Genomic DNA, 126,100 nt, shown 5'->3' on the forward strand with positions numbered 1-126,100 from the left:
TGATAGGAGAAGGAATAATGGTTTTAAACTAAAAAAGAATAGACTTAAATTAGATATTCAGAAGAAATTTTTCACTCAGAGGGTGGTGAGGCCCTGGCACAGGCTGCCCAGAGAAGCTGTGGATGCCCCCTCCCTGGAGGTGCTCAAGGCCAGGTTGGATGGTGCTTTGGGCAACCTGGGCTGGTGGGAGCTGTCCCTGCCCATGGCAGGGAGGTGGAACTGGGTGATCTTTAAGGTCCCTTACAGCCCAAAGCATTCTGTGTTTATGTAATTCTGTTCTACAGAAATAAAAGAACAAAGTTTAAAATGAAAGAGAGTTACACAGCATTAGTTACATATCTGTAGTTCTGGAGTGAAACAGTCCTAGTGGAGTCAGAGAGACGATTCTCCATGGAAGACTTCTTGTACCTCAGTATGTTCCTACCTTATTGAGAAGCAAGAGAGGTAATTTAGACTGTAAGCAACTACAACTCACCAGCCATAGCTAAAGCAATCTACAATCTTTAATAAATGCAGCTTATGCAGCGTATATATCAGACATCCCAGTTTAGAAAAATTTGTGTGAGCAAAATGGTTCTTTTACTACTTTTATATTGGAGTGAGGAAGAAATAAAAGGAAGCAAGGGAAGCAAGAGCTGCTCAGCCGGTGAAGTACGTTCATATTTCCCTAGAAGCAAAACACTTTCAGTTCAGACGCAATCACCATGTTACTCACATCTTTGGACTCTCTGTGAACACCACAAATAGAAGTGTGAACTGTGGCGGTGACTGGCATTCTGCGTAATGCCAGGATTAATGTTTGTCTTCCCAGAGGCCAACCAGGCTGAAATCCTGGAACTAAGGTTAATGCATGCATATGTGGAGACACCACCTATGCACAGGAGAATCTTTCTTACAGCACTGACATGAATATTTACATTTGTTTTTATGTTCTCTCTGATCTTAACCCTTACTTTTGAACTCTTGTATTTTAATTCTACTGTCTGCAGTATTAAATGTAGGTTGTTGTCAAAAGGCTGCATTTTGACACAGGATTGCAAATGTTGACATTCTCAGCAACCACAAAATAGTCTCCATCAGGAGGTGGAAATACAAATATCTCTGAGGCTTTTTGGTATTGTGAGAAAAGTCTCAGATAATTTTCTTCAGACAGGATCTTCTGTGAAGCAATGTTATTTGCAATTGCAAGGGTGAGCGTCTTGCCAATCAGGAGTGTATTATAGTAAACAAGTCATAACCTCTTATTCCCTATTACCCGATGCCTGATCACCTCCCGTTTCCTCATTGCCTGAGTACTACAGGTTCACAAGCTACTCGATGCTCCTCTATACCATATATGTACATATTTTTTTTTTTTATTAACCCTTTAATTTCTCCTTTTTCCTTTTTTTCTCCTTTCTTACGTTTTGAGAATCCGTGATCTTTGTTTTACTGTTCTCACACTGCTCATCCTGTTTTTCTCAAGCCTCTATCTTATTCTGGAAGAGTGAGCCCTTCTACTGTTCACTTATGTACTTAGCATTTCTCCTTGTTATGACTACACAACTACCTTTGAATACAGAAAATTAGTTCTCTACTGAAAAAACACAACTCAGTTTCTCACAGAATTTACTGTAGTTTTGGCCTGGTAAGATTGAAAGCTTTCAAGTTATGACTGGCTTTATCTTTGCAGTAGTGTCTATGTTACCGTATATCAGAATCAGTAACTTTTTAAAATGCTCTACTGGCTTATGAAATTTTATAAAATATTTAATTTAATACTCAAGATAGTCATTCAACCCATTTTATTTTACGGAAGTCAGCATGGTTTTATTGCCCTATACAGGACTTCAAGAGTTTAAGGGCTGTTACGTACTTTTCAGCAATACTGTCTAACTGCAATGGCTTTAAGAACTGGTTATTCTCCATTTTCAATAAATGCATGAACGAATACCAATGACAGCAGAGGAAATGAAGTAAGTAGAAATTTATGACTAGCCAGTCTTATTCTGCTTGGTCATAGTGATGATTCAATCTTTTTCTCTTTGTCCCCTTTTCTGTTTAATGCTTGACACGGAGGCAGAGCACCTTTTCTTAGGGAAATTGTTAATGAAAACATTTTATCTTGCACAGGAATTTCAAGGTCAAATGGAAACAATAGTTCCAGGAAAAGTTATAAGCCTGAGGACTTGCACTGCAGTTATTTTTCTACACAGCATTGTCTTTCTGTGTTCCTACATAATAGCAAACGCCAGCACCAACTTCTTTGTTTTTATCAGTCAAAGCAGAGGGCAAAGAGGCCTTAGGACATCATTCTCACCCCTGTGCTTGTTTGGTGGACCTAATATGGGCCAAGTCTTTGTTCCCTAATCCTACAGCAAATGGCAGGGAGGGAGGAAGTGGAACCCAGTGAGAAGTGTGCATTAGTTCAGAGGTTCCCTTCACCCCCAGAAGAAGGTGGCAGTGAGCATAAGCAAAGAAAATCACCTACTGTCAGACACTGAAGTTTACTTTCTCCTGAGCCACCTCCTTCTCTGCTCTCTGCTCTGAGTACATCATGACCTGATGAACACAGAGAGGAAGGTCAGCCACACTGTAACATTAATCTGTGTAGGCAAAGTAACTCCTGAAGTTCCTTTTTTTTTTTTTTTTTTTTTTTTTAAGAAGAACATATTTAGGAAGGATTTCAAGTGATATTTCCTTATTTTCTGTGCTATTGTGATACAAAGCTTTTTCATTATTAAAAATGAGTAACTGTCAGCAACCCAGTGGGTGCTAATCCCTGTACAGGCATCTAGCACAAAACAGTTCCTGCTACAAAAGGAGCTGATTCTTCCACTGTGATTCACACTGAAGCTGGTGGGACCACTCCTGCAGTCCTTCTGTTCACTTCTGTGAAGAGTGTAAGGCCAGGCTCCAAGCTAGCTGTGTTTTTTATATAAACAAGTCACAAAGAAACAAAGATAGTGATTCATGGAGGTTGCTATGATACCTGAATCACGTTGACTCGGTGTCATTCACAGGAGTGCAATCCCTGAATGTACAATAGGATTTCCTTCTGCAGCCCTCAGGCAGGAGCAATTCCAGCTTTTATACTACAGTATGTATAAAATTCCACCAATATAATACATTCATTTGCTCACCCCTAAATTGTAGCCAGCACTGCCATAGTGTAGCTATGCCATATAGTGTGGATTATATTGCTACATACCCTGATTTGGAGGAAAAGGAAAGAACGAGGATCCCATTTTGCTTCTTTCTACCAGGGAAAAACTGCAGTGAGTGCCCCACATTACAATGGCTATGCCAGGTAACTGCACCACCATAATGACAGTCAGGTTTTGGATTACGCTGTGGTCCCAGAAGAATGACGGAAGGAAGAATAAATGATAACTTCTAGTAGTCCAACAAATAGATTGTGTGTCCTAACCCTTATGGTCTACATCTTCCATTTCTGATATAAAAAGCAGCATTTATGGGAAATTCCTACGGATATTAATTGGGAATGACCAGCTTTCTGTAGAATGCTGAGAACAACACAGAGAGCAATATTGCAGGGATATAATTCTCCATGCAAACTTAGTACCTGCTAAATTTCTATAGAATCTTAATGATTTCTTCCCTATTCAATTCAATAAGGCTTTTCCATAGAAAAAATGCACCTTTATTGCAGCCTACACAGACACAAGACAAAGTAAATCTGTATTGTTTAACAAGAGGTAAAATGTAAAATTGCTACTCTTCTGTTCTGTTACATACAGGTGGGAAGTCACTGCTTCATAACTTCCAAGCTTGTGATATGCAACAAAAATCAATTCATAATAAACACAGCTTTTTCCAAAAAGTACTATAAGTTAGACTGAACTAACAGTGAAATAAAAGTAGTCCACAGTATTCACAGAGGACTCTCCAATAAATATCAGTGTTAGAACAAAAGGGTAAATTTATGCCTGCCATAAGATTATTGCTTACAGTAGGGTAACAGCACGGATAAGTTTAGCTCCTAGCGATTAGTACTAAAAAATTAGAATCATAGAATATCCTGAGCTGGAAGGGACCCACAAGGATCACTGAGTCCAAATCCTTGTTCTGCACAGGACCACCCACAAATCAGAACTGAGATGTCTGTCTAAAAGTGTGGTGGCTAAATGCTTCGTGAACTCTGGCAGGCTTGGTGCAGTGACCACTGCCCTGGGCAGCCTGTCCCAGTGCCCGACCCCCCTCTGGGTGCAGACCCTTTCCCTAACCCCCAGCCTGACCCTCCCCTGTCCCAGCTCCATGCCGTCCCCTCAGGTCCTGTCGCTGTCCCCAGAGAGCAGAGCTCAGCGCCTGCCCCTCCGCTCCCCTCGTGAGGGAGCTGCAGGCCGCCATGAGGCCTCCCCTCAGCCTGCTCTGCTCGGGGCTGGACAAACCAAGGGACCTCAGCCACTCAAATGTTACATACCTCCCCACTGGGGAATCAAAACCCAGACTCCTGTGTGACAGGCCTGGACACATACAACCATACACTATACTGTACACTATAGTTCGTGCAACAGAAAGTATAGAAGAATCTAGTACCCTGCCAAGGCTCCATCTCACTTCAGAGGGGCCAGGGCTCCTGCCAGAAGGCCTGTTGTCAGGAAAACCGGGTATGTTGTCATGAAACAAGAAGAGTTAGTAAATATTGAAAGCACATGCCAGACTGAAATGACACAGGCAAATGAGATTGACCCTGTTCTTTATGAGACCAATTTACTCTTCTCCAGCGTCATGAAAATATAATTCAGGCACTCACCATCCAAGTGTAGCAGTTTATGTGAGCAGTAATTATATGGCAGATCTTTCCTCTGCTGGACAGTCTTTTGGCTGAAAATCTGTAATCTATAGGCAAGATGTTTGAGGAGAAAAGCAAAAACTGGTCTCGGAAGGTTTCTCAGCACCACAGCTACTCACAGACCATTCTGCCAGTCAGACTGCTGTTGTTGTAAGGTCAGTGCCAACCACAGATTTCCATATGGAACAGAGGTCACCAGACAGCTGCACAAAATGATCCATAGGTGAATCAGAACCTGGCTATATTATTTTCTATACATGTATGCTAAATACAGTGAAAGTGTGGGAGATCAGCATTTAAACAACCAACAGCTAAACTTACCTGGCTTCTAAACTGAGTTTTAAACAGAACAGCATCCTTGTCTGAGCCTGTCTGCATGTTGGAGAGAAGAGCCCTTCACGTCCTACCTCTGTTTACTCTTGAATTCTGTCAAAATGAGTCCGTCGTTCTTTTCAGTTTCTTCTCTGCTTCTTATTTTAGTTTTGAGTTTGGCTTGTTTATGTTTTTGTAGTGCAAAATGGTCATACAGAGAGGAAGTGTTTTGTTTAATTTGATGCCTCTTGCTGAGGGCATGCTGCCTTTCTTTGCTAAAATTCTAAATTTGACTGTCAATGTTATTGACATTCCCAGAGGTTTTTGTGCAGAGAGCTCAGGGTATTTCATAGCAGCAGAATTCTTTTTGGCAAGTTCTATTTCAGAAACAAGGTGTGAAAAAAATGTATTAAAAATCATAGGAATAGTCTGAAAATATTGTAAACTACATGAACAATATAAAGAAAAAAATGTTGTTATGCCTGTTGTAGCACTAAGTGTAAACATGAGTGTGTAATTCAAATGAACATCATGTTTGAGCAATGAAACAGCAAATAGCGAACAGCAAATAGTGAAAGCTTCAGGAAAATGGTGGGGGACAAAGCCTGAAAGAATGAGATGAAGATGTCTCAAAAGGAATCAGAGTAGCAGAGCTAGGGTTGGGGCTGATCCTTGGCTCATCGAGCAAGCAACTTGTAATTCTCACTGGAACCCTGAAGAGGGAAAGAAACTGCACTGGTCACCGTTCCTCTTGTCAACAGCTTGCCTCCAGCAGGCTCAAAGTTGTGATCCCAGGGGCCTGGCAGGCTATGCTGGCACAGAGCCACACGGTACTCATCTGGCTCCCGGATTTCTTTTTTGGCCCTCTGACAAAAGGACCTGCTGCCTCTTGTAGAGGGGTGATTAGCACTGCTCCCACATTTCATGTTGCTGTGGAGCTTGCTCCCTTCTCACACAGACAAGGTGGAAGATCAAACCCCTTGGCCATCTCTCCCTGGGCCCACACCCCTACAGTCCCTGATGGGAAGGAAACGCTGCCGGCTGCATGCTTGCTGTGGCCGCCAACACCTGCTGATCTGGCTGTAAGGAAAAGTAATTGTTTCCATGAATTCTTTATATATATATATGAAATAGAAAATGGTGCAGGCTGAATCCTGACCTCAGCCACGTCTCCTTAGACCTGGAGGAGTGGTTTAAATGCTGGAAGTGTACATTCCAACTGTAAAAGGTCTGTAGGCTGAAAATCAAGCACACCTCAAAGATTTCTACTGTGGCTGCACATCAAGCAGATAAAACTGAAATAACAATACTTCATTTCATTTAGGGGAAATGTTCATGGGTCACAAACATTTTTTACACTTGCAACTACCTCAGCAATAATACAAGCTAATAAAATACAAGCAAAGAGGAGAGAAGGTTTGTTAAAAATCATCTCTCTGGCTTTGTGATACTTTGTATTGAACCCTATTTTTCAAAAAAAAAAAAAAATCTGTTCTTTGTTGCCATAGCAATAGATTCCCAGGGTGAAATTATATCATACTGCCTTTCTTCTAGGTTTCTGCAATGTGCAATCACCACCCACTCTCCTTCATTACCATCAATAATCAGCAAATCCTCCCCACCCCCAGCCTCTGTGCATCCGCATGTTTTGGGGTGGAGGACATAGCAGTTATTGTTTTGACAGGTGTAGAGAAGCCAAGCAAATTCTCGGCATACTGAGGAAGCTCACCACACGCTGTCTGCAGTGTCCCCAGCCGGTCCCTCAAACGGCGCCTGAGGATGCTCCTCCAGCCGTAGCCCCAAACCTCGCCTGCACCTGTGCTCCCTGCCAGCAAACCCACACTGCAAGCTGCTGGGAGGGGTGGCAGCAAGCTCCAACACTGGACTGGCACTGCCAGAGGATTTTCAGATTTGAAGCAGAAGCTTGATTTGCCAAAGTAAAGCATTTCTGCATTAACTCAGCGCACCACCTCACCCTCACACCACAGCAGCTTCAAATTAACACCTCTACAGCTGACCAACAGGCCAAGCAGAGTTTGCAGAGCATTTACCTCAGCCTGAAGATTAGGGCAGAATGTTGTATAATTTAAGAGACTTGAACCAGCAGGGAAAAAATGAAATCCTGGCCCCCATGCAATTATTTTGAAACAATGTAGTCACCACTGAGCATCCAGTTCTGCACTTAGCTGTATGGGTATTTTTCCAAGGTTGAATTCCTGCATGCTTTTCTAACATTAAATCCCACAAATCAAAGCAAGTGGCTAAATTATACAGTTAATTCATGTTGAACACTGACTTGTTTAAATGATCCAGGTCCCATTACTTCAGGGGAGCATGCCAATTTTTTGTATTGATTTACACTAGCTCAAGAGCTAGCCCAATTTTATGATGTTCAACATTAGGAAACATCTTCCGCCTTATCTGAAACAGAAGGTGGTATTCTAGTGCGTCTTCACATTCTCACTACTTAGGGAAAAAAAAAAAAAAACAACTACAGATTTACCAAGAGGGTGGAAAGAGCTGTCTGCATCTTCAGCCCCAGTCCTCCTCTATTACCACTGCTTTCACTCCAGAGTCAGAGGTCCCAGTCATAGGGATAAGCCTAAGTCCAGCCACCTCCCTGGCTCAGACTCAAGGCCTCCTTTCCCTGTGAGCAACATTCACCAGGCTTTCCATGGTCATTTCTAGTTTTAATCTGAATTTCTTGGCATGTCTGTGTTGTTCCTTCAAACAGCCTGACTGGATTTTTCTCTGATTGGCCTGCTTGCCAAATATTTCTGTTTCCATATATTGGCATTTTTTTGCAGAATATTTTTTTTCTAATAAAAAACAAAAGTTTCTATTTGGTTAAACAGAATATGCTGTAAAAATGTGCTGTGCACAGTACTATGAGTTGTGTCTTTGCAAGAGCATGAGAGCTGAAAGTCAAAAGGGAAAAAGAGCTGTCTGGCAGAACTTTTTCTCTTTGCCTGTCAGTTAAAGGAGCTACCAAATATAGTTGCAGGTACAAGACACATCATTGTTAATGTATGCCTTTGTTAATTCAGGAAGAAGGTATTTTACAAGCTCACTGCCCATTTAGTAATTTTTATGGATACTATAGGATCTATTTAAGCAATGTGCTTGTAAATAATGTATCATTGTTGTAATTATAAATGAACCATGATGCTACTTTCATGCTGAGAATATTTAAATAACATTCTGCATTTTAATGGTGGACAGAGTCATGCTCCTCCTTATGTGTCAAAGTAAGGAGATGACTCTGGATTTGAAAAGCAATTCCTTTATTTAAGCACACAAATAAGAACTCAAGGGCTTTATTCTCCAAGGTACCGCATGCTCCATTGCTCAGCCAGCAAAGTGGTTACAAACTCTGTGGCCAGTGCCCGTGTGAGCTGTGGGTTACTCCACCACGGTTGGTGCTCACATTGCTCTGCCTCGCATCCAGACCCCCTGATCTGCTCTGTAGAATCTAGTCTACAGATTCCTGTAAGAACTTTCAATCTCAGGGGCTACTGCGACGATCACAGAGGAAAAAAAGAAAAAGAACAACAACAAAAAAAAAGCATTGTTTTTGGCAGTGACAGCAGGAATACCACTTGTCACACCTGTTCTATTCATGGCCTACAAGCCTCCAGGGTATCTGGAGAGGGAAGGTCCTTGAAAGACTCAGGATGTAAAATCCTACTGGGCCAGCTGAGCATGTAGGTGTACTGCAGCTGCCTTTCCTTTGAAAACTGCATGGAGAGAAAATAATCACCAAAACATTGGAACAAGTATTTGATCCATCCTAGAAGCTGAACTCATGAAGTTGTTCACCTTTTCCGTGATACAATAATAGATCAGTTAAAGGGATACGATAATAAATCGATTAAAGGTATGTTGGGAGGGATTAGTTCAGCTGGGAGGAAGAGGTTCTAGCCCCCTTTTAACACATCCAGCAATCCTGTACAGCAAGGGAGGTGCTTGCTACTAGCACTCCGCACCACAACTGCATCCTACCATGCTTTGGAAATTATTATTTTGGCCCAGAGCCCTTCCTCCACTGTTTGCTCCCAGCAGAGAGGTGCTATCAGGGAAATTGTCATGACTGCCTGGTCGAAGGCAGAGTATCTTCGCCATCCACAGGAAGGTGGAACATAGGTTGTGTTTCCTTGAGCTAACAATGCAATGAGGGAAAATAAGTTTTTCGGAAGGGCTGGGGAACCAAGCTGAGCAGGCAGAAGCCAGGCATCACCATTTTCCATTGCTCATGCCCCCAGGTGTGCTTAGAGATCAACCTCAGAAACTGGCACCAGATTTTTTTCTATACCCGAGGGAACTTCAGCTGACCTGATTAGAGCACTTGAACAATATACATTATCTCTTAATCGGCCAGCCAAGATTAAGTGTCACTTACACAACAGAAGCCTCTTGTGCTTTTTTTCCAGTCCCCTTTGTTTGGTGAATCCAGCAGTTCACAAATGCTTAGTTATGCTCCGACCTAGCTATCCTCGCGGCATGCACACAAAACATGCTGCAGGATACAAGTGCGTCATGGGCAGCATTTGAGAGAAGGAATTAGACACAAAGAAAACTGAGCACAAACTTCAAGCTTCCCTCTGCAGAAATTGCAGTACAAATGGTTCATTCCCTGCTGTACATGTAGGCAAGATAGGCAGATGGAATGCATGGGCATGAAACATGACAAACACAATTACTTTACCTCCCAAACATCTAGATGACAACTCCATGCAGACATATTTGTTTCAGATTCATGTTTAGGGATGTTTTGCTTTAGGAAATCCCTAAATACACTGAGCAAATGCTACAAAACAGCCAAACAAGCATTTATTTATATGCTAATGATTTCACCAACAGCTGGGGAGTGCTCCTCTCTTAACACCCCCCATTGCCAGTCAGTGTGCCAGGCAGCTAGCTGGTAAATTCATCTCAACCCATGAGCTTCAGACAGCTGCCCTTGGTTCCTCAGCATCTTGAAAAAGACATGGTTTTCTGTGCACCCCTGTGTCGTGCCCTGATACAGCAACAGAAGTCTCTTTACTGTTAAATACCTGCTGCACCCATCTGCAGCAGGTGTTTTTGTGGTTTAGCACTGGTCAAGTCTTGCTTTGTGAGTTACTCCACTACAAAAATTGTGGTAGGCATATACAAGCACCAGTGTGAAGACACTGCTCCTGATCAAGACAGTGTATAGATTTTGAAACTCCCTTGGTACATGTTCTTTCACAAGAGAAGACAACAATGCTGCAGTAGCTGAGTATTTAATGTGGACACCCCAGCAGTATAGCTAGCTGTCATATCAGACCTACAGAGGCATGAGAAATCTGGAGCAGCAGTTAGAAGCATTAATGACTTCGCAGCCAGCTTTTCACAGTGCATCCTCAAAGGGAGCACCACCACGTAAGTGTCAGCTCACGGGAGCTGGCGGAGGCAGCCTCAATGACTAACTGTAATAAGGAGTTAAGCATTAGGGTAGTATCTTTATACAGCGATCATCACTCACTTATATTGCACAAGTCAGACTGCTGTTACAGACATTCTGCATGTACAGTTTAATTGCATTTGGCTCAAACAAACAAACAAGAACCCAGCAATTAAATACACGTGCATGCGTTTGAGGTTAAGCCCCACATCCAGCCTGCGCTTCCAATGCCTCATCTGCAAAAAGATTACATTAGATGCTACTCAGCATTTATTTCTAAGTATAAAGCAACGACCGCCGTATTATCACACTATGCCAAAGGAATTTGGACTCACAAGTGGCTTTGCTAGGCAGCGAGCCAAGTGTCAGCAAGCACATTTCCCTGCTAAAGGCTGATGTCGGCAGGAAAGCAGTTTGCTGGAGTTTGCTGGAGTACAGCACCGAGAGGCACCACCAGAGGCTGTCCCACTGACTCCCTCTGACCTCTGCGTGGCTTGCTTTAAAACCAGTTCCAATCCCTGGCAAGTGCATGCTAGTGTCATGCAGCACCTACGAGCATAATTACTTAATAGCTATCACTACCACAGAGGTGCAGCAAAGGATAATTAAAGCAAGTGATGGATGCAAAGCATTAGGGTACCACCGACTGAAAGCCGTTACATAAATTTACGTAAATGTATAATGTGTTAATTCTATTATTTTAAATTTTAATTAGAAATTGCTATTACTTTATTTTATGTTTTATTTAAATTCTTGTAAATTTATTATTTATCCTTATCCTTATTAACTTTTTTTTCTTTTATGTATAAGTGCTATGAGCTTGTTTGTTTATTTATTTATTTATTTTTGGCTTGTGACTGAGATGGTAGAGCCTTCCTTAGAAAAGGAAAAGAAACAGGCATAAAGGCAGGAGAGCACATGCTACATCATGCATATTGTGCAAGAAGCTAATGTAAAGCCCATCACTTTATGATAGTGTTATCAAATATTTCTAATTTTAAATGTGTATCACAACACCAAGATGTCAGCCAAGTCCTAGGTTTTCTGCACAATGTACTGTACAAATTGGACCTTTGGTTTCCCTGTAGAATTCGCGAAGTAGTTTGAGGATTGCCAGGGACTTGCAGAAAAGGCTTTCTTGGTTTCTTCTTTCAAATGTAGGTTTTGAATATTTTTTACTGACCGAGTAAAATTTACCAACTGTTACTACTTATTTGATTGGTTTTGTTTTCATAGGGAATCAATACCTTTGAGCCCCAAATTAGAAAGCCAAAAGTCCAAAGGACATTCTCATGCTACTTGAGAACAAATATTTAGTCTGATGGAATATGTAATCTTACACACAATATGAAGCTATATTATACTATTAAACGTAATATTTTAATGAAATGCAACCACAAATTATACATTTTACCTTGCTGAAATTGCACGTTAAGAAATCTTTGTCAAAATGTTTTGATTTGGAGTAAACCTTCTTTTCAGAAAGATACAGTTCTGGCAATAAATAAATAAATAAATAAATTTAATCATTTGCAGATTGTTTTCTATTAAATAAACACACAATAACACAAAGACCAAATCTACATGGAAGGATAATTGTAGAAAAGCTAAATCAAAGAGGTGCAATTTCTAGTTAGTTCTGATTGCAGTTAGTAGTTTTTCTTTTGTCATTTGTCAGAGGCTTTCATAATCTTAATTCAGCTCTGTGGAAAGACCTATATACCATAGATGCGAGTCCCTGGTTTTTTCATCAACAGCCTGATTTTTCCAGTGGAGAAGAGCTGTTGATGAGAGCATCATCACAGCAGGATCGGCACACAGCTTTTGGACAAAATGAACTCCAGCCCAGGACTTCATGTTCAGGCTTCAACTCAGGGAGATGCTGAAACACATGCATTTAAACCCTCGTCAGCTAATCTGCTACTCACTGCTCCAAGTCAGGTATTCAATTAATTGCCTTGCCAAGTAGCAGCTTCGTTGGGGGATGTACGTGATATGGGCCCCTTATGAATAAACATATGAATTAGCAGATCCTAGATTAGCTGCGACTCTCCTGGGAAATGGAACAAATTTCTTTGTATGAGGAACTGACAAACACCTAGAAAATATAGGAGGCACTTACCTTTCTGCAGTGCTTTTAGAGGAGTGATGCTGGTCATTTTCTATCATCTCATCTTCTTTGTGGCTTTCAAAACACAGCAATTAAATGGATGTTAACAGTTTTTAACAAAATTGTATTTTATTGACTGAAACATTAAGGAATTATTATTCCAGCCTGCCAAATTTATACTGTACCACTTATATGAGTTTGGTTACAGTGCTAAAGGTATTGCCTCGTGAAACTACAGATCTTGCCTTTGATGTCAGCAGCCTGGTTTGTTTATTTATTTATTATTATTTTTAATAGAATCATAGAATCATTAATGTTGGAAAAGACCTCCAAAATCATCTGGTCCAACCATTCCCCTACCATCAATGTCACCCACTAAACCATGTCACTAACTACCACATTCAACCTTTCCTTGAACACCCCCAGGGAAGGTGACTCCACCACCTCCCTGGGCAACCTGTTCCAATGCCTAACTTTCTGAGGAAAAAAAAAATTCTTCTAATTTACAACCTGAGAAATTTTCCTTTATGCTGTGACATAAAAATGAATTGATGGACTCAGTCTACTTTCTGAGGGAGACGAAGCCCAATTACAGAAGTCACTGGCATAGCTGGAAATCCTTTTGTGGCAGAAATGTTTCAGGTTTACCAGAGCTGAGAGGCTCTTTAATGCTAATGTTCAACCTTCCATTCCCGTGTCATCCCTGGTGTTACAGATGGATGCAGAATAGCAGCTTGCAGGGGCTGTAGGTAGTGTGCTTTGTGAAAAATGAAATTAGCCTCGGAAAACCTATGAATCCGCAGAGAACATCACTTACCACCCAGGAAATTGCTTTTATAGTTATGTCAGAAATAAATGATGATCTCTTAGAAAGAAAACAATATGCAAAAGAAACAATAGCCCACCTAAGTAATTTGTATTTTTTTACTGTAATTAGTGTCTTACATTATTAAGAAAGACATCTTACCTGGATGACAGAAACAGACCAGGCTCTAATCTTGAAAACATTTATCATACAGCAATACACTTAATATGCTCCCTGATCTGTAGAAATGTTGAAATGGGTGCATAGATTCAGTTCAAAAGTGGCTGAAAGGTGCTATAAATCACTTGACCTGCAGAAATATTACAGCTTTCACTTCACCAAACACTGCTTGGAGATAGGGATGCTTTCTACAAGTTTGAATTCTTTGTAATATTTATTGAGAGAAAGAACACTTGTTCTTCTACACCACAAAATATATGTGAACCATTGACATATTAAGCTGGCAGACACAATCGAGTCCTTCGAAAACACAGTTATGGTTATTAGTCTTGCACCTGATCCTCATTCACACTGAAGTAACCATACTGAAATCAGTATTACTCCTGATTTACAGCACAGTATGCAAGGAGTTACTTTGTTACTTCTGTTATGTTACAATAAACAAAAAATATACATTAACTTGAAATCACAGAACCATGAAATCAAGGAGGTTTTGTTATTAAGTTTATTGGGGTTGGATTTCATCCAGCGTGCTATTTAACCTGAAAGCATAAACTGCTTTCACAATCGCTTAATTACTTTTGTCAGCAATTTAAAATTATTTTTTTCCCATTTAGTACATATGCAGTCCAATACCTGCCTCAAGGAAGTTCATCAGCATTTTGAAAGTACAGCAATTGGGCTGGCTTTCCACCTGGATGAAGGGTTCCAAGACTGCAAGACGAGTCCCACCAGGAGCACACATGCTCTTTCAAAGTGGTCTGCACCAAGCACAACCTGTTGAGTATTTCTCTAAAGAAACAGGAATGTGGTGTATTGCATTACATGAAAACATACCCTTTTGTGCCTATGCCTACCACAGCACAAGCCTGCTGCCCTGGCTGTCCTTACTTGTGTGGAGCATGCCTCCTCCTGACACACATGGTGACTTGTGCTGTTCCTGCCACAGCTGGACTCAAACTCAACTCTCTTTCCATAGCTGAGAGACCTGAACAGAGAAACAAAATTCAGGGATCACAGACCTAGAAGGGCAGGCAACAGGAGTAAGATATAGTTGTTAAACGAAAGGAAGAAGATAAACATTGCAAGTAATTCATATTTTTTTTCTGTTCATTATGTGCATCTTGGTAGTTATCTCAGGAAGAGTGTATTGATCCCAATGCATGCTTGCTTGAATCAATACTGAAATTTCAATTGCTTCAACTGAAGCAATTGAACTGTGTATTTGAGTAGTGCTTGTACTGAAGAATACATACAAGCTACCACGGATGTTACTCTTGTATTACTCTTGTACGAACCCACAACCATCACAAAAAACTCCCAGAAGGGAAACACATGAAGGTCAATTGCCAAAAAATTCAGGGGCTGGCTCCAGTGATTCTCCTCATTTTGATCAGGGGAAGAATCTCTGAAGCCAAAGTGAACTCCTGAACCATCACCAATTACTTGTTAAAAACCTTGAGCTGTGTTAAAAACGCAGCAGCCTCAAGTGTGTGAGTCATGACTTTGAAAACCTATTAGAGATAAATACATGGAAGATGGGTTGAAGGCGAGGCAGAGCATCCTACTCCTGCACGTCTGGCAGTAAGTGAAGTAGCGGGGGCACACGGTTCTGGCTGTTCCTCCGCTGGAGAAGTCACCACGCTGCTGATTCTGAGGACAGCTTTATGTAACTTTGCACCCAGCGATGTGCTGAACCGCGCTCCCTTCATTTTACAGCTGGCATCGGTGGAGTCACAGGAAGTTTTAACACTCAGCCAAGGTCAGGCTGTGATTCACTCTGAAAATTTCAGAACTCCTGGACCTCTTGTCCTGTACTTGGAGAAGGCCGGGCTCTCTCAAGTGCTAAATCGAGAAAGCGTAAAAAAAAAAAAAAAAAAAAAAAAAAAAAAGTATGAACTTTTCTTCACCTTCGATGAGCAATGCTCTGCAGGAGTGAGCTCGGAGTTCAGATGGGAGTTAAAAGCCGCTCAGCAGCCCGGCATCACACGCTGAGTGTGAACTGAGGGGAAAAATGAGCAAGTGTATATATTATTATGTATGTGTGTGTGTGTGTACATGCGAGTGTGTATATTATATATACGAGTGCGTGTGTACATGCAAGTGTGTATATTATATGTACATTTACGTGTGTACATGTGTGTATATTATATATACGTGTGTGTGTGTACATGCAAGTGTGTATATTATATATATGTGTGTGTACATGCGAGTGTGTATATTATATATACGTGTACGTGTGTACATGCGAGTGTATATTGTGTATATTATATATAGTGTGCATGTACATGCGAGTGTGTATTATATATATGTGTGTGTACATGCGTGTATATTATATATACGTGTGTGTACATGCAAGTGTATATGATATATACGTGTGTGTGTACATACGAGTGTGTATATTATATATATGTGTGCATGTGTACATGCAAGTGTGTATATTACATATACGTGTACGTGTGCACATGCAAGTGTGTATATTACATGTGTGTGTGTACATGTGAGTGTGTATATTATGTATATGTGTACATGTGTGTACATGGAAGTGTGTATATGTGTGTGTACGTGTGCATATTATATATACGTGTACATGTGTGTACATGCAAGGGTATATTACATATACGTGTGTGCGTGTACATGTGAGTGTGTATACTATATGTACATGTGCGTGTGTACATGCGAGCGTGTATATTACATATACGTGTGTGTGTGTGTGTGTGTGTACACGAAGGAGCACACGCAGGCTCCCGCTCGGCCCAGGACCGAGGCAGCCCCACCGCCCAGCCGCACACCCGAGGGGCTGCGGCCTCGTAAAATGGCGGCGCCCCCTCGGGTCGGCTCCGCCGCGCTGCGCTCCGCGCCGGGCCGGGCCGGGCCGCGCGGGGGAGCGGCGTGGGGCGGGGCGGCGGCGCCTCGCCATTGGCCGGGCGGCGGCGCCCTTGTGCGGTGCCTGCGCCGGGCGGCACCGGGACCGGCACCGGCAGCGGCAGCGGCAGCGGCAGCGGGGCCGGGGGAGCGAGGTGAGGGGACGCTGCCGCCGGGGAGGGGTGGGGAGTGGAGGAGAGGGGGGGGTCCCGCGGCTGCGTGCGGGGGAAGGGGCGGGGGCGGCGCGGCCGGGGGCGGGCGGGCGTTCAGCCGTTCACCTCCGCGGTCGTCCGCAGGGCGCTCCGGGGCTCCGGGGATGAGGACGCGGAGCAGAGGCTGAGGCTGGCGGCGTGCGGGCGGGCGGCTGCGTGGCCGTGTGGCCGGACACCATGACGGTGTTCAGGCAGGAGAACCTGGAGGAGCACTACGAGACCGGCGAGGACCTGGGCAGGTGGGTGCGGGCCGGGGGCAAGTTCGCCGGGGGCTCGCGGCGGGGCCACCCCCCAAAATAATAATAATAATAATAATAATAATAATAATAATAATAATAATAATAATGGGTAAATTGTGCGGTGCTGCTTTCTGCTGTGTGCGCATCCGGAGCGAGAGGCTGTGCTGGGCACCTTGCGTTCATTCAGCGGGTATGGACCTTCCCGTGCCGAACCCCAAATTGCAGGTGTGTGGGCTGAATGTGCTATTTAGGCTCTCAAAATTCATCGTTCCCCACCCTTTTTTTTTTTTTTTTTTTTTTTTGGCAATATCGTGTTAAGTGTTCCAGAATCTGGTTTGAGCTTTCTGTAGTAATACAGCTGCCACTATGTGGTTACAGGCACTGATACGTGATTTACCATAAAATAAAGGCAGAATTGCAAATTGCCATTTATTTCCTTAAGGCTCCTCACAGGGAAGACAATGTCAGCCTGCTAGTCAGGAAAGTGCCAAGGTTTATGTAACCTCTCCTCTATTTATTTTAAAGAGCAAGTGCCAGCACCGTGCTGGGTCCCCTGGACCCGTGTGTGAAGCCGAACCATTTCCCTAAGGACAATCGCACAGGCAGCGTTTAAAGGTCCTTCCACACAGCCACGCCGGGGAAATAGCACGCTGGCTCCAGAACATAGCTCTGAAGATGAGGAATTTCATTTCTGACACACAGGGAAGCGCAAGCACAGAATGATGGTACATGGTTCAAAAAAACAAACAAACAAAAAAAAAAAAAACCACTGAGGTTGTTTGCCTTATTCATTTTAACTATATAACCTTGGCATGCAGTCTAAACCTATATATACATTTAAAGAACTTAATTAGTTACATGCTAGTCTTGTGTTGTTTTTTTTCCTTGAAAAATGTAAGCATAACTAAGAACTTGATCCATTTCTGTTGGCTGCTGTGAGAAAATACCTATGGACAATAAAAACACAACAAGGTGGCGGGGTTTTGCTTTAAAATAAAAGGGCCAAAGAATACACTTCAGCATCATTTTGAGAAGGACAGATTATTTCACTGCAAGTTGTTGCCATGAAATCAAAAGTGTAAGCAAATCTCAGTGTAGTCGTTGAGTGGCTTAGTTCAGTGGTGCTTTTAACTTATTTTTGAACTTAGGTTTCTCTGGCTGCTTGAAATACCCTTGTAAATCCCATTGCTTTCCATTCCTCCTTTCCCCCTTAGGTTTCTCACCTTTACATTTGCATATAAATGTACTTGCAAATGTCGAGCCTGAGGCTTAGAACTCAGGAAGCAAGTGAATATTAAAAACACCTTTGACTTTAAAATTTCTTGGGTTTATTTGGGAACCTGAATCTTGATTTAAGGCTTCAGATAAGCTGTGATGAAAGGTTCCATTTTGCTAAATCAACCTATTTTCTACCCTTATAGTGGATGAATTCCTTTGTTTCCTTGTACTTAGCATCAGTCATGGAACAAACAAGGTGAATAAATGAACAGATAAGAGTTTTTTTTTTCACCAAAGTGTATTTGCATGAATGGATCCTGAAGTTCCTAGGACAACCTGCCTTTTGAGAAAGCTCAGGGAAGATGCAATTACTTTGAAATTTTAATCTTCACTGTTTTCCTTTGTAAAATATTTATATATCTGTATTACCTTATGATACCTCTGGCAGTAATTAGAATAAAAAGTAGCTTTCCTATTCTTGCAACAGTCACTTGAAGAAAATAAATGGATTGTGTAAATTAAATTTCTCAGTGAAACTAGTAAAGGAGGTTTAAAAATTGCTTACACAAAACCTGGAGATGTTTGAAACCAGGAGAATGGACAATGAGCTGAAAAAAAGTGCACTTTCTGGTTTTATGATATTTCACAGCACTGTTGCAGAAGAAGTAACAAACTGTAAAAATCTTTTGCCAAAGTGTTTTGAGATTTTTTCCATTCTTTGGTTTGTTTTGATGTATTCCTGTGGAAGATAAGAAAAAAGGTATTACGAATGCTTGTAGGATCACTCTTTTTGGTCTTACCTGTACGTGATTTGTTCCAACACATTTCTGCTGTTGGGGTAGGTTTACCTCTTGTGTCATCTTAAGCTTTTTGTACCAAAAGTCTCATCACTTAGGGATCAAATGTCATCTTTAGGATGAAACATATATGGAGACTGTGCTCTTAATTGTTGTGCATGTTGCATTATGTACTTTTTGTTTTGCGTCTGACAAATTTAGTGAAACGTATCACTGCATTGTTCAGGTGTGCACTTTAATTACAGATGTGTTAACTAACCATCTAACTATGGCATTTCAAAGGGCGATGGAGATTCTGTTCCTGCTGGGGTAGAGATTATCACGAAACAGCAACAAATTTACAAAAGCTGTTTCATTCATTTTAATTCTTTCTGCAGTTGCGAGCTGTGTGACTGTGCATTTTAAATACCCTGCTGCAGTGCCTTTACTTCAGTTTGCCCAAAAGACAGGAATTAAAGTTCATCAGCATTTAAAAACCTCACCATGGTGAGCACAAAAAACCTTGAAACCAGATCAAACTAATGAAAATGATTTTTTTTAACCCTTCTGTGATTGGCCTTACCTGGGAGTTGTTACAGTACCATGAGAAAAGATGTATTGCTAAATTATAGGAAGAGGTACCCAGATGAGTGATTTAGTTCATGGTCTTAAACACCACCACCAGTCCCCCCCCCCCTTTTTTTTTCCTTTAAACTTTCAAGTATTTTCTAAAAGAGCTGCAGATAGCTGAAGTAATATTTTGCAATTGAAGAATGGTATTTGCATTGGACTGTGGCTTGCTGTTTATTAATAGGAGATCCCTCCTATTAAATAATGCAAAAAACAGGAAGAGCTATCTAGCAGTTTTGAACTCTTGAGTTTGTTTGGACCTGTTGTACTCACTAGGGATACACTTTCCACTGTTGTTGAATTAAAAACTATGATGGGTGTTAGCAGTTCTGGAAGTCAATCTGTTTCTGTTTGGTAGCTCACTGAGCTGAAAAGTTACCAGGGTTAGCTTATGGCTTTTTACTCTTATCTAAGGTGTCTGTCTAATCTCTTTATCAGTTGCAACAGAAAATGCACAGGGTAAGATGCTGAAGGTGCTGACGAGAAAACAGGCAGTTGTGCAAATGCATACTTACAGTCTGAAAAATGTTCCTTTACCTTTGAATCTCTGGTTAGGAGAGAAATCTTTTTTTCTGGGTTGTGTGAGATCTGATTTCTGTAGTAAGCAGTGAATACGTAGGCTGAATATATATATATATATGTATGTATGTATTTTTGGTTATTCATCCATCAGTTTTCAGAAATGCTGCTCCTTAGAACTGCAAAGGCAGTCCCTCATCTATCATACACCATAAGTGTAACTGCGTCGCACTGTGTTGGGAGGAAAGGAAAAACATGGGACAAAGAAATGCTTGGATGACAGCTAGAATTTGACCTTCGTGGTGCTTTTCAGGCTTGAGAGCCCAAAGTAGTCGTACTAAGAAGCTGATGTGCAAAAATGGTGTGCGTATTGTCAAGTTCCATTACAAGATGTACAGCATGTGCAGTTCCTTTGAGGTGATATTTCCCTTCAGAATGTCTAAGTTAAAAACCCTTGGCAATTGTCTTTTCAATAATGTTGTGGTGTAACATTTTTTCCATTTATTTATCAGATTACAAAGTCCTACAAAGGGCTGGGGGGGAAGGGGGAAGCAGCAATGGAGAGGATGGCCTGGTGTGGCTGAAAGTGCTATACCTTGGGTCAAAAATTTAACTGTGCCACATGGAAATTCCCAATTTCTCTTTTGTTGCATAGTCTTACTGTAACCACAACTCAGCGTGCTCATTAAAAAGGCATTTATTAACCTTCATTTTTGTACAGAGGCAAAATGGCCAAATGCTGAAGATGTGTATGGTGAAAACCACAGTAACGCTGTTTCCTGAGTCCCTCACATAGGCTCTGCAATAAATAATGCAAGCGTGGAATTCACAGCTTCTGTAACTACACGCATGCAATTTGCAGCAGTACGTGGTGGCTAATTGCTGTGAACCGAGTGGGTGGTAGGAGGCTTTCAGGGGCAAGGACCTGGGCAGGAACCCTGAGCGCGTTGGCCACAGAGCCACTGCTCGAGTGTGGGAAACTTGGGGTGGTTGGCTGGCTGAGCTGCTCCTCTGGAGACCCAAAGGTGGTGGTTGGGTTACAGCAAAGAGCCCTTTTCAGCGCTGTCTGTGAATCACAGCAATGCTATGCCAGCCTGGTCAGCTCTCAGAGGAGCACCTGATAATTCTGTGCTTGCCTTGAAGACACCAAGCAAAGCCAGTCCCAACCCTGCTACTTGTTTGGGTTCTGGGGGGAATCTTTTTTCTTTTTTTATTTTTATTTTTGGAATGTATAATAAACTGAAAGCTGCTGGCATAGCCTGCATTAGACTGCCACCACACAGTACCACCGGTGACAGCTATTGTCTTTTAACATGTGCAGAAGTGTCTCTGCGTGAAAAGCACAAGGTGCAGTTACTTTTTTGGTATAACTGCTTGGTTCTTCTTAGTTTATTTCTCTGTGTGGAGGAGAAAAATGTCTGGTTTGTAGGCCTTTTAAAACTGTGTGTAGTAAGAAGATGGCTTGCTGATTATTATGCCTTCATTTTAAATGCATAAACCCTTGTAAATTTAAACCCATCAGGAAGTAGGTGAAGAACCTTGGTCTTTGATTTCTCCTCTAGCTAGGCTTGGTGAGGTACAGTTGGCCCCAGCACTGCTGTGCTAGGCGTGTGCTTAAACTTTCATCACTTCTTTCAGGGCTTTGCTGGTTTGTCCCTTTTGATGGATTTTTTTCTTCCTTCCCTATTATCTGCCTTTACAGATGTTCAGGCGTGTCGCTTCCTCCGCTAGAACTGTGTGTGCTGTGCAGAGCTGGGCGCGTTTGGCTGAGGAAGAGAGGCTGAGGCTGCGTTTTCACCAGAGCAGTGCGCCAGGCTCGGGCTGTGCTGGCGGTGGCTGAAAGGAGCAGTATCACTTTCTCTGTCGCGTGTTTCTGCATGTGTCTTTGATGCGGTGATGCTGTAAAAGATGGGGAAAAAAACACCTTATCTAATTTATGGCAGCAGTTCATGCTCAGATCAGGTGAAAGCCCTGTGAAATCTCAGCCCACAAGGCCATGCGATTGCCTCTATAAATCCTTCCTCGAGTTAAATACATAGGAAGGACAGAGATAAAGAGCTGTGGTGCAAAGGCAGAAGAACATAAGCTGGTGACCAGGAAGCAGAGCTGTAAATAAGGAGAGCGATGGGGACTACTGGAGTCGTGGAGTAACCGTGCCAAACAGTTGTTAAAATGGGTAACACATTCAAAGGCATATCATTTCTAAGAGGAAATTACATATTTCCTGTTAGAACCACAGCTGGTCCTAATGACCAGGTGTCCTTCTGTTTTTGACTGGCTTCATTAGTTCTGCAGTGAACCCACGCGACTTGTTGGCACAGCTTTATATTAAGGAGGAAGAAATGTCAGTTAAAGTCAGTGGTTTACTAGTTTCTATTTCCTGGGTGAGAGTGGCTTGCACAGGAGTCCTTTCTCAACTGAGACTGCTGTCTCGAGCTGCGTTTTGACCCTGCTGCAGGAAAATAGGTGTCCAAAAAACCTGAAAAGCGTTCATAGCAGCGTAGTAGATTTTACTTAACCACCACTGGCTTATGGCAGAGCTAGGTGGAAGCTGAAAGAAGGGTGGACAAAGAAAGCACAGGTCTAAAGATCCTGAAGCCCCGAATATTTCATTGTGTATCTTCATAATAAAATACATATTGGAGTAACATAAATAGCGTGAAACTTGGTGGAACAGGGCACAAAAGCCTGTGCCAAGGAGTCTAATAATAAGTTTTGCTCTGCAATTGCAGCACATGGGGCTGCTACAGCAAGAGTGGAGCCGGAATGTGTCAATCAGCTGCTGGGTGACATTCCTGTCATTTTTAGCGCAGTTAGGAAAAAAATCTCCTATCAGATGGATTGTCAGAGCCCGTATCGATCCATTTAATTGTGCAGTATGTGGCTGCGTCCTCCTTCACACGGTGCTCTGCTGTTCTGATCACTGTGCTTCAAAGAGATTGTTCTATTTTAAAGTGAAGAAGAAATGCTAGGATGCTGAAGCTGTGGGAAGAAGACTTTTTTGAGAGCAGACTGAAGACTTTGGTATGTTTAGCCTTGCACCACAAGGCTTGGAAGGGTGTGATTTTTATTTATTCTTTCAGTATGCTGGAAGAATGAGAAGTGACGAAACTTCTGAAAGTTTTCAGTTATATTTACATTTAAAATATTCACAGGTAAATGAAGCAGGCTGGAAATTCAAGGGCTGCTGGCCCCCAGGAGAGTGATCTTCGTGTTTTTTCTTTGAAACAAAGCTAAAAGAAGAGGGAACCTGAATTGTTTGAAGATTGAACTTTGTTAAATTAATGGAAGGTGTAGCATGGCACTGTGCTGGGGAAGGAGGTGGCTGATAAAAATTTGGTCATTGTGCGTATCTTAAGTGGGTTTTAAATCTCTGTTTCAAAGTTTATAGGCATATTATAGTTGACACTGAGGATGTTGACCTACTGTATTTAAAGTGTGTTGGCATTTTGCTTGCTTTTGTCGTAGCACACATTGATGTCAGGGAGAATGACTTGTCACAGGCGCTTTTCACCCAGAACGGTTCACACACTTTAGGATTGCTGTAAAGTGCCACGCTGCTTTATGGTGTGTTTTGCAATCCACGCAATGGTCTGCAGCATTATGCTGTTTTTTGATGTTTTCATCCCTTTTTCCTTATTCCTTCCTGATTACATAACCAGATGTGACAGATAACTGCTGCTTGAGGATGCACGACTGCTGAGGAGGAAGCATTGCTGCGCAGTTGCCCAGACCACGTGCACACAATTTCTACCACGAGCACGGGCCTTACAGGGCAGTGGTATGCTGCTTTCGAGGAGAGCAATTCTCTGCCAGAATCGTCTGCCCGCAGATGCGAGGCTGTTTGTTTGGTGGGATGCTTGGAGCACGTTGCCTGTACTTAAGTGAAAGAAAACTAGCTCTTACTGGGTGATCGCAGACGTGGGCGGGTATATCCACAGCTTGGAAGAGTTTGCAGTCAGTGTAAATTATAACTGTGCTTACAACCTGATTGACAGGTATAGTTTTACTGAATTCATTGCTGAACTATTTGAGGGATTGAGCTATTGGAAAGGGGGAAAAAAACTCTGCTGTGGGTAGAGTCGTGAAGTCTGCACATTTCTTGCTTCAACCGAATGCTCGGTCTGCCTTTAACTGGAGTGGTGTAGTATAAATACTTGACTTCCACAGTATCTTTATTAGAGAGCAGTTAATGTTGTTAATAAGTCTTTGCCAGTTACCCGAGGAAGCCCTTCGTTCTGTCTGGTGCGTGAATTGTCCCTTTCCTCAGTTTTATCTTAAATATAAGTAGCCCCTTGCTAAGGTTTGGGATGCGGGGTAGTGTGCATCCCTGGAGGTGCTCAGTGAGGGTGCTTTGCTCATGAACATGCTTATGGGGCTGGGGGTCAGGAGAGCTTTTTTACTGCAGGTCACAGTCTGATGAAACTGTGGTATTTTGAAGGTGCTGCTTTTAGAGGGGAGAGAATAAAGGGTGTTCATTTTCTGGAGTCCGTGGTGACATTAACAGACCTGTGATTACAGGGAAGTGTGATAGTGCCTTTCTTCTATTCTTTGCTGAAATTTGTAGCCTCGCTGACTTTTGCAGGGCTGTCTGCAGCTTAAGAGGATTGGACTTGATTGCTGAGGTGGTCCCTTGCAGTCCGGTGTTTCTAAATGAGAAGAAGAAAGCCAGCACTTAAAACTTGAGATTGTGAGATGCTGCGCTCGGTGGGGCACGCGCCCTCACACAGCACTTGCTTTGCTTGGCTATGTAGGTGTCACTCGGTGCAGCTAACGCGTACGTTACTTGATCACATTGTATTTTGTTCTGGCACGGTTTACAGCTTAATTATTTTGCCGAGTTTAATGGAGACTTGGAGGTGTGGAGTTTTTTCCCTTTATCCACAGAGGGGAGTAGCGTGGTGGGTATTTCATTTGGGCCTAGCAAGTTCTTGGCCAAGAAGCCAGCACTTCCAGTAGGGCCATCAACAAAGCTGGCAGCTTATTACTCCCTAACAAAACCAAGTGCGTGGGAGTCGTGGTTGGAAGTAAATTTTACCTTTCTTTTGACACCTTTCTTTCACCGTGCTGACTGATTCCTTTATCGGGACATTCGGCTCCTATTTCATGTAACAAAGACAATAAATGGGCATTTCTCAGATCACATCTGCACCTTGTCTCCCACCTTGGTTGTTCTCTATTCTGCAGGCATAGGCTTTAAGCACTTTGGTATGGGAGCTAGGATGTTTTTGGTATATTATCTTCCTGGCAGTATTTCCCTAACTGCGTGAGCTGGGCCATCTGCGCAGAATTGCTGTTGATTCCCTGGGAAAGGAAGGCACGTCAGGGAACAGCTTAGTCCCTTATGTCTCCGTTTTTCTCATCGCTTTCTGTTTGAAAGGGCCTTCTGATGCTATTTACTAAGCACTCCTGCCTGGAAGAAGGATCGCTTTTCCCGCTTTTGTTGCTGGTTACAACGCGAACTGGGGAACAAACCCTTCCAGACCGCATCTTACAGAGCCGGTCCATTTCTGGCCCCTTTTGTCCCCGCAGAAAGAAGCCTTTATGTTACAGGTGGCTCGTGGTCAGTCAGTGCTGGCGGCAGGCCACGGAGGATGAGCATCCCTGTCCCCATCCTGGTGCATCGGGCAGCCCTGTGGAAGCGCTGTGCAAGGCCTGGCTGCTGATTAGCCCTGCTAACGAGGGCCCCGGCTGCACACCCGAGCGTGGTTTCCCCTTGTGGCAGCTGTAGGGCTGCCAGACAAGCCTGCCTTAGCGCCGGGGTCAGAGGGGGCAATTTGCAGTATATATTTTTTTCCGAATGCTCTAAATTCCTAAGTGCTGCAGCTCGTCTGTGAGAGTGAGCAGATGTAAATAAAGACTAAAGAGCTGGGGAAGCAGACAATTACTGGGCTGTAAATAGCAGCTCGTAAAACTGTAATGTATACGGACAGTTACTAAGGCACTTGGTATGAGGCTTGGGTATGCGGCACAGACCATGCTTTGTTTGCAGTTTCAGCAGTGCCAGGGTTTGGTGTCTTCCTAAAAGCTCGCTTCAGTCAAGGATAAGCAATATGTTCACCACTGTGGATCCTCTTGAAACACATCAATGAACGATGTGTTCATCGATTGTGCTGCTTGGTGAGTTTCTTGTATATCTAGCGAACATAAAATTAATAACTGCAGTGGGAGGACATGTGGGAAAGGAATTCGCAGGTGGCTTTGTGCTGTTTCAAACATCCCTGAATTACAGATAATGAAGAAATAAGCGTTAGAAACAAAAACTTGAGAAAGGTCAAGTTAAATTAACTTGGCTGCAGTGTTAAAGATGAGCTTTGGGCAGTGGCCAATTGCTGGCTGGCTCGAGGTGAGTGTCTGAGGGTCTCTAACAAGTTGTATGACCAATTCGAGCAAGTGGACAGCGCATGGGGTTACAGGGAAAGTATATGTAGTAGAGAAAAAAGGGCAATAAAGGCCTTCTGTTCAACAGCCATCAGGAGTCTGTGTTTTGCATCCCTTCAAGGACAGTTTGTTTTTGTTTTTTGGTCTTTTTTTTTTCAAGCAAAAGCAGTTGTGACATCTTCTGTGGGGTATATAAGCTTGTGGTTCTGTGCTTTTTGTTGTTCTCTGGTAATGAAAGGTAAGTAAAATGTTGGGTCTTAAAGCAATTCTTCATGTTCAATAGTAAGTATTAAAATGTGAAATCCATACCATATCTGTAAACTGTGTCACTTTGGGGGAAAATAGATTGGTATGCAGTTTGGAGCTTTGCAGTCCATCTTCACTTTTACTTGCAGTGGTTACTTTACTTCTAGCCAGTGTTCGTTGAGTGATCAACAACACCATGTCATTGTAGTAAATCTTTTTTACAAAGATAATGAAAAAACGTTTTCTTAAGTTAAGACCATTACCTAACAGGTGCTGCTATGCTGCAGGTGTCGCCTTGTGTTTGTGCTTTTGTGTTTGTGGCCATTCAGTGTAGATACCCTCCGGAGTCAAAATCTGCATAGATACGCTTTCTAGGGACACCGTATTACTGTTCATTAAGGTCATAAGTAATATGCCATAAAACAGGGAGGTTCAGAAATGGTGAAATAAAGGGAGGCTGCTCGTTGCCATGAAGGAGTGGGTGGTATAACTGAGGTCTGATAGGCATTATTGTTACACCTTTCTTACCTGAGCGGCCGGACAAGCCCACACTTCAGACAAGCCTCAGAAGCCTTTGCTATAGAAGAAGCAAACCAGAAAACATAAACTTTTCTGTTTAAAAAATTGCATCAACAATATTCTTTGCTTAGCATCACCAAAATCGTGCTTCTGCTTGTACGCTTTAATGTGCACCACAGGACCCTGATTTAAGAATTCTTGAGCAACTTATGACTGAGCTCCTGTGTTTAATTCGTAGGCAGGTGTATTTCAGATGCATCCTTTCGCATTTAGCAAGGCTAATGGGACTTAATGTTAATTTCTGAGCTGGTTTAAAATTTCATGAAAAGACCAGTCCTAAAGAACTGTAGAAGCATTAAACTCTGGCATTAAGTACTGGCACATCATATTGTGTTCTTTATTTATATGGCTGTGTACTTAGGCATTGATCCTGTAAGCACTCGTACTTGCAAGCTCCTTTTTATTACTGTAAATGACAGTAAGCATAGCATTTTTATTATTATTATTTTTAAATCTCTGCATTTCTTTGCTTCTTCCCACCTTTTTTCTGGCTTTTTCATTTCCATCAGAGATGTAGCTATTACTTGAACTGTTTACAAGTGTGAGTACTCTGTTTTTTCATATGATAAGATCGTTTCTGAAAAGGCTTTAGCAGATGTACATATATTCAGACCAAATGGATTCCAGCTAGCTCCAGCACAAGCATCATTATTATGAAATGGCTGGCATCCAGCTGGCTTGGAAGTTGTGCAGCCATACATATTCCCCCAGCTTATACAGTAGATAGTGGTGCATCTAGGCATGGACTTAGTGCTTTAAACCACGGTATCTATGAGTAGACTTATAGCTGAAGCATTTTCTCGAGTCCTTGCTTGAGCATCTAAGCTATAAGTCTACTCAAAAACAAAACCAAGAGGTGCCATACCTAGCTCTTCCCATTCTGGAGTGTGATACTCACTAAGTGAAGTGCTTAAGTTAAGGGACTTCACAGATGGCACCTCTTGGTTTTGTTTTTACCACCTTCAAGCTTTAAAAGAATGATAAAGACAGTGTGATAAATGTGCTTGTGCTTACAAAGGCATATCCATCAACTTGATTTTTTTTTTTTCCATGATAATGTTGCAACTGCTCTTCCTGCCTGTGCAACAATTGAATCAGAGAGCAGAAAAACTGCATCAGGGCATTTTCTCAGCCTCTTATATGAAGTTTCAGTAATATCAATAACTTGCATTACTTGTCTCGTCTGCAGGCACAGTGGCAAGCACGCATGTCTGGTGTAACCCAGATTGTATGAGTGAAGGCTGGATGGATAACATGAAAAAGACGACGTAGTTGAATTGTTTATGTGCACACAGGAAGTACAGAAGGTTTTGTCTGCGCCTGTGTGGTGTATGCCTCACACACACCTAACTGTAAAAAGCAGGAAAGAGTTCAGTCTTCAACTGGCTACTTTCAGATTTCAGTAGTTCAGTGAGCTTCTTAGCAATCAGTAACCTTTTCAGTACCCCTTTGTTCTGTATCTGCAGTAATTTATGAGTTTCCAACGGGACAGAAGCATCAGACCTTCAGTAATGCTTCTAGCTCTTTCAGTGCACCTTCCCTTCCAAACATCTGCTGCCAGCACAGACCCAGAGTACTTTATTCATTCACATTTGCATTCCAAAACCCAAATGTGAATAGAAAAAAAAATCTGACATCAGAATTTCTGCTCATGGAAGGGAATCTGTTTTAAATACCAACATCACAGAACTCCACAACACCATGCAATATCTCTTTGTTCTGTTGAATAACAACAACAAAAATGTACTTATTTACCTGCCTACTAAGCCACTTTAATCCATTGACAAAAGTATAATTTAGAATGATCAAGGCAGTCCTTGTGAACAGATTGATGTAAAGGAGTTTCTTTTTGTTTCTTTGTGTAGCTCGGACCTTGGAAAACACTTTCTCTATTTGTACACAGATGCCAGTTTTTCAGTGCCAAGAATGTTCCTTTTATGCACTAAAAAGTTCTAGCAACAGTGCAACTCCTCTTTCTGGCAAGGGCTTTGTGAGTGCTTGAGAGTTAAAATAAATCTTTCTGCTCCTTTTCTACCTAATTTCCTCCTTAACGCGCTTTCTTTCCTTGACTTTCAGCTGCATTAAACTAATTTTAAAGAGCATGGCTTGACCTAATTGCTTAGTAGAGTATGATCATGGAGAAATCCCATATATTGTCCACCAACCCCGTGGTCATAATTTCTTTAAAGTCATGTGCTCTTTTGAAAGAATAAGACCACATTGATGGGAGGGCTGTGTGCTGGAGCTGTCTGCGGAGGATTTAGCAGCTGCAAGATCTCGCTTTTCTTTTTCCCTCATTGTCTGAAACGCCATTGACAGTGCCACCTTTTCTGCTTGAAAACCCTTATCCTTCATGCTGCAAGGCACTTCAAAAAGAGACAGAAACCCTTGAATTGGCACCCAATTGTATCGTGAATCTCTGCTTTCCTTTCCCACCCAAATGAAAAATACCTGGGTGTGAGTTCCTGCGTGATCTTCCTTAGACTTAGGTGTGAGCGTTGTGTGAAATTGGAAACGGGTGTTTTTCTGATCTGGAGAGCAGCTGAGCGACGTTAAAATCCACGTTAATAAGCAACATTTTGTGTCAGGTGCGAAATTTTTGAGGACTGCTAGTGGCCTGAAAAGTACTGTACAAGGAATAATCATCTGTGTTTCCTAGCTGTGCTCAGATTCATTAGCTGAATTCATTGTGAGGTATTCATTTTTATCTTTTCCTGGAGGACCGGTTGTGCAGCTGCAGGAGACTTCTGTGTCTTTGTGCACCTTCTGCTGACATTTAGGCTCTTCTGTGGTAGCACTGGGTAGTATCTTGGTGCTGTCATCATGCCCCCATGTCTGAGGGGAGAAGGAAAGCTGTCACTTTCAGCTGAAAATAGGAACGCAAAATAAGTTGCTGTTACTTGGTATTTTTTGTGTTATTTCTAGCATTAGCTGTCCCTCTTTACATTCTTTTTTTTTTTTTTTTTTTTTGTAATTTAAATATATATATTAAGAAAATAATGTCCCTGCTTACCCTTTCATGCCACTTGCACTGCATGCTGTGTGATATAAAGGGCAACTCATGAAATAAACATAATTCCTTCTGTGCAGTTCAGTTGATCTGTTATTGATACAGGGCAGTTTTACGGCCCAAGGGCTTCCACCACACACCCATCAGTCCTCCTTTTCCCACCTTTGGGGGAAAGGTGGGAAAACTACACTTTCTCTACTACATAATGTCAGTGGAAGCTGTGGGGGCTCAACATCTTTGAGAGGCATGGCCAAAAACAAAGGGGCTGCTGCAGTATCACAGATCAGAGTTATTTGTAGCCAAGGCATTTGGCCATACAGTGCGTATCTTGCAGGAGCACTGGTGAGAGTGTGAAGCAACTACCTGAGAGGAGAAGTGTGACCAAAGGTGTTGCTCAGCTTTGTTACTGGAGTAATTGTTTCTTTTTTTGTTTGTTTGTTTGTTTGTTTGTTTGTTTTTGGCGTGGATGCTCTCCTGGTAGAATCCAAAATCTGTTCTTGAAACTTGTGTCTGCACCTTCCATTTGCTAGCTTAAGCCAACATTAATAAAGAACCAAAAATTTAAAGTATGTTGTTCATTTGAAATAAAATGTGCCTAAATACACTGAAGTCTTTATATTTCTATAAAGTCCTGTCTTATGTGATATCCCAAACGGGCTTACCCAGCCAATAACGCCAGGTGGAGGTAAATGAGGATTTATATGTGAGGGAACTTGGTTGCTTTTATCTTAAAAACAAGGGTGGAGTGGGAGAGGAATGAGACTTTGTGTGCCTGTTTGTGTGGATGTACAGGATGTACGGTATTTGGTTTTCTGTGCACGTGTTTTCTTCCATTTTTACACTTCACACAACTTCACACAGACTGTAATCGGCATGTTTTGAGAGGTCCTGTGTTTAGTCAGCTGCGTAAAAAGATCTAATAATGAAGTCCTTTTCCTTCACCCAATTCTTGTGTTCGTTTTCTGGAGTTAAGAAGTTTTAAAAGCGTTTTAAGCTGTCTCATTAAAACACGCCATTTTTAATCCCACCAAGCAATGTTGTTTTTAACAGTATTCTTTCGACAGTGTGTTTTAATACATTCTCAAGGATGACAAGCTGCACTGATCTAGAGAAGTGGCATCTCGTTGAAACAGTTCCCTGGCTACAGTCAGAGCTGAACCACTCTCTGGAAAAATGCAAGGTTTGCAACGTGATGCTTCTTGAGGTGAGAATGGAGCCCGTCCCTTGGGTGGGCGCCTGTCAGAAGCACCAGGCGGCCTTACGCTGGGGCGAGGGCAGGTCGGCGAAGTGCCCGTGGCCATGCCTTTGCCTCGTGGGGAGAACTGGCAGAGCAAAGCAGAGTTCCCATGTCCCTTGGTTGCACAGAGAGTTATCTGTAGCTTCATTCAGCTCACTTATCTACCCAGTCTTCTCCTGTCTCTTTCTTCTCCCTTGCATTGAGGCTCGGTTGTTTCTATATGCCTTCAAAAACAACACACCACTGCCATATGGCCTGGCTTTGGGTGTTTGTTGTGTCTGTTTACATCTGCTTTTTGTCCTTTCCACTTTACCAGCTCTTCAGCCTCAACAGGGTACTCGCTTCCTGCTGCCTGTTGTATTTCTTTTTTTCCTCGAATTTATCTCTGTGTCAAAATGCACCATGCTGTTCTTAATAACTGAAGAACTGGCCAGCAGCTGAAAATTTTCAGGATGTTCACAGTTAAGAAAGGCTGAAAATAGTGTAAGCCTTGGTCTAAAGGCATCTTCTTTCTTTATGTGATGTGCTCTTAGCCTTTGCCCAACACCCTGACTGTGCCATCTGCCTCAAAGATGCATTCTGTGATAACAAGCTCAGCTTGATACTTTGTGAATCGGCAGAAATTTTGTTTTTATTTGTGCAGTCAGACCTGCTTTCGCTGGAAGTTACAGGAACACTGTGACCGCTCTCTGAAGCGAGGTCACAGAACAACAGTGAAGGTGGGATCACTACTGTCAGAAGATGTCTTCCAGTCAGTTATTACATTGGTCTTAATTAACATCGCTAATCTTTAATATTTATATTGCTTATGCAAATTAACTGTGAAGGACAGTTTAATTTCTCTAACTTAAGTTAATGAAGCTTTATTAACTTCATATAGTTATTAACTAGACTTAATTTCTATTCTGAAGACGGTGTGACTGCTGTCTTTTTACATCTGGTTAGATAGGGTAGGAAGATGTTGAAAAAAGTATTGCTGCAAATCTTCTCACTTTCAAGTGCTTTTAAGATGCCTTACTGGGTGTTCGTTCCCATCTGCAGTAGCTATGTTGTTTTTAAGCTCTCTTTTAGGTGTTTATGATGTGCAGTTTTCTGCATTTTAGTTTCGAGGAGGTTATTCTAAACCTGCATGAAGAGCTCTTTTAGTGATAGGACTATGACATGACCTTTTGATCTGCTCGTAATGAAGAAACAGTTCAATTAATCTCTTCTTTTTTCTTTGGAGACACCAAAGTCAGTCCTGTGTACAACCTCAATGTCATCAATACAAACCTCCTAGTTCTCAAGCAACCGAACTGCACACCAGTACCTGTCCAGGGTGGAAAGACCAAGTGGTAAAGGAGCATATGGCAAATAGTTATGTTTTTCTACTGCATTTTAGATTACTAGGGCAGTTTTTTGGTTTTTGACCATTTTGCTCGCTTGACAGAGCCTCTGCTGCAATCGTAGTATAGACCTCCTGTTTGTTTTTAGTGGATTTTCACTGTAGATTGCCAGCAGTGAAACGTTTGGTCATAGCTTTGCACTTTTTAACAGGTGATTCGGTGCTACTGCTGGCAAGCTAGTATATTGAGGTGTTAATCTTTTCAACTCTGTCCTCTCTACTTCATAATTCAGGGTGGGAATAACCTACAGGGAAAAATTTCTGACCTTTTCTCCCTAACTGTCCTATTTAAAATCAAATCTGATGCTTTGAGAATAGTATCCCGAGTATAGTGAAGTAGCGAGAATTTTACTCAGTTTTGTTTCTTTACTTGATGGTAATTGGCTCTCTGTAGCTGGGAGAACGACACCATGGAAAAGACTGGGATTTTTGACTGAGCCCCACGTAAGTGGCACTAAATCTCTCCTTGGTTACACCACGTTGCATGACATCTTGGCTCTCAGTAGAGCAACTTACAGGAATTGAAACCTCAGAAAGTTGTGGTGAATAGCTACTTGTAGCTGAGAAGCCAAAAACGAGCAAGCAAACAACAACAAAAAAAACAGGTTCTCATGTGACATCCCCAAAAATGCATTTCCTCTGTGATTTCTTTGGCTAATGCTGAGGATGGGTACGTGGCTGGCCAAGAAGAAGACTTAAGACAGAGCTTAAGCTAACACAAATGAAATCTGAGGGAGCAGAAAACGAGAATGCCCTAAGTGTTTCCAAACAACCTGTTCTTGCTTAAAGGAAAGTAATATAAATTAAGCTTAAAACAATCTCACCTATTTGTGCTCCAGTCTGCCTAGTCTTCCAAGCCAGGGTGCAGGATACAGGGCACCATGGGCTTGAAAAATCTCACCCCATTGCCATTTGGTCCTGGGACATGCAGTAGCACTTTTCCTCCATGACTTGTGTGAACATTTTTTTGTTTGTTTGTTCTTAAACTGAGTCATTCAGCACTCACAGCTAGAAGTAAATTCTGACTGTGAGATCGGTTGGGGAAGAGGTGTGAGAACAGGAAAAGTGGCTGATAGTACAGGCGGGTAGGTGAGGGTGTGCACAGGCTTTGCCAACCCGGTTGCACTTTGAGACAGGAGGTGTTTCAGGGGAGGGCTGTCCTGCAGTGCCTTACGCTGCAGCTGTGCTGGCAATCCAGCTCAGCTCAGCAAGCCTCTGTGTAATCTGTGTGGTATTAATGTGAATCAGTTTAAATGAATTTCAGAAAAATACTATTTTGGGAAAACTGAGGAGAAAAATTACGTATGGATAGTAAATTGCATAGATGTCTCCTGTTTAATTCGTAGTGCAGAGTTTTAAAATATTTCTCCCAGTTTGCTTCAGATGCTTACAGCCTGCATAAGCCACATTAACTTTGGAGCAGGTCTTTCGGATCACAAAGCTGCTGTCTTCCCTGTTCTCACTTCTTGAGGTCCTGTTGACCTTTTTTGTGTTGTCCTGATGAAGTCTGTTGCATCTGCTAGTTGCGTGGCAGATGGGGAAAAGACTTTCAGCATTACAGCATGAAAAATCACGTGCGTTAAGGCCAAAAAAAAGCACAATTATTTCTAGATGTTGGGCACGGTAGTGGTTTGTTGTTTTTATTTTCTTTTTTACAGCATCTTTGGAGGAGGGCAGTGCCCTGTATGTTCAGTTGAACTCCAGTACCCCCTGCACTTGTGGTTGCAGGAAAAGCTGTGGTGAGGTGCTCAGGCTGTGTAAGTCACAGCCTGCTCAGCAGAGATCTCGTCATCTCTCATGCGGGTGCTATTTCACGCCGTTCTGTTATTTAGTTTCCTCTTATCATCACGTTCCCATCTCCGACAAACCGCCTTCTTTCAGCATCGCTGCGCCATGGTTGTGTGCAGGGCTGTTGGCAGCTGCAGAGTAACTTCATTCTTCCCTTTGCAACTTAAATATAAGCTGTTTTAATAGGATATTTGTTTCTGGGCCTGGTTCTGTGGTATCCCGGAGTTAGTCCTATAACGAGATAGTGGAAGTTTAGAAGTGACTTTTTTTGAGGGAAAATCACAGTGTATGACTTATGCTCACTTCTTTCTGCTGCTCCATACCTCTGTATGTCACACCTGTTACATCTGCCAACAGGACATGGATTTTGGAGGACCCCTCAATGGAAGGAGATTTTGCTCAGTGTGGAGATTGTTTCTGCATCCCTGGCAGAGCTGTGCCTGGCTGCTTACAGCAATGCCTGTACCTCTTCACCGTCTAGTGGAAGCCTAAACCCACACACCTATCAGGGTTTCAGCTTGTTTACTCAAAACATTCTGCAAGACAGAGCTTGTGGTAAACTTTGTCTGAAGGTATTTTTATTTCCATTTTTTTGAAAAAGCTTTTTCAAAAAAGAGAGATAAATATCTTAGGTCGTATCTGGTGAGTGTGTTGAGAATGACTGACAGTGAATGCAAGTCTAACAGATGCTCCAAAGCAGCTCGGGCTTGCTGGTGTGCGTATTTCGGTTACTGTAGTTGCCAAGATAATGAAAAGTAATCCAAAAGCTTTTTAACTTCTAAGGTGCATCTATATTATTTAAAACCAGAAGATATTTGGGGATTCCACATTCTCTTTCACAGGTTTCTGTGTCAAATTTTCAAGCCGATTTTTGGCTGCCAACCCTGCAGAAGCTGTTGTGCATTGTGGCAGCTGAGCTGTGGTCTTTTTGTCTGTCATCAGCAGCGAGCTATCACTTCAGCTGTGTTTCTGCCAGATAGGCTGTCTTCAGGTTACACTTGGAGTAACACCTGTGCAAACTCACTAATTGCGAGGGAAATTTCAGTGGTGTCACTCTGGGGAATATGAAGGGAGCTGTCTTTATTTGGTGAACTCACATTTTTTCCACTTCTGGCGATCCTTTTTTTAGCTGTTTAAAAACTCCCGTTACTTCTAGCAAGTACCCAGCATTCAGCCGCGATGAAAGTGTGAGGCCACAGCAGTCGTCATTGTGAGTATGAGAGAAATACAGAGCTTGGGAGGAAAGGGAAACTGACACAGGGCTGCTGCTCTGCAGATGCAAACTTGTGTGCCGCCACCTTTTCCGGACACGCTGCTGAGACCACAGGCAGCTTCAGCAGCAACAATGAAGCAACAGAGCTCTGTGCCGCCTATGGTCACACTGGATGCATGGTGCAGGTTTTTGTAAGAAAATTCACTTCCTGGAGTGAGAGGACGGCACATCCAAAATGTTGCTGGTGTGCGACCGCTGGCCTTTCCGCAGCTGTGTGAGGCACTTCTCCTCCAAGCCGCTTGCAGCCGAGTCCCCAGGCAGCTTGAGAGCAGAGGCTGGCGTGTGCTCGGCGGAGCAGCAGATATGGCCAAACACCTGTGCTGAGCTGCTGAGCACCAGCGGTACCCCTGTACCCTGAGCCTGAGGGGAAGGTGGCCGGTGGCTGTGCAGGCCATGGCGGAGGCTTACAGCCGGGCAGAGGAATGCTAGGAAATGAGGTGGGTTGGAAATGCAAGCTCGTTATCTCAGCACGCCGTCAGAATATGTAGCACTAGAGATCGTCCCCCTTTCCCCAAAATGTAAAAGGATGATTACGAGTTGTTCTTTATCCCACTCTTCTGTAAGGCCTGGTGTGGCAGTGTGCAGGCATACTGGGCTCTCGTGCCCTTGTGCTTCCCCTCTGTCTTCTTCTCTCCGTGCAAAGCAAGCTGTGAGGAGCCGCCAGTCAGCACGATTCTCCTTTATCTGACGCTTCAACGTGAAAAAGAACAAAATGAAGCATGACGCTGTGGGGAGAGCGCTTTGTGCTGGACGCCCTGAGACAATTTGTATTGAACTGAAAAGCCGGTGGCTGGTGGTTTAGGGGGAGAAAGAGGAGGAAAAAAAAAAAGCAGGCTAGCATTTTTACAGGAGCTACATGCAGAAAGCTGCTGAGAAGCATGTGGTAATTTCACATAACATTTTTTATTTGAGGTTCTTGCTTCTCTGAAAGAAACTGTGGCAGACCTGGGTAAGAGGAGCCTTGCTTCAGGTTACATGTCAAGTAGGTGCAACTCATACAGGTGAATGCTTCCTTATGACACAATAAAAAGGAAGGAAATGCATAAATGGGATTTATGTTCTTGAGGCTAAAGGAAACGCTTTGGGGAACCAGATTTGTAACAAAAATGCAGGGAAAATCAGTTTTAACTTTTGCTTGCGCTGCTAGAGCTTGAGTCATTTTTGTTTGTCTCCTCAGGGAGTATCACATCAGTTAAGAAGGCAATAAGCACAAGAACATTTCAGGAATTAGTGCTGTTTAATATTTCAGGTGTTTTCTTGAAAAGTCTGCATCTAGAAAATCAAAGATCAATGCCAGCTGTGGTTTGTGAAGTGAAATACTTCAGGGTTGCTTGTTATCTATTTCAGCATGCAAAAGTAAGTAGTAACCAGAACAAATACTTCTGATAAGGCAAATGAGCACTTGTAATCAGCCAATTTTATTTTATTTTTTTATTAGAGTACCATGTACACAAATGTCTGACTAAAACTTTCAAAGAGAGCTCTGACACATAGTTGAAAATGAAGTCCTTTGTTCCCTTCCAAAAATGTCAAGAGGAGTACTTCATTTTGGAGCTGTGTTGAGACAGCTAACAAAGTGTCCCCAGGTTATCCCACTTGTTTTTACCTCATGTCCATAATATATAAAGCTGGGGGAAGGAACAGGATAGGGTGGAACAAGGCCACCATTTCTGCAGTGGAAAAATCTACAAAAATGTCCTGCAATGAAGACCGTCATATCTAAAATAATTCCCGTTGTTTGTGCGCTACTTTGCTCAGCCTTTGTCATGGAGGAAGCCAAGGATTTCATCTGCAGCTTGGCGTGGTTATTATGCTGGTGTCCCTGTGCCTGCAATTCTGCTGACAGCTGGAGTCAATGCGTGCGAGTCTTTTGTAGACTGGCTGGATTACTGTAGGAAGCAAAACTTTTTCGGTGCAACGTTAGTGATTATAAATACACAACTGTTTTGAATGGCAAATCTCATGTCATACTGCTACTCAGAACCTAACTTAGAAAAAGGCTGTTCTGGCACAGAAGCTGAATTTTAGGAAACAACTCTTTTCAGTAACGCTGATGTGGATTTGAGACTGTGTTGGTTGTATTTGTTCTCACTGTTGATATGCATTGTGTAAAATGTGCTTTTCTTATGATGGTATGTATATATTGCTTACAGCAATCCCCAGTCTTTCCTTTAATGAAATAGTTTTTGAAAAAGTCATCAAAGTATTCATGTGGATTTCACATCGTTTCAAAACGCTGACTACTCAAGCCAAAAAACAAAGTGTTGTTGCGTCAAAGCTTGCAGAAGAGAGTTTCTGGGCACAGCATCCACTTGCAGAAATGCATCTGGAGAGGAGCTGAGATTCAGAGGATGCACTCAGCGCCCACAGACAATCACTGCCAGGCAGCTGCTGCTGCAGCCAGCCAGCTGCCCGCGCATAGGCTGCCTCGCCGCACAGCCCCCCTCCTGCCCTGCATAACCAAGTGACTGCCTCTGGCTCGCTCGGGCTTCATTAGGAGACACACAGTATATTCATCTTTCATCCCAATCACAGTTTACAGTACTTTTTTTTTTTTTTTTCTCTGAAAAATAAGCAACAACTTGCTGCTCGTGGAACTTAGCCTTTAAGTAGGTTGTATAAATATTGGAAGTCTGGATCCCAGTTCCAGATCTGGGATTCATGCAAGATCTGAGAGCTGTAGAGTGCTAGGATCTCTGGAGATCCTTTTCTTCACATGACCTCAAATCTGGACTACTCCATCATAGCTCATCTGTCTTGAGGCATGGAAATTTTTATATGTACTTTTAAGTAAAATATAGGTTTAGAGCCTTTTGAAATGTAGACCTTCTTAACAATAAGCTGGTTTATACGCAGTGTGAATTTAGAACATGATAACCTCTCTAGAAGTCACTTACGCTGTTTCTCTGCCTCAGAACAAGATCAACTTGAATGCCTAAGTACAGAAAAAATGTTTGTCGTTCTCTGGGTAGCAGCACTGACGCTGAGAATTAAAGCTTTTAACGTGCTTTTATTATCTAACTGGATATTGCTGGCTTTTTCATGATGGATCAAAGCAAGTGCTTATAGGCAAAAGGCATGTTAAAAACCATACAGGGAAAATCAGATGAGTGTTCAGAGGAAGTGGATACCATCAAGAGTCTGGAAGACAAATGGATTGAGCCCCAGAGGATGGTGGGAGGGTTATTATGTTACTTCAGACAATTAAAGAGAACCAATAGATGAACAAAACGATAATGCACCTATTTCTCTTTTTAATCAGTTACAAGCTCTTAAATTTTCAGTGATTTGCTGTTATTTATCACTTTTTTTGATTCTGAAACAGTTAGCCAGGCGGCCCTCCAGAGACTTGGCGTTCTCCCCTCTTCTCAAATTCCAGCTGGAGTTCTAACTGGAAGCCTCATTCTTGCTCAACAAGGAGCACTCATGCAAACAAAACGCATGCTTAACCTGAACCCCTGTAATTATTCAGCAGTCGTGCTCCAAATTTGCTGTCTCTGTAGCGCTGCACAACAGCACTTTCAAATCCTACCAAAGGAGGAGAACACTGTATTTTTAATGAAGAGGATGATTTTGGCACCAGTGTTTGTTGTTTTTTTTTTCTTTTTAAATCCATTACTTCGCAAGTACACTATGGTTGTTGTTGTTACAAAATCCTGAAATGACATCATCTGAATGCTAAACAGAACCAGTGCCTAAGTAACAAGGAGCAGCGATCTTTACTTCAGCATATGTCAAGGTTTTATGTTTGAACCTAAAAATATATAGACTGAATTATTAGGTTGCAGGTTCTGTTTTCATTGGAAAGAAGGAAGCTGGAGAGTAATGTGTTATGTTAGAGCGCTATGGGTATTTTGGTTTATAAAAAAAGTTTGTCACTTCTCCCATTGCCCCCCTCCCCAGGTACCCCAGCTATTGAATCTCTTCCATGTACTTAGGTTGGAGAGGATATGAACAATTGAGCCCTTTCTGTCTTTGGAGGAACTTCTACAGACTGATTTAGGTGCTGTAAGGTAGAGCTTATATGCAGTAAGCCCAAGACAAAATTCATTTGCTGAGTTTGGGAATATATTGTTCCTTTTAGCGCTGTTACGGGGAGACTGTTGATATCAATTCTTTTAACTGGGAATGGGAAAGAAAGGGAGGAGGTCTAAAAAAAGAGAAAGAAAGAAAGAAAGAAGATAAGCCAACAAAGAGGAATTATGTTTACATTCTTAGAAGAATAGTTGGTTGGAATTAGAAGCGATGTGAAACTTGATACATAACAGAATTCCTGGAAGTGAAATCATCTTGGCAAATGCAGGAGCTTCATACCATAAGGATGGCTGTACTTTAAATGAGGCTGCACTTAAAAATGGGCTGGCCTGGGCCCAAAAGCAGATGGATAGAGTAAATGTCCAAGAAATTCCTGCTGAAATACCATTGCCGAAAGAACAAAATTGTGTGGCTATGTGAGGTGGGGAGTGGAGGGGAAATGGGGGCTAGGGGGAGGGAACAGAAGCAGATAGTTTCTCTATTGATGGTGGTTATACAGCAGGATTTGTAGATTAATCCTTTTGCCAGTGTTGCAGAGTGATGGGTAACCACATGATGTGCCATCTGCCACCTAACTGCTAAGTTAAATTTAGACTTTGCGGATATACGTTTTTATTTTCTTGTTTATCCCTTATAGCAGTTGTTACAAGTGTTATTCAACTTTCTGAATGAAAGAGAGGTAATAACTTTTGAAAGGAGCGTTTGTATTTTTAATGAGGTGTGTAGAAACTTTTAAATGCTTTATTTTTAGTTCACTGTTTATTCCTTCTTTTAAATTACAGTCAATAATCTGTTTTAAACTCTCTGGTTTAATTTTACACTCTACAAATCCACCTGCTTCATTCGCCCATAGCTGAGAAAGTCCTGACTTATTGTTTCTCTCTGTGTAACGAGCATTGAGTGTTAGATATGCTGGGAAAGTGTGAATGCAGCATTTGGGATGCAGTACTGTATGTACACAGAGCGAGGGAAGCAGGAAGCACTAGGGACAAGCACTCTGTTTAATCCAGGAATGAAGCATTAGTTGTCAGGTTTTGTGTTTTTTATTATCTCAAGTACGCTTCTTTGATGATGTGATTTGCAGTTTTATAGAGAAGGCAAGTTAGCAATTTGGGAGGAAACCAAGTATTGGCAGTGAGGATGCAGCACATGCAGAAGGAGGATGATTTCAGGAAGGACATCTCTCCTACGAGAGACTTTGGAGGGAGTACGGATTCATGACTTTAACTGCTATGCAGGAAGAGATTTGAGCACCCCACTGGAGATGGATGTGTGTTTGTGTGATCACTAGAAGGGGAAACAGTGAGGAGAGCAGGATTGGAAGGCATGGGGAGGAACTTATAGCATCTCCACTCTTGGGACACCATGGCTTACTGCATCCCTACATCCAACGAAGGGCTAGAGGGGGCATTTTAAGGGCCCTGAGGCTGGACAGGTAGATGGAAATCATAAAAGTCTTGTATTAAGAGTGCTTAGCAAGGAAGACAGCCACAGTGAGCTGACAGTTGCTGAAAGTTGTGGAAAGAATGAGAAGGAGACCTTTCAATTTTATTTAGAAAAGCGCAGTGATGGGACGGAGCAGAAGCTGGAGGTGGTGAACCCTGGAGATGAACAGAAAACCTACGGAGCTGTGCAGCTTACTCAGAAAATTGTTGCTGCAATGAAGGTGAAGGGCAAGCAAGTAACATTTCATACACATTGCAAATCTTCAGCCAAGTCCACAGCAGCAATAAAGCACAGCGAGGGGTGCGTGTCACCCCGGGTCTCACCCGATGGCTGTGGTGGCAGCAAGCCTCACATGTGGGGTGTGCTGTGCCAGCCAGGCAGTTCATGCATGGCATGCAAGGTGGGGAATGAGGGCGAGCTGTAATGCTCCCGCCTCTCCTAAACGTTTTAGTTCCCAGCTGCATTGCCCCCACTGCTTCTTTTATTCCAGGGGTAGAGTGAAATCGTGAGACAATTGAAGCTTGATCTCTCAGCAGCAATGAAACATTTTCTTCAAAGGTCTGCTGTGCCCCCTTTCCACACAAATAGCAATATTACATTTGAGAGACAGGAGCTGTTTCCAGGAGTCTTCAAGTGTTTCCCCAAATGAATCTGTCGTGTTGGTGCTGAGAAAAAGAGAGATGCTGCCTAGAGGAATAGTTTGAAGATTTCTGTGCAAATACTTGAACCGTATAAAGTAATTCCGTCAATACTAAATCTTGCACAATTACATAATTACTTTGTGCGAGGTTATTTTGTGTCAGAGTAAAGTCTGTTTTCCACTAAATTTGCGTATTGTATATATATTATTATTTTTTAATTTACTTAAAATTTCATATGGCATTATAAGTCAGTCTGGGAAAACAAAATTTAATTTTTATGGTATCTATGCTGAAGGAAATCAGCTCATAGGGAAGTTGCATTTCCCATTTAAAAAAATAAATTAAAAGGATAAAGACAGTCAAAGTGTTAAGCTGAGTTTAAGAGTAAGTAGTGTAGTCAGTCGAAAGACAGGACCTAGGGTTAAACTTCGAGACTGGCTAAGGCTGTGCAGGGACTTCAAGATGTATCTTTCTTGCAAAACATTTTTCCCTGAGCAGGTGGTTTTGAAGGACTTACCGAAATATCTCTCACACTATTGAGTTGTCATCTGCCAATTAGAGTTTACAAATGCTAACTCTTACTTGAAGTCCTAGGTAAACTTCATTATTTAATGTTTTTAAACAATTATGAAATGCCTTGGTATGCTTGGCTGTGACTAACAATAATGTGCCTTGTGTGGCGGTTCAGTTTGGATAATAAAGTATTTGTTGAAGTATGAATCTTTTGTTTATGCAGTGTTTGGTTTCTCAGAGCTTTCTGTTCTGTACTATAACTCCTGTATTCTCCTTCTTCGTTATTTGACCTAAACCAATGATATCTTTCAGTAGTCAAGTATGTGTTCAATATGTTCAATACAAATCGTCTTCAGACATGATGTTCTTCGTGTGATTATTTATATTAAATTTGCCATATGTATTTCTGTTTCAAGGTGTGCTTATCCCTGCTTACATTTTGGATGATGTCCTTGAACACTATACATTTGCCTGTTCTGTAGTATATGACACATTATGGCAAGTTGCTCAAATATGCAAACATCCCTTTAAAGTAAAGAAGCAAATCACAGTCCAGTAACATCTAATTAAATGTCAGGGAGGTGGGCTACATAAAGAAAATACAAACAGCCCCTGTTTCAAGCAGAACCTGTGCTGCTGTTTTTTCAGGTGTTTTCGTAACTGTTTTCACATTGAATCACACAGTAAAGCATCTATAACTTCGTGTTTCATAATTTCCTCCACTCTTTTCCCCCCTACCAAGTGACATGTCAATGCTCAGGAATAGCTCAGAGCAAAAGTATTTCTGACTTCACAGGGAGACCTGCTGTTATCCCACTCAGAGCACGTTTTACACACTGCTGTCCTGTTCACTTCGGAGCTCTGACGGGAAACGAAGCCTTCCTTAAAGGCAAAAGTTGTGGAGACCTTATCTTCAGCTAAAAGAGAGGTCTGCACTCTCGTTTGGTTGCGCAGCAGCCATTCTTGGCAAGGGCTGTGCATCAGCCTTCAGGCAAAGAACATCAGCAGGATGCAAATCTTGCAAGTTTTTTGACTTTTTGATTTTTTTTCCCTAGATTTTGTGCTACTAATTAAAACCCCTTCGAAGGACAGTAACCCAGTTACTGCATACAAAGGTGGAGTATGCCAAATATCTTGCTTCTCCACATTGTGCTGTGTATGACATAAACCATAAACAAAACGTCGTGCAGTCATACTTTATTTTTTGTCCTGTTTCTACAGTGCTCTTCTAACACACAGAGATTTGGGCATATTTACAAGTACACAAAGAGTTGATGAAAGTGTTTACACAAACTGCATGTAAACAGGAGGGAATAAACTGGATTTTTTGTGTTTACCTCTTCCTTTGTTCCACTCCACAAAATTAGGCCCGGTCATCAGAAGACTACCTCTCTTTCTTAGACTTCATATCTTTAAGTGTGAACAAATCACTGTTCATCTGCAGTTGAAGTTTACTGTCACAGAGCTGATACTTAGAATCTGCTGCTTCATTGCTGCATGATGGGCTGTCCTAGTTAATAAGTGCTGTTGGGCTCAGTAAATGTATGCACAGGTGTGTGTGTGCATGCTTTGACAGGTTTAAGCTTGTTTTGCGTTAACTATGTTGGAAAAACTGTACCATTGTTCTGTGCATAGGATAAAATCTCCAGCCGATCAGCCTCTGCCTTGTAGGTGTGGCTGCTGGGCCAGGGGAAGGTGTGTTAGTGTGCTTGTTTTAAATGTCAGGATGTGGGTAAAAGATAGTGAAAATTTTCCACGTTTGGCATTTTCTTCACCTCCCTCACTGCTGAGCCAGCCAGTCCCATCTTCTTGTGCTTAATGATAGTTATTACTCTGAGGAGCTGTGTTCGGTGAGAAGTGCAATTGACTGGATTTGTGCATAGATTGCAGTGAGCCCTGGCAGCGCCAGTCACACCTCTAATCACTTGACTTTTTAAATTTGAGGCCCAGAAATTGCTATATTACCATGATAAACTGGCATCATGAAGGCACGCAGTAGTCTCTCGTTCAAGGCTGGATGCTCATGCATATATATACGCAGATCAAAAAGTCATCTTCTGCACTCCATTTCTTTCTCTCTCTATTTTAGCCCATCATCCCTTTTGGTTGTTCCTCTAAAATTTTCCATATACTAGTTGAGCAATATAAAGGGTGTAAGAAGTAATGTGGGAAACAGTGAAAATTTTGGTATACTTCTTGGGCTCCATTGTAGATACTGAAGTGCTTTATCATGCTGTTTTATGTGTTCCCTTGGGACTAGAGGCTCTTCTGGATTCCTCAGAAAACATGGTAAAGACTGAAGAATTGTTGTTTTTTTTTTAAGCATAGGAAACAGTCTGTTAGCAGCCTAGCAAAGCTGCAGAAAGCAGGAGAGCAACAGAGGCCCCCAGCTTCATCAGTGTGATGGGTTGAGGCTGACAAAGGTTTCTGCTGGAGGTAAATGTTGAAATAGATGAAAATTGCTTTTAAAATAACCAAGCCACCAAGAAAAAAAGCACATGCTTATAAAATGCTGTGGGAAGTGACAAATAGGCAAAATTTCGTATTTCTGTGATTCTTTACTTTCTGTTGTATCCTGCGACCTGTTTTCAGGGGAATTCTGTACATTTGTGGTAGGTAGTGTAGCTTCTGGATACACTTAAATAGGCTATGTTTTTGCTGTCTTTTATACTTTTTACAGTGTCTGAAGCATCAGGTTCTGGTTCCTTCATCTTAGCCATTCGTTATAGCTACTTTCAGGCTGTTTCTCTTTCCATTAATTTTGTTAATAGGCTTAAAGGTACGCTGTTCAGACTGTGAACAGGTAGTACAGGAGAGATTTCAGATGGTTTAGACAAAAAATGGTTTCAGCTGACTTCTATACACAAAGAAAATGATATATGGCTTTGCCAGATTTTCCCCAACAGGAATAATTTCATATAGTAATAATACGGATTAATTTTGTAGTGGGTTTCTTTTTTGTTTGGTTGGTTTTGCGTAAAGTATTACATAAAGGAAATGGGAGTCCTTCTTGTATTTTTAATGTTTTAGTATAATCGCATTAACTGAAGTATTTGTGTTCCTGCGGGAAGGTAATCAGACTTTCATTGTCACATACACTGGGCCACTATATTGTGATCAGGGCACTTCTGAAGCTCAATAATTTGACACCAAAAGACATTCCAACTCAGAAATTAGGAAAGGAGTTTCAAGAATTCTCTGAAGTTAATAAGTGCATAAATGCTTCTGTGTATAAAAAAGGAACTAGAAAGTTAAGAAATAGTTGCCAGTGTGTTTGTTTTGCTTTATAAATCTGATCTTGTCTTCCCCTTCCTTATTGTTCTTTCCATTTTCAGCTCTGCTGCTTTTCCAGCAGATTTCTAAGGAAAGCCTAGCAGCTTGTATTTTATTCATGAGTAAAAATTACAACTTGATTTAAACCCTGTGTGTGCTGGAAACGTTGCACAGCACAATCACATAATGTGTTTCTATTCTACCTTTGTTTGTATTTGCAGAACTCTTCTATTTTTAGTTTCATGGTCAAATTTAATTAGAGCCTTGTATTTGCTTCTCTATGTTAGTAGTAGCTGGAAAAGGCCAGCCCTAACAATGATCTGTGCAGGGCATCATTAGATTTCAGCAGCCTCATTCTCTTGCTTATTAACTCATAAAGCATTTGAGTATTATTTTCTCTTTAGTTTACAAGCTGCGTGATGTTTAACTCCTCTTTCAGCTCTTTTCTTTATTACTGCTTTTCTGTGCATCTCTTGAATTTACTTCTGTTTTCGTGCCGTGCCCAGTGTGCCCTTTTCCAGAACAAGAGCTTATGCATGGCTGAAACATGCTTATGGTGACTGACAGGCTTCAGCTGCCTGCATCTCGGTAAGTGGGTGTCATTCCCTCGTGTTACAGGGTAGTCAAGTACTTCAAGCACTGCCACTCTGGGCAGACTGAAAACATTTTGTCCAGCCATGGATGCAGAGCAGACAACTGCATCGTCAACCGAGAGATGTGAGTCTGCATAAGCACTTGAAGTGTAAATGTGTTACTTACACTGAAGACTGTTGAGCCAAAGCTGGTGGGTTTTTTTCATAAAAAATAATTTTAAAAAGGAAAATAGCCCCATCATCTGCCCAGCATCCTTCCGATACAGGCATGCTGCAGTGCTCTTCTCTTCATTTTGTTTGCCGTCTCTTTTTAGAGCTTGCTGGTACTCAGAGGGCCCTGGGCTGAGCATTGCTATTGACGTTCTCTGCGTCCTTGCCAGTGAATTAAACATTGCAGGGCAAGGGAGGGAGCACAGAAATTTTGAGCACTTTACAAGTGTTTCCGCCTTCCAGAGCCTGAATAAATAACAGTATGAGCACATCAGCCCATCCTGCTGTTGTTCCCAATCTGCCTGTACTTTTCAGTTGACTGCAAAATTAGAAATGCAATTTGGAGGAAGAGCAGGAGAATCGTGCCCTTCCCCACCCCCCCGTTGTGCCTCCTGGGTATGAAGTGGGGACAGGAACGTGCACATGTATCCCAGTTTCATTATCTGTCAAAATCAGTGAAGATTATTCCCTGCAGGCATAATGCTGGTGGCTAGCAGGGGTTGTCTTTTGAGCATGGTGCACATGGAACACCACTGCTGCCAGCCACCTCTGCCTGGAGTGCTCCATTAACCCCGGAGTGCTCCATTAACCCTGGCTTACCCCACCCTGTTAATGCTGATGATAGCTTATCTCCTCAATGGGGTAAGTGTAACACTTGGTACTAGTGACTCTCAACCCTTGGCACTGTAGTCCTATGCATCAGAGAGGCTCTCAAGTGCCTCGTTACATTTACCAGGTTGTGCAAGACCACGAAGAGGCGGTGGTAGGAGGGAGCAGTTTGCCTCCAATTTGGCCTTGTAGCTGGACAGACAACATGAAGGTTATCTTTAATTTATTTAGGAGATGGAGGGGGACTTAATGTATCTATAGCCCTTTACGGTTTCTGGAGAAATCCTCTTTTCCTTTGGAAAAGATGCAGGTGCTGACACTTTGCTTGAGAGTTTTGTGAGAATTAGCCTTCCGAGCAGAAGCTCAGATGTTTTCTGCCGTGACAGGGAGCTGTGTGTGGGTGGCAGCGGTGACTGATGGAGACAGCTAACAATGGGACACTGGAGGTGGCTGTTCTTGTAAGACGATTAAAAAAAATAAAACTTGGAAGAAGTAACTGCATGAGAATATGAGTTGCTGTACCTCTAGAAATAAATCCAGTAGAAGTGATTCCGTACATTTTAAATGCTACAGCAGTTTCCCTTAAGTGGCTGCCAAAAGGAGAAAGCAGTTTCTTCTACAAGGTATGTATTACCGAGACACTGGGCTTTATGCTGAGGTGCCTGTTCAGTGCTACTTTGGCATCCTGTCAGTGAAGTGATACGAGCAAATCCACTGATCCCAGCAAAAGGAGATTTCTCATCTTTTCACAAAATGCCCTGCTCTTTGCTGTGGATGCTGGGGGAGGACAGGGAGGGAATAATCATCTGCTCCGTTGGCCTTCCCTGCTGCAGTTTCCTGCGAGAAAACTGCTACCTGCATTTTGAATTTGCAGACTCATATATCAGCACAAATAGTATGTATGAGCAGGGCGTGGAGTGTTGGGAGAGGATGTTTGCTTTGCCACTTGTAAAGTGAGAAGATCCTGAGGTGCCAGAAAAGAGAAGAGGAGGTCTGAGGAAAGGCAGAAATATCCCTAGTCTGCTAGCAGCTGTTTTGTTGGGGAAACAGTCCTATGATTAATTTGTGGTTTCTTTTGCATGCTTATCTAGTAGTGTAATTTAAGTGTCTCCCCACTGGATTAATAAGGTTTTAAAAAGGAGAGCAGTCACATAGTGAAAGGCGTAATATCTGAATATTAATACATCAGATTTCTAGAGCTGCATAGTGAATATCAATTTTTTTTAAACATTATTTAAAACATTAAAACATTATTAAAACATACAATGCTTTTTTTAAAACATTAAAAAAAAGACACCATGATGTCAGAAACATCCTGAGACACCTTGTTACTCTGGTATCAGTGTAATTTCCTTCATTTGTATTCCCTGCTTCCAATAATAGAGTCCTTTGTGGAGAGTTGCATAATTCCCCCATACCTGCACATCTGTGGCAATAAACATTAGAAACCAGCGCCTGGGGGGTTACTTCAGCACCTCTGTGCCCAACTTGCAGCTCTGTTGGAAGGCTCTTGCAGCAAAAGCTTCTCTCATCACTGACAGAGCTCATCTGGAAAAGCTGGTGGTGCTGCAGGCTGGGGGTGGGAAGCAGCACAGAACGTGGAGTAGGTGATGGGCCTGCCACCCCTAATCACTATGATCAGCCCTCTGAAAGGGAAACCATTCACAAGACAGAACCTTCTCACAAGGAAAATGGATTCTAAAATGTCTGTGCCTGTAGTTAAAACTCTCCATCATTCATGCTAATTATTAGTTGTTTTGAGATCCCACTAAGCCAGGACCAATAAAGACTGGAGTGTTTGTTCTTTACTGGGAATTTTGTCACATCTTTGCATAACTTTTGCACATATATATATATATATATGTTTTATAAAGGGCAGCAGATCATCTTCATGTTATTTAAAAAAAGACAGAAATTTAATGGTTAGCTAATAGGATAAGTACTTGTTCAGAAGCAAGTCTGAAAAATCACTGGATGTGGAGACATCGTGCCAAGTGTCCTGAAAAGAGTGGATTCAGGATAGTAATTAGCTGCTGGTTGAGTAAGAATTGCAAGATCACAAAACAAATTACTGTTATTAGCAGAAGTATTTGTTCTCCCATCGAGCTGTCATCCTGCATCACTGTTGAACCTGATCGTGCCATGAGCAGAAAAAAAAAAATGTCAGAGGCTTTATTTATGTGGGCCTATGTGATTTACTTTTATATTTCTTTAAGGTAAGTGTCTCCTAAAATGACACTGTTTTTTGTGACCTAGGCACAGTAAATCAAACCTACAAAAGCGTGAGAAACTATAAAACTAAAGTGCTTTGAAGAAGCCGAATGAATGAGTGCTGGACCTGGAACTAAAGGATCAGTAGGAGGATGTATGGTCTAACGCATTTGTATCCAGTAACAGAGCTGACATACACGAGCTCGTTGCTGCAGTTCTACTGGTTAAAGTTCAGTAAATACCCTTTGATTTACACCTCTCCTGTGCTTTTAAAACCGGAGTTTAGAGAGTTGTAAATCATCATGGCTTAGAGATCTCTGGCATGAAATACTTCCTTTGATTGCAGCTCAGAAATGATCTGCATATACAGTGTTCAATAACAAACAGCTAATTCTGGTGTTACATGCTGAATACCACAACAGGAACAAGAAGGTTATTTGGTGCATAATTGGCACTTACTCTAGATACCTGTTAGTTGATAACTTTCTTGCACTCTTGAGCAATGTCAAAGGTATGTGGAACCTCACATCCTTTAAAAAAAAAAAATAAGCATAGATGGCAGCAATCTATAAAGTCGTTTGGTATATTGGTCTTCTGATAACACTTTTATATTGAGTTGTGGTAAATCAGGTTATCCTTGAAACAGATGGTTGTAGTTGGAGGAAAGAACGACTGCAGAAGGGAGATAGCTTGGAAGAGGAGGAGGAGGAGAGAGGAGATCTACTTGTTTTAACTCTTCTACTCCTTTGTTTCAGTAGGTCAGCCTCATGCTGTAATACGATAGTTGACCCGTTGCCAACATGAGATGAAAGAGCTCTTAGCCTTAAAGGCATCAGAAACATGAAGTCATTTTGGCGAGTGTTGTAATTCAAGTACCACTAACACCATGGAGAAGCTGTCTTTCTTTAGCTTAAAGGTCCACAAACAGTGCGTGTTTAAAAGCACTTGCAGAATGCTTTTTATTTAGAGAGGAGCTCAAAATGCATTACTCTTTGTTGAAGAAATACTAAAGGAAGAATTCTGTCATGGGCTAAATATCTGATATTTTAAGTGTAAGAATTCTTCAAAGTCAATGATGTATGCATTTTCAGTGAAACGTAGATAATTCTTAATCCCAGTCAATTTTTCATAATAAAGAAAAAGATTTTTTCATAATAAAGAAAAAGATTTGGTATCCAAGATACCAAAATGGATACCAAAATGTATTGTATATACATTTTATATACAAAAGTGACTCCAGAGTCACTTTTCAGTTTTAGCCTCTCCCGAGTCTTATATTATCAGTGATTCTGTTTCTTGCTTTTTCTTGGTGGTTTTTGTTTTTGTTTTGTTTTTGTTCTTGTTTTAATCTGTATCTGTTCTAGAATGTCTGAGGTAAGCATTGACAAGAAAGTGGTTAAACTTAATAGTTTTATCACTGAAAAGGCCTAATATATTTCCTTTCTCTGGCTAATGACTATTCAATTGTTCTGAGGTGAATGTGTTTTTTTTTCCTTTTGCAATGGATGCATGCTGTTGGAAGAGAATAGCTGTTACACGTGCACACACAGAGTAAATCGTAAGCTTCTTGGAGCTGTGAATCACTTAGCTGTAAAGTCATTATTAATGTGCTGTTTGAGTGCATATACAACTGCAAATCTGTGCAAAAAATAGATGGTAATAGCTTAAAATCATGATGTGGGCTGTCTCACTTATGCAAAGATTGCCCCTCTTTTCAAACAGGAAAAAAAGAAAAATAACTGCAGTTATTGTTGCTGGGCAGAGAAGGCTTTTATCTAGCCCCAGTATTTTTCTGCCTGTGGTATGGGGAGATGAGGGTATTTGTAACAAGCTCTCCTTCAAAGGAGTAGCTGAAGAGACAAGGAGATAGATTCCCAGAATTTCTCTCTGGTTTTCTGCTATGCCACGTGCTTGTAACTTCTCTGAATATTGCAGTAGAACCCAGGAAAGGAAATCAAGGGTATAGAAGAAAGTGTAATGGATAATAATATTGAGCCCGTTGTGATTAAACGAAAAATTACTTATCTGTACTGGTGGCTACTGGCAGCATTTCTTTACCATGTCATTTAACGTGTGTACCCATCCTGTGGAGCGCTGTGCTTTCATCCCATGATCAGCTCTCTAGATTGCTACATACCATTTGAGCCTATGGATGAATCATAAACAGCAATACTGCGCTTCCTCTACCAAACAGGATAGCCTTTTAGCCAGAAAGCCAGTTGGCCAAATGAGCAAAGTCTTTTTACTTCCTTCTTACTCACGAGCTGGGCAAGCTGTTCTGAGTGGTGGTGGTGCCTGTGTCTGCTGCCTGACTTTGCTCAGCTTTGAACTTTCTGAAAAATAGATCGTGTTTTCAGTAAAACTGAATGCCTCTGTATCTCTGGAGGCGTACTTGTTGAACAGGAGAGAGGCAGAGAATTACAGCATTTTCTCTCTGTAAGCAATGGCTCAGAGTGCTGCACAAGCACTTCTCCGCAGCAGTGCAGATACCTGAACGCATTCTCCACTCCGGCTGGCTGTCCTGTCCTGCAAAATCATGCCTACCTGCCCAGAGTCACTGTTGTTGCTGCAGAGTTGAATTGAACCAAGCAGAGAGGGTCAAGATTACCTTAGAGCATTTTTGCTAGCCCTCTGCTGTTGGTTTAGGACAGCACAGATCTTCCAGAGGTCCCGTACCTTGTCTCCTAGTCCTGTTTGAACACCTGCGATGTCCAAGATTTCAGATGGCTCTAGCTGCTTAAGCTTAGCCAAGTGAAGTAGGTCTTCCAGGCTACACCTAATAAGAAAGAGGGTACAACTGGCACAGTCCTAAGCACAACTCAGTCCACTACAACAGTTTGTAAGAATAATACATGTTGGCAAACCTGGCCCTTGACAGCTTCGCTCTGTGAGCAGTGCAGTGCTACCTTTAGAACAGAGCTACACAGGGGAAGGACAATGCAAGAGAACTTAATAAATAAGTAAATCATTGCCTTCAATATTTTTTACTCATGCAACGTAGTCAGCTTACAAATTAATTGATTTAATGAAATAATGAAGAGCAACACTTGAGGGTTGATCATAATGTGGAAGTAAAACCAAACCTCAGAACTTAGATCGACCGCTTCTCTCTGCATTTACTTCTCACTGCCCGTGGCTACATTCAAAGGCCAAGCTGATCTTAGCTACTGCAGAGCCTTTTTCCAGAAGGTGGAGGAGGTTCATGGCTCTAGCCTGCCTTCTGCAGGTGAGAGTCATTCAGCCTTGCCCAACTGCGTGTCCCAGCGCAGGACAGTTTGTCGCTTGGGTTTCTGTGTGGGGTCAGCTTAGCAATGGTAGTAGTGGTGGCCCAACAGCATGAGTATTCTCCATCTGGTCCCAGCCATCCAAATTCAAAAATCAGGAGCTTGATTCTCCCTTAGATTGTCTCGCAGAACCACAGAATGGTTTGGGTCGGAAGGGACCGTAAAGATCATCTAGCTCCAACCCCTCTGCCATGAGAGTTGGCTCATTATCTTCGTTTATTGCATAATACTGCTTTTATCAGTTACCTTCCGTTTTCTGTCTGACATGCCTTCCTTAACTGTTTAATTACTTCATCACTTCATTTGGCATATACTGTTTCTCAGTCATGAAGTAGTGTTACGGATTAAGTTCATTCACGACCTGTGTAACTTTGAGTGATTCCCACTTGTCATTTCGTCATTATGTGATGTCCTTTCTGCAGGTGATGCATTGTCCTGCAGATCTCTGTCAGCTGTAATCAATTAACAAGAGTTAGCTCCTCTCCCAGGTACTGAGTGGAATGACATATGCCTGCATGTTACATCCGTGTGTAGATATTCAAGCTTACTGAGCTTGTCTTTGATTTAACCACTGCTGTAAACGTGCTTTAAGGGCTACTGCTTCTTTGGTTGACAAGATAGGCTACATTTAGCCTATTTTCTCATCGTTATTATTCAGAGATTTTGCAAGTACTTTGTACAGCTAAACAAACTAGGAACAGAATTACTAGAGAACCCTGAGCAAGAGATTAAGAAAACTTAAGAGAAAAACTCCACACTATTAGAAATCCTACTCTAACACAGCACTAGATTCCTGGAGATAACTGGTCAGAATCAGTATGTACGCTTAGCAGCAGGAAATTTATATGTCAACAATAACACTCTGGAGTCAGCTGCTTCCTGGAGCACTTTCTGGTTTGTAACACAATCAGTGATATTTATTCTTCAGTACCTTGGTACTGTTTTCACCTTCAAACGCTTCCTGCTTGAGATGATGATACAATGAATGTAATTCTTGATACTACAGTAAATAAAATATAAAGTAATATCTTGAAAACACAGTATCCTTTTAAAAACTAAATAAAATAAAGGTAATACCTTGACTGTAAAGTAGATATTGATAATTGATAGATTAATAGATTAGAAGAAACTTCTAATTGGTAGATTAGAAGAAACTAAAGACTGTCTGTCTTGGAGAACAAAAAAATTTATCTTCAATGGGGCAGGAGAAATCCAGAAGCAATTACCTTCCCCCATAATCCCTGATGCACATATTTGACAAAAATCTAATGGTCTACACAGGTTTCATCTTTTAATTAGATATGCTGAAATGTATGAGTGTATGTGTGCAGAATTTCAGCTTAGCTTTTTTTTTAACCACATCTAGCTTTTTTCCAGGTGTTAGATTAGATTGCACAAAAAGCAGTTACGTATTTCAGTGGAGCTGGTAATTTAGAGGTACAGCTGTCTCTCCCCATAGTAGTAAGCACAAGCTACTCCTAATTCTAAATCTCCTTGAACCACATACTATTCTTTCTTTCCCTCTCTTTTAGTGGGCAGTTTGCTGTAGTGAAAAAATGCCGTGAGAAAAACACCGGTCAGCAGTTTGCAGCAAAATTCATCAAGAAACGGAGGACAAAATCCAGCCGGCGTGGAGTGAGCCGGGAAGATATTGAGCGAGAAGTCAGCATACTAAAAGAAATTCGGCATCCTAATGTGATCACGCTGCATGATGTTTATGAGAACAAAACAGATGTGATTCTTATTCTGGAACTGTAAGTAGCTCTAGAGACCTGGGAAAGAATAACATTGTTGTTGTATTAAGGAAATTGATCCTTTCTGTAAGAATTGCCATTATTTAATGGGTATCCCTTACCACCCCAAAGATCGCTGATAGGAGCATGAGAATTTTTATTATTTGGAGTTGGGAGGGGCCAGAGTTGTAGCTTCTTGATTTATAGATGCTATTTTTCATTCTAAATGGCACTACGAAGGTTGAATAGTAATACAGTATACTCAGAATTTTTTCTGCTTGTTATTTTAATTGTCATTGATCTTCTGAATCCAGAAGAATAGCCTAGAGCTGAACAGACTTGAAAATAAGAGCAGAGGGAAATACAGATGCTGGATAGAGGTTACTTTAGCAAATTTAGTAGTGTTTTGTGGTGGTGTAAAGCAGCATCACTGAATGCTTCTTTCTCTTTTTTGCCCACATAACAGAGAACAGTATTTTCCCAGTTCTCTCCTGTTGCAATGTAAACTGAACTCTCATATCCGTATTTTAGTTCCCTTCTTTTCTCCAAAGTTATTGCTAATTTATTGAGATAAATATGTCAGCAGAGAACAGTTCTGCATTGCTTCAAGTCTGGCTTCAAGTTCCTCAAAGATTGCTAGTTTAGTCGTTAAGTGTTACTCACCTTTTTCAGCTTGACAGTGTCCAGTAGTAGCACATGCAAGTTTTTACCTTGTTTTGATGCCTGACACAGTCCATATTATGGCCACATTTGTTTGGTATCAGCTAAACGTGTTTCAGAGTATGTATTTCATGCAAGCAAATGCGTCTGATTTGGTACAAGGATCTTGCGCAGCACTTCTCTTTTCCTTGGCTGTTCATGTGATTTTCTTGTAGGTTATGCCTTCCTGTTTACTAACTTTCATAAATGGTATTTCCACTTACTTTATAAAGATACTTTAGGGTAAGTATTAAGTAACATGTAGATTTACAGTATAGATATAAGAAAGAAACTGGTTATTACCTTAAGGAGTTTCGTCTTTGCTACAATATATACACGCATAATATATTAAAACACATTTTACACGTCTTTGGTCCCCCATATGATTGCTTACTGTAATGCTTTAGAAGTCTGGGTGTGAGTTGTTTTTTTTTGTTTTTGTTTTTTAGTTTCAGAAATACACATCTGCATTAGTTTGATTTTGTGTGGATAAGTATTTCTTAAGAAGATGAATAGTATAAAGTAAAACCTCCTCGTAATTCCTGTCAGATCTACTACTCTTGGTTTTTGCTCAAAACACTTTGAGTGTGTCACTGAATATACAACAAAATTAGTTTGATTCTTCTTTTGCTCCCCATTTATACTTGCTCTCATATTCTTCCTATTCATAACCTGTTATTACAGTGCTGCTACTGCACTGCTTTCTTTCTGCTCTGTAATCTAATCTGTTCACATGAAATCAGGAGAGTGACTGGACTTAAAAACTCTGAAGAAAATTCAGTAGCTGCAGACAGTGGTAGGATGAATGGAAATGTCCCTCTCTCCCTCTTCTTTTCATGGAATTGGAGCTCCATTGGCAGCAAGGTGGCTGTGTGTGTGTCTGTGTACACCCATTGACTTTTATTGAGTGGAAGCAGATTTTGCATCCAACGTGTGTTAATACTTCATAAAATTGATAGTGTGAAGCACAGCAAACTATTTTTAGAGCAGTTTAGCTAATCATTTTGCCAAGTTAATAATCCTGATATAGTGTCAAAGATGTTTTTTTCCACTTTTCAGAACTGCCACATGAACCTTTAAGTTGAAGTGTTACTTTGGTATCACAAAGGTAACATTTAATTAAAGGGTCAGAGAGGAAAAGATGACATGTTAGCAATCTCTTTATAAACTGAATATACTAATTGCTGTAAAGGCCATTTTTAATTATTCTCAAAATCACTATGCTATTATATAAAGCTATTTAAAAGGCAAAAGGATTGTCATTTTAATCATATGTTCAGAAACTTAAGTATGTAATCATTTTTTTCTAATGTTCTAATATTCACATTTTGCCCAGGGACCTATTCCCCTGACATTCTTAGTTCTTACAGAACATTTTTAAACAAAGCAAAAATGAAACCGAAATCTCATTAAATAACCCATTTTGCTTCCCTCAGAATCCCTCCCAAGTGAAAATTTTCCCTACTGATTAGAATGTAGTTTGAGTAAGTATCTTCTTCTATAACTAAGTTCATTTGAAAAAAGCATATTTTTTTTTCTTGTGTATGACTCTAAGAAGAGAAAGCATACCACAAATAAACAGGACTTCACATGACTTACTTTTTTAGATAAGGAATGAAACTGAAATTGTGTTCCATCTACAAAAGCTCATAACAAAATGAAAATCTAGAAGAAGCACCGATTTGTTATTAATAAGCAAGTGTAATAACACAAGCAGTGATGAGGAAAAAAATCTCTGGTTTCTCTGCAACGTAGAACCTGCAGTCCACAAAAGGCATGCTGCCGCAGCTGTCCTTTTACTGGCTGTCAGTTGATGTTAACACACAAGTCTCAGGATGGTGTGTCTGCTGCCTGTTTGCTATTGATTTTTGTCTCCCAGTCCAGCAAAAGGTTTGCAGGATTGTGCATAGCCTTTTAAGCATTTTCCAGCATTATTCATCGGCTGTTTCTAAGGAGTAACTGGCTGTAGAAGTTCTCTCTTCATTCCCTCACTACAAATATTACATCAGCCAACAAAGTATTTATTAGCAATTTGTGTGCAGAAATATGTGGACCATCATTAATTCTTGCAGTGGGAACGTCCTTGCAACACTGGGTGCAAAACAAAATATCAGAAGCTCAATCCATGTTGGTGTTTGGAGCTTTTTCTCTGAAGTACCTTGTGTCAGGAAACTGACCTGTAAAAATTTATGGAATGTTTAATTTCTGAAACTTTAAATCAACTCCTTCCTTAAAGGAGTCAGCAATCACACACAAATATGAAAGGTGCTTGAAGACCATTACTATATTTCTGTCTCTTGGTAAATTTAGAGAAAGCAGGTATGTTTTCACATTTCTAGACAGATACACTGGCAAGTGTGTTCTTGATTTGGAAGTAACCTTCAAAATTCATGCTCTCTGGACTCAAATTCATGCTCCCTGGGCTCTTCTGTCATCTTGCAAGGAATACTGTACATGTTATACATGAACAGGAAAATACTCTCTCTTCCTCATCTAACTTAAAATTGTAATAGCTATCTGCTTTTTCTTCTACTGAAAAAAAAAAAAAAATGTCCAAGTTTAATCATACTTATTTCTATCCAGCTACATCACTCGACCAACTAGTCTCTTTTGTATGTTTGTATTTTAGAAGTACTATGCTATTTTCCAGTAAGCTCCACTGAAGCCATCTTCTTAGCAAACTTCACAGACTGTAGAAAACACAGACCTCTGTTGCACAGTAATAATTATTTTCTTTCCTCAATCGTATTTTGCACCTACGTGGTTCCCTTTTCACTGGCCTGCTGGTAACCTTGAATGCATAATCTCCGTCTTTTATTTTGTTTTTACTTCCACTTTACTATGATTTCATTTAGACAACAGACCTACAAAATATACTCACTATGTGGTACTTCATAGAGGTTTCTGGCTGCAGCTGCAAGGAATAAGTACCTTTATCCTAAATCCTGTATAGCAGTTGCTGAAAAATAATGCAGATGGCCTCACCCTTCAAAGCAGCTTGATAGCAATAGCTGATTGTTTTCACTGGAAAGCTGTGGGTAGAATTGTCTGTTAATGCTTTTATCTGCCAAAGAAGTGTCTTCATATCTGAATTAGAAATCTTAATTTAAGGCAGCATGAACTCTTGCAGCATATTTCGGAATGATGAATTTCTGTTTATAAAATTTGGAAAAAGAGAATAATGCTGTGAAAGTCTTGTCTCAGAAAGAGGATAATTATATTAACTTGAAAGTGACTGAGCATTAAGTATTCAGGCTCATGGTTTTGTAAAATTAGTTCCTCTATACTTACTTTAGAATTTAGTCCTCCACATCCCAGGTCTCAGAGAGAGCTGCCACCTTCTTGGCACCTCTATAATATTAACCAAAGCATAAGAGAGCAAGGAGAGGGTGATAGATCCATATACAGAATTCTAATAATGTCTTGAATTGCTCATTGAAGAATAAATAAGAACAAGTAACAACAAGCTCTGTAAGCTCCTATCTTATTGGTAAGTTCACTACACTTAGAAGTCAATAGCTTGACTTCTTATGAGGCTTGATGGCAGCATGGAGCTTCTTCGTGTTTTGACCAAAATAGCTCTGAAATTTTTGTTAATTTTCCCTGTAATTTGTCACAAAGTTGTTCTTGACTGGACTGGCCTTGTACTGGCTTTTCAGAGAAGGAGTCTTTGGTATTTACTGGGAATAGCAGCAGGTAAGCAAGCTCCGGAGCATTGGTTTCTAGATATTGTGCCACCTTTTGACTTCAAAATCCTGAATTACAGGCCCTCAAATAGATCCACAATGTTTGTTTAGAAACCCAGGAGTAAAGGCTTCATGGAGCTAAAAGGAAAGAAGCTGAAGCAAATACGACTCTTAACACATTGAACACATCTCATAAGGAGTGCAGTTGGCTCCTGGGCTCTGCATCCAATGGCCCGAGCACATGGTAGTCTTGCCCACTACATTAATGCTTTGTGTATGAAATTTGGGTGTCATGGGCAGGATGAAAATACTAACACACTCAGCAGGGCCAGGATGTTGGTAACCATGCATGGTAACCAGACTGGCACTTATGGAGTTCCGGTGATTAAAACCAAAGTTCCAACTCTGTTTGGGTGCAGAAAGACATGCAGGAGTTTTTGGGTTTCCCTGTTAGTAGAAGTTAACCATCTAACTATTCGTCTGCGTTTTGGTGCTTGTGTTCTTCTGACTGGTCATTCTGAAGCCAAATCTTCTTGTTCAATATACAGGAAGAATTCAGGCACACCAGAGAGGATTTCACAACTGTTAGTCTCTCCAGTATGGGTTGGACAAATGAAAATGAGGAGGAGGAGTGATGCAGCAACATGCCTTCTTTTTTCTGTTAGCTAGGTATAGAAAAACTAAGTATGATGTCAAGTGTGTAGGATTAAAAAAGAAAAAAGGCAGCCCTGCATTGCTCTTTCAAAATATTTGATACACTTTTAACTTCAGAGGAATGTCTTGGCAACTGCATGGTTCTTATAAGCTGTTAAACGAAGTGGATAAAACCTTAAGTAAAATGGGAGTGTGAGGAGAAATCTCAAATAATTTTCTTCAGACAGGATCTTCTGTGAAGCTATGTTATTCGTGATTGCGACGGCGGGCGTCCTGCCAATTAGGAGCGCATTTTAGTAAACACATCATAACCTCTTATTCCCTATTACCTGACACCTGATCACCTCCCCTGTCCTCATGGCCTGAGTACTACAGGTTCACAAGCTACTCGATGCTCCGCTATATTATATACATATATTACAATTTTTTTCTTCAACCCTTTAATTTCTCCCTTTTCCCTTTGTTTTTCCCTTTCTTATGTTTTGAGAACCTGAGATCTTTGTTTTACTGTTCTCACACTGCTCATCCTGTTTTTCTCAAGCTTCTACCTTATTTTGGAAGAGTGAGGTCTTCTGCTGTCTACTTACCTACTTTGCATTTCTCCTTGTTATGATTACACAACTACCTTGGAATACAGAAAATTAGTTCTCTACTGCAAAAACACAACTTAGTTTCTCACAGGTGTAGAAATATTTCACTCTCATCTTGGGCTGAAATTTTTAAATACACAAAGATTCATACAAGAGACATCTGACCACAGAATCCATAGCAGAAAACATTTCTTCTGCAAATCGACAGAATTTTTGGATTAGAGAAGAGCTCTTATACCCTATAATGGAAAATAATTCAGATAACTTATTAAATTGATTCTGCTTTAAAAATTGGAATAAACTGGTTCTGAATTTTAACTTTCTTACTTTATGTTGTTCGGAAATATAAGCAAGGTTGATTAAACCTTGTAATCATGAAGTTAACTAGATTAGGTTGCTTGACAGAAGCAGTTTTGGCTTAGGATTTGGGGTTTTGCTTTTTTTTTTTTTTTTTCAGCTTCATGAGAAATCCTTAGATAATCATTAATTGTCATTTAGGCAATATTACACTGTGAGCAGTGTGATCAACACAGCATGTGACTGGGTCGTTTTGAGGTGGCCACGCTGACTATGAAGGTTAACTGTTATTGTGTAGGTTCCCGTAATGACTACCTCCAAGATCTTCTGCTTAGTTATATTTCATACTTGAGGAAACCCGATGAGTTGCAAAAGCGCTATTGAGAAATCCTTTTTCCGCAGGTATTTTCTTTTCCAGAGGGAAATATGTGGGAGGCAAAGGCATCTGCCAGCCTTCCTTTGATAAGGCTAGGAATTGCACCTACCACTGCTGTATTTTATGGGAATGTGGTTGACCCAAGGTGTTGTTTCACTTGCACCAGCTCAGGAAAGCTAGCACCTCTACCTAGTAATATCAGGGAAGCAGAACATAACAGCTTTGCTCCTAATGGAAATGATAGTACAAAATATTTTTCTGTGCAGGGCTGTTCCTTTTTCTAAAAGCAGGCTCTGCTGTTAAGAAACAGTGTCAACTGGAGTCACAATGCAGCAGTGAAACTAGGTTTACTCTGCTCTTAGGGCTCTGTGTTACAGCATACCAAATAATAAAACCTGCCCCTTAGAATTGAGATGTGACCTCCATCAATCACCAATGTTTATCATATTGAGCCAAGGACATGAACAACCTTTTTTTTTTTTTTTTTTTTTTTTAAACTGTAGAGTGTTTCCATTTTAAAAGTAAACAGAAAAGTTTTATACAGGAACACTGAGGAGTTAATGCTTCAAAGGAGACCATGATGTGCCTCTTTTAGCTTCCTCTTTTAATGAAGGGGTATGGCTTGTTGCTCATCCATTACCTGTTAGCAGCTTGCAGACCAGAGCTGTGCCAATGCACAGATGAATTGCTCAGAAAGCTGTCTGTAACTCCTATCGGCTAACAGAGCAAGTGCACAGAGAAATCTGTGCCCTTTCCAAGGAGACACATACATTTCCTCTGAAGTGCTCCGCCGGAGGAAACCCTTGCGCTTAGCGAGCTCCTTGCCTCTGCTCCCTGGGGGAAGGAGGTCTCAGCCAGTCCGTGGCTGGCAGCAGCCATGTAGGTGCTGCTGTGTGGATCCCTGAGCAGGGACTTACAGGCAAGCTGGAAGCTGGGCTTTGCTATTCTCTGGCTGCAGGGAAACCTGTGCAGTCATCTAGTTTCAGCCAGCTTTAAACAGGGTGTTCATGCACCGGCAACCTCAAACCTAACCTGTTTCTGGTAATGTTAGAAGCAATGAATTGTAACAGGTGAAGTCAGCGTACTTCTTGGGAAAAGCTGAAATTTATAAGGATTGGTCTTAGGCATTGAGATACAGAAAAGTCTCCCCCTTCTCCTTCAGCCCGAGAGTGCTGCTGTGTGTAGGATAAAGCTACGGGCAGGTATTTTGTGCAGGACAGCATTTTTGTTGTTAAAATTCTGGCTTGCAGTCTCACATCTGAAGTTGAGCACAGGATAATGAAATATACTGTGTTTATTTAGTATGGGGCTACATTATCCTGGCTGAAGTACTAGACTTTAAAAACTAATGGCATAAAATTTATGAAAACTGAAGTGTATTATATACTGTACAACCAGTGTCTTCTACTGGCTTGTTTTAAGCAGTTTCTTAGTCTATAGTTTTTGGAAGACCACTCAAGATTATTCAGTGAGCCCAGGTATATAATCTAGCTATAAAATCTGTGAAAACAGACTCTGCTGATTAAAGGAACTGTGATCCAGTGAATAAATTGCAGAATGGAAGTTTAGCTTGTAAGGGATGTTGAGTGTGGACCTGCACTAACACTCTATAACTTGTTCTAAAGCAATTACCTTATACCAATACAGTGTTTTCCTGTATTCCTGCGGTGATGTAGTTTAATATTAGACCTAACAAGAGTCAGCAGGAAGGTAGCAGAATAAGCAGTTTTCTGATAAGCATTGAAAGGAAGCTAAGAAACAATACCTGCCTTATTAAGCTCTCATAGGGATGTGAGTTTATTTAAGGGAACAAGCAAGCACAGAGTCTGTGGAGGCTTCCTGGGAAGCTGGCCTTTTCTGAGTTTCTAGATTGTCTTGTGTAGCATTTCAGCCATCATTGTTGTATAACCCTGTTTCTCTTGTGCTTTGTGTCCCTACCAGTATAATTTAGCTTTACTTGTTCTGGAAAGCTGTCTGGGCACCGTGCTTACCTACCATCACAACTCTCAAAGGGAAGAACCTGAGGTACTGTGCTCACTCCCAGCAGCTGAAAAATGACCAACAGAAAGTTATAATGGCCTAGTCTGTGCGTTGAAACCACATGGGACTGATATCACTCCAGGCATTTTCAGATAAGGTGTGTCATGTGCAGGGGTGCGCTGCAGTCCCTCAGATCAGAGCTACAGCTGGCTCAGGAGGAGTGCTTTGAGTGTGTTAGATCTAGTGCCTCCTGGTTTGGCTATTGAGGAAGCATTGCCATGTCAGTTAAGCACAAAAAAGCACACAAAGCTGTGGAAAAATCTACCAGTCCTGCTTGCTATTTAGCTCCCAAATTAAAATATTTTAACACATCTTCTTTAAATCTTAATTTCTAGATTTGCAAGCACTAGGTATATTACCTGCAAAATACAGGTAGTGTTTTATTTCACATTATTCGCAGACCTTTGGCAAAGACGGGATGATCGTACTCCGCAGCACATGTATGTGATCTCATGCAGTTAGCTATTCGTAAATGCACCATCTTGGAGACACACAAAAAAACAGTGTACATTAAACTTGTAATTTCATGTGGTCTAAACTTTCAGGATGTGAAAATCCCCAAAACAGAACAATTGCAGTTAAGAAGAAGCTGAGGATGGGAAGGCTTTTTCCGTTTTTCAGTAATACGTAACAAACACAACGGTGTCTCAAAAATGACTGAACTCTGAGTGTTAAATTAAATCTTGTCTTTCAGAGATGAAAGAAATTTGTTATGAGTGCTAGTGTTTGTGTGGATGACTAGCAAGTTTCGCAGACACCAAGTATCTTTGAAATGCCAACAGAAATAAATGCAAGAGGTAACAGCCTTAGAACGGATACATACCTGTGTGGCACTTGAACAGCCTGCTTCAGACTCTCAAGTGGGAAGCACGATCTTGCAAGTAAACACTGCTGAAAATGCATGATTTGAGTATGTGTGCAGCAGCTGTGATAGCTGCTTAAGCAGCCACTTACACTGTTTCACAAGGAGGCTGATCTACATGAACAGTATAGCAAATAACAGCGTGCTTGTTGCACTCTTTTCAGCCTTGTTTTCTTCCACATCCGAGGGTTTGGCTTTGCCAGCTTGCTGCGTGACAGTCACTCCTGCGCCCAGCCAGCGTGTGTTAAGGTGCTGTTTTGCTGTGGCTACTGACATAGCTGCTCACCAGCTTGAAAAGTAGCCCCTGAGAGTCTGCCTTCACTGCGTGACATGAGTGTATTCCAGCTAACATCCTTAGGGCAGGTGCAGCAGGCACCTACTTAAATGAGTTTTGTGTGATGTTTAGATCCTTTGGCTCAATAACTGGAAATGAAGAGAAATGCCAGCCCTGTGTCAACATCCAGGCCTCTGTTTGTCATCAGGAAGCACAGTGGAAAGAGCCTTTGAGAAAAGAGAGAAGCAAAGAACGAGGGAATATGCCTGCATAGCCATTTGTAATATCTTTCTGACCAGCCTGTGTAAGATAATGAACTGTATTTAATCTGCAGGAATTCCATTTTCATGTTTCTTAAACAAAAAAGATTATTAAAATGACCTCTCTCCCTTCCAGTCTGTAATTCTTGCATTTAATGACATTTGGTTTTAATAATTACTTTCATGAAGAAAATATTACAACACCATAAACAATACCCAAAACAATACTCTTATTATCTTCTAGGCAGCTCAGTGAAGGCTCCAAGAACTCATTAAAATGCACTTTTTATGCAATTTGCATTACAATAATGCAGATTAAGTCTGTTGAAAAGTAGACATGATAAAGCAAGTCAAATGTATTTCCGGAAACCTGCCCAGACTGTTTAGCTGTTGTTATATGTTAATCCCATTATTTTTCATAAACAGATCTTTAAATTGTGAACAGATTGTTTTTTCCCTGCTGAAAGGCAGCATAAGGTAGGTTGTACTTTCTGATATTTTTTTTTTAATGCCAGTATCGTGCAAAATAGGGGGAGTAGTATGACCACCTTTGCAGTCTCTTAACACCTTCCTGTGTAATAGTGCTGTTTTGTAACCTGGAAAAACTAGTTGCCCATGTGGCCAGTCATCCCAGTAGGTGGCCTTAAGCTGAAAGGAGCTTTGTTTTTTCTAGAGAAGTTGTGGATCCTGTTTCCCATTCACTTAATTCTGTATCTGTTTTCCTGCCGACAATTATCATCACTCCTGCCAGACTGCTAAGTGAGCTGAGAAAAGGGTCATCTTCAGTTGATTTCTTTCTCTCTCGGATGCAAAAAGTATTGATGTGCTTATCATCACACAACCTTCCTCAGTTCTTACCTCTCTTCTTTCTTCCTGCACAGCTAAACGGGTTGCAGGAAATAGTCTTAAGAGCAGTAGTGGCTTTTCCTTGTTAGCGAAGGTGTGGTAATGTTTGAGCACAACTTAATGCTGTTATAAATGAAGTCTCAACTCAGTCTGAATTCAGTAATATTTATAAAAGGAATATTTATAAAAGGTATAAAAGGCAAGTAAACAGCGCTGAGTGCGCGGGGAGTCTAAGCTCCACCAACATGCACTCACAAACATCAAACTTTCTAAATATACAGAACATTGCTTTACATACTAAATGCAAGTATGCCTATACAATCAGAAAAGGCAACAAACAATCCTGTAAGTTCCATTTTCCATTCCTTTTGAACAATATGTCTCGCTTTAAGTTGCCAAGCAACTCAGTCTTCAGGCCTTATATATCCGGTTCTTCCCAGATTGAAGAAAAGCACATCCATCTCCTTTTCAAGGCCAAGAGGCCTGGGTCAGAAGGCACGTCCGGGTCAGCAGGGGGCGTAACAGCAAAGGGCTGCGATGGCTGTAGCAGCAGAGGGGCCCATGGTGATGGCATAGCAGTCGGATCAGTAAAGGAGCCCGCAGCTCCCTCACTATCTGGCAAACCAGACGTTTCTGACTGTGGCCCCACACAGCTCTTTAAGGCCTCAGAGACTGCTCGCCAGGTGCTGAGCAATCCCACTGCAACCTTGTCGTTTTTAGTTGCAGAGTCCCACACCTTGACCTCAGTTTGGTCCCATGTTTCAGGCTCATAAACTGTCCGATTGTTAATGAGGAGAATAAGCTGTAAGGTTACCAGGACAGTCTTTGTTTCCAAGGACGAATGATTCCCCATAATGCGCAGCTGCTTTACCAGCCGGGGCAGTTGTGTGCACAGGTCCACTTCTCTCAGCTTGAGCTTCTCCCCAGCTCCGGTGTGACCATTTCCAGAGACTTTCTGTACGAGCTTCTCTGAGCATTTTGCTGAGTCTGGCCGAACCTATCCTCATGAGGCAATCAAAGTGCCTGTTCCCGTCCTGGTCTCCGTTCCTCTAGCCTGTTCCTCTTCACTACTTCTTTCTGCTTCTTTATTGATGACGTAACTTCATCATATCTTGTTACCTTTATTTTTAATTGAGGGCAGGCTCCCCTCTTATACCCCTCTCCCCACAGCAGTTCTTTTCAAAACAACTTTTCATTGGTCAAGCAACTTTGCAAATAACAGCAACAGCAAACACCCAGCAACTTCCATGCCTTAACAGCTGGAGAGCAAGCAACCCGAGACCGCATGGAGTCTCCTGAATCACCCTGCTTTGTTCCCTCTAAACTCTTTCACGTTTCTGATGGCCTCATCGTAAAGAGTCTAATGTTATCATCAACCATGGGGCTTGCCGACCCCCATGGCCACACTCCCACATCTCCCCCTTCATTATTAGTATCAACCATTTTCTCGACACGAATTACCACTCCATATATAACAATGTGCTTAATGTAATGCACTGTTTAAGACAAGACAGTATATTTTCAAAGAGTCAAACGGTTTGAGGACATTTTGGTTTTGTTTTCTCTTTAAATGTAAAAAATAATTTAAGAAAAATGAGAGTAGGCTAGTTGCTAGTAACTATTTGAAAGTAAACTTTGAATTTATATCTTCCAATGTGAAAACAAACAAAGCCTGTTATACTTCTGTATGAGCCAAGTCATATTTTATTTTCTGTTCAGTTATATTAGCGTGTTTTGAGTATATTTAACTTCAAATTCAGTTTAATTCTTTTAAATGTACATAGAGTACGTGGGTTTTACTTCATTTAAATTTAGATACAGATAACCATGTATATATGTATGTTTGCGTCAACTTTTCTGTGTTTGAAAATAGCCGGTTTTATTGTAGTCTTTCTTCTTTGTGGGGAGGAGGGGTAATTGCTGTTTCAAGTATTGAATTGTTTTCCACCTTCTGCTTTCATATTGACAACTTGTAAAGCTTCTGACTCTTTTCCAAGGTTGTCTGAGAATTGTTAAGGTAAATGGACCCCATAGGTTAAAACGTGCTTGTCAGTAATTCTGTTTCTGCTCTCCAAGTGTTGCAGGTGGAGAGCTCTTCGACTTCTTAGCTGAAAAAGAGTCTCTCACAGAGGAGGAAGCCACAGAATTTCTCAAACAAATACTTAACGGAGTTCAGTATCTACATTCTCTGCAAATTGCCCACTTTGATCTAAAGGTATGTTAAGCAGATAAGAATGCACACAACTGCAAGCAACATCCATTAAAGTCTTTTGTAACACGAGCCAGAAAACTGCCATCATGCAGATCTTGGCTGTAGTTTTGTTTTGCTAACTTATGTAGACAGGGAAAAGCTCAGCCATTGAAAAGAAATTACTGAACCGTAAAAAGATCCCATCTGTTTTTAATATAAGGTTCTTCTTGGAAAATGGCAACTTCTGTAAAAATGAAACCATTCTGAGAAAGCAATTTTGAAATACAGATTATGATTATGATTTTGTGGAATGTGAATGGAATCCAGTTAAAACGTCCTGACCAGGATGCCTTTCATCAAATTTCTTCTCTTTGCTGTAACATACATTGTATGTTTATGTGAATGTTACATACAGGTACTAAATGAAAACAGTATAGGATAGAGTACAAAGATTCTTGTAGAGCAGATAGATTATTTTCTTCTGGATGGGTGGAAGGGCAGCTGATTGTAATCGTTAGTTTTTGTTTTTTTGTTTTTTGTTTTGTTTTGGTTTGGTTTGGTTTGTTTTTTTTTGGTGGTTGTTGTTGGGGTTTTTTTTGTTTGTTTTTTGTTTATTTTTTTAAGAAATACTGTCAGTTGCATCCTGTTGGTAGTGAAAAGAGATCTTTTATATCTAAACTCAGTTATTGCTTTTTTAATGTTTTGGTTTCAGTATGTTTTCCTATGTAAGATTTTTTGATAGGTAGCTGAATGTTTCCTGAGGTCTGCTGAAGTTAGCAGCTGTGTCTGTAATAGGAAAAGAAGGCATAATTATTATATTGCAATGCATTTCTGAAAGGGATTGCTGTATTCTGGTGGTGAAAAGGAAGGGGATTTTGTTCAATGTAGGCATATCTTTTCCAGTCTCATAACCCACAGCAATATATTTTTCATCTCTGTATAACAGTAAGAGAGTTATGAATCTACTAAGAATATTCCTTCAATGTCTTAAAACCTGATATTTAAAAATTTTGCCAATATGTTTGCAATGAAGCAAAACAACCTTTCACCTGATCCTAAGAATATGTGGATCAAGGAATGAGCAAGAGCAGTAAAAGTATGCGATCGATATCTAATAAGGAAAAGAGAAGCAAATTTGTTTTGCATGTGGTTTACCATCACATTCACCTGCATACCAGCCCCTGTGATTGAGGAAGAGAGGTAAAAGAAGGGTAATGAGAAAGAGCTGTTATTCATTGCTCCAGAAGTACTTTTTTACAGTGTGAGCAGTATGGATATAGCTCTGAATGGATAGAGCTCTGAAGAGCATGCCAGCTTACAGAATAATGGAATCATTTAGTTTGGAAAAAACCTTCAAGGGTCCAACCATCAACCTGACCTACCAATCCTCATCACTGAACCATGTCCCTTAGTGCCATGTCCACACATCGCTTTATTTAATTTGCTTCCAGGGAGGTGAATCCACGACTTCCCTGTGCAGCCTGTTCCAATGCCTGACCACTCTCTCCTTTAAGACATTCTTCCTCATATCCAAGCTAAACTTCCCTTGGCGCAACTTGAGACCGTTTCCTACCATCCTACTGCGTGTCACCTGCTGTGATGGGGGAGAGAATTGGAAAGGTGAAAAAGCAAGAACTCATGGGTGGAGATAAAGACAGTTTACTGTCTTTATTAAAAGCTGAGTACACAAGCAAAGCCAGACAAGGAATCCATTTGCCGCTTCCCACTGGCAGGCAGGTGTTCAGCCACTTCCAGCAAAGCAGTGCTCAACGTGCATAATGGTTTCTCGGGAAGACAAGTGCCATCTGAACATGTTGCCCCCTCCCTCCTTCATTCCCACAGTTTTATTGTTCAGCTTGATGCCATGGGGTATTGAACATCCATCTGGTCAGCCTGGGCCAGGTGTTGTGGCTGTGTCCCCTCCCAGCTCCTTCTGCACCCCCAGCCTCCTCCCTGGCAGGGCAATATAAAAAGCTTGAAAAATCCCTGACTCAGTGCAAGCACTCCTCTTCAACAACTGAAGCATGGCTGTTTTATCAGCATTATTTTCACCAAAATCCAGAGCACACCACGGTATAAATCTCTACAAAGAATACTGTGTAGGAGATCTCTGTGAAAGAAATCTCTTCCAGGGGGTAATGTTAGCGTTTTACAACTTTGCTTCCTCCAAGCTCCCAGCGCTACTGCAATGGACCTAGCACAGGAGTTGTGATCTTTACTGTAGACAGTGTGTTTCACTTGGGTCTGTACAAATGAAAACTGCAACTGTTGTATCCAAAAGAGGTAAAATCTTAGAAATCACACCAGTCTGTCATCAACACGGAATCCTGATTTACTGTAGTTAATTTTTAGGATATGTTAGATGTTGATAGGAGAAGGCAGGAATTTTCTGCTGATGACATATTTCAAGAGACTGAAAGCGGAAATGAGAAGTGCTCAGTGCTGAAAAGTGCTAGTATGTATCAGATGTGTTGTACCTAGGTATAATCTTTTTTTCTCTCCTTTCCTCCTTCTTAAAGCCTGAAAACATAATGTTGTTGGATAGGAATGTACCGAAGCCTCGAATCAAGATTATTGACTTTGGTTTAGCACACAAAATTGACTTTGGAAATGAATTCAAGAATATCTTTGGAACGCCAGAGTTTGTTGGTGAGAAAATTGTTTCTTCAAACTATTCTTTCTCAAGCTATGAAACAGCAAATGTTGGCTTAGCTTGTTTTGGCCAAGTTACAGATTGTGTAATTTGTGTGTACTTCGTGACATTTAACTAAGGAATTGGTAGCATTCAGTCCTGACTTTGATTTTCATTAAAGGTATTTTTATCTATCAGCATCTTAGCTTATTATCTCTAACATATATAGGCTCAGAGTGAAATGGATCTGTTCATTGACTATATGCTGATCTACCTATTTTCTCCTTTAGCTCCTGAAATAGTAAATTATGAACCTCTTGGTCTTGAAGCTGATATGTGGTGAGTTACTGGATCTTATTTGAAATAAATCTCATTATTATTCTTATGTTCTAACCTTATTTTTTTCCTTTCTCTCTCCCTCCATCTGTTTCTCTCCCCCTCCCCCCCCTTTTTTTTTCTTATCACTCCAGGAGCATTGGTGTAATAACTTACATTCTGTAAGTACCAAAGTCTATGGTTGGTTCTTAGAAATGCTAGTTTTTTATTTTGGGGTTATTGGTGGTGTCTGTACAACTCAAGCCATTTTGGTAGCACGGGATGTTTCAAGTTGAATGATCATAAAAGCAGTAGTATAGTTATTGATCAGAATGGCCATTAGTCAGCACTGAGATAGCATGGGAAGCTGCCATCAGATCTGTAGGTCTCATTCCACAGGGGGGCTTTATCTTAATCAATATTCTCTGAAATTGCAGAAAAGCTTTTTGCCCTGTTAGATCAAATCTTCTGAAAATACATTTGCAGTCCTAGATCAATTAAAAAAAAAAAAAACATGTTTACTTTCTGCTGTTTTTTGATCTGAGAGGGTTGAAACAGCAGTTTTTCAACATGTAATGTGAGGAATGTTCTGTGTTTCTGCAGTCTAAGTGGTGCATCACCGTTTCTTGGAGAAACCAAGCAGGAAACGTTAGCAAATGTGTCTGCTGTGAATTATGAGTTTGAAGAAGAATTCTTCAGTAATACCAGTGCCCTAGCTAAAGATTTTATACGAAGACTTCTAGTTAAGGATCCAAAGTGAGTCGTTCCTCTTGTGTATGTGCTGTTGCAGCCTGAAACAGCTCCAGTATTGCAAGTTAAATTGTATTTCACAATGTTAGTTTAATAAATATATAGCATTATATATTTTAAACTACCTGAAACACTTCTATCTTTTCTCCTATTAAAGGAAGAGAATGACTATTCAAGATAGTTTGCTGCATCCTTGGATCAAGGTTAGCATGTGATTCACTCTCTGTTCTGTTTTTAATCATTCTTCATTTCATATTCCACTTTCACTTTTTAAGTTAACAAAGTCTTCAAAAGGAAAATTGGCATAATTGTTAAATATATCCTACTGCTTTGGAAGGCTGTCTGTGTGAAAACTAGTATGTGGACTTCATTAACATACACTCTATTTAAGTTCTCAATAGGCAAGCATGGCAGTCTATTATTAAGATAAAAATTATCCTCAATCAGAGAACCTAATGTTCAGAGAGCATTATACTGACAAAAATACATTCTCTGAATCCAGTCCATTTGTCATCTTCTAATCTCCTTATTTAGATTAGGTGTAAAAGGGACATCTTTCTTCTGTCCTTCCTCCCCCTTTAGTCTGAAGACAACAGTTGATGTGGGGCAGTGGTCCACTTTGAGTGTTCCCACTTTGGGTCAAGCTGTTGTGGTGTTTCTAGGCTGAGTGGGGAGAAAATGGGACCTATCGACCTTCTTGAAGTGTGCAGTAATACGTCACTTTATTTTTCAATTCCTATTCTGGTTGTGAATAGTAAATGTCTACAGTGGTAATGATTTGTCAAGTCTTGGGGATGCACTAAGACCCCTTCTCACTTTCCAAAGAACCAGAGGCAGAATTTCCATGCCACTGCCACTCCAGTTCATGGTTCAGCATCCTAGAGCAGATGCTTCTATAGCAATATGCCAAACTACAGATGTTACTGGAAGAAGTACTGATGCCTTCTGCTTTGCTGACTTTTTAATGGGTTAACCTTAAAGAGTACAGTTGTAAAGAAAATGGAGACATGCTGAAGTGATTTTTAAACCAGTAGAGTGAGCACTGTCTAAGTTTGTGGAAACCAGGGTTTCCAGTCCTGCAACAGGATCTGTTGTTTTGTACCACGTTATGTACCTTTTTAATCTTAATTTTCCAGATGTTCCCCTCCTGCCCCCTCCACTGTTCATAGCCTCTTTTCCATCTTCCCCTCCCTACTTTTACCTATATGTCTTGATAAAAATGACTTCAAGTTTCCTATCATGCAACGCTGTTAGGTATATCTTATGGGTTACTGGTGCATCATACTAGCCTATGAAAAAGTTCAAAGGGTGCAGCCTTAGAGTTTGCTTCACAGACAGGTGGGATATGATTTTTCTTTGGAACCAGCAGCGTCCAGCTGATGAAATTGAGACTGGAACAAAGTTAGGCTGTACTTAAAATCAGCCAGGAAATTTTCCTAGAAGACAAGATGTATCTTAGAAATTATATACAATTCCTCCATCACAGAGGGAGTTTAAGGATAAAGCTAAACATTCTACTGGTGTTGGCTTTTTGTTGTTGTTTAAAACAACAGCAACAAAAATTAGCATTGCTTGAAATGTTCTTATGTCTAGATTTTCTTTAGGGCATCTGCATGCCTTACAAGGCTGCGGATGTTAAAATATGCACTTACATTATAGAAATATCATCACAGTGTAATAATAAAGTAATTGTAAGTGGAAGCTGTCATTGAAAGACAATAGGAAGATGCTTTATGAAAGTTCTGGTTGTTGTAATTATGGGGTATTTCACAGCTTTATTTTACTTTTGCTCATAGCCTAAAGATACCCAGCAAGCACTTAGCAGAAAAGCATCTGCAGTGAATATGGAGAAATTCAAAAGGTTTGCAGCACGACGAAAATGGAAAGTAAGTCATTCAATAAATCTTCAGAGTATTGGTGACATACAAACACCGTAGTGCCTACCTGCTCCAATCAGTGCCTTTGAGATTGGAGAAGAAAGAACCCATTCCTATGTCATTTGGAATAAATTAGGTGCTTGAGCATGTTGATGTGGGAGAAGGCTTCTTTGTTAACGATCTGCATAGAAATGTTAGTGTGGAGTGTTTGTTTTATGCATCTAGTTGTGTTCTGTCATCATCTGTCTTGCTAATGTTTACAGAAAAAAGACACTCCTGTGCGTAGATGTATGTTACTGTGGCAGTAATTCCAGTAAATCAAGGATTGTTTAAGCAGCCCTCGCAGAATTAATTATTCCTACCAGGTATACCAACACCCAAACAGAGTTTTGGGTGTTGGTATAAAAAAGGGAAAACTGGTCTCTTTTGCAAAGGATTTTTGCTCTGACACTGCCAACATGCTTACAAGAAAGCATCATTTCATCTTTCCAGAAATGGGGCAAGAGCTGAAAGTGCTCCTTCTTCAACACATACACTGGGGAGTTCACACTGATACTAAGTAAGGACAGGACTATTGTTTATCATGAGTAGAGTGAAACATGAGACAACAGAGGTCCTTATTATTAGAAAAGGAGTTGTATTGATTGCCAGAGAGGCCAGGAAATAGGATGATTGTGCTAAGCCATTGAGCAACAGCACAAAATATCCAGTTAATTATGTACTTTTTTTTTCTTTTGCTAGTTTTAGTGCCTCTGTTAGGTGAACAGAGTTTTATGAAATTGGAAAATTAATTTGCTTCTCTAGAATAAAATGGTAGGTCTAGGAGTATCTTAAAAAACATATTACAATAAAAAAGGAATGGTGTCAGCTATTTTGTGCTCATTTTAGGTTTTCTGTGTTTACGTGCTTTAAAATCCATTCATTTAAATATTTTCAGTGTAAATAAAAGGATATAATACTGTTTTGCTGTGAATTTGAACAGCTTTGTGAAATAGTAGCAATCCAAAAATATGTATTTTTGCTCACACACATGACTAGCCTATTTGTATTATAAATTCTAAATGAAATTGAAGATTCAAATGCAACATAAAAAGTAGATGGGGGAGAGGTCAAAGTCAAACTCCTGTCTGTGATGCTAATATGACAGTCTTCCTTTAAAATCTCTGCAATAGCATTCTATCATAAGTATTCTGTTCTGATTTTTTTTTTAATGAAGATTTTCTCTTCTTATTTTTAAAAAGCAATCAGTGCGCTTAATATCCTTGTGCCAAAGATTATCAAGATCCTTCTTGTCCAGAAGTAATATGAGTGTTGCTAGGAGTGATGATACTCTGGTAAGTGAATATTTACATTATTAGAAAGTCTTAATACATCTGAAACAACATTTTCTGAAATTATTCTAACAAGAATATTGGACAATTGTAAATGTGAAGGATTAATTAAACTCGTATGTTGGAAAATGGAGATTTTAAGGCTACAAAGGTCAGTTATCTGTATAACACGTTCTGCATAACAAAAGCCTTGAAATTTCATTTATTAACTACCATATTGAAGCTGATAGCTAGAGCCTGAAATTGGCTTATCTTGTTTTTTACGTTTTGTTCAGGAGGAATTTTAGTACTGTAGTAATTACAATGTGAAAAGGTTGCATCTGATTTTTTCATGGCACTGTGCAGCATTAAACAGTACTGCGTTTCTTTTAACAGAGTATTCAGAATTATTGAGTCCCCGTAGATGCAATGAATGCTAGCCAGCAGTATCAGAGTAAGCAGTTATTTAAGAATGAAATTCTAGAGTTGGCCAGTATTCAGTCTCTGGGGTTGTATATGTCTACTGGATTTAAGTAGTCAGGAGCAATTGTTGTATGCTTTGAAATTACAAATGCTTGTAAATCCAAAAGCATTCTTATTTAGCTTACTCTCCAGATTTCAATACATGCTTCACAAATTCCCTGTGATCAGCGATGTATGTATGTTAACATGTTTAGAGCTGGGTAACTTCATCTGTTCTCTGCATTATGAGGATCAAACTTCAGAAATGCTGCAACGCATTTTTTATTCCTGTTATCTTTTCTGTGTCCCTCCTGTGTAATCCCACACTTCTTTCTATTTTACTCCTCCTGTCTTTCTGCTTCTACATTCTATCCTCTTCCCCTACTTTCCCTGCCTCCCCCATTCTAGCTTGTCAGCTGTCACTATGCCTTTTAACACTACATCATCATTTCACACCTGTAGCAGAAGGAATTGTAGTGTAACGTTAGTGTTCTAAAAATCAGAAACCTCAGGAGAGAGAAGATTAGTGGTTCAAATATTGGGCTCAGTGAATTTCATTTCTCTGACATTTTAGTGCATGGATGAAAAATAGTTATGTCTGCAAAGGAATCCAGGCTCATTATTTATGTTCCAGATTCTTACCCGGTCCATTTGAATAGATGAAAACTAGGTCAAAAGTACATCTCCTGCAGCATATCCCTGGATAGCAGAAAGCTTGATTCTGCATTTTCTTATTTGTGTACCTCCTTTTTTTTTTAATGTTTCTATCACATAGAACCATTTATGTTGGAAAAGACCTTTAAGATCATAACAGCCACCTAACACTACAAGTTCACCAATAAACTATGTCCCTAAGCACTACATCCACACATCTCTTAAATACCTCCAGGGATCGTGACTCCACCACTTCCCTGGGCAGCTTGCTCCAATGCCTCACCACCTCTTCTGTGAAGAAATTCTTCCCAATATGCAATCTAAACCTCCCCTGGTGTAACTTCAGTCTGTTGCCTTGCGTCCTATCACTTGTCACCTGAGAAAAGAGACCACCACCCTCTTCACTGTAGCCGCCTTTCAGGTGGTTACAGACAGCAGTAAGGTTCCCCCTCAGCCTCCTCCAGACTGAACAGCCCTGGTTTCCTCAGCTGCTCCTCACAGGACTTGTGTTCCAGGCCCTTCAGCAGCTTCGTAGCCCTTCTCCGGACACACTCCAGGGCCTTGATGCTCTTCTTGTACTGAGGGGCCCAAAGCTGAACACAGCACTCAAGGTGCGGCCTCACCAGAGCAGAGTACAGGGGGATGGTCACCTCCCTGGTCCTGCTGGCTGCACTATTCCTGATGCAAGCCAGGGTGCTGTTGGCCTTCTTGGCCAGCTGGGCACGCTGCTGGCTCATGTTCAGCTGGCTGTCAGCCAGCACCCCAAGGTCCTTTTGTGCTAGGCAGCTTCCCAGCCACTCTTCCCCAAGCCTGTAGCATTGCATGGGGTTGTTGTGACCCAAGTGCAAGACCTGACACTTAGCCTTGCTGAATGTCATGCAGTTGGCCTTGGCACATCAATCCAGCCTATCCTGATCACTCTGATGGGCCTTCCTACACCCAAGGAGAACAGCACTCCCACCCAACTTAGAGACATACACAAACTTACTCAGTCCCCTCATCAGTATCATTGATAAAGATATTAAAACAAAAGATATTAAAGATATTAAACAAAACTGACACCAGTATTGAGCTCTAGGGAACACCACTTGTGACTGGCCACCAAAAGGATTTAAATCCATTCACAAAGACCATTTGGGCCCAGCCATGCAGCCATTTTTTTAGCTAGTGTACATCTGTACAAGCCAAGAGCAGCCAGTTTCTCCAGGATAAGGCTATGGAAAAATGTATCGAATGCCTTGCTGAAGTACAAGTGAACAAAATTTACAGCCTTTTCATCTACCATGTGGGTCATCTTGTCATAGGAGATCAGGGTAGTCAAGCATGGGTTCATAAACCCATGCTTACTGGGTCTGGTCACCTTGATTGTCCTGTATGTGTCGTGTGATGACATTCATGATGATCTGCTCCATCACCTTCCCTGGCACCCAGGTCAGACTGACAGGCCTGTAATTCCCTAGATCTTCCTTTCTGCCCTTCTTGTAGCTAGGCATCACATTCACCAGCCCCCAATCAACTGGTATCCTCCTGGTTGTCCAGGACTAGCTGGTAAATTATTGTAAGTGCCTTGGTGGGCACTTCTGCCAGCTCCTTCAGCACCCTTGGGCGGATCCCATCCGGCACCACAGGGCTGTGTGTTCAAGTGTTGTTGTAGGTTTTTAACCGTTCCCCTTTGGAGACATGCTTGTGATTGGTGTTGCTTAATGCAAGTGTTGCATCTCGTGAAAGTCCAAGGAGGAAGAAAAAAGTACATCTAGTAAAAGAAACCCTGCTTTGAATCTCAGCGGATACTGGGTCTATTGATGAAATACTGTGTTAGAAGAGGTATGGGGGGTTTTGGTGTGGGTTTTCAAGCAGCGTGTGTGCCTTTCAGCTAGACGCTTTATGAAGGATTGCAACTTGCAGCTGAAGACTTTTAAAATTTTACTTTTTAAAATTTTTCAGTGTCTTGGCAACTGTAGAGATGGAGAGGGGTTGTTTTTCTTGAAGCTAAGTTTTTCTTCTTTCTCTTTAATTACAAGGATGAGGAAGATTCTTTTGTGATGAAAGCTATTATTCATGCCATCAATGATGACAATGTTCCTGGATTACAGCACCTTCTGGGATCGCTGACAAATTATGATGTCAATCAACCAAACAAGGTAGAGTGTGGGTCTGTGCTGAGGTGGGTGGGGGACTAGCTCTCACCCTGTTGAATAGAGTAATGTGGCTGTAATAGAAGTGTAACACCTGAAATAAAAAAGAAATGTCAAGTGGATGTTAAATTACTCTGCCTTTCTTTAGGGGAAATTTTAATATGTTCTGCTTACAGTCTTCTCAAACTACCTCAAAAAAGGAGCACAAAATGTGTTTTTGAAATTCTAAGCCCTTGAAAAAATATTAATCTAATCTACTGAAAAGAGCTCTGGTATTTTAAATATCAGCCTTTGCTTTTGTTTGCAATTGTTTCTTACAGCAGGTGAAGATGGGTGAACATCTATGAAGAAACAGACTGACAAAACTTAATTTGCGAAGCGCTGTTAGGAGCAAAGGTCCAATACAGCAGAAGTTAGATACGTGAACATAGCATTAGATTGTGCCATTCATTTTTAGAAACATAATGACTTGCCTACAGAAGTATTTCATTATCCTGCTATACTAATGGAAGTACTAATGGAACTGACACCAGGGTTCTGTTGCTGGTTCTGTTGTTTAACTGTTAAATCTTCTCTCGTTTTTACTTTTTTGAATGATTATACCGATATTCATTATAAAATGCTTTAAGAAGTATTCATGAAGAGTACTGTAAAAGTGAAACATTTACTATTTTCCTGTGAAGAGGTCCCAAACCTTTCAAATAAGAGTTATATTTTTTGTTTTAATGCTGCAGCCCATTTAACTTTCTAATATGTTGCTGATGGGTTGTGTTTTTGAGGTATGGTGGCCAAAACTTAGATATTCTTCCTGTACTCTTTTCTACTTTCTCTTTCAAGCTATTTATAATGTAATTAGAAAGAAATTGCAAAGGGGAATGTTCTTGCCAAATTTAGCTAACTGAGAGCTTAATGTTAGTATCTCTGCTTTGCAAAAGATGCTTTTAGTATGCGGTGTATCATTTAGTAAATGTGGCTTCACCCCCAAAATGTGGAAAATTGGTATGTGATAAATTTATTTGGACAAAGGGATTAATTATTTACTATACAGTATTCCCTGAGGACTTCTTTGAAACTGGAGATCCAGAGATATGCCATTCACTGCCTTTTTTTGATTCCATTTGCTTTTCTTAATGCTTCAAAAATTAAAAAACATTGTTCTTGCTTGTATTTCATTGTTAGCATGGAACACCTCCGCTACTCATTGCTGCTGGCTGTGGAAACATTCAGATGCTTCAGTTGCTTCTAAAACGTGGATCCCGTATTGATGTCCAAGATAAGGTAAGTGTTCTGCTTTGTTAGCGTTCTGTATAAGTTTTTGTTTTCCAGTAGAGTTAAAGTAGAGCAAGCAGTTGGGACTAGTTTTTATTGGAAATAAAAATTTGGGTTGTAGAGCCTGTTCTGTAAGTTATTCACAAGTCTCTGTAGCAAAAAGATAAAAGCAAATCTTCAATAACTTCAGTTGTTTCTAGTGCATATTCTCTGATTTTGATCACTTTATTAGCCACTGTAATTTGAATAATCTTAATTAATCTCTAATGTTAACATGTAGTTCTTGCATATGAAATTGACTCAATTACTTCAAATTAGTGACTGCCCTAAAACAAACTGGTGAACTTGTTTAGTATGGAATGATAAGAGCACATTTGAGTGATGGGGAATGGCACAACTGAAATTCGTATGTGACAGGGGCGTACACTTTCCAACAAGTGCTCTTTAAAAACGTCTTTTAATGATCTATAGCTCATTTAAAATGAACTTGAAACACTCTCTGCTTCTCAACCAAACTGATGGTAAAGTAAACAGCACAAAGGTATTTATCCTATGACTTCCTCAAAATCTCCCTTACAAGGATGAAAAGGATTTTCCTTGCATAGAGTTAGTTATCCTGCTAATTATCCTTGTGGGGGTGGGAGGAGCGGTGATGTTGGTATGTGCAGTTGTTGAACCAACTTGAAGGAAAAAAAAACTTGAATATGTTACGTTTGATTAGTTCATATTTACTGTTATGAATCTGAGCTGTTCAATGTATTTGTGCACATGTATATGTGTGCGTATCTCAATGAAGGTCTAGAATTAGGATTCTAAATTGATCACTGATATCTATAATGAATCATTTTGGACAGGCTGGATCTAATGCAATCTATTGGGCTTCTCGACATGGTCATGTAGAAACACTGAAATTTCTCAGTGAGAATAAATGTCCTTTGGATGTCAAGGATAAGGTAAGAACAAAATTATTTTCGTCTTCTATGCAGAGAGCCTTTTTTTTAATGGCTTTATCTTAGCAGGGGGAGAGGTCTTTCAGTCGGAATGATTTTCAGACGTGCCACAATCTTAAGAATGTGACTGGATTATTTAGTTGGGTTTTATAAGCTGACATGTAGGGCTGTGATAACACAGCTTTTAAGTAGCTGGAAGTACTGATCATTCTTCTGACGGATGTTAACCAAACATGAATATAAATGTGGTGAGTACATGGTGGGTAGGTGGGGAAGTACAAACCTAAATTAATTTTCATATGAATACTTGGTTTCATATTGGATCTCAGGGTAAGATCGTGATTCTGTTTTTCATTCCTCTTGATTGAAAATCACTTTTGTCTGACAAGTAAATTTGGCTGTTATTAAGTTGAGTATAATGAAGCTTAATAATTTATAGCTGATGAGCAGTTACCTTGTCTCTGGCAGTATTACTTGAGCAACATAGGCCCTAAAAGATAGTTGCTGTTAAAATCTTATACCATATCAATGTTTTTTTAGCCAAAGCTCCAGTATAGAAGCAGCTACACTTGTGAAATGTAGTTGGCTTACTTTGTTCATAGAACTAGCGCAAGGCAAGGCATATTAGCAGTGTTAGTGCTCCACTCCTGATAGGACTACTAGAAGATAGGCTACTCTCGCAACATAAATACTGTTTCCTTTTAATATAATTGCAGCAAAAGTTTGCAAATAATTACATGTAATGACCAAAATATGCCAGAATGCACCAAAGTGTTAGGCCCATCCTTACACATATGTGTACAGAGTTGGATGGTAGTCTGAACAGAAATTGCATGCATGTTCCAGTGCCAATTGTGCATGCATCTGCCTACTCATATTGCTCAGAATTCCCATTATGGCTGCAATCTTGAGCAAATTAAGTAGGAAAATGAGTTCTGGAAGAGGAAGGCCTTTGAAGAAGTACCTTGTCAGATGGTGTCATAACTGTCAGATACAACTACAGTTTGAGAGCTGGAGGTCTCTGCTGACTTTCAGCTGTGGCATTAGGGTACAGGAAGAGTGGAGTAGCCGATGCAGCATACAGGCATTCAGGCTGTACATGGTGGTTTATCTCTGGGGGCAACATAGGAAATTACACTGGTATGTTCTTTTCTAATTGCAGTCTGGGGAGACAGCTCTTCATGTTGCAGCTCGATATGGGCACGTGGATGTTGTTCAGTTTCTCTGTAGTATTGGGTCCAATCCAAACTTTCAAGACAAGGTGAGTCATAGGCACTTTCTGTTTTACTTACACAAACACAGCTTTACTATGAGTGGTGAAAACTCTTAGTCTTGTCTTGGCATGTTTGAATTTGGAAAAAAAAAAAAAAAAAGGGGAGGGAGGGGAGAAGAATTATGGAGGTTTTGATACCTCTTAATAAATGAAGACTATTCAAAAACAGAGTGCATGAACCAACCACTGCTGTATTCCTAAAACAGATTTTCTTGAAATCTCAAAGATGGAGAAATCCCACATAATGAAGGTGTGGGTGGGACTGTGTGCCCTGTGAGTTCAGCTAACACTTTTTGTTAGTTGTTGCCTTGATTTCGGATTCTTTTTACAGGGCATGAGAGATTTTGGAAGTGACAAGTGGCCAATATTGAAAATGAGAGGAGCGCTCAGGAGGGCTCCTTTAAATAACGTATGGTTTTTTTTTGTGTTGTTTTTCTTCCTGCGAGCTCTGAACTAGAAACTCTTGTGAGAAAACAAGAGAGAAAGGGCTTCATAGAGGGGAAAAACAAACAAACAAACCATGCATTTGACCCAAATTTCATTGATAGTCTACTGTAGGGGGGAATTCCATGAGCCTTCCAAAGTCCTGCATCCTCTAGGACTACCTTTTTATTGTTGAAGCAGCAGCAAGCCAAAGAACCACAGGATATGCGGTTCAACTTTTTCCTTCGATTTTTACAGAAATCTTGCATACAGTCCAAATCCTCCAATATTATATGCACTATCTGTCTCTTCATTGTTATTTGCCAAGTACTGAAAGGATATCCCATTTCTTAGATTTTGATAGAATTACTTTTTCTGCTTTTTAAGCCTCCTTGCTTTGTACTGGGCTACAAAATCAATACTTTCAGTAGTTTCTTAATGGTGTTCCATGTACCTGTCATGAAGTACAGAGCTTTGGAGATGAAAGTTTTGAAGCTTCCTGGTTCAAACAAAAAAGTAAATTAGACGCAGTCACAGCTGAACTCAAACAGCTCAAAATGCATACAGTTTCAAAAGCTTGTTGTGATGTGCATTTAGAAAAGTCAGGTTTCTAAGTACCCAAGTCACTGCCTACACTCCTAAATCATTTAGATGTGCTTTGAAGACAGTAAGCAGAGTGATCTGCCTCAAGCTGCAAGTCTAGTGGGATTTTGTGTCTCCTTGGCGAGTGATCTGTTTTAAACACCGGTTTAGTCCCTTAGCACACAGGATGTAGAAGTTGCTTATGAATGAGGATCTATTTTCAAGTAGGAGAGCCAAGATAGTTAGCCTTAGCAGCAAGGAAATATCTAGACTAATATTTCAGACGTTCAGGATGTTGTCAATAGATAGCCTTACGGTGAGAAATACAGGCTCCCAGAATCCAGGTAATGATGAAAATTTACTGCGTCATTGTAATCACTTAAGAGTGTCAGCAGGAATTATTCTTGCTTTGAGAATGTCAGCATTTGAATTTACCACATCTTTCTACAGGGCTTATTTGATAGACTGACTTTTTTCTTACCTGTCATCTTCCTGTCTCTCCAAGTTAAGGTGGGGAATTGCTTTTCCTAGCATTTGTTTCAGCTCTGTTTTTTTATATGTTTTTTTCCCATGTTGCTAGGAAGAAGAAACCCCATTGCATTGTGCTGCCTGGCATGGCTACCACTCTGTTGCCAAAGCACTTTGTGAAGCCGGTTGTAATGTAAACATTAAAAACAAGGAAGGAGAGACTCCACTCCTGACAGCATCTGCTAGGGGATACCATGATATTGTGGAATGCTTGGCAGAACATGGAGCTGACCTTGATGCAACGGACAAGGTTAGTTAGGGATGAATGAGCTGCCTCCAGAGCTCACAGGTGCCACAGAGCTGTACCTGAGAATTGCTTCACGTGAATGTTGCAATCCAGCATTGTTTTTATGACGTGAGTTTTCTAAGTAATTCATACAGAGAATATGGATGACTGCAATAGTCTGGAAAGTTGCCAGCTGATTATTTTTCCATCATTGTTTTTTTCCGATTCATTATCACCTTATCAATTACCACCTTATGAATAACATTCTCTATGGAAAAAGGAAGGAACATTGGGTTCTGTAATTGGCAGCAAGCTACTAAGCGAAAAAAGGATTAAATTGTGGTTTGCCTTTGATTCCTATGGGTCAGCTGATTCACATCCATTTCCAATAAGCAAATTCCAGCTATTTAAAATATGACTCCATTTGAATAATTCTTTGTTTCTCACTATGTGAAAATTAGTTTTGCATTTCATTGCTTATACTTTTGCTATGCTAGTCCTTATAGCTAGCTTATTGCTGATAGTTATTAGCTAGTAACTAAAACATATTCAGTAAAATGTTTTTGCTTCTAAAAGAAGTAAATGTTCTAGTTATATTGCGTATACGTTGTTCCAAAGAGAGGAAGCTGTGTCTCTAAAGTGACTGATCACTAAGCAGATTGCTTGACTTCCACATCACAAGCTTCTGTTAGTAAGCACTCGAGTGGTCTACAATACTCAGCTGATTGTTAGAATTGGTTACTCTCCCACTCCTCAGGGAAGTCTTTGGTAGAGAATGTGTATTTACGTTTCATCCATTCCACTGCAAAGTCTGGTGGCTTAATATAAATTTGTTTTCATCCTGTCGTTGATTTGTTCTGCCAAATATTGTGCATCTCCCTGCTTCCACCCCTGCTCTTCCCCTCCACAGCTCGTCCACCCCCACGCTCCCCTCCCCCACAAAAAAACAAAAACATTTTGATTCTTGAGGCAAGGAGGTGCACACAATTTCCATGAAATGATTTTGACTCTTTGTCAAAAAACACTTTGATTTTCAGCAATATTGAAATCTCACATACAAGTTGTCTTGCGATTTCAGGATGGCCATATAGCCCTACACCTTGCTGTGAGAAGATGTCAAATAGAAGTAGTTAAAACCCTCATCAGTCAAGGATGCTTTGTAGATTTCCAGGACAGACATGGTAACGCTCCTCTGCATGTAGCCTGCAAAGATGGGAATGTTCCTATTGTGATGACACTTTGTGAAGCAGGTTGTAATTTGGATGTTGCTAATAAGGTAGGTGGAATATTGGAATATTGGTACTGAACTACTATATTTAAGAGCTCGCCTACTGCATTAGATGACCTTTTCCACCTCCCCTATCAGAATATTTTTTCTTCCATTTTTTTTTCTCTTAAAAAAGCCAACTGCAAAGCATTAAATTATTCATGTTGCAAACTTAGCTGTTTCAGTTAAATAGATGTCCTGGTTTCAGTTAGAACAGAGTTAATTTTCTTCCTAGTAGCTGGTGGAATGCTGTGTTTTGGCTTAGGATGAGAAGAGTGCTGATAACACCCCGATGTTTTAATTGTTGCAGAGCAGTGCTTATACCAAGCCAAGGACATCTCAGCCTTTTGCTCTGTCCTGCCAACAGGCAGGCTGGGGGTGCAGTAAGAGCTGGGAGGGGACAGACCCAGGACAGGTGACCCAAACTAGCCAAAGGGGTATTCCATACCATCTGACGTCATGCTAAACAATATATAGGGGTGGGTAGCCGGGGGAGGGGGCGGGACTGCTCGGGGTTAGGCTGGGCATCGGTCAGCGGGTGGTGAGCAATTGCATTGTGCATCACTTGTTTGTACATATTATTATTAGTAGTACTATTATCATCATTGTATTATTATTATTATTGTTATTATTATTTTGTTATTATTATTTTCCTGTCTTATTAAACTGTCTTTATCTCAGCTCACGGGCTTCACTTTCCATTTCTCTCCCCCGTCCCAGAGAGGGAGGGGGGAGGGTGAGTGAACAGCTTCGTGGTGTTTAGCTGCCGGCCGGGTTAAACCATGACAATAGATGATTAAAGGCCCATGAAGAAAGAGCCCAAATGAATTAGTTATTACAATGTACTTTGCTACTAATGTTGAAGTATATACCAACCTGCTTCCCTAGCCACATAGCTTTTTTTTTTATGCAGATTACATCTTAGGTGCTGAAGAACAGATGAAATGCTCTGGTAGCCCAAACAGCTGTTGATTTGATGTGATTTAATGATGCGAAATTGCTTGTAGAATTGGAGACTGGTGCATTTTTAATGAAAAAGCTGCTTTGAATTCTTCCAAATTTGTGAACAGATCTGCACTGTCACCTAACAAGTGATTTAAATAAAGTGCAGATTCTGTTGCTAGTAATAAAAATGCATGTTATGTTGGCTGGTTTATGTTTGGTTTTTTTTGTCTTGAGTTGATTAATTAAAATAAATCCTGATATTTATTTTAGAATAGCATAGCATAGCATAGCATAGCATAGCATAGCATAGCATAGCATAGCATAGCATAGCATAGCATAGAATAGAATAGAATAGAATAGAATAGAATAGAATAGAATAGAATAGAATAGAATAGAATAGAATAGAATAGAATAGAATAGAATTAATTTATATGTAAAAGAAGTTGTCACAAGCAGAACACATGAATTCTCAGGATTAAAATGTTAAATGTAAAATTACGTTCAAAAGTTGAAGTCAGCAGACTAAGTAAGGTTCTTTTGGGGAAGTGTCCTGCTGCTCATTCTATTGCATACATGTGACAATTGCAGAAATACTTGTCAAATGATAAACTTCTTAAAATGTTGATCCCAATGCATATTGCTGGGCTGCTGCCTGGTAAAAATGTGGAATGTCAACAACTGTAGTAAGCACGTTCCAAAGAGAAAGTTTAATAGCCTGTCTATAAATTTTGAGATACTAGTGCTTTCTTGGCTTCTTTTCTTGTGTAATTGTTGCAGGGTATGTGATGAGTAGATTTGATACTGTACAGGTTTAACATTCTGGCTTTCCTCCTATGCATGTTTAGGTGAAAGTAAGTGTTTCAGGAAGTTTTCATGTAGCTAATTTGAGTAAGCTTAAGGTCAGCCATTATACTTACAACAAAAAGTGGAGCTAGGGGCTTAGTATTTGGTTTCGAATGTCTTTCTCTGGCCTATTTAATTTTTATATGCTGAAAAGTTTAAAAGCTCTTTGTAGGAATCTTTTGTAGGAACCTGTGATTTGTTTAGTTCCAGTGTTGTAGTTCTTTTGTTGTTTTTTTTTTTTTTTCTGATTTTTCTATCAATAACATGTTACTAATGAACACTACCATTTTTTACAAAAGCTCTGACCTTCTCTACATTAGCTAGATGATTAAAGTTGTAGGGCTTTTGGCTTGAGGGTTGTCCAGAGAAATCAGTTTTTGTTTTAATAATTAAAATCGTCAGCTGCCAAGCCAAAAAACTTACAATAATGAGCTCCCCAGTCCTGCCTCTGAGCTTAAATATGATTGACTATGCAATTAAATACAGATCCACTGCTGAGAACACATTTTGGGAAGGTGAGTTAATGCAGCAAAAGGCTGGATTAGCACCTCTTTTCATAAGTGAGATTGCTCAGCTGGCATCAGTGGCCTGGCCTCAAGCACACCACAGAAAAATCTGTCAGCCTTTAAGTGTTTGGTGGATAAGGGATCATGGTATAGGAGTTGTGATTAGATTTTGTGTCCTATTATTCTTTTAGGAGTCAAGTATACTGGAGTGATTTTTAGAGTGCACTTTATTTGAAAGGGTGAGTTCAGGTCTTGCAAAATAGAGGATATTTATTTCTACTTGTCCTCTTCAGCAGTGAGCCCTGTAATGTGAGTAAATTAACATAATGACCATCTATCCTTGGTCCTCAAGTCTGGCATTGTTGGACGTGTGTGTAATACCAATTGAGGGCACTGTTGGTTTCTTCCACAAACTACATGCAGCAGAACATCGTATGCATTTATTTGAATTGAGGTGTCAATTTTTGAGAAGCAAGCGTCTCTTCAGTTTCCAGTTGGTTGGAAGTTAGCTTTGCTTTCAAATACTCTTTTGTGAAATAAGTACGTGAGTTTGGTTCTGAATGGAGGGTTAAAACAGGGAGAACAGTATGAAAGTAAGAAAATGTGTGAAGAAGTTGTAAGGGGGTTTACAAGCAGAAAATGTATGATAGTGTTATTTTTAACAGTAGCTATGAATATGAAAGACAAGAAGTGGCTGGCATGAAAACCTGTTGTCAATGAAGAGACTGGGGGGAAAAAGCAAAAATGGGTGAAGGAATACTTGCAGCACTTTTCTTCTGTCAGTGAAAGCACAAATTCCTTCATGCTGAGTACTTAAATTCATTTCTAACTCCTTGTGGGTAGAGGAGGAAACTGAGGACATGTACTTTTCAGTAATACTTTGATTTGAATAGAGTCCAGAGCTTTAAAGGTTAAGGACTCTGTGTTGCTTAACTAGTCCATATTTTGTTAAGCAAAACACAATCAGATTTATCAACACTCAGCAAGACATTCTCAAATACAGCCCAAAAATGCAAAGGATTCCTCCGCAGCTGTGGGGAATTTAACTGTACGATCATTTCCCATTTTTAAAGTAGTCGATCTAGACTCTGTTTTCAACTGAGCTTCAAGCAGTTATGCTCAAGCAGTAGTCAAAAGTACTTTTTCTTACCATTTTTGCAATAACTTTGCTGTGTTTCTGTACCTATAATTGTACAATACGTTTGATTATTAGTCAAGAAAATCAGAAAGATGTTATTTGACTAACATAACACTTTATTTTCCAACCATTAGTACGGAAGAACACCTTTACATCTTGCAGCAAACAATGGTATCCTTGATGTTGTCCGGTTCCTGTGTCTTACTGGTGCCAATGTGGAAGCTTTAACCTCTGTAAGTATTTGTTTCTTGTCTGTTTTGTGTACAATATTAGAAAATCAGTTAATCTCAGGGGGGAAGCAGAGGTCAAATATAAATATATAATGAAATTTTAAAATGTTAGGCTGTAGAACATACACAGCTTGAAAAGCGTTACCTGTTGTCCACTTGTTCCTTTCTTACAGCTAAATTTGAAACTAGTTAAGGTTCAGTATAGCTACCACTTCATCTGCAGAGTTTCTACCCCTAAGAATTACTTGTAGCATTATGTTTTCTGTATGCAAAGTAGGCCACCATCGCTAAGATAATTGTCATATCACACCATGTACAGTTTCTGTACAAATGTAGAATATATATCTTGGATTTATTTTTTTTGCTTTCAGGGTTGTTAAAAAGTTTCATTTTCATGTCGTAAGTGTGTAGGTGCATAGATGAGTAAAATAGCAGGCAAGTAACCTTGTAAAAACATATCATTTATGTCAGATCAGTCAGCAACACTGCTTTCAGTTAGGACCACTCAAGATATTTTTCTTTCACACTGCATTGAGGAACATCATCCTGACTCTTGTATCCATGGAAGGAATGAAGGAATCCTTCATCATACATAACTCATTCACACCCTGTTTACTAGGCATCATATACACCATGACGTGTGTTTTGAACCTACCAAGCACGTTTTATTTTTAGAAGAGTTGCATCAGTTTATGTTGTTACTTGCTCTAACCATTGCGTTGTACTCATAAGTAACTGTTGTTCTGTACATGAAAATCATGCTGTGAATTTGGTTTTAATTGAATCCGTGTTTGACAAAGTTCTTCTCCATGCAAAGTATCCTTGAGATGACTGAAATGGAGAGAAAAAGGAGAAACTTTCTGTCTCGTTTGCTTTACCTATTGATGAAAATTGCAAACATTTTTGTTTTCCTACACATTGAGCACTGCTTACTTCTTTAAACATGTATCTTGTGTGACAACGGGAAACCTTTAAAAAGCAGTCATTGAAACAAACAAACTTGAATTGTGGTTTGAAGAAGTTTAGCATCTAAAAATGACATTTGGAAAACTAGATTGTAGATTGCTGTGTCCATGAATAATGAAATGTGCATGCGGTGGACATTGTGGGGTATTTTACATCTTCGTGACCTGTTTTCTTTCCTTTCGCGTTTTCCTTTTGGTATATCTCATTCCCTATGAGTGTTTTCACTGTAGGGGTAAGTTATAACAAAAGGAAGCAGAGGAGGATTTGTGAACTGTTTTTGTTCATTTATGCCATGATGGCTGTGTTGGTATAATTGCCCTTGTTGCCCCTTTCCTTCATAGATGAAAGTATATTTTATCTCTTCGGTTTCCTTTATCACCTTCACACTGATATAAATTGTGCTGATACTAAATCTGGCAGGAGGAACACACTGAATATACATCAATATCCATTATTCCAGCAGTGTCATAGCAGAGAGAAGGGAAGAGAAGAGGGAGGAAGAATATATGGTGTTTTTAATAGTGTCTCAGTTTTGCAGTAGTTTGCTAGATGAATGCTGAACTATTCTGAAAAGTCTTATTAACAGCTCTTTCAGAGCCAGTGTAGTAGAATTAATTGCCTTTTTCTTCTGTCAGAATGCCATTTCTGAGAAATTAACTTTTTTAGCACTGTTAGGTAACTGTGTACTGGAGTATGTTGTCTCTGCCTCCTCCCCAGCTTGAAGTCTGTTTTACTACTAGTTCAGCTTTGAATTTGATTGCATCAATGTTAAACGACCTTAGGAAATCTCATGCTGCTGGAGCATGTATGTAACCTTTTCCAATGGTCAAAAATCACCAAAACCCTTCTATCTGTTACATGCTGTGCTATTGGTCACCATGTTCTTGATTCCTGATTATGGAAGTTTCTAAACCTGTACCAAGCTTAAATTGATGCTTGCAAATGGCCAGTTAAATTCAAGACCATCTCTTGCAGTCATAGCTGTCTTGTTTGCAACAAAGGAGCCAGTCAGCAGTGGTGGATGCAATTTATCACCATTTTTTAAATAAGCTTTCATGAATCCTGTAACCAAGACATTTTCAGATGCCAGTTTTGCTTTTTCAGCCTCTACATAAACTGTACTGCTCAAGAAAGGTCAAACAGGAAAAATAACTTACTGAAACCCATCTGCTCTTTTGTTTGTGTATTTATTTTCTAATTCTTGTGCTCTGCAGTTCGTCTTGTAGTGGCCTTCCAAAGAACTAAACAGCCTTATCTTGCTCACTGTTACGGATAAAAATGGAAATTTTATTTTCTGTTAATTTCTTTGTCAAGGAAGCAACTGCTTTCTTCATGTATCATCTCAATCAATACATTGAGCTTCCAGATCTGAGTCAAAATTATCAATAGAAATGTAAATTGAATTGCTGGTATCCATCAGTTTCAACATCTCAAAATGTTTTTTGGAGGGGGCGGATTCAGCCTAGAGTTCTATCTGATCCAAGATTAAACACCTATGCTATGTCAGAGAGCTAGCCTTGAGCACACAAAACTCAGTATGGAAGTATGGGGTGAGCCCTGAGTCATGACACCACCATCCCACTGCTTCATGTCATCTTGCCCTACAATGACACTTGGCCAGGCTTCTAGCAATTCAAATCATTTCTGTTGCCATTTTTCTGGTTTGGGGAGCAGTCACCTCCAACCATTTGTAGCCATGATTGCTGATCAGGCTCTGCCTGAGCCACTGCCATCCATGTTCATTGCCAAATTCTCATCAGATGGTTATTTCCTTTGTGTTTGCACCCAAGCAGCTGTGTCAAGGAAATGATAAATCAGAGTACAGTTATTAAACCAAAGCATGAGTTGAAGCCAGAACAAAGCCCCATGGAGCAGAGAGACATAGCAAACAAGGATGTCAAGTCAACTCAAGCCATGCTGATACAGTTGCGGAGAGAGGGGTGTAGGACCTGCCCTCATTCTAAGGGAAAGTGCCTGTACAGGGAGGGTATCTGACACTCAAATTTAATCAGCTACAGTTTTGACTATTTCTTGCTTGTGTTCCGTTCCTGTTCTGTTTGAATTACCTAAAATAATGAAGACCATAATAACGTGTATGGAAAACTGAAAATGACTTCTGTAGGTAGATACCCAAATATCAAAGGTATTTATTTCATATGTAGGGTAATAGTTACAGTATCCTCAGGAACTACTTAAGACAATACAGGTTTCACATGAAAAACTAGACAATCAAAAAGAGAAGTCCAAGAAAGAGGTTTTAGTTTTACACTACATTGCCTTAACGTTTAAAAGCTCCTTTATATAAGAGCATGAAAGAAGCAGAGTCCTCATAAATTAGTTACCTGTTACTGGAATATAAAACAATAGTGTTAACATAGACATAACAGCAAAAGTAGTAAGCAATTTTTATTTCAGTTTACTTCATATTAAACTGCTGATGTATGAAACATGGGTAATTAAATGTCAAGAGCAGAATGCCGCAGGCAGATTTGCTTCTCCTTTTGAATTTGCTGATGTAGTTTTAACAACGTGGTTTACAGTGTTCTTGCTTTCTGAAAACCTCCAGTGACTGGTATGTCATCATCATTCTTTATCCATTAGTAAATAAAAATCACTTGCTGTTCATCTAAGTGAATATGCTGATGTGTGTCCTCTTTGTGAACTGTTTAAGCTTATAGATCCGTTTAGGATGTAGTATCTAGAAATCACTATCATCTAGTAATTGGTGAGGAAAAAAGAGGAGTTCAAAAAGAGAATACTGGCATCATGCTAAGGCTCTGGATTCAAGTTGTCTTGTTACAATGGCATCCAGATACCAATTTGTAAAAGAAATACTGTTCTGCATTTTACTGTGCGTGTCTTTGGACCATTTAAGAAAAGAGATTCCTGTGGGTGTAATCATTACTGGTTCATTTGTGTTTTTTTTCCCTTCTCCCTGATTAATCTGTGTCTGACAGCAATTACTGCCATTTGCAGAGCTGAGTTATGTTGCACATGACTTTTTATTGTGGTCAGAAGGAAGAAACTGCAGCTAATCATTTGTTTTTCAACAGGATGGGAAAACGGCAGAGGATCTCGCCAGAGCAGAACGGCATGAACATGTAGCCAGTCTGCTTGCAAGACTTAAAAAGGTTGGGAATGCATGAATTTTAACTGGGTTTTTCATGTTTCTGACATAGCAGGAAACATTTGACCATGGGAAATCACAAGATCATCCATCAAAGCCATTCTGAAAAACTGTTGTAAATATCCTTACTGAAATGACATCCTTTTTTAAAAAATACATTTTTTTTAATTTTAAATGACCCCCTCATTTAAAGCTACTATGTACATATTAGCAAAAATGGCCAAGATAGACTGCACCAGTATTCCATCTTATCCACTCTCACAGTGCCCACCAAAGGTTCTAATGAGTTTAGAAGAAACTGAAAAACATACTGTTAAAAATCAGCACATCCTGAAGGAGCATTTATATTTCCCCACCGTCGCCATTTTAGTTAGATTTTGATTATGAAATATGAAGAGTTTGTGGCCTTCTGGAACCTTTAGCATCTCCTGGAATAGTAGAGTAAGAGTAGAGTAGAGTTCTCACACTCTTTTTTAAATTCTACAGTTTCAGTATCTCAAAATCTCCTTACCACTAGAATGCGAATCTGATCTGCACTTGTCATAAGGCAGTAAGTCTGACACATCTGACAGACATTGATTGTTCAAGATAAGCAGCATCATTTGTGCTATGAAGGTGCAGAGACCACTTGCCTGGAGATTCCAGGCAACAGCCAGAGCTGTTAGAGTGCTGTTTTAATTATTCTGGTGATTCTGTAGTAATCTGAAATCGTCCTTTTATATAATTTTGGAGTAAGAATATTTGTGTACTAGGCGTTGCCAAGGTAGAATTAGAATCACATCCTGACAGTAAGTCTATATTTGCTAGAATTGTAAAATATATCAGTGAAGATGTCATAAAGTGCCATAGGTCAGGCTTCCTTTTCAGGGATATCTTTTGTATACATTTGTCACAACAGGATCCATTTTATATAGTTGTCATCCAGTGTTCCTCCCTTTCCCTGACCTCCCCTCCCCCACCCCCCTGTTTTTGCATGCAGGTGAAAAAAAGCCTGTTTTTGCATGCAGGTGAAGAAAATTGAGTTTCAGATGTATAGAACAAAAGGGAGAAGATCAGATAAATCTCTTCTGAAAGAGATTTGTAGTAACTTTCACACTCTCCTTTATAGTGAAGTATATTTAATTACTGAATGCTGACTATATCTGTGGGGAAAATGTATGATAATTATATACTTGATCAGAGTACACTTTCCAAAACAGAATCTGATAAACTGAAATTAAGAAACTACAAACCACTGAACTATTCTAGTATTACTCAAAATGGGCAATGTCATCTAGTAGAGTGTGCCTGACACTTGTTTCATCTTCAGTGCCTGTGGAGGATTTTGTTCCTAATAGCACACATATGAAGAACCTACTGTCATATTGCATTCTCTGCAAGAGCCACTATTAGCAGTCAGGGTGTGCAACATTCCCACTGTGATGAGCATATTTCATATGTACCTGTTAGGGAGGAAGGAACTAAATATGCTACCATTTCTGTCCAGTTTCTCAGTGGAGTTGCTGCAGGCTCTTATTTTAGGGAGGCTGCTGTGGGTGCTCTTTTAATGACTCAGTGTACATGTGAAACAGTACAAATGCAGAACAACAGTGCCTCTCTCTGAGCTCCAAATGGGAGAATGAAGGAAGAGAGGCTGAAGCTAGTTCTTTTGCTCCTCTACCTTTTGGCTGTCTCACGGTTACCTTAAAATAGGTCTTTCTGGGGTGAGAGGAGAGTTCTGTCCTCCACTGCTTCCTCTTGCTGAGTTGATTTCCAAGCTCAGCTCATGTGCTCAATTGCAAAGTATGTCTGATTGCTTCTCGCTGGAGGAAGAGAACAAGACATCTGATTTGTTAGTTCCAGTCCCTGCTACTCTTGCTGCAAGACGCAATACATGTTGGTTATGGGTGAGCATTAAGTGGAAAGCTCTTCTGCAGATGTGATTGGGTTTGAAGAAGGCCTGAGTGTGAGGATGAGATTGCAGCTGTTTGCAGAGATTGCAGAATTTTTGAGGAAAATTCTCTCAAATATGAGAAGTATAGAAAAAGTTGACAGAAAGAAGGGGGCTGCATATTGAGTTTTCACATTGCTCAGGTGGTAGCTCTCACTGCAAAATTCTTCAGTCCTGCACATATATAAGGCTGGAGATATTAGTTATGCTACTGAGAATCATGAGTAAGGAGAAAGGGAGCTGAAAGAAACTAGTTTTTCCTCTTTTGCCTAGTCCATCAGAGGTCAAAATGATCCCATTCACTGATGTTGACCATGAAACCGTGTGATTTTCATGAGGAGTCGAGGTGTTTTAGGAGCCAGCATTCAGCTGTATTTTGGCTACCTATCCCTCTCCCTCATGCCACTTGCGTGATGGAGCAGATGGAAGAACTGATCCAGATGTAACCTAGCAAGAGGGCATTATTTAAACCCTACATTTTGAGTTTGCTGGAAGGAACTTCCTTGCCACACACTCAGATTTCTTCTTTATGTTGAATTTTAGGATACGCACAGGGTGCTTTTTATCCAGCAGCTGCGACACACTCAGAACCCGCAGCCCCGGATCAAACTGAAGCTGTTTGGACACTCTGGATCTGGAAAAACGACCCTTGTGGAGTCACTTAAGTGTGGCCTGATAAGAAGCTTTTTCCGAAGACGTAGGCCTAAGATATCTTCCACAAACACAACCAAATTCCCCCCGTCTCCCTTGTCTTCCAAACCTTCAGGTATGACTTTGACATTGTACCATTTGAACAACAAATCACTCTTCTCTTCATCTGTAGAACTCCAAACAAACAGCTGGTGGCTGTGCTGTATAAGACAGAATAGCCTGTATGTGTAAGAAATCGAAGCAAAGAGGGAGTTGACTTCTCTGCATGCAGATTCATACCTAAAGTAAGAGCTAAGAGGAGTAGTGGGTGTGGACAATGAAAAATGGTTCAGCTTTTGTTCACTGATGTGGTGCATAAGTGAGCTTAAGAAAGTGGAGGACAGGACTTCTGAAAACTGTTTATTTTTACCAAGAAGTCCTAGACTACAAATACCAGTGCCATAACCGGATGCTACCACCATGGTTTTGGGGTTATGATTTGTCAGCATTTTTGAATGCAAATTCTGTGCAGAATTAAAACAGTTGCTTCATCTTTAGATGATATTTTTATTAAATTATAACTAAGGATTCAAAACTGTCTTTGGTGCATTGGAATGCTTTTCTGTAAGGCACAGGAATTCATCTGACAAGTTAAAGGTGTCTAAATTTGCCTCCAAACAAGAAGAAAATGGAGCCTTTCTAGACTGAAATAAATGTATGCAAATGGTAAGGAACTGCTCATGAAGCACCAGTTGGACTGCGTAATGTGGAGAGAGCTGCAGGATGGGTAGTTAGATTTACACATCAGTGTGTACCTGGTTTTGGAAAAATCCCACATTTATGGTAGGACATTAGGAAGAGTGAACAGTTTGTCCAGGTTCCTTTACTAACACAGTCTGTGCAATGTGTGCAAGCTAAGCAGGCACTTTGAAGAGCTCAGGTTGAAGTTGCTGTTCAGAAATAATCTTATTACATAAGTTAATGTCAGATGGGGTCAGAGTTGCTTTTTTTAAAACAAAACCAAAAAATAGCATTGGATAATGCTTGCAGTTCAGGGTTTTGTCATTATTTCTAAATAATTTTAGATTAGGGTTAGTAATGGATTTCATCTCAACATTCTCTCCAGTCAGCCGAGGAAGCCATAAGGTAGGTAGGGTGACTTGACAAGATACCTGGCACAGAGATTGTTATTACAGTTTGTTGTTTATTTATCACAAGGCATTCACATCTGTGATGATAGAATACACAAATGGATTAAATAAATAAATCAGAAGTTCCTGGTTTATTTAATGTAATTTACTGTGTCGTGTAAAGGGAGGCTAATCACTTGAGGAATTGTCAGTACCTGGAGGCACTGCAGGAAAGTTTTGACTGAAGACAGATTTATTATGTCAATTGGTACCAAGACCAGAGGATAGGTCTAATGCTCTCATACCATCATAAATTCAAAGAAGACAGCCAGTCACATTCTTTGGCAAATCACCATACAAGTAATGGTGAATTTGAAGCATAGACTTGAAAATAGCTTATCTAGAAATAAATCTTTAAAGTTGTGCAGTGCTATCCAAATGAAGCTATGATGACATTGTTCTGATGTTTGGATTTGGGGGTTTTGCTTGTTTCGATTCATTATATATCATGTGAATAATGTTCTGGGTTGAGTGGCAGACAATTAAAACAGTACAGTTTGGTGGATACTTGATAATGTGATTATGTTTTCAAAAGTTCTGTAAAAACAAGTACGTGAATTCACTGTATTTGAATCACGTGAGCCTAAAGATTTAAATACTCTATTAAACGATCAAACATGAAAGTATAGTTGTACTGCTGGCAGGTAGTTTCTTTCTATATTAAAATCTGAATATTAGAATTCAGCATCTACTGGGGGGAAGAAGTCTTTACTTCCACCACTAGATGGTGCAAGTTAATTAGAAGCCCTTTCATTTCTCATTTATAGAATCTATAGCAAGGTGAACTGAGCAAATTGCCTACAAATAAAATAACTTCAGTTAAGGGCCTGCTTTTCTTACCCACCTCCTCAGAAATAGTTATTACGTGGTGATATATTTATCCTTACTTAACAGATTCAACTATACAAATATGTAGCATTTCTATACCAATAAAAACAGCCCGTGCTATGAAATTGCAGCCCTTAGATATAAAAAGTTGTATATCTTTGCAATATGGAAGAGCTTTTTCCATTGAAGTCTTTTGTTTCCAATCTATTGTTTTTTTCTATGCTTCCCACCCAGTAGTATATCTGTTTAGGTGCAGTAAGTGCTATATGGGATCATTCTAATCTTTTCCTTTTCAGCATTCAGAATAACGATGTATTTGTGTGCACTCACAGCTTGGTAGCCAACTCCTTTTTTTTAAAAATAGTTTGGTTTTATTAATCAGGTTTTATGCCTAGCATACCTATTGTGAAGTGATCTGACTGCAGTTTTCCCTCAATTTGTAATCTCATTTTCCTTTCCCTGACCCAGTTTCAGTAAGTATTACGAATCTTTATCCTGGTTGTGAGAATGTCAGCGTGAGAAGCCGTAGTATGATGTTTGAGCCAGGCCTGACCAAAGGGGTATTAGAAGCTTTTGTTTCACCTGCTCATCACTCCCACTTCTCTGCTGATGACCAGTCCACCAAGGCCATTGATGTTCAGAATGCCTACTTGAATGGTAAGCGGAGGCATGCCTTAGTTCTGTGTGAAAGGCAATGCCATGGTGCGTGGTTTTAGAAACAAAAACAAAAGTGTCTGACTTGGTATAGGACTGACTGTGGTTAAGAATTCAACACTGTTGGGGATTGGTTTGTTTAAGCAGAAGGTAAATCTGCATGAAATTTTCTGCTTGTAATACACGTAGTAATAACCATCTGTGGCAGATATACCAGCACTACCTAGAAGTGCTTTTGAGATTAATAAGTGGGGCAGAAGGAACAGATTTGGTGTAATAGGAGTGGGTTCTAGGTTAAAGGCCCCTTCACCTACACTGCATGTAGATTAGGGATTTTGGCAGACATAATCCAGTCTCATTGGCCCAAGTGACCTCATCTTGCATGTGGTACCCAGGTGTATGAAGAGCCTACCATTCACACCTCCCAAGGGGTCTTCAGCAAATTTGGTGAGCACTGTGGTGAGTGGAGCTTCTAGTTTCATTAATTTGGAAGGCAAGCCAGCTGCTCCGCAGTTGGAACCAGTTAACAGTAAGAGGGGTCAGTCAGAGAAGTTATTTGAAAACCTCTCTACTGTTCCAAAGCAAAACACTAAGGCAGAGCTTTCTGTTTATCCAGTAGCTGTCTTTTTTCACAAGTACACATAGATGCTAGTAATGCTTTTGAGTGAGAGAACCATACAACAGGTACATACCACCACCCCTGCTAGTCATCACAGAGGTGGTAAGATCTCTCTGTAAAGATCTCTCCTCAGCATTTGTAGCCTTGAGGCAGAGCTCAGATTAATCAAGCTTTTATTTTGGAGAGAGAAACCTACTTACAAATTCATTATATGCACGCTAACACATACTGACAAAACATTTGTCCTGGATGCTGAAGAGTTTGGCATGTAGCTAAAGCTTGTTCTTTATCTGGGTTAATTTCTCCTTTTGATATAATTTGAAACCAGGTCAAATTCTGCAGTGAAACAGAGTTGTGCAACAGGCTGTCAGAAGGATTTTCTTTTCTGTCTTTGTACTGTCTTGATATAGAAGGAAGGTATGCACATGGATGAGCTCTCGATTGCTGAATGCATAACGGCAGATTTGAGGTTTCTGGATTTCTTTCTTCTAGAAGTTCAAGGTGCCTCTGAATCAGCATTTATTTAAATAGGTGGAGTACAAGTGTACTTTATCAGGTAGTGAGTCTGAGAAGTGCAATACAGTGCAGCATGCTAATGCTTTTCTTACCTGAAGTAAAGGAGATGACAGAAAGAATCACTGTGCTGTTGGGATCCTTAACATGGTGGTTCTCCAGTCCTGACTTACTCATGTGATTTGAGTAATACAATTCCATGAAGCAGAGTGGTTTCTTTGAGAATCTTTGAGTTGTTTTTAATACCAGCAGTGAGATGTTAGAAAGAAAAAAATCATAAAAAATGTTGAGCTTTAGGGAGGAGTACAAAGGAAAAACAGGAGCAGTTATTTGCTTCTGCACAGGACAAAAGCCAATGTAGTGTTTAAGGCTGCATGACTTGAATACACAGGTGCGTCCATGTGGCATCCAGCTGAATGTTCTAGGGAAGTGAATGTGAGAGAGGAACAGATTGTAAGGACCCAACTTCTCAGTCTCTGAGACTATCTGAAACCTGTTCCGTTTGTTCATGATTGCGTTTGCAGTTTTGCTTTCTCACCTGCATACAGTTTATCTCTGAGAAAGTTTAAATGAGATGAACTGTTCCCTTGAACAAGGCTTCATGCTTACTGACAGTGTGATCTCTTTGTCTGTTTTTCAGGAGTTGGTGACTTCAGCATCTGGGAATTCTCTGGGAATCCTGTGTATTTCTGCTGTTACGACTATTTTGCAGCGAATGATCCCACCACAATTCACATAGTGCTTTTTAGTCTTGAGGAGCCTTATGAAATCCAGTTAAACCAAGTGACCTTTTGGCTTAGTTTCCTGAAATCATTAGTTCCAGTTGAGGAGCCAATAGGTATGCTCTTCTGCCTGTTAATGAAATATTATGGGAAAATAAGATTGTGTTTCACTGCAACTTCTAAATCCTCTTTGCTGAGTGCTGTTGTACATCTTTATCTGCTTTTATTTAAAAAAACTTTAAACATTTTCTCAGCAATAAATGATTTCATTTGTGGAACAAGCCTGAAGAGTTTCATGCACCAGTTACTCCAACTGAAATGGGTCATGAGATAAGGTGGAGGCTTTTGTGGCAAATGAAGTTTTATGTCAGAAAAGCTGTGTGAAAAAGTGTTTCAGCGTATCGGAACCATTTAAGACCAGTTCTAGACACACTAATTAAAACTCACTTAAGTTTAAAAACCTAATCCTAAATTAAATCTAATTAAATCTAAACACCAGTTAGCTCTTTGCAGCGTAAATTGGTTTCGCCAATGAGAACAGTACAGAATGACATTGTAGAGTGACGTTACACTCTCAGTACATGCCACTCCAACCTGTTTAACTAGAGTTGTATTTGGGATACGAATATGCTTTGGCACATCAGGGTGTACAGAAACCAGTATTTCTAGTAAATTTCATTTCGTATTTGTAAAGACTTTGCCCAGATTTTAAATGAAATGACTATTCAAGCTTTCTAACAAGTTGAAAGTTACTTGACAGACAAACAAATTAACTTAACTCGTTTGTTTCCTTAAAATCTCTGTAGGTATACATACCTGATAGCTTGATTGTGTTTGTAGCAGAGTGTTGGTCTGCAGACTGACAGCTTTATGGAAGAACCATTCTCTGACATGTGTCTTGGTTCTATGAAGCAAAATGTTATCCCAACCAGTGGATCTAACTCAACACTGATGGACGTTCATAATATTGCTATGGACGCCCTAGAAAAGTATATCTAATGCTTATGTAGTGCAGAATATTTCCCCTCTTTCTGTTTTCTACTCAATTCTGTATGCATGATCTCAGCCTGACAAGTGACAATGATGAGCCAAAGGGCAGACCTTCGGTTTTTAGCTTGGACATATGTATGTCCTTTCATCTTCCATCTTAGGTCAAGTGATGAGGTTACAAATATAACCATTGCGATCTAACTGACTTGCAATTAATTCTGGAACTAAAAGCTCAGAAATGTGCAAAAAAGCATTAAAGCTGAAAATGCAGTTAACTTGCAATTGTTGAAAGCTTTCCTTGTCGTCTTACTCAAGCAAGGAAACTTAGTTCTTGATTTAACTAGTAACATAATTTAGGTACTTTGCCTAAATCAGCATTTATACTGCTCAGCTCAATTTGGATACACATGTGTAACTAATTGTTACAACTCTTAAATAATATGTATTAATTGGCATTTGCAGAATATTTAAACTTTAGTAATTACTTTCCAGTTATATTGTCTGTTGTTATATTGTCAGCTGAAAAACAAAAAGGTTTACAACTAGAGCATAGTTATTGTGGAGTGCTACACAGTGAGGGGAAATGTGGCCCTTTTGTGAATGAATCAAAATTCTGTAGCTTAGTTGATGAAAACTGAGGTAAGCATATTTCTCCAATATGAAGTTTTTGACAGACAAAAACAGCAGAATTGGATGTACTTTGTTTTTTTAAATAATTGCCTAATGATGTCTCCTCTTTTCTGCAAGATCAGTTTTAAAAAAAAGATAGAAAATGTGTGTTCCATGCTGTCACCTCATTCATGCCATTTGTATCTTTCTTTCTTTCTTTTTCATTCTTTTTCATGGTATCTGCCAGGCTTTCCTACTTAACTCTCACCTAAGTGAGAGGTCACTGTTTGTGTAAGTACTGTAAATAGCATTCATACCAGCATATGAATGTTGTGGACATTGTGTTCTACTTAAAATTCTCTAAGCTGTACCTGTAGCATTAAGGACCATCCAAACATTATGAGAAACCTTTTAAAGAAGCTTTTATTTTTTATTTTCAGTCACGTTGATATAGATTGTAGTTAATAGATATCTAATTAGCATTATTATTAAAAGTTTTTGTTTAAACAATAAGGGCATAAAATATTTATGATACCAAGATTCTAGCTATTCAAATTATACATTATGTAGATAATTCTATAATAGATAACAGCCATAACACCAGTGGTTTGGTTGTGTAGAAATAGGTATTGTTGTGCTTAAAGTTGGTAAATCTGCTGCAGAATATCCACTGGTATCAAGAATACAATAGCATTGCTACTTAACCGGCTTGGTAAAGCAGACAGCTCCCTGGGCACGTCTCACAGTGAGGAAATAATCTTGTTTCCCTTCTAGCATTTGGTGGAAAGCTGAAGACTCCACTACATGTTGTTTTGGTTGCCACACATGCTGACATAGTGAATCTTCCTCGGCCTGTTGGGGGGGAGTTTTGGTATGACAAGGACATGTCATTGCTGAAAGAAATCAGGAACAGGTAAGAGGGGGTTATAATGTAGTGCACGTGTTGGTTTCAAAGAAAAATACTAAAATGCATAATATGTAAAAGGTTTTTTGTTTGGATGAAGTTATGTGGTATTTACATGAAAGAAAGTCTCAGCCTGTAAATACTGAAATAGATCTCAAGGCTGTTGTCAACCATCTGTCAAACATCCTGGTGTGTAGGTTTTGCACCAGTCTCAGAAAAGTGGGCAAGTCTGAGCTGCGGCCTACAGGTGCAGTAGAGGAAGCTGTCCTCTACTGCCACCATTTTCTCTGAACTGATTTAGGATGGGCAGGAGAAAAACTAAACCACACCAGGAGGTACTGTCTATAGATATTTTTGGAAGAGCTAGATGTTGTGGAGTCACATACATGAAAAAATCAGCCTAGAAGTTGAGAAAACCATTAACCTTCTTGAGCAAGTATTTGGAGAGTATGCTAATCATGCTAATTTTCGCAAACTAATGGTATTGTGTAAGGTAACAATAATTTATACTCACAGTGAGCACGGTAATCCATGTAAGTGGCTAATGGGATTTGGGGAACCATCCATACCTGTGAGCATTTATACTTGTCTGTACTATACAAGAAACAGATGTAGGAAATCCACCACAACAGAGGCAGAGCAGTGTCTCAATCACTTGAAATAAACCAACAGAAAATATCTGGGTGTAATCTTGCATTCCTGCTATCCCCTCTCTCGTAAAATGTTTTTGCAATTACTAGTCCTAGGGTGCAGTTGTTATCTCCTTCAGAGTTTTCAGCCTTCTTCCGTAGGAAAGATGATAATTTTCTGCTAATATATCTGTTTATATTCAGGAAAATTAGAGAGCAACTCTACTATCTTTGCGTATAAAATATCTTAGGATTATCAGTACTACATTTCATCATTATTCTTTGAAGAAAATTAAGTGCTGTGCAATTTAAGGTTGAAGCGCTGCTGAATTAGGAAAACTGGATTTGGAACTGAATAGACAATTAGTGGCTCTCTTTTTCTTCTAGATTTGGAAATGATCTTCACATTTCAGACAAGTTATTTGTATTGGATGCTGGAGCATCTGGATCTAAAGATATGAAACTCCTCCGAAATCACTTACAAGAAATTAGAAGTCAGATAATATCTGTAAGTAATGTCTAATTGTCTTAGATTGTGTCAGCCAAGATGTGAAAATCTTGGGAAAGAAATAATTTACTGAAAACTCGGTACTTAATTTCAGAACTTAAGGAACAACAGACTGATGACATCGAGGATTCTGTCAGCATTTTCAAAATCGACAGTATTTTGTTTGGGTCACCAAAATGGCCTCTATTGAAACAATTGAGATTATGAGCTTAAAGCTAAATTTTTGTAGTTTGAGTTGACAGTGATTAGATTCTAGTGCTGACTTTTTTTTTTATTGTTTTGTGTGTCAGAATAGCATTACAGAGAAGCAGAATATATTTGATGGAAATAAGTTTTTCATTAAAAAACACTGGAATAGAACACTTTCCCCAGTTGTTAGGAGGTAATTCTCAACATAGATGGGTGAAGTGGATATATATATTTATATGTGTGTATATATGTATTTATGTATGTATATGTTTAATCTTCTTGCTAGGGTCTTTGACAGAAAAATATGCGCTTGTATTTTTGTATGTGTATATATAACTTCATGAAACCAAGGGTAAAACAGCCATGGTTTGTTGTAATCACCATGAATCTACATAGCCTTCAATACCAAGGGTAACCAAGCCAAACTATTAGGTAGCCTTTAGCATTTAAATTCTTCATTCTAAAGTCTCTCTTAATTATGTAATGCCAACAAGACATTTTCTAGCGGCTTCTGATAGGTGTTTAAAAAAAGTGAAGCAACAGTTACTGTATTTCTGAGTTCACTCTGTAGATTGAGTGTTTTTTTATGTGAAATTTGGATTATTTTATGTTCCCAATGATCTCTTGGTTTTCAATAAGATTTTCTTATTTGACATAACTTTTCTGTAGCAGTTGCCACTAGATGAAATTTGGGGAGCTTTGCATATGAATTGGGTGCTGTGGCTTGAGATTGCAGGGATGAAAGCATTAGTAATGTCCAAAACAGTCAATAGATAAATGTGTCATCTGTACTTCTAGTCTAGTACTGATACTCTGCTTCTCACCTGTTGAATGAATTGGTCCAGAACGAATAGTGGTGAGTACAGATTTTAAATAAATGCCCATCTGTTTCTGGAATTGTACTTTAAGACAAGGTTGATCTTCTCACAAGTACATACCAGATGGAAGAGTAACAATCCATCACAAGGGGACTCCTCAGATGTGCATGTGTGTCATTTATGTATTAGAACACACACACAGCCTCTATTTAGAGAAGAAAAAAAAGACTGTTCTCAGCACAGTAGTTACAAGTGGGTGTTTTCTCTGCTTTTTTTTAAGACTTGTCCACCAATGACTCACCTGTGTGAAAAAATAATCTCTACACTGCCTTCATGGAGAAAAATGAATGGACCTAACCAGCTGATGTCCTTGCAGCAGTTTGTGTACGACGTACAGGAGCAGCTTAATCCCCTAGCAAGTGAAGATGACCTACGGCATATTGCACAGCAGTTGCATAGCATAGGAGAAGTGAGTGGTTTTTTTTATCTAAATTGTGTATCCATACTATCAAGGTACTGCTCGGGTAGAATATTGCTTAATGGGATTTAAGCAAATGTCTGTAGTAATTTGTTTCTACTCTTCCTTTTAAGACATCAAAAGAAGTAGAGACTGGTTACTAATGCTTTTTGTTATCATTATTGTCTTGTGGCAATAGAACAAGATCCATTCTTTGCGTTGAATACTTGCAAAAAAATCAAATGTTGGTTGTTTTTCTTCTGTTAGAAGTGTTAGTTAAAGATTATGAAAAACAGTAGGTGCGGTGGTATTGTCTTATACTTCGTAAGATATAAACAACAGCTTTCCTATTTATAAACAGATTAACATCATGCAGAGTGAAACAGTCCAAGATGTTGTGCTTCTGGATCCTCGCTGGCTCTGTTCAAATGTCCTTGGAAAAATCCTGTCAGTGGAGAACCCAAAAGCTCTCCATCACTATAGAGGTCGATACACTATAGAAGACATCCAGCGTCTGGTAACAGATAGTGATGTGGAAGAACTGATACAAATCTTGGATGCCATGGATATCTGTGCAAGGGACCTTAGCAGTGGAGCAATGGTTGATATTCCTGCTCTCATCAAGACTGACAATCTCCACAGGTCTTGGACAGATGAGGAGGATGAAGTACTGATCTATGGTGGTGTCAGAATCGTTCCTGTGGAACATCTTACCCCATTTCCTTGTGGAATTTTTCATAAAGTTCAGGTGAATCTCTGCAGGTGGATTCATCAACAAAGCACAGAGGGAGATGCCGATATACGTCTGTGGGTAAATGGGTCGAAGATTATGAATCGTGGAGCTGAGCTTTTAGTGCTGCTAGTCAACCATGGTCAGGGCATAGAGGTTCAAGTTAGAGGACTGGAAACAGAGAAGATCAAGTGCTGTTTACTTCTGGATTCCGTTTGCAGCACCATTGATAACTTAATGGCCACAACCTTACCAGGCCTTCTGACTGTAAAATACTACCTTAGTCCTCAGCAGCTGAGGGAACATCATGAGCCAGTAATGGTCTACCAGCCTAGAGACTTCTTCCGTGCACAGAGTCAAAAGGAGACGTCGCTCACTAACACCATGGGGGGATATAAAGAGAGCTTTAGCAGTATACTGTGTTTTGGATGTCTTGATGTCTACTCCCAGGGAAGCCTAGGAATGGACATACATGTTTCAGATCTGAATCTGCTTACCAGGAGAAAACTAAGTCGGCTTTTGGATCCTCCTGATCCCATGGGCAAAGATTGGTGCCTTCTGGCCATGAACCTGGGCCTCCCTGATCTTGTTGCAAAGTACAATACCAATAATGGAACACAAAATGACTTCCTGTCAAGCCCAGTCCATGCCCTGCTGCAGGAGTGGAGTAATGCTCCCGAGAGCACTGTAGGTATCCTAATGTCTAAGCTGAGGGAATTAGGTCGCAGGGATGCAGCAGATTTTTTACTGAAGGCATCTTCTGTATTCAAAATAAATTTAGATGCTAATGGTCAAGAGGCTTATGCTTCAAGTTGCAACAGTGGCACGTCTTATAATTCGATTAGCTCTGTGGTGTCACGGTAAGAACAAGTGTTTTGCATAGACATCTTTTCAAACTCCAGGAAGGATAAAAGTGCAAGAGCTTCTGTATACTGTCAGTTATGAGGTTTTACATCAAAGGATCTTTATCCTTCTTCAGCACCACCTTTTTGTGCTTAAACTTTCTACTTCTAACTGTGAATTGTTGCTTTTTATTTGATCTGTTGAAAAGGCTGGCGTACTTCTGGTGTTGTAAGATTATTACAGATAAATAATGTGCTGCTTAATACTGCCATTTTACTGGAAAGTCTTTCAACTTTTTAGTGCTGCAACTGTTTTATAAAATACTTCTATTCTCCCTGTAAAAGGAAAGGGGAGAGGAATAGCACATGTTACCAGAAATGTGTATTTATTACACCCATTTTTTTCTTCTCATGTTGTCCTCTGCTTAATACTTTTTAATATTTGTAATGAGAGAAATCCACCTACACTTCTGATCTTTCTGCCTGAATATAACACCACATTGTTTATAGCTGAAAAAGTGAGTGCCTTTTGCAGAAGGGAGGGTGCCGTTGATTTGAATGACCCTGCTGGAGTTACAAGAACATGCTACCTCTGTTTCACTTAAATTGTCTGCATGCTTATCATTGCAAGTGGTGCTTGCCTTTTAATTTTCCCTGCATTTTTAAGACATTGGTGATGACTCATGCAGAGCTTTCTTGTGCCAATCCTGTGGGTACAGATGTGTGATACCTAATCAACTTCAATTACAGTCAGATCATAATGTGAAAATCTCTAAAACTTGCCAATTATCATGCTTCATTATTTCCATGCACCTCAGGTAAAACTTCATATCATTATAGAGTTCAAAAAGGACATACTACATGTGTTAGATGCCGCAGAATAATATTGTATAGCTGTCAGTTGTAATTTGTGTATAACAAATGGTTTTCTACTGTTAGATCCTAAGTTACTTACTTCCTGTACTTGAAAACTTTAATGGGGATAAAAACAAAAAGGATGCAAGATTTCCTGCAGTGAGAACTTTAAAATTGATATGAGGGGATATGATACATTCTCTGTTCTAAAAAGCATGTAATGGTGCAATGTGTGTTTGTGTATATATATTGTATGTATATATATTAATACTATTTTTTCCTTAAACTTACAATGTAGTAAAATTTTAAAGGATTTTTTTACCAATAAACTGTTGCTTGTTGCATCTCTTTCATTTGTATTCTGTACCTGAAAGGAACCAAAAATTCTCTTTTCTTCACAGTCGCAGTCCCACAGAGGCATTGCCTGGCTTCTGAAGTTCTGGGCACCACCTGTTTTGCTTCAGGGCTTTTCTCAATGTTCAGTGAGAGTATTTGTTTATATTTTATTAGGTGGCCCCTCTGCTGTGAGTAGGTTTATGTTCATTTGACAAACAGCAAGCCAAAATGGGTTGCTACGTCACTTTTTCCTTTGTGTTTTTTGAGAATGAAAACCAAAACAGCAGAAGTTAGTCTTACCAAGGTACCAGGTAGCTCCTACCCTGCCTACCTCCCCAGGTGCTTTAAGCACATGGAAGATCAATGACTGACTTGGGAATTTTGGTGCAGTAGTGGGTTTTTTTGTTTGTTTGTTTGTTTTTTCCCCTCCCTAGCAGTGTGTTCTTGACAATCCTCTGCTTCCATTTACAGTAAAATGCAGCCGGGGGAGTATAAATTACTTAGTGGATGCTGCGATGGATCTTTAGTTGGCAGTAAATGCCTATTGCATCATTTACAGTTCTTATGGTAATAGGTTCAGGAAAGTGAATCACAGTCATAGAATAACTCGGCTTGTGTTCCTATAAATCATGTGTCATATTACTGAAATTCATTAAAAAAAAAAAAAATCATATTCATCCTAAATGATGATTTTGACAGAAGAACCTAGAACTTTAGCAAAGTGACACCAAAGGGAATCCCACATGCTCTTCAGTTGTTTCAGTTTTATTGATTCTCTGCTTGGTCAGTGCTACACAGCTTCACTCCACAATTTTTAGAGCTGCATTTTAAACGCACTGGCCCTGACTCACTCTAAAAATGGGGGCAGTGGCAGTCTTGGATGATTAAAAAGTTTATCTGTAAATATAAATTGTTTGACTGTGCCAACCACAAACGCAGCTCCTGCCAGGAAAGCGGGTGGGGTTGGACACTAACCATCAAAACGCTGTTCCTTGTGCTTCGTAGCTTCAGAGCAGAGCTGCTGAGACGCAAGCTGATGATGCAGAGGTTAGTGCCAATGTTCATTTTGTCAACAAAATCAATAAAGAGACAAACTCAAGCTTGCAACACAATTGCTCAAGGCCGTGACACAGCTGATCTTGCAGTTCAGAAATGTTTATTACTGACGTCTGAACTCAAATTCGGAAGAAATCGTCAAAGCAGGGTGTGCAGGAAGTGAGCATTTTGGTGAAGGTAATTTTTTCCAAGTAGAGTCTCTCTTCCCAGGTGTGCAGCACCACGCACACATAGGGTAGGAAAGTGTTTCATATTGCTGCTGGTCATGCTAGGAAGTGGTTTTAGACCCTGTGTAGTTCTGCTGCTGACCGAACTGGTACATTTGGAAAGCCAGGAGAGATCAATGGCTGCAAGCAAATCCCTGAGGATGGGACAAGAAGGGCATCCTTGGGTGGAGGTGGGTATAAATTACTCTTCTCGCCTTAAGAGGATGTAAACCAGAGACAGCCATAGGTTTCAGAATCCTTGTGATTCAAATGATTGAGAAAGAGTTATGAAACTATGGGGATTTAGCAACTCTTCATGTCAGAGACTGACAGAGCCAGGAGGCTCAGCAAGGAGCCAGAACCCTGCTCCCTAAATGGCCAGGTCTTTCCCAGAGCAGCTGTGAAGCTGTTACAGCTCCCCGTACTGGAGCCAATGCCAGGCCCAAATCCTCTGCTGGCTGCATTTCCCAGCCTCGGCAGAAGTTCCCTGCTGGTGCCCTGCAGCCTTTCTGTACCAAAGAAGCTGTGTTGTACCATTGCTGAAAACAGATTCCTCGATACGAACCATGTCGCTGTTTCCGTGTCAGGGTCCCACATGATGTTCTGATCTCCACATCGGAGAGAGATGGACTTGAGGGGGGGGGCAATCCCAGACATGAGCACAGACTGGGAGAACTCACTGAGAGCAGCCCTGCAGAGAAGGACTTGGGGGTTCTGGTGGATGAAAGGCTCCACATGAGCCAGCAGTGCGTGCCTGCAGCCCAGAAGGCCAACTGCATCCTGGGCTGCATCAACAGAGGGGTGGGCAGCAGGTGGAGGGAGGTGATTGTGCCCCTCTGCTCTGCGCTTGGGAGGCCCCACCTGGAGTCCTGCATCCAGATCTGGGGCCCCCAGCACAAGAAGGGCATGGACCTGTTAGAGCAGGCCCAGAGGAGGGCTACAAAGACGATGAGAGGGCTGGAGCACCTCTCCTTTGAAGAAAGGCTGAGAGCTGGGGTTGTTCAGTCTGGAGAAAAGATGGCTCCAGGATGACCTCACTGCAGCCTTTCAATACTTAAAGCAGACATAAAAAAGATGGAGAATGACTTTTTACATGGGCAGAATGGGCAGACAATGACAGGACAAGGGGGGATGGTTTTAAACTAGAAGAGGGGAGCTTTAGTTTAGATGCGAGGAGGAAATTCTTCACTCAGAGGGTGGTGAGGCCCTGGCACAGGCTGCCCAGAGAAGCTGTGGCTGCCCCATCCCTGGAGGTGTCCAAGGCCAGGCTGGATGGGGCTTTGGGCAGCCTGGGCTGGTGGGAGGTGTCCCTGCCCATGGCAGAGAGAATCAGATGATCTTTAAAGTCCTTTCCAATCCAAGCCATTCTTTGATTCAGCTTTGCAAATGAAATGGAAGAGCAGTGCCCAAGCTGAACCTTCAAAAGAATTAAATAACGCATGCTGTGTGCTGAAACCTCTCTTCAGGTCAGAGCAGTCAGAGCAGTGCATGGTCCTCTTTGAAGGTTGATTGAATGCACTAGGTACAGTATTAAAATCTATTTCTATTTGACTTTGAACTATGCTTGTTAAAAAATAAATATATATAGAAATAAATAAACAAGACCACAGATTCACTTATGTCTCTTCTCAGTTTTCATGTCTTGGAAAGCAAGGTAATAAAAAAATAATAAAAAATAATAATAAAAAATAAAATAAAATAAATAAATAAATAAATAAAAAGGAAGAAAATAAGATTTTAGCAATTCTGAGGTACTTCTGGTTTCCAAAGTGGTTAAATGGTTATAGCAAAGACACTCAGACTTTGCATGTATGAATTCAGGTCTGCAGCAGTCAGCTGAGCTACAGGTGGCACCGTTTACCATAACAAGCTTTACTGGAACAGTGGACGAACAGCAAACGCTGACTCAAAGCTGGAAGAGTGCCTCAGCTGGACCTGGTTCAATCCTGCATTAACCAAAATGGCTTAGCACTTCTGCACCAGCAGACTGCCCTGGGTGAGGTCCAGACCCAAACCATGCATATTTAGAGATCATTCTTGAAAACGCAGCCGTGCTGCTGTGCTGGCTGGATGTGCCTGAAAAATCACCGCCCTGTGCTGAGATGGGGCACATCGGGACTGAGCTGCGGGACCTGGGACTTGTTGGCATGGACACAGGACATCCATGCAGCTAACAGGCACTCGCATCTCCAAGCAGAAAGGAAGACTGGGAGAGGCTTCTGCTGCGTTTCTGCAGAGTTTGCATGCGTGAGTAACGGCTGGCGTGAGGCACCGACTGGCGTGTGGTGCACAGGGCTGCACTTTTCTCAGCAGAGCCCAGGAAAGCAGGGCAGGCTGTCGTGTCAGCCCGTGCTGAGGCTGTCAGAGGGCTGTGTGTGTGACTCTCTGACTCACCGTGTGCTTCCCTTCTTCGGCTGCCCCTTCCATTGCAAAATCTGCTGGTTTAGCTTGGCCACGAGGAAGGATACTTTCATCATTGCAGTCTGTTGCTTCCCAGGGGTGAGTAAGTCTCAGAGGGGCATCCCCTCTGCAGGACAGTTCACCAGCCGAAATGTACCTAGCAGAGTGGGTCAGATAAGCAAAGTGAGTGCAGGGAGAGAGGTCACCTGCTGGGACATGTGGAATATCGACAAGTCCTGCTATCCCTAAATTTGCCTTCAAAGCCCTACAACTTGGCAGCACTGGCATCTCTTTTTGTTTGTTTTTTTCAGATTCTGACTTTTTATTGGTTGCAAATGAGAAAAAAAAAAAAAAAAAAAAAAAAAAAAAAAAAAAAAAGAAAAAAAAAAGTTTACTCTGCAAAGTGCTGAGTGCAGTCGGCTACCGCTGAGGCCAAAGCTTTCATCACTGTGGAAAACTGAGGGCACAGGTCTTGAATGTTGTGCTGAAGGCAATGTAGTCAGTGCACACGAAAGCCAGTGCCAAGCCCAGGTGAGCTCCAGGACAAAATTAGCTCCTTCATTCCCAAACCCATTGTGTGGATGATTTCATCATTCCTGGGGTAGGAAAGAGATTACTTTGGAGGTAATCCCACCTATGTGACAGCTAGGATTAGATTATTTGATTTGTTCATAAATAAGGAGTCAAAGTACCACTCCCTACAACCAGAGCACTTTGGATCAAAATTTTCCAGAGAACCCCAGGGATCACGTTGGTGGCTGGAGGACGTTGTAGCAATTAGCCTGGAGATCATGGAAGAGGATGAGTCACCGTAGCCAAATTAGTACCAGATAGGATGGGCTAAATTTCCTTGGTTGCTCACAGTCAGAAGGAAATACTGCTTGCAGCTGTTAGGTCTGGCAGTCAAGTAGCAATAAGGATTGCAGAGGAAGCTTGAGGCAGTGACCTGCAGCAGCAGTCTGCTAACAGAGGCTCAGAAAGGAGCTGTGCAACGTTTAAACTCATGGATTAACACAGTCTTAATGTATGCTTCAGGAACTGAATTAAGGCCCATGGCTTAGAAGTGTTGCTGTCAGGAGGAGGATTCCCAGATCTAGCATATGACCTTCTTATCCCAGCCTTATAACCTGGCTCAGGGGTGTTCTGCAAAGTGGTGGTTGCTGCCTTCTAAGGAAAATGAACCTCACCTGATGGCTTGGGTTTGGGCATACGGAGCAGGCGTAACAACAAATGCAAAGCCACCACGTTACCTGCCTGTTTGCCATTCACTCCCCAGGGACCTATGCTCATTTGTGCATAGCAGAACAGGGGCAGCATTTTTCCAAGCGTGGGGAAAAGTCAAGCAGTGTTAGGAGAGGAATCACTTCCCCAGCAGTTATTCAGCAATATGTAGTCCAGATTATCTTGTTTATTACCACTGTGGCTAAGACAGCTCTGCTGAAAGTCTAAGCCACTAAAGAAAGGCTTACGTGATGAGGAGAAATTCTGGCTTGTTTTACGCATTGAGCTCCACTAAGGATGTTCAGTTTCTTAGTGTCTGGTCCTCGTGCTAGGGCACTGGTTCCACCACTCCCCTCCCAGGCCCACGTTTCTCCTTGAAGCTCTGCTGCTGCAAAGGGCACTGCCTGCCTGCTGCAAGACACGGTCTGTGGCAGGGTGGCAGCAGACGTCTGCACAAGAAAGTTTTCAGCAGGCTTTTATCATCTCCGTCTCCAGTTATTGTTTCTAGGATGTGGTTTCAATGAAATCTCTGAAATAAAAGTTTTCCCCAGAGGAGAACCATAAACTTTGGCAGCAATTTTCTGCTTGTGGAAGCTGCTAATAGAGACTACCTCCAAACATTACTCTGACTAGTAAGAGAAGTAATATGCAAACTGATTCTGTCACTACCAGAATCAGTGTCAAAACCCGATATAAGAACCTCCTTTAACCTCCCGCCAACCTGAAGCCTCTAGTCCTTGCTATCTGTGTACAGTCACAGCTCCCGCGTGCCTCTGCATTAGGGGCAGACATGGATGAGGGCCACCTGCCCTGACTGGTATTGGAAGACCCATGGATCCACATGTACTCAGCATGAGTAAAGCCTGGGGTTCCTCCTACACCTCAGCACACCTGCAAAGGCTGCTCATCCCACTTCAGCCCTGCTTCTAGCATCCAGGCCCAGACCTGCACTTTGTTTAGGCTGAAGCCAAGATTTCAATTTCTAGCTTAGGAGAACTGATCTGCAGATCCAGCATTAGTCTTATCCAAGGGCTTACGTTTCTCTGGCTATTTTTTACTCCTGTTATCTGTCTGCAGCTCCATGTGTTTATCCAGCTGAGCTGGGCCTCAAAAAGTAAAGTGTGCAAACAGTACTAATGACAATTTTGAGAAGCTGAAAGATCAGTGCAAGCAAGGCCTTTCAGTTTCAACAACAAGCTGTTTTCATTCTCTTTCTGCAAATTCCAGTTTCAAAAAAAAAATCTGACAAGTAAAGTCATTTGTCTTTTTTGATCCTAGGAAATGTAACAAAGTCTAGAAAGTTTGTAGTAGAAGTGGTCAGTGGTGTACAATGAAATGTGACTATTAAAAAACTGGGCTGGAACTGCTCATTGGAAACATTATCCAAGAGCACTGCCTCTCCAAGCACAAGCCTGACTTCTCTTTCCTCTGTTTGGTAGCAATACGTTTCCTGCGTTTACCCAGCAAAAGCGTCTCTGTGTTGGACCACTGCTAGGTTGACAGAATAACCAGAAGGCACTTGTGTCTCCCCACGGGCATGGTTATCATTTGTGGCTCTGGGGCACTATCAGTGCTTGACAAGTCCCAGCAAGAGACATGCCGTGTAGGCCCACGTTCCTGTATTTCAGACAAAGCCTCCATTAGCACTGCCAACAACCGTGATTTCTTGACTCTCTCTGTCTCCATCAGGCAGGGTGTGGTGCTCAATTATTAAACTGCCTTTGCTGCTTAGTTTTCATCTGACACATGCTTAATTGTGAGGATGTCCTTCCTCTTGTTGGTGTTTGAATCAAATTGTTGATGAGGAGTGTTGTCCAAATCACGTTACAGCCGCAGTGCAATGATAGAGCCAGGCTCAGATTCTTGCCATGTCCTTTCCTTCTGCTCCCCAGCACCATGGTGGAAGCAGCACTATCATCCCTGCTGGGCAGAGCTGGCCTGGCCACGGGGCTGTCCCGAGCACCCCAGTGGAGAGGCGAGAGCTGTGGTGTAAGGCTCCTGTGAGGGCGAGGGACCGTAATGAGCACTCTCTGTCATCTCTGGTTATTTCTGTTGATGATTTCAAAGGGGGCTGGTGATGGAATTAGAAAGGGAACAAGAAAAATAAGGGAAACGGTGGCTCCTCTGCCTTGCCAAATGATTGGAGATGTTAAGTACTAGTAGCTGCTGATCAAAGGTGCAGTGTTCAGACACTGAGGATTGAAATTAGAGCCTAGGGTCACAAAAAGGTTGGTGTTCTTGCAAGTGGAACAGATTGCACAAGCTGTCTGGCTTCAGCTGTATCACAAATAGCTGTAGTCCTTCCTTCCAACTGTTAGACCATTGGGGCACCACCTTCAGGGACTGTTTCAAATCCGGGAAGCCAGCTAATGCTCCTCCTAACCTCTGCTGCCTGAAGCCTATCTGTGATGACCAGCTCTGAGAAGCTGCGTAAATAAAACACTGTGGGGAGCGGGGATACAGTTATAATTAAGTGTTGAAATAGCCAGATTAGCAAGCACATTGAAGGCACTCACCTTTGCGAAATGTCTACACCACTTTCTGCAGGGAGCAGAGGCGTTTTGGACGGCAGCAGGAGCAAACCCTCTGCATTACCCACAAGAGGCTACAATGCAGCCAGGGGCTTGGAAAGGCAGCAGTGGCAAGCACGAGGTGTTTGCACCAGAGAAGTAAAACAGGGCACTCTAAGCACAACCCGTGCTCTCATGTGGGTTCCTGGAGAGCCCCGTACACCCAGTCCTGGCCATGAGGGCTGCAAGAGGGAGCCCTATTGCACCACCCCGGCCAGTGTCCTGCTGTGCTGCGCCCAGGCGCTCCAGGAAAAGAAGCACCACGCAGGGCAGGGGGAAAACAGTACACAACGCCAAGCATTCGGCAGCTGGCCCAGCTACATGTGTGGGGCAGAGAGAAAGGAACAGGTGCTCTGCTGGCCAACAGCCACCGTGTGAAGCCTCAGTTCTTGCTTTTTCGTCAGGAGACTGCTGGCAACCGAACAGCAAATCTGCCCGGGGCTGGCGCCTGTTGTTTGCAGGGCAGTTCGTGCACGCAGGTGTTGCAACCACGCTCAGGGGGTCAGCTGCCCTACTGCAGCAACGCCTGTGCTTCTGACTTTTGTTTTCTTCTTGTTTCTATCTTTATACTGAATATTCCAGAATATTTCCAAAGCAATGCAGAGAGAGAAACAGAGGATTTGTACGTGCAGGGTGGTGAATCTGGTGTCAGCTGCTCTGAACTCCTCCATACCTCAGGTCAGCACTCGGGTCTGAATGCTTTAAGGTTTGAGGGCATGTTCCCTCAGGTACCTTGAGATAACCCAAAGCCGTGTTGCTGAGGGCAAAGCCCTGTCCTCTCCACCACGGTGCCATCTGTGGGGCCTGCACTAGTGCCCAGGCAGCTGGCCCTGCAGGCTTTGGCCTGATGGAGCAGGAAGGCGCTGCAGGTGAGGGGAAGGGCCAGGCCACCTGCTCTCAGCAGCAGTGCTGGTTCGGATCAAGCCCAGCTCCTTGGGAAACCACACCCAGAAGGAGTTTCTGTTCTACCTCGAAAGACAATTTTACCCACCTCACTGCCCAAACTGGAACAGCCCCGTGAGGGTTGGATGTCAGTGTTGTTTAACCTAGCAGCGTTTCCGCAGGCTCTGATAAACCCTGGCCAGATGTCAGAGTCCCCTGGCAGAGAAGGACACGTAATGCAGCTCTCTGAACACACGGGATCTCTAACATGGCAGAGCACACCCCCAACCCAGCCCACCCTCGTGGTCAAGGTGGTGGCAGCACCACCCTGCCGCCTTCCTACAGCCGCATGAAATCTCGGGACAGAAGGAGCTGTATGCCTGAGGAGGATCATTGCTTCTGCTCAGAGCACAATCACATAGCACCATCAAAGACATGGAGATGTGGGCCGAACTGTCATAGAATCATGTAATCAGTAAGGCTGGAAAAGACCTCCAAGATCATCTGGTCCAGCCACCCCCCTACCACCAATATCACCCGCTAAACCATGTCCCTAAGCACCACGTCCAACCTTTCCTTAAACACCCCCAGGGATGGTGACTCCACCACTTCCCTGGGCCACACATCCCAGCTGAACAGTGCCTGGGCTTTAAATGCTGCTACAAAGCAAGTGCCAGGGTGAGGGAGGCTACCTGGAAGTGTGGATGGAGATGCAGAACACAGAGAAGTATGTTGCTACTGTCCCATTAAACGTTTCTGAGTAAAACCTGTCTGGCCATCTGACTCCCTTCATCTCTTTCATCATCCCCAGCAGCCATATTTAGTCTGTTGGCATTTGGATTTGTTGCTTTCTATTTAGTCAGATAAGAAGGAGGAAAAATGATTTTACAGCTATGCAGCAGATTTACAAATGATTCTTCTTAAGCCAACACAATGAGCAAATTGAATTTGAAAGATCAAAGAACTGCTACAAAGCAAGTATCAATCTTCCATTTCTTGCATACCAATTGGCACCACTGTGCTCATGACCCAAGTCTAGATCACTCAGCCTAGGAAAGCATTAATTAAAATAAAAACTTACTGGTTTTGCAAGTGAATTGGAAAGCTCTTTGTCTGGTATTTTAAGGATGCTCTAGGACCCTGCTTCAGAAGATAAGTGTTCATATAATGCCTCCATCGTTTACCCTCATAGTGTCTGGGGATGCCAAGAGGAGGCAGATACACAGCATGAGCTATGTCCAGGGGCTGTGCTCCAGGATTTGCCTTCTCAAGAAGATACCACCCCAAGAGATGGAGCAGAAAACAACTTGGCACCCAGCACCAGGTCTTCTGTGACCATGGGTCAGGGTGGGTTTTGGACAGTAGGTTCCCCAAATACTGCAGCTGGGTACCAGACTCCCAGTATCAGAGCTAAACTGTAACTGCAGGTGAGGGTGAGCTATTCTCTGAGTGGGCGATGTTGACTCTCTAAGGATGCAGTACCTCTCCTTTTGCCCCTGGCTCCACTTGCAGGGAAGAAGATATTTCCTGTGTAACAGCATCTGCTGCAGACACGCTGCTGATGCAGTGGACTCCCCTCACCCCACGATGCTCTCTGCATGGGCACTGGCTTTGAAGATTGGGTTGGACACACTGTACATGAACGGGAAGGGATGCACAACTTCCAGAGTCACCGTGTCCTTAGATAGTCCGTACATGTAGTAATAGGGAGTACACAAATATGGTTGTGATTTTTATTCACCTTTAGGTTCTGTCTTTTATTTACACTGCTGTATGGGGGGAAAAGAAATAAACACACAAAAAAATTAGTATAGCTTTGAGAGTCTGTACTTGCAAATTATTTTCCTCTTCACTTATAAGGCAAATGTAGCATCAAAATAAATAAGGAGGAAGCATTGGGCTGAGCTGTGGGGTAAAGCTGTTAAGCTTGAGACAGACATGGGAACTTGCATTGCTTCAGGTGCAGGTAACACCCATTTTCACAGCCATTGCCAAAGTGCAGAGGTACAGCCTTCACATTTCCAGTGGTTAAAAAAAAAAAAAAAGTACTGGATAGGGTCTGAGATACATTCTGCATTGGCGTAGATGATAGATTATCTTCCTTATCTGACATGGAAACGAAAAGAAACAGAAATTCTTTCACGACAAAACTTAGTCAGGTGAGAAGTGCAAAATCTCAGCAAGGCATCTCCCCACAGCAAGCAGTTATCCCAGGCATTTGGAATGGCATTTTTTTCTGAACAAACTAGTGGTTTTTTGTTTGTTTGTTTGTTTGTTTGTTTGTTTTTCTCTTTTGTATTTTTTTTCCCTGAGAGTTTTGTTAAAACTATTCAAAATTAGCTCCAGAAGCTAAGTACAGAAAAAAAAAAAAGAAAAAAAAAAAAAAAAAAAGAAAGGAAAAAAAAAAAGAAAAAAAAAAAAGATCGTGATTGTACTTTAAAGTATTTTAAGCACTTGTAGGAAAATAAATAAATAAATAAATTTGCACTAAACACCCGTGAAGACTGAGTGCAGAAGTCTCTGTATTATAGATTTTGTTGGAAGCAAAGATCTTCCTGGAGGAAGCAGCCTGCAGACGCTTCCTTTCCTGACCTCAGTTTCACTGGGTCAGACAGGCGGTAAAGCAGGCATTGTCACCACCCAGGTACTTAGCACAGGACAGGGAGTGAAGGCCTCCTGGACTCTGCAGATCCCATAGCCTGAAGCCTCCACACCTTTCTGTCAAGTGTCTGCTGTCAGCCTGCCCCAGAGGAGCGGTGAATGTCCCCCGTGTTACCGCCTGCTGCTGCCCTGGCAGCCCACTGGAACTGGGTGGGTTTCTGGGAGCAGACACCCAAGCTGTCCCCAGGCACAGCAGCAACCACCGCTGACCTCCTGGCTGTGGCAGTTCGCTTATCAGCTGCACTGAGGGAATAATGTGCACATCTGCCAGCACAGACTGCTGTCAGGAGGCTGCCGACGAGTGCCCAGGGCCCTCAGACAGCAGCAGACGCTGTCCCAGCACAGACAGAGATAAGAAATGCCTTGTCACCCAGGGGAAGCAGGAGGTGGTGCAAGGGACTCTCTGAGGGCAATATCCAAGAGCCCTCACGTGGTCTAATGCATGCCAGGTAGGAGTTCCTTGCAATTGCAATTACCACATGAAAGAGAGAGGAGATACTGAGAGAGACACAGCCTCGTGGACCCCTCTTTGTCACCAGTCACAAGGCAGCTGCACCTTGCCATGGAGGGATGGCCCTGCCGCCACTCACACGCGCCCCGCAGTAAGTTAACAGCAGACCCGGGGCCACCCCGATGCTCATCTTCTTGTTCCCGAAACATTAGAAGTGCATTTGCTGCTGCTTCTGTCCTAAAAATCATCCGGACTAAAACTGCAGGTGCTGCACTTTGGTATGAATCATTGCATACATATCGCCAGAGTCACCACTCGTCACAAACAGGTTTATTTCAAAATGAGTGTTGCAACACTCCTCCTTTGTTTGGCTGCTTTACGGCCCTTCCTCAGCTCCGATCAGCACACCTGCCTTTGGGAGGTGAGAGGGACGGTCTCTCCTTTGGCCATTCTCACCCATGGACGCACAGTCTGTTCAATTCACCTCTAGAAAGGGTTGAGGGGCCTCTCTCCTGACCATTTTGCAGGATAAACAAATGTGGTGATTTCATGTGGTCTTGTTTTTTCGCAACGCAACCACATATCTATTACACCCGATTTCCTGTGTGGCCAGTACGCTTCCTGGCAAAACAAGGGGAGGCCTCCAGAGAAGTGGAGCACACCCCTGCAGGGGCTGCAGCCTCTTCCTCAGGGCACAGCACTGCAGTCACCACACTGCAGGGCACAGCGTGCCCTGGCCCCTCTCCTCCCACCTTCTGTCCACCGTGGAAGGACGGAGGGCATTGTAGCAGCACCTCTGTGCCAGAGCAAGAGGGAAATATTTCTTAAAACTTCAGTGTGGCCACCCCAGAGCAAGAGGGAAATATCTGTCATCAGAGGGCCTGTGGCCACCCCACTGCCCCTTTGCAACATCATGCCTTCAGGCTATCGGTCAGCCAGGGTAAGAATGTGGTAAACAGGAGCACAAACCAAAAAACTATGTTGTGACCTATTTAGTGGGAAAATAGGACTATGCCGACCCAACCTACTGGCAAAACATTTGTCTGCTATAGCTGCAAGCTGAACATGTCATGTGTGGACACGACCATCTGAAGTCACCACACTAGCAGGGCCCTACTCAACGTGCTCACACATCTCTGTAAATGCTTGGCTGGACAAGAGTGTGTCTAAGCACCTGCCATTTCTGCAAGCAGAGCCTCGAAGCTGTTTTGTCTTTCAAAGAGAAAGCATGATGTCTTTCTTTGTCCAGCACTCTGGCTGAAGCTGTCCTGCCCACCATCTGGCTTACGCTGTCCTTCCTGTTACCTTCTCCACACAGAGAGCTGAACTTTTCTAACAGGAGAAACAACCTGAGGAAGAGGATAGCAAGAGATGGAAGGAATGTTTACAGCACTGGGGATGACTTACTTAGTCAAAGAGGAATAAATAAATAAATAAATAAATAAATAAATAAATAAATAAATAAAATTATTCCAGCCTGAGGAAGCTCAGAAGAAATTAAGTTCTTCAAGTGACCACAGAAAACTTTACAAAGGCTGTAAGAGAAGAAAGCATGTAAGGCAAGGCTTAAAGACAAGTAAAAAAAGGCCATAACAAGGGCTATGTAAAACAGAAGTATTGATCCTCTGCCCTCAGCCTTCTAGTTTCCATGTACAAGTGAGCAACCACTTAACTCATCTGTGGCTGGCATTACCTCACCACCTCTGCCTAAAGAAAATGCTCAGCTAATGATCCTCAGAGTCTTCTCTTCCCCGTGTGTGAGTGTTAAAAACCTCTGAGGGGAAAAAAAAAAAAAAACAACCAGGAGGGCCTGGAAAAGTATGAAAAGCACAGCCCCAGCATGAAACAGGTTGTGCAGAAAGAGCAGGAGCACCACCACCACTGATTCACTTTATTCAAGCCTTCAGCTTGCGCTCTTTGGACAGAGGTAGTATATAACTATGAAATATTGCTGCAACACCTGTGCAGGCTCATACAAAACGTAATGATCCTCATACTCTGCAAGGGGTATAGCACCTGCAAAAATGGCTGCATGAGCTTAATGCAGCTTTGTGTTAGGGCAAAAATTTCTTCTCAGCAATCCCACTGGGCCTCCATAGCATACAATGTACTTACACAACTCTTAGAAAGTTGTTAATTTCTCCTGTTAGCCGTTTCCACAACAGAAATGTCAGGTTACTCTCCCTTTAGACCTCTGATAAATACTGTCTTACTTTATATACTGTGAAGAAAACACATTTTCATATGTGTGCCCTTAACTTGGGTGTAATCATTTTTTTATTTTACAGTCTTTACAAAAGTTAGTGCAGCAGTGCTGAAAAATATTGAGATGCTGCATTATGAGTGGATAAAAGACTTAGTGTTATCAGCTATTTCCTGACCAGAAAGGACTAATTCCTCCATCCCACTGAAGCAGATAGCTTAGGTGTTTAGGGCTTGACCTTGCAAACATTTAAAGGCTTGTATATAGTTTATTCACGTGAGTGAGTTTGCAGAATTATAGGAAATCACCTCTGTGGATAACCTTACAGGGCACAGTTTTCACTGCCTTCGGAGCTGGGATGGCTGGAGGTTTCTGCCAAGTGTTTTAGAAGTAGCATCTATAGAAAAAGGAAAGTGCCCTATTTTTAAAACTTTTATTAAGTAATGGATTCTTCATCCAATATGATGGTCTTTAGTGCTGACTACTTCAGTCTAACTGCTTTTCTAAGATGTTTGGTTAAAAAAAAATAAATAAATCATTGATATCATTATCATTATTGGTTTCTGCTGCTGATAAGTACATTGACACATCATACTTGGCAGTCACAGAGAGCTCAATCTGTACAGTGATTTCACATACCCCAGAAGACTTCACATAATCAAAATCAGCCAAACACAAAAGCAAAACTCAGACTGCTTTCACCTCCTTTATCTGCAGACTACCTGCTTGCACTGCAAAGGCTTGGTGTTCCGAGCCATCAATACTGCATTGCTCTTTTGCTCCGATGGACTCCAGTTACTTTACAGAAGGAGTTCAGGTAGTCATACGCTCCCTCTTGCTCTTCATAGTTGTGACTCATTTTTTTCAGGAGTCTGTCTGTCTGCAGTAGTGGTAAAGAGGTAGCTATAAGATCTTGTGCAAGTAAATGAGAAAACCTGCTGTGGAAACAGCTGAGCAACATGGATGGAAGAGAAAAAGTGATTCCATATAATAAGCAGCGGTAAGGCAGAACTGATCAGTTCTTGTTATCTTTGGTTCTCTCTTCTGTCTCCTGTTCGTCCCAATGACACTGCAATCCTTTCCTCTCTGTAGCCCTTTCCAGTTGCACTGGCCAAGGAGAAGCTGTGTTGCAGGAGCTGTACATGCTGAGTCAGTAAGCACTGGCAGCTGCCGAGCACTGTCTAGTGATGGCTGTACACTGCCTGGTGTTCCCTCAGCAGAGGCTCTCTTTTGGTTTTCTTCTCACCCTTGGGACAAGTTGGAGATTTCTGCTCCCTTTCATACCAGATTCACAACAGCCTATGTGCTCAGCAGATGCAGGAGGAGGGAAACCAACACACGGCTGACTAGATCCCCTAGGTCTCTCATGTTCTTAGGAGAACAGGGTTAAAAACAACAGAATATACTGATGATCAAGCACAAGCAGGACAAGTGTGAGTCTCGCGGTTTATTTGTTTTATTTTGCATTGACTACCTATGAAACTCTTTCTGACGTTCTTTGAGCTCAGCCTACATAAAGATGCAGGATTAAGGTGTTGTGCACTTCACTATGATTCACATGAAACTGAGTATTATTTTGTCCTTCCAAAACAGGAAAATGGAAAAAGCCGGTTATGCTGAATTTCTGCTCACGCACTCTATTTATAAGAAGCCCCTGCATTGTGGTATGCCCTTTCTCAACTTAGTGAGAAAAACAGTTGGGTTAGTAACTTCAAGACTGTTTGAGTAAGGTAAGGTAACCCTGGTTGTTCCCAGACCAGGTGGGAGGGAGGAACAACTGAAACAGGGGGAAAGCAGCAGGAAAGCAAGCTAGCTATGCAGGTATGTGACTGCAAGTACACAACTGAAGGTGAGGAGAAGGTTGTCCAGGGACTTGAGGACAAAACTGTGCTTTTATTATATATCTTACCTATTAAGTATTTATAGAGTCACCCAAGTCCCTCTATCTGCAGAGTGTTATCAGAAAAAAAGAGCACTGCATCCTGCGTATGGGTTGCTATGAACATCCCTTTGCTGTAGGACAGAAGAAAACGCAATCAGCATCCTCCACAGCTTCTCTGCTTGAGGAGGAGAACAGCAGCAGCTCAGCCAAGACCTCAGCAGACCTGGATATTTCCTTTCTGCTATTTTTCCTCCAATTCTTACTCAATTCAGGATGCAGAATTACGTCTGGGTTGATGAATTCTGAACTGAGCTAAGGAATTCTTCTTATCCTTCCAGTGTTTTGCATGAAACAAATGGTTCCAGACTTTCTTCAAAGACAGTATTAACATTTTACCTTTAAAAAAAAAAAAAATCAGCTTAAGAATTGGCTTTCATTTTCATCCCCAAAGTTTAGGCAGCCCTGCAGTGTCGTGTATACCAGTTCATCAGCCCCAGCAATTTGTCTCTGACTCTGCAGTGAGGATTTAGGTAGGAAAATTTGTAGGAAGGCATCTTAACAGTTGTGTGGAGATCTTACAGAGACACCAGTAGCAAATTATTTTCAGGATTGATCCCCTTCTCCCTACTTAATTAACAAAGAATCATTAGTTAACACTCACAGGAAATGAAAGCATTCAATCAATGCAAAATATTTAGGCATGATATCATCACAGTGAGGTATTTTATCGTCTCCTTCTTATTTTGTTCTGATTGCCTTCAATCAAGGCTGAGCTGCAAACATACAATGTGTGCGTTAACACAGTATCTAGGGTGGCTGTTACCCTCTGCTTCTCTCAAAGGATGGTGATAAGGCTGGGCCCGTGCTCTGTGAAACCCAGCTTCACAGTGAGTGGTCATGCTGATAAGGGCTGGGGGCAGTAGGGAGGAAAAGCTTATTCCTGCTCATTTTTGCTTTGTAGATGTTGAGGCATAAGGGAGCAACATAAAGGAATCTGCATTGGCCTGATGGGTGGAAGACAAAAAGCCAGGGCCACGTTAAGAAATCCCTCATGCACTGCTTCTGCCAGCTATCAGCTGATTTTGGCAACGCTGCCTTTGCTCGTCTTCATGTACCCTCCTCTGCCCAAGGAGCAGTCAGTACACCACCTCTGCCACTTGAGGTGAAGTCACGGACAGAGGAGGTGAAGCCATTTGGCAGAAGAAGCCAAGGACACTGGCTTCTTGTGGGGCAGAAGGACATAAGGGCCAGCTGCAGCCTGGGCACACGGGCCTGCTCCCTCAGCCGAGCCAGCATCCTGCAAACTGGCAAACAGGTGCAGACAGCTAGCCATTCACCTGGGATGAGCTGCTTCAGCTGCTCTGTAACAACAGTCTGTGCTGGCCAGGCTTTGTCTGGTAGGTTTTTATAAGCTGGTGTGGTGTTGAAGGTGTGACTGTTGGGTGCCAGGCAGTGCTTCACCTGCAGTTGTCGGACATAGACAGACCCAGGAGGAAGAATGGGCCAGGCTCAGCCTGATTTTGCCACCCCTGCTTGGGCTGCCTGTCAGTGGGCAGTAAAGGAGGGGAAGGAAAAAAAAAAAAAGTGTGGAATGAGAAATCTTTCTAGTCAGATTAAACAATTCTAACCCTGGTACTTGATCAGAGCACCCAGTAGGTTTAGTTTCAATGACTGTTTTGAGGGGAGAAAATTTCAATGCTGTTGCGGAGGACCATTTTAGTTTAAATTATCATTAGTAAACTAAACGCAGAACATTACTAAACTGCGCTCTTACATTAATAGTTTACCTTTGTTTTTCATAATTTTCATGTACATTCTGTGAATGGTTTAGGATGTTACAAATTCAGTGCATTGAACAATATGCAAAACAACATGTGCTTTGCTATGTATGAGGATACACTTTTGTGCCAAAAACACACAAAAAAATAATTACAGAAACACTCTTTTTGCTAGGGAATAATAATAATAATAATAATAATAATAATAATAATAATAATAATAATAATAATAATAATAATAATAATAATAAGCTAGTTTAGCATTAACATTAATATTTACCACAGTACATATAATAAAAGTAGTCACAAAATACGATTTTATAGGTAAATTCTGGACTGAATATTTTGTACAGTGTGCTGAATATTTTGAACTGTCTTTTTGTTCTTTCCTTCCTTCCTTGCTGTCTGTCTCCATGCAGGAGTTTGGGGTTAATGTTTTTCAGCCAGGCTGTGAGAGCACTGGGATCAGGACGTGAGTGCCAGGGCTAAGGGCCTGTGCACAATTGCACGGCAATCTGTGGCAGAGGAAGCCTGTGAGCAGAGAGGTGGTGGTGGAGCAGCCAGGAGAACTAATTCCTGCAGCATGGAGGGGACACGCATCACACGGGGGCTCCAGTGCCCCTGCAGCGAGGCTGGCCAAATGGAGGAGCCCCGACCGGTGTCCCTTACACACAGCCTGTGTTTTGAACAGTCCTTTATTTAGTCAAACACAAAATCCTTAACAAAATTAACCGGGGGAGAGGAAAGGGCCGGCGCTGTGTTTGGATTGCAGTGTGTGCTCAGCTGTCTGCACGGCATGCTAATGGGGGACTGCTGTCAGGGGCAGGGGGCAGGACCCACCCCGGGCACGTGGCATCGGGACAAACCCTCTTACCAGCCATGGGCAAAGGTCAGGTTTTTGCATCAAATCATGGGTATTGTGGGTAATGAGTTTGCTGCAAGCCAGTGTGTAAAACAGCCTACTTGGCTGATACCCAAGTCCCTGACTTCCAGCTATACCGCCTGGGGAGGGAGAGACCCGCTAGTAAAAGACACTGGCATGCGAATGGTGAAATGCAGATTTGAGCAAGATCAGGTTTTAGGCAGCGGGGTAACAGTACAGCACAGATGTATGTGGCCAAAGGCATCACAGCAAACACCACGTGGCAGCCCACTTTTCTAGCACTGTGTGACCACAAACCAGGGGATCACCTCCTTTGAGAGAAGAGGAAGACAATGGTGACAAGGATGAGATGTGGTTGTATGAATACTATGTCAGCCATTCACTGTGCTTTTCTGCAAGCCTGAGGGTAATGTCTAGTAAAATCCCCGTGGATGTTCCCATATGGAGCAAGAGGAAATTGCACAAACTAATAGCTGCTCATGAGACGAGTCAGAGGAGCAGCATTCAGCTCGCAGCTCTGTGGAGGCCGTGCTATGGCCTTGCACGGAGTCATCAAGATATTACTGTAATGTGGAACAGTTTCGTAAAAAATCTTGTTTCATGCTGGCCACTAACTAAACTATTGTAAAACCCTTTCAGCTTCATCTCACATCCAGGTGAGTGTCCCCCTGAGCTCACTCACTTCCAGAGCTCCATGAGGAACCAGTGCAGAAGTCCGTCTCCTTCGGCGGTGCTGTGCTGGAGCTTCAGGGTGTACATTTAGGATGTGCTGCTGGTTGAGAATGATCAAAGAGGGAGAGGTCAGAAGAGATTCTGCTGAACTGATAGCGAGGAGATTCCAATCCAGCAGGTACTTGGTGACCAGAAAGGTCCTACAAAAGACCTCGTATAGTGCATCTGGCACAGTGATTAAAGAGTGATTACAAAAGCAGTGATTAAAATATTTGAAATGACTGTGTAAATTTGACAGCAATTATCAGCATCCTGGTGTTCAACGGGCTGAGCTTGCTTCAACTGGACCTCAGTGTCAGGCAAGGCAATGCATGTTGCACTGATTTATACTGCATGTTTGCAATCCCTAAATGAACTAGTCTGTGCATCTATTTTTATTACCAGAAGAGGGAAAATATTATTGATCACCTTGGCAAAACTCCGTACTGAAAAGCCTACGGTGAACTATCCATGGGTCATTCATTTGATTACTCTGGCCGCAACAGAGAGGCACCACTTGGTTTTGCC

The 126,100-nt window shown here is 41.2% G+C and overlaps 1 protein-coding gene and 3 long non-coding RNA genes across 5 annotated transcripts; 2 read left to right on the top strand and 2 right to left on the bottom strand.

Annotated features, from left to right (window-relative positions):
- Positions 1-12,111: 12,111 nt before the first annotated feature.
- LOC311427320 lies at positions 12,112-13,650 on the bottom strand. Its single transcript, XR_014687294.1, has 3 exons — positions 13,610-13,650; positions 12,655-12,717; positions 12,112-12,414 (listed from the first exon to the last, which is right to left on the bottom strand). It is a non-coding gene; the product is annotated as an uncharacterized lncRNA (long non-coding RNA).
- Positions 13,651-14,116: 466 nt separating this feature from the next.
- Positions 14,117-16,423, bottom strand: LOC311427319. The gene is made up of 3 exons (XR_014687293.1): positions 15,538-16,423; positions 14,519-14,615; positions 14,117-14,419 (listed from the first exon to the last, which is right to left on the bottom strand). It is a non-coding gene; the product is annotated as an uncharacterized lncRNA (long non-coding RNA).
- A 365-nt stretch (positions 16,424-16,788) lies between these two features.
- On the top strand, positions 16,789-106,680 carry DAPK1 (death associated protein kinase 1). 2 transcript variants are annotated; one of them, XM_084503873.1, is made up of 25 exons: positions 16,789-16,943; positions 54,332-54,553; positions 67,193-67,331; positions 69,827-69,956; positions 70,230-70,278; positions 70,410-70,436; positions 70,858-71,010; positions 71,162-71,207; positions 72,801-72,890; positions 74,123-74,215; positions 77,329-77,448; positions 78,622-78,720; positions 79,566-79,664; positions 80,824-80,922; positions 82,520-82,717; positions 83,772-83,969; positions 87,527-87,625; positions 91,642-91,719; positions 94,189-94,411; positions 96,762-96,950; positions 98,720-98,917; positions 101,175-101,313; positions 102,321-102,441; positions 103,729-103,917; positions 104,267-106,680. In XM_084503873.1, the coding sequence occupies exons 1-25, from the start codon at positions 16,882-16,884 to the stop codon at positions 105,497-105,499; spliced, it is 4,293 nt and encodes a 1,430-aa protein (XP_084359999.1). In that variant the 5' UTR covers positions 16,789-16,881; the 3' UTR covers positions 105,500-106,680. The 2 variants fall into 2 exon arrangements, with proteins under 2 accessions (XP_084359999.1, XP_084360000.1); XM_084503874.1 differs by lacking the exon at positions 96,762-96,950.
- On the top strand, positions 17,095-19,893 carry LOC311426979. Its single transcript, XR_014687147.1, has 2 exons — positions 17,095-17,168; positions 17,469-19,893. It is a non-coding gene; the product is annotated as an uncharacterized lncRNA (long non-coding RNA).
- Positions 106,681-126,100: the final 19,420 nt, after the last annotated feature.

This window comes from Aythya ferina (genome assembly GCF_964211825.1).
Source record: "Aythya ferina genome assembly, chromosome: Z".
NCBI lineage: Eukaryota > Metazoa > Chordata > Aves > Anseriformes > Anatidae > Aythya > Aythya ferina.

Excerpts from the sequence above, each read along its gene's own strand:
- DAPK1 (XM_084503873.1), top strand. The coding sequence starts at position 16,882 with ATGACGGTGTTCAGGCAGGAGAACCTGGAGGAGCACTACGAGACCGGC. Across the intron at positions 16,944-54,331 it reads ACCGGCGAGGACCTGGGCAG|TGGGCAGTTTGCTGTAGTGA; the intron begins GTGGGTGCGGGC and ends CCTCTCTTTTAG. Across the intron at positions 67,332-69,826 it reads TTGCCCACTTTGATCTAAAG|CCTGAAAACATAATGTTGTT; the intron begins GTATGTTAAGCA and ends TCCTTCTTAAAG.